This window comes from Physella acuta, unplaced genomic scaffold (assembly GCF_028476545.2).
Source record: "Physella acuta isolate Inbredline_101_S28 unplaced genomic scaffold, ASM2847654v3 ptg000974l, whole genome shotgun sequence".
NCBI lineage: Eukaryota > Metazoa > Mollusca > Gastropoda > Physidae > Physella > Physella acuta.
In genome coordinates, this window is record NW_026732491.1 from 2845 (window position 1) to 147023 (window position 144179).

Consider the following 144179-nt stretch of genomic DNA (forward strand, 5'->3'; position numbering starts at 1 on the left):
TTTTAAGCCATCCCTTCATAGCTGTTCTCATGTTATCAATAGAATGTATTTCATGTTTAAAGCATATAGATACAACTTACGACAGAAAGGGAGGGGGGGGGGGGCAGCATTAGATAATTGCAATGGGGTACACGAATGAGGAGGATGGGAGGTAAAAGGGTGGGTGTAAGAGGTTAGATGATTTACTACAACACGTGGAAGTGTAGATGTGTGTGTGTAAGGGGGGGGGGGTCGACCACCTTGACAGTGCTGTTGTAACTCTTGGTGTGAACTGACCAGATCACACTTGGGGGTTGTCAAGATCCTGCACCCGGTGGAAAACGGGTTGAATAATGGGTTGTCTGCTCCAGGTGATCGGGGGCTGGAGAAAATGAACATGTTATACATGTTATACTTGTGGTCATGGTTGTTGAATGTCTGTAGATCTCTACCACCAGGTTATACATATGGGGTTGGCTTGTGTAATTCATGGTTGTCATTATCCTGCAGCCATCATTTGTGGGTTGGCTCTTGTCAAGTGGTTGGCTCACAACTTGATTTCTCGGACTATTTTGAGTTTATGAACAACATAATTAATAGATACGCACGATTTTGCTCAGAACAACGCTTAATGTCTGATGTTATGTTAACACACATATTCCGTCAGACCTATACGTATGCACTCACATACTGACAGACTTACAGACACGCATACACAAACATAAGGACAGAAAAACTGACATACACATATACACACACGCTAAAAATGATTACGTATTTACACACATGCATAAAATACACACACACATACATACACAAGCACACACTCTTACAAAAGCCCGCCTATGGAGCAGTTACCACCCCTCCCCCGTCCCACCCCCACCACCCCCATGCACAGACCACACATCCACGCCTTTGTTCCACTCACGTTACCCCTTTGATCCCGTGGGCTTTTGATTTGTGTAGCGAGGTGGGGGGTCACGACCCCTGCATGTTAATCACAAAGGTGAGGTCGTTAGCAAGGCCTTAATTCACTGCACATGCACGCGCTCTGGTCACGGCCCTAAGTTACGACCGACCCGTGGGCTCTGGTCTGGCGGCGCTGACCATCCATCACCGCCCCCCCCCCTCCCCCCTCCCATCCCCATCTCCATGAAGCGTATCACAAAACGTTTTTACAGCTTTCAAAGCAAATGATCAAATCAAAGGACAGAGGACAGAGGGCAGAAGCTAAAGATGAGGTAGAAACGTTGAGACAAATATTCATGTAGTGTGCGAGGGAGGGGGGGGGGGGGTGGGGTTGGTTCATATCAGTTCGCTCATGCTTCAAATGGTTACTAACATAATTAGAACAGATACCTGCTTAAAGGTCAATATATTATTGTAATGGCTAGAGCTAAGGTTATGTTTACGGTTAGATTAAGGGTCGACAAAGCAATATCATGATGCTAGTAATACAAATCAGAGGGTATAGCCAAGGAGGTGCCGATTTGAGTAGAAAATACATTTTCAATATAAAGCTCTCAACTTGTTCATGACTTGCATAGCAGTGCTGATATCATAACTCGCTGGTTAGCGTCAAGTTTTGTTCAATGATCGATCAGCTCTAGCGAGAGGTTCCAGCCACATGTAAACGAACATGTAAGTACTGCACAATGCTGGATTCAGACTGAAGATCTGAGCACCGATGTTTCTAACACCCAGTGTTTCTTCCAGCCTTTTTTCTTCGGGGGGGGGGGGGCACTTGAAATTTTCGCGGGGGGGGGGGGGGGGGGGCGGGGGGGGGCGGACACTGTTAAAAGTATATATTTTCTATATAAATTATATAAATTTCATTTCGTTCGGGGGGCGGTAGAATTTTTTCGCCCCCCCCCCCCCGAAGAGATGCCTGGAAGAAACTCTGCTACCACCAGGGTTACAATGAGAATTTAGAGACCGCGTTATTTTTAGCTGAAGCCTGGCTAATTAACATACATTATATTCATCAATTAGAGAATCACTTTTTATAAGCCACGTTATAAGCTTCGCTAATCAACATCCATAGTACTAATAGTACATATTCATTATAGAATCAGGTATTTCTGAGATTCGCTACTCAACACAACCGTACCTATACATGAGAGAAGTTGGTTTTTGAGCTGATGATTAGCAACTCAACCAATATACAAGGTACACGGGGTAAGTCAGAGTTGTAGCTCAGTTGTCAGACAAGATAACACACAATTCATCACAAAAGGTGATACAACACAATTCATCACACAAGGTGATACAACACAATTCATCACAAAATGTGATACAACACAATTCATCACAAAATGTGAAAAAAAACACAATTCATCACAAAAGGTGATAACACACAATTCATCACAAAAGGTGATAACACACAATTCATCACAAAAGGTGATACAACACAATTCATCACACAAGGTGATACAACACAATTCATCACAAAATGTGATACAACACAATTCATCACAAAATGTGAAAAAAAACACAACTCATTACAAAAGGTGATAACACACAAGTCATAACAAAAGGTGTTTATTTTTAGTCCAGGTGGGCCCAGGTTATTGCACACATTCCCAGCATGCCATTAAATTTGCCAAAATCTTGAGCAGCGCCATCTGTTGGGGGAACACGTGTACGTGAAATTAATGCATTTCTGATTGGGGGGCGCGGGAGACGTCGCGTGCGTCTTCAAAATGGCGGCATAAATTACACGGCCACGTGGCATGCGTTACCCCCGGGCTGACCATTGCCCCGGCACTGAGTACCATCTCATGGTACTCAGTGCCATCACACAGATAAGACTAGACATTATAATCTCAAACCTGGATACCGATCTATTTTAAGCCCAAGGATTGGACGTGTACGGAAATAAATCGAACGTCACTCTGGTAACGTCGGTTATTTGATGGTCAGCACTTTTAGATTTCAACTTCCTCAACTCACCAACAGCTACAGCTATGGTCACTGCTTCAGTTTGTATATATATACCAGTAGGGGGAATATGAGAATAACCTCGCTTTCCCTAGTTGGTTGGTTAATTTTTGACTCACTGGTACAAGTTTAGAGTGTATACTAAAGTTATTTTGAGGTCATTTATTAAAAATAGCTAGGAACGGTCAGGATTACAGTTAGTTAATCCTAAAATGGAAAATATCATTATATATACTATATATATATATATATATATATATATATATATATATATATATATATATATATATATACATATACATGTGTGTGTGTATGTGTGTGTGTGAGAGAGAGATAGATAGAGAGAGAGAGAGTATATTTGGGCATATGTAAATAAATTAGAAACGTAATAGTTAACAGTAATGAGCAAAAGACTAATGACTAAAAAAGTTCTAACAGTTAGTCAGATAATAAAAAGTGGCTTAGACGCCCATGAAGAACTAATAATTAACATGCTTAAACCGGGGGCCTTTGTATTTGACGTCACCCATGACGTGATTAGTACGTCATCACAGTCGGCCAGCGTCACCGCCTAATGATGAGATTTAAATTGGAAGCGAGGGGGAAACAATGATTATATTAGGAGGGATCGGATTTTCCCGATAACACCTAAACAAACTGGATTATGGGTCAAATAATTACGCCCCCCATTTTTGTCCTCTCTCTCTCTAGCCGAAATTAAAATAATGGCGTACTGCGTTCAGCTCCCATCCGGTCTCTTGTTTCTAGTTGAAATTCACATAACCATGACGACAGAAGGTGGCTATTTGCTCATCATGGCCGCCGGCTTAGCGCTTTAGCATGACGGCGACCCCTAGTGTCGTCTGCTAGCTCGTTTTCTGGTTTCCGTTCGTTAAAAATGTTTCAGATCAGTAATGAGCCTGGGAAGATTGAGATGAATAATACAATTATGACGTTATTACATTTTAAATTGAACAAAAAAAAATGAAACAGGAGGAACAACTCTGAGTTTTTCTAAACGGAAGTATAACCTCACACAAACAATAGAGACGGTATTTGATAGTCAAACGAGATCTCGCTAAATCGCGCGACACGGGAGGAATAATAAACCCTCGCGTATAATACCTGTAAGAGAGTTATCTCCAATTATGTGAGCTTGAAGAATAGCATCATCACTTTTTCTACTTTCATAATCGGCTCAGAGAGTGCTCGCCCCCCTTTTTTTGTGTCGGGTCATTTTGTTTCGCTCACACCTTCCCCGTTGTGTCACATGACCCGCGATTGTGGCCGATGAAATAGTGTGAGTTAATTGACATCGTTGACCTCTGGTGTACTCACCGAGGTGGTGTAATTAAAAGAGATGGACCAAAATGGCAGGTGCCCATTAGTTTGATCATCTGTTAGCGAGTAATGTGACTCAATTCCCCCCTCCACCACCCCCTCCCACCCCACCACCTCCACACTCAAGCTTAAAATATTTTTCAATAACATAAAATTTGAAGACAGTAATGAGTGTGAAATTTCATGTGAATTTATCACATTTCACTAAATTAGACACGTATACTTAATTGTGTGAAGGGGATATATTATACGACTAAAATTAAGAACGAAGAAGAAGAAGACTAAATTAGAATTATGGCATAACAGAACTCTATTGACAATGAAACCTATCTGCTGTTTATATTATCCCACCATATGCCATATAGTCTACACTGATATTATTTTCAGTTACCACATGTTTATTCTAACAGTATCACTAAAATATAAATTGTTCTTTCAAACTATCGGTCAGTTATATATTACTTTCGTTAAACATTATCACTATTTTATAAATTGTTTAACATTTTAGTTTAACATTGTTATATTGTTTAACATATAGAGTATACCCTTTTTACTATTGGTACGGGAGCGGGAAGTTTTCGAACCCGCGACCTCCAAACGTGAAACTGTGGAACTCATGATATGTCCAGCATATCATCAACTAGATCTATAGATATTATTGATCTAGTTGATGATATGCAGGACATCCCTCCAATTTTACCGACATTTCACAGACATTTACTGAAACAAACTCTTATTTTCAAATCAACTTCCGGCTACCCAGTCCTATGACTGAGTCATTGATGTGTTTTTTGGGGCGTCACTGGGCGCCAATAGTCTGGGCCGTGGAACAACAGCAGACATAGAGAGCTATACTTTCCTACACGCGGTCGTCGGCAGAGAGAAAAATTAGAGGAAATCAGGATTGTTTCTGGAATTCAATCGGAATTTTTCCGGGAGATTACAGGATATGTCATCGGCCATGATGGCAGGCATGCATTAGCGCCAGGGTAATAAAAGAGGGTTATGAGTAGGGACTGATCATAGCAGGAGTTATGGTCTCCTGATATTTTTATAGTTAGACACCGGCTTGGGTAAAAATAGGATCACTGTCTCATTCGATCGTTTGATGGTTGATTGGGCCTCACTGTCATTTGATGGTTCATTGGGTCTCACTGTCATTTGATGGTTCATTGGGTCTCACTGTCATTTGATGGTTCATTGGGTCTCACTGTCATTCGATGGTTGATTGGGTCTCACTGTCAGTTGATGGTTCATTGAGTCTCACTGTCATTTGATAGTTCATTGGGTCTCACTGTCATTTGGAGTACTAGCCTGTCGTACTTTACAGTAATTATTGGTGTTTCATTGTCTTTGGAGAGGTATGACTTCACTAAAACAGCAAAATACATTTTCTAGAAGACACAGGCAACTCTTCGGCTTTGCCTCACCCCCCCCCCCCCTCCCCCCCGGAGAAAAGTCTGGAAGAAACACTCTCTACAATATCCGTTACATACAATACATTTTCCAGAAGAAAAGAAAATCAGATAACACCATTTAAGTCCAAAATAAAGCGATATCCCATTACATGATACAGTATGTATTTGAAAACCATGTACATTCAGACACCATTTTACATAACTACCACGCATAAACTGTCGCAGACAATGTAAAACATCATTGGACCTCAAATGTTCCCGGCTGAAATCAAGTTACTTCGCATGCCTATTTATTAAAACCCTAAGTTACACATTTTCGTGTAAAAAAAATCTCTAATCGGGTATTCCCAAAGTGCGTACTGGTGCGCATCTGATCAAGTCTGTAGATCACTCCATTCAGGTGCATTTGTTACAGCGTGAAGACGATTCATCAGTGCTTGTGTTGGCCTTTGGTCTTCCGTACAAAATATTTTTGTTGCTATTCGGTCTTCCATAGAAACGTGTGTGGGCATTCGGGCTTCCATAAAAAAGCTATGATGCTCGGTTTTCCATACCAAAACTGGCGTTTTAAATTCTGCATTAGAATGATTAACTTTGGCACTAATAGCATGTTGTAATAAGACCACGAATTAAAAAAAATATATTAAAAAAAAAAACATCATGCGCAAGTTGTAAACAATAATCATTTTTTGTTACAACTGTATTTAAATATTTTAAATCCCAACCGATTTTTTTGTTCTTTTATTATTTAATGTTTAACAGCAGATTTGATTAAAACATGTCCAGGAATTTAAAAAACAAACTAATCCGCATGAATCAGATTTATGTCCTGAATTTGTCAAGTTTTGGGTGAATATGATCCGGCGTCCAAATGGGACTTGGGGGATTAGAGCAGTTAATCACAGCACGGGGATTAGCATGTCACAACAATAATCTGGACATTCTGTTGGTGTCATATCTACAGTGTTAGGTGACAAGATATTCTGTTGGTGTCATATCTACCGTGTTAGGTGACAACCCTGGATATTCTGTTGGTGTCATATCTACCGTGTCACGTGAGAAGATATTATGGTGGTGTCATATCTACTGTGTCAAAACGACAACCCAAGATATTTTAGTGGTGTCATATCTAACATGAGAAATTTCAAATGAGAATTTTAGTTTCACATGCGAACTTCCTAGTATAATTGGTAAATGTCTCCAACTTTATAAACACGAGGTATCAAACAACTTTAGTTCTACTAATCATGTAGCTCTAATGTAGCACTACTCACTCGGTAGCGCATGCTAGCTCTGTTACATGGGGCATCTCGCATCCATATTTCGACGTTCCCCGTCTGAGTGGTATTTGAACCCACTTCAAATTTGACGCAGTCAGCACCCCCTACCCACCCATCCACCCACGACACACCCTCGTACCGATAGCACTCAGCACAGCTACGGGTGTGATGCCGCCATCGACCTCGCAGTGTACTAGTAGCACTTCCGGGTGGTCACGTGACCTCTTGTCGCATGCGCCGTGCATGTCTGTAATACGGAAGTAGTGGAGATGTCAACGATCTGGCCTCTCTCGTCGTTTGAACATTGATTTGGTTCAGTTGTTAGTCCTTCACTCCGTGTCTCTTGCGTCTTGTACAATGTTAGATACATGTTATTCTTAGATTTTAATAACAAGAAAATGTGTTACATCTCGTATATATATATATATATATATATATATATATATATATATATATATATATATATATATATATATGTGTGTGTGTGTGTGTGTGTGTGTGTATGTATGTATTTTGAGCCTCTGTTTAGACCTTCTATTCCCCCCCCCCCTATCACCCGTCATAAATATCCCTCGTAATTCTATAAATTGTTAGATAGACTCTTAATAACTTTTGAATATTAAATAGGTCAACCTTTCGTTTTATGTAATAAACTATCGACCCTGTCAAAAAGGTCCCTATTTAGACGCCCCCTCCCATTATAGTCAACTGCCCGCCCCCCGGGGCGAAAACGTCTCATTGAGTCATGCGGCAAACAGCTCCCCGCGCCCCGGACAAACAAGGCCGAGCACCCTGAGCGCTAATAGAATTATGAAGACAACGCGCTAACAACGAGGAGAACACGGAAATAACGACGCGTCCCCCAATTGAATCATGACCCCCGCGACAAAGGGGTCGGATCGCGTAACAAAAGCCCCGTGAACGTGAGCGGTTTTCCCACTCGGCTGGCGTGGCTGTGAGAAGTGTTGACGCCCGTCTCGCCCCACCTGTCCCACACGCCCGAGGGTGGGGGACACACATGCGGAGTGGACCGTCAGACAAATGCCTGACTGACAGACGTCTCATCTGACATGCGTTTTGCTCCATGGCCTACATAAATTTGGGTTGGGAAAATGTCAACTGGTCTCACGATTTTAATCTCAGGTACAAATATGAGCTTAATTGTGTTAGGTTTGATTCATCTTTAACTTCATGGGATGAGGTTGAGGAACACTTTCATGGTTTATATGACCAAAGTCAAATCGTGATCGCAATTAATCTCATTATAGATAATTACAATTATGAGTTCACCGGTAGCCTGTACAGATATTTGTACATCAAGACATACAAACCTTTAACAATACAGATATTCAAAGAGCTTTATGTACAAACACCTAAACATACAAACATCAAATAAGCAATCACTCATGTCTAAACATTCCCTTAATTTTATAGTACTTTAACATTCTTCAACACTATTCCACTTTTCTTCCTAATACCAAACACGTTCTTTGTTATTTAACATCAGAGTTTCTGCCAGGCATCTCTTCTTCCAGCTCCCCCCCCCCCTCGAACGAAATGGAATTTATATAGAAAATATATACTTTTAACAGTGTTCGACCCCCCCCCCCCCCCCCCGAAAATGTAAAGTCGTCGTCCCCCCCCCCCCCCCCCCCAGGCAAGGAAAAAGTCTGGAAGAACACTGTCTAACATGTTCCTAGTTCTACAACATACTAAAAAGCGCTCTTTGTTCTCCAATAAGTTCCTTAATGTGGAACATGTTCCAAAAAGTCCAGTATGTTCCATCCTATCCAACAAGTTTCTAAATGTCGAACATATTTCAAAATGTCCAATAAATCTCAAGCTCTCCAATATGTTTTTGATTCTCGCACACAATCTTAATTCCCATAAATGTTCCAAATCATGGCACACGTTCCTAAATGTCCTACATCTTTCTAATTCCCCCACAAATTACAAATTATGTCAATCTTTCCACGTCGCTCCACACCCCGATAACATAGCAACATTTGTTTACCAATAATTCTCTAAAGTTGAATTCAAAAGCTGAATTCTTCTGGCCAATGTCAACATGAGCACGTAGCGCCATCCATGATTTATGAGAGGATCAATACATTTCTTCCTGCATATGAGGGGATGTTTGCTTTTACTTCGACCCGCTGAAATTTGCTTTGCTAATATCTTTATCAAGATTCTAAAAGCATTAATTACTTTAATTAATAGCTAAAGATTTCATTCTTTTGGAGTTTTACTGGAAATTTCAAAAGTGTTTTGTCATCCAAATGTTGAGTTGGGAGTGTCGGGCGTGCTGAAAGGGTAAACACAACTGTACCAGCTGTAAACACAACTGTACCAGCTGTAAACACAACTCTACCAGCTGTAAACACAACTGTACCAGCTGTAAACACAACTGTACCAGCTGTAAACACAACTGTACCAGCTGTAAACACAACTCTACCAGCTTTAAACACAACTGTACCAGCTGTAAACACAACTGTACCAGTTGTAAACACAACTGTACCAGTTGTAAACACACATCTACCAGATGTAAACACAACTGTACCAGCTTTAAACACAACTGTACCAGCTGTAAACACAACTGTACCAGCTGTAAACACAACTGTACCAGTTGTAAACACACATCTACCAGATGTAAACACAACTGTACCAGCTTTAAACACAACTGTACCAGCTGTAAACACAACTGTACCAGCTGTAAACACAACTCTACCAGTTGTAAACACACATCTACCAGATGTAAACACAACTGTACCAGCTTTAAACACAACTGTACCAGCTTTAAACACAACTGTACCAGATGTAAACACAACTGTACCAGCTGTAAACACAACTGTACCAGCTGTAAACACAACTGTACCAGCTGTAAACACAACTGTACCAGCTGTAAACACAACTGTACCAGTTGTAAACACACATCTACCAGATGTAAACACAACTGTACCAGCTGTAAACACAACTGTACCAGCTGTAAACACCACTCTACCAGCTGTAAACACAACTGTACCAGCTGTAAACACAACTGTACTAGCTGTACTCACGTGCTGTAGGGTGCTAGGCCGAGAGCTTAATGCTCACACTATAGAGCTTATACCACGCATATGTCTGACTTGGGTAGGGGCGAATACAGCTTTCTAGGGGCCCTGGGCTTAAAATGATACAGAAACCCATGTGACCAATATATATTTTGGACTATAATTGTATAGACAAAAAAAAATCTCAAATATTGTAGGCATCATAAACCCCTGACGTAGCTCCGTTCACCCTCCCTCCCATGTTCTCGTGCCGCCAGGATTTGAACCTTAGACCAAGAGCTACGACCACCAGCCACCGTGACGACCCCCTGCCCAGACAAACAGCCGGGGTTGTTTTGTTTCGTGTGGGGGACCCAATTAACGACCTGTGCATCCATTAGGTGAGCCCGCTGATAAAATTACCTGCTTGATTTACACCAATTACCCCGTGTAGTAGGAGCCGGAGGGTCGGGGGGAGGGGTGTGATGGTGGGAGACCATGGTAAACAAAAATACTTAAAAACAGATTTCTTCTCCTGATTTCACTAAACATCATGTAAATCACTTTATACCTACGGCTGTTACATGATTACTAGTAGTGTAAATGTTTATCGTTGTTGACTTAATTTCTTTTACAAAACGACAAAACGACACAAATATTAAGAATAATGAATCGAGTACTAAACAGTGGTAAAAACTCTCAAACTCACATTAAAAATACAACAACAGAAATTGAGAAAATAAAGTTTGAATGAAAAACGTTTATAATAACAACCTTTTATTTTAATGAAAGCGTGAGTCGATATATTGTGCAGTGGATACCCTTACTAAATTTGTATAAAAATTTCCCCGTAAAAAAATGGAATCGCTCCCCTCTAGCAGATGAAGGGATAAAAGATTATATTGTGACCGGGTGATTGTTTAGAATGATCCTCAATCATAACATCATCAGTTTTTATTATGTAAATCCCTGCAATCGTCTCAGATTACACGCTTCATATTCCGAGAGAAAGTGTGATGTTATGTGATCGTTGATTTAGTGAGGGATAACAGAGGTTTGGGAAGGGGGTGTATTGCGCGGGGGGGGGGGGTGATGAGTGGAGAAGTGATCTCACAAACATATACATATTATCGCATAAATACACTCACACAAAACACATGTACCCACACTCATATTCACACACTCACACTCCGACACGCAAGCACATCCCCACCTCATACTTACACCACATCAAAGCGCACTCAACTTTACCCACAGACTCACCTTTACTCCCACTCCTCAATCGTACAGACACGCAATGCCATCCACACTTGCATCGCACACAGTCAAACCCACACACTCATATCCGCACACTCCTTTTTACACCACACCTACACCACACCTATACTCACGACAACACATTCAATCTGACCCTGTCACGCACCCACACACCCACACATCCACACACCAAGAATCACGCCCTCACACGTACACATATATATCCACACTCCTCTCCACCACACACACATACATCCACACACCAACACCCACTCTCACTTCCACCACATACACCCAGATCCACCAATCCACACCCACCCACCCACACCCACCTACTCACACCCACACACACTCCCCCACACCCCCCCCCCCCCACACCCACCCACCAAAACCCCCCTCCCCTACTCCCAGCCCTAACCTACCAGTAAGCCTCGCTGCACGGGCAAGCCAGATCTAAACCACATCTCTTTATGAGTAAATCGCGTGACTGCCGGGCGACGATGAGTAGATGACCACGGTGACTACCGGCCCATAATATTGGATAACGGACAGGCGCGCGCGAGGGCCGACATATTAAATAAAATGTATGGGGCCATACATCAACTCGGAGGATTACATTTTTGCCCTCTGACAGAGAGTAGCCAAGGAGGAACTAAAAGTCAGGGTTATGAAAGTCAGGAACAAATAGAGCTAGTAGTCTATAAAAAGTCAGGGTTATGAAAGTCAGCATCAAATAGAGCTAGTAGTCTATAGAAAGTCAGAGGTATGAAAGAGGGGCAAATTGAGCTAGTCGTCTATAAAAAGTCAGGGTTATGAAAGTCAGCAGCAAATTAAGCTAGTAGTCTATAAAAAGTCAGGGTTATGAAAGTCAGGAGCAAATTGAGCTAGTCTATAAAAAGTCACTAGGCTACTTGTTTACAATAAAGATTAAAGATACCAGATTTTATATAAAATATGGAGTAAATATATAATATTACTTTTATAACTATTTACAAAACGAATTTGTGTTTACAGAAGTCATCAAATATAATTAATGACTTTTCACCCATCAGTCTTAATCAGACGTATTCGTTAAAAGCACATTTTATCATAATCCTCAATAATTATGTGAAGATTATGTGAAGATTGGCTTTTGGACATTTTTGGTTTAAAAAAGTGTAAATTCTTCTAGGTCCTAGGGACACATGTGTACAATCTTCTAGGTCCTAGGGACACATGTGTACAATCTTCTAGGTCCTAGGGACACATGTGTACAATCTTCTAGGTCCTAGGTACACATGTGTACAATCTTCTAGGTCCTAGGTACACATGTGTACAATCTTCTAGGTACTATTGACACATGTGTACAATCTCTTCTAGGTCCTAGTGACACATGTGTACAATCTTCTAGGTCCTAGTGACACATGTGAACAATCTTCTAGGTCCTAGTGACACATGTGAACAATCTTCTAGGTCCTAGTGACACATGTGAACAATCTTCTAGGTCCTAGTGACACATGTGAACAATCTTCTAGGTCCTAGTGACACATGTGTACAATCTTCTAGGTCCTAGTGACACATGTGTACAATCTTCTAGGTCCTAGTGACACATGTGAACAATCTTCTAGGTCCTAGTGACACATGTGTACAATCTTCTAGGTCCTAGGGACACATGTGTACAATCTTCTAGGTCCTAGTGACACATGTGAACAATCTTCTAGGTCCTAGTGACACATGTGTACACTCTTCTAGGTCCTAGTGACACATGTGTACAATCTTCTAGGTCCTAGTGACACATGTGTACAATCTTCTAGGTCCTAGGGACACATGTGTACAATCTTCTAGGTCCTAGGGACACATGTGTACAATCTCCCTAGACATAGGGACACAGGTGAATCAACAAATTTAATTAGACACTTTAATTTCACATTCATTTAGTCCAAATTCACAATTGCATACGTTACTTAAATGATATAACCATTTCTTTTATTTAATCGTGGAGAATTTAAAATCATTTAATCGCTTAAAGTTTTAAAAAATTATTTGGTTGTAAATGTGGAAAGGTTGTTTTTTTTTGTTTTTGAAAAAGTTATTTTTAAAAATAAAATTTTAAATACAAATTAACGCTTATTTTATTTATTTTTTTTTATAATGGCTTCGATCAATTATAACTCCGTCAAAATTAAGAAAAATATTTAAAACCTTTAGCGTCAGATTAGCGAAACAATTTAAATAAATACATTATAATTTCCATTTCTTTAGATAACAGAATGTATGAAGTTACAATTCGAGACGCTGGGAACATTTTATTTTTTAATCTCTTCCATTCGACCAGGAATGCTAACAAAATTTCAGAACCGATTCGTGCGTCCAATCTATTTCATTATCATCAAAATTAAATTCTTTTCCTGATTCCACTTCTATAACCAACATTTCATTTTAATCGCATTAAAATTTTTACCTCAAACTTTTTAATTTTTTTCCCCCCATTAATCTTGAAAATCTAATTTACAGAAACAGTTGAATGGCGCTCTATGGGTCTCCGCTGATGAAAAGTAAATTAATAATTTCAAAACGTGTGTGGAATAGAAAGCCGTTTCATCCCCCCACAACCTCCCCACACTTCTCCTTTAAATCTAAAAGGAAATAAATTTTTAAATTATTATAGATTTTGCTATAGAAATATCCGACTATAGAAATATCCGGGTCGGAAAAATTCGACCTGTCGACCTTTGTGAGCCATCGGGAACAGCGATAAACGGAATCGCATTAGGCGAGCGCGCGCCTCTAATGGAAGGCAACAATATAGATTAATTAATCATAAATAACGCTTGCTTTCAATATACAAGTGATGCTGGGGGTAGGAGGTTGTCGAGACGCGCTCAGATAAAAAAAAAGAAACGAGGCTGCGATTTATTTTGGTGTTTTGTCGTGTTTACAGCAAATAACGCGGAGGGCGGGTCTTAAGTAATGTTTATTTGTCGCCGGCACGATATTTCCCCCGGGCGGTTTATTAAAATAAGTCCTCAACACAGACCGTGAACTAACGCATTCACCCACGTCCGACCCGTTAATATCGGGGTTTTTAACTAAATCAGCGCGCGCTTTGATCAGTGCTCATCAATGCTGGGTAGTGGGGGTGAGGGGGGGATAATAATGTAAAACAGAAATTTAAAAATCGATTTCATCGTCAAAAGTGGGGCGAAAAAAGGAATAATATGTTCTATAAACAATCTTTGTCACGTGGTTTGTGACAATTATCATCCCCAGCGAGGGTTAAAACGTCGCTTCCGGTCTGGGAGGAGGGTGGACGGGGAAAAACAAAGGGGGAGTTAACTCCGGGATTGTTTTGTTATGTACGGGTATTAGTTACCGTCCTTTGTTTTTTTTTTCTATTTGCACTCGGGGCAGTGGGGGGGGGGTTATTAATCATATTTACCCAGGGGCCATAATCGACGCGGTCAGCATGGGCTGATCGAAGAAGCACCACAACGAGGCAATTATTTTCACATTCATCAAAGTTTTAAGATTAGAAGAGATCGGAGAACTCAAGCGCACAGAGGCACAAACATACACACATACATATACACACACGCACACAACCACGCACGATCTCTCACACGCAGACAAAAAAAATCAATAACTGGCTCTTAAAAGTGAAATAAAATAATATAAAGATTATCGTAGGAGCACGCACGCGACGAGATTATGCGAGATAATGCGAGAGTTTATTGACTTTTTACAAGCACGATCCCCCATCGGTCCCTCACAACGGAGATATAATAAAGATATATCCGGTGTAAATGTAGCTCTTAGCCTGCGACAGAATTTCAGGAACCATTGAAGTCAACACGCGGTCGCAGATATTGGAACTTTGGATCGTGCGCCCGTAGACTTATTGCATTGGCGGCCATCTTGGTGAACTCTGGTTAGGAGAGAGAATGGTAAGTGGGGGGAGGGGTGGGGTCATATCGCCTACAAGATCATAAATACTATTTAATGTTACCGACCTGGGGATGCGTGACTCGCGTGGTGACGTACGATAACATTAGGGGACGGCCGGAAACCGGAAGCCGTGTTGTCCGAGCCGTCTATAAACCTAATTACTGCCGGCTTTAGATTTGTTATTTTATTTCATTATTTTATTCCGTTACGTTCGCGATATTGCGGGAGAGAGAAAATGTACATACACAATGACAAACGACTTTGTTAAAACAAAAAAAAAAAAAAAGGAAAAAAGAAAATCACGAAATGAAACAATAAAGGAAACGAGACAAACATTTAGCGGGTAGAAATGTTATAAATAAATTTAAGGGGCTCTGTCAGGAGATAAATTAGCTTCCCCATCCTCGACCACCACGACATACACACACACACACACACACGCTCTCTTTCACTCACTCGCACTCGCACACACTCACACACACACTCACACACACACATACGCACACGCACATATGTATAATATACACACAACTTTTAGATTGTTGCCAACTTACAGACCACGGGTTTAGCAATGTTGCGAGGGGGTGTGCTGGGCTGGTGGGGGGTGGGGGCGGAGTTGGTTTAATCAAGCACTGATGGTTTGCTGTTGCCTAATATAATCATTCAGCTTTAAATAGTACCGTATTCAAGTTGGGAACAACAAACGCTGCTAGGTATAAGAACAATTTAAAATTAGATAAACTCTAATCACACAATTTGGCTTGGTAATGAAATCTGGTTTATTTTCATTAGCTTTTGATCCAGTCGTTTTAACTTCAAATCCCCCCCCCCCCCCACACACACACACTCACCTTATATGAGACCTCCGACCTTTTTGATATAGTCAGCTTATATGACACGTTCCACCTTTTAGATTTAGTCACCTTATATGAGACCTCCGACCTTTTTGATTTAGACACCTTATATGACACGTTCCACCTTTTATATTTTCAGGATGTTTTTCAAAGGTCATGTAAAAAATAAGATCGTTTTCTCTTGACTTGTGTACAAGTGAGTCAAAGTTATGAGTTTTTCATGAAGTATTAGATTACATACAGTTTTGATTAAAAGCTCTTACTTTACGTAAGATAATCGGTGGTACTAGGGTCGGGGGATGACGTCTTGAGTTGTACTCACAACTTTTTTACACATCACATTATACACACAACCACACACACGCAACCACACTACACACACTACACACACAACCACACACACAAAAAACAAACCACACTACACACGCACAACCACACACACAACAAACAAACCACACACATCACACACAGCCATACTACACACACATACAACCACACACACACACAACCGCACAACACACACAACCACACACACAACAAACAAACCACACTACACACACAGCCATACTACACACACACAACCATACATACAACAAACAAACCACACACATCACACACACCACAGCACATACAATACTAAACACAGCCAAAACGTGATACAATATATTCACGCCGCCCTAAATGTATTCACCACACCTTATAATTATTTACACACAGTTCGTGTACAATCCTAATGTGTTATGTGTAACAACAGACATAAACCACATGTACACACACAAGTCACGTGACATTAAGCTACGTTCACATATCAAACAAACACGAGCTAACATTAGTTCTACTCAGGCACATATCTTCTCCACTGGTTTCTGAACATGGCATATCCTTTGTGGCAATTCAAATTTCCATTCGTTTTAAAAAGGAAGTCATAATAATATCTGACAGATATTTTATCTTAGAAATAATATCTGTGTCAGTTTCATCGAGTTTATTGTTCATATCTGATGTAGCGTCACGGGGTCAGTGTAGGGTGGGGGTGGGGATCTGTTTCTTCCTTCATCTTTTCTTTGTTTACCTCGATACAAACCCCTTGCGCTAAGGAAATGTCATGGGGGTCGCTACCCCAAGAATGGCAAGTTTTTGTCATGCTTTACGACTTGAATCGACCCTTGGGACACCGATATGCCAGATTTCGCGAATTTTTCGCGGTTTGTTGCTGCGCTGACAAAAGTGCCGTCTGTCGGCGAATTTTATTGCGCAAACATGTAATAGCACTGTAATTATATGCAATATTCATGCCAATCTGCGGCTCAGCGAAAAATGAAAACCGGCGCGCATAAAAAGGGGAGGGGGGGGGAGGCTATGAGGGGGGTAGCTTTTGAAAACGGAACTACGTCATTACGCAGGCTGACTGCGTTGCTACTCGATTGAAGTATGGTGTGTGGGACGAGTGTTGGAGTGTTGGAAGAAAAGGAATATGACTTTATGAATGAGTATCCACACGCGCCGGTTCGCCCATTCGTCCATTCAGCGCTTGTAGTTTATTAAAGATACCACCGCCGCGGTGCCGCGTCCGTCGGTGCACGGCTTTGTGCGCGCCACGCGTTATTAGCACCGATCAGGAGAATATCATAAACTTTGCACCCGTGGACAAAAACACCCTGGGCGTGGAGTGGTGCTGTTGTGTGCCGCCGCATTCAAAAGCCAACAATGCGCGGTGTCTTGACAAATTCAATTACAACTTGGTTTCAATCGTCTTTCAATATAACATCTGTAACATATATTTGAACAAGAATCAAGGGAAAAAACTCTGTCGTGTAAAATTTTTTGTAACAAAGGAGAAGAATGAAACGACAAAAAAAATTTCCAAAGGAGTTATGATAATTTTTGTTTTTTTAAAATCAGCCGGCTGATACGCCGGTCAGCCGGCAGATACGCCGGCTTTATTAGCTCGGCGAATGCGCTTCGTCGGAGATGAAATAAAAACGTTTGACTAATGACGTTTAGAACGTCGTTGTGTGTGATCTAATGTTGTGTGTGTGTGGCATGTGTGTGGTACTTGACTGTGTGGGGGCGTGGGGTGGGGTACAAGGGGGGGGTGGTCAGGAAGACAATATTGTATTTTTTAAAATTATTTAAAGCACCGCAAAATTCAAAAGAATTTTTAATTTTCACAAAATCTTTGCGTTATTTTTATAAAATCAGACATCCGTCATTTGACGTCATATAAGCAGAAATGGGACGGCATGTCCTAGCGGTAGAGCGCTAGACTGCTAAACAGAAAGTTTCGAGTTTGAATCCGGGTTTAATTCAGAAGAGTGTCACTGAGTCCACCCAGTTCTGATGGGTACCCAACTCACGTTAAAGCGGCTGAGCATGGTGCTGACCATACTATCCCTTCAAATGCGGAGCTCTCTGAATTACATGAGCTCTACTTCATCTGCCCCATGTGTCTTGGACAAACGGGAAAAAGAGGGTGAAAGCAGAAATGTCGGGTCCCCCCCCCCCCCCCTACGTCTCATGATGTACACCTGGGTTTAGCTGCCTGGCCAAATTGTAAACAAAGTACCAACAGCATCTTCCTGTGTAATGTATTCTAATCGAAGTTTGTTAAAATGAATACCAGAAAAACAAGCCAGTTGCTTTCAACATTGTATAAACTCATCCGTCCAACTAAAGCCTCTTCGCTATCGTTCACTATTATAAATTATGTCTAGCGTCCAAAAGATTCTAGAAGCTCCCACCCGCAGACTAATGAAGAAAAAAAAAACGGAATACAATATTTGCGACAATTCAATTAGACCGACGAGTCTATGTTAGTCACAAATTTCAGCCCGACAAAAAAAAAATGGTGTGAACGTCACATCCGGTGTCCTCCCCACCAACATGGAGGCCAGAGTGAGGGGCAAGGACCAAATAAAGAAGTGGGAGACCAACCCCCAGGAGTAGGGGGGTGGGAGGTCGGGGTGGGTTTGGGGGTGGGGGGGGGGGGGTCAGACGTTTTTCACCAGGAGAAATATCGACTTTAATTTGTGTTATCTGTCTAGGAATATATCAATTTCGGACAGGGACTGTGGCTTCTTCCCGCGGCCACTGGTCAGCTTGGTATTGACCGCTGTGACGTCAGCGCATTCAGACGGCCCGAAGCTGTAATCCTGCGCCAGTCTTTCAGCACCGGCCAATAATTAATGTTTCAATCGTCCTATGCTGGGGATATAGTTATCTTTTAATACAAGATTCCATTTTTTTTTCGTCTAGGTTTATTTTTAGGTTACTGGTATAGAATCGTGTGGTGGGTTGGACGTTTGGAGATGGGGGGAGGGGAGGGTGTAACGGGATTGGCTAAGATTACATTAGGGGAGAGAAAAATATTGGTCAGTCGATTGGTTAACTATAGAACAACACGGGTGCCGGAATAAACCGTGTTTTTCTGTTCAATACTTCCGGTTTCCCGGTCTAACCACAAACGTACAAGTGGGGACAGACTGGTGGGGGGGGGGGGGGGAAGAGGGGGTAGGAGTGTGGTCGGGGTGAGGGATGGGATGGGGTAGAAACAGATAAGGGATTACGAGAAAATAGATTGAGATCTAAATTCTGCGGAAAAATATTCAGAGTGAGAATGGTAGTAGGGTAGCAGCAGAACACAATATCTTGGTTAAATGTTTAACATAGAACTGTGTTTTGATATACCTAACATAATGTTTATGTACTGGACATTCTAGCACGTTGGATTCTATACATAAGAACTGATAAGATATAAACTATGGTCATAAATATACAGCGTAGTTCGTACAAAAAACTGAGAGAAAAATCTAATAGTGCTTAGCTGTTGAGATGCTGCTGTAACTCTATGACACGCCGCCACAGCAAATGTAACTAGACTGTTCTGTGACCGTCCAAACACAGACAACTAGACTGTTATGTGGCCGTCCAACACATACAACTAGACTGTTATGTGGCCGTCCAACACATACAACTAGACTGTTATGTGGCCGTCCAAACACAGACAACTAGACTGTTCTGTGGCCGTCCAACACATACAACTAGACTATTATGTGGCCGTCCAAAGACAGATTACTAGACTGTTCTGTGGCCGTCCAAATACAGACAACTAGACTGTTCTGTGGCCGTCCAAATACAGTCAACTAGACTGTTCTGTGGCCGTCCAAATACAGTCAACTAGACTGTTCTGTGGCCGCCCAAACACCGATAACTAGACTATTATGAGACCAGTCGTTGTTTTAACACCACGACCCGTGTATCTGCTTGACGGGTACCACGTGACCTGGATGTAGTTCAGCAGAAGCCTCTTTAAAAAGAGATTTATAATGTGAGTGGGTATTGTAGCCGGTACTGTGGGAGGGTTGAGCCGTTCATGACGTGTTTCCGGGTTGTGTGGACCGCGAGTGGTCAGCGCTGGTCCGGTCACGTGGCCGGGGTGTCACGGGTCACGATAAGCCGACCACGTGTAAATATTTTATGGACGTGACCCTTGTGTCGGGGGGTCGGGATGAAGATGTTGGACCTGCCTGTAAGGGGTGGACGCGCATCAGTCTGCACGTGTTGTGGGTGAGTACTCATTGTGTGCCGGCACGTGAGGCGTGTTTCTGGGGGAGGGGACCCGTGCTCTGATGTGTAGGAGGGAGGGGTGACGGGACATGCGCGGCGTGGGACCGAGTGGTCAGTCTCAGCCATGTGGAACTGGGCGAGTGGACAAAGAGGTCAGTCAAACATGCAGTTTTGTGGTCAGCGGTGCATCCGTTTGTGTCGGCTGCTGTTGTATGGCGGTTAGCCGTACCCACATGTGTGTAGAGCTAGCACATGTATGAGATAATTTAACACTTTTTGTAAAGCCAGCCTTTGTATGAGATAATTTAACACATTCGTAAAGCTAGCACATGTATGAGATATTTTAACACTTTTGTAAAGCTAGCACATGTATGAGATAATTTAACACATTTGTAGAGCTAGCACATGTATGAGATAATTTAACACTTTTGTAAAGCTAGCACATGTATGAGCTAATTTAACACTTTTGTAAAGCTAGCCTTTGTATGAGATAATTCAACACATTCGTAAAGCTAGCACATGTATGAGATAATTTAACACATTTGTAGAGCTAGCACATGTATGAGATAATTTAACACTTTTGTAAAGCTAGCACATGTATGAGATAATTTAACACATTTGTAGAGCTAGCACATGTATGAGATATTTTAACACTTTTGTAAAGCTAGCACATGTATGAGATAATTTAACACATTTGTAGAGCTAGCACATGTATGAGATAATTTAACACTTTTGTAAAGCTAGCACATGTATGAGCTAATTTAACACTTTTGTAAAGCTAGCCTTTGTATGAGATAATTTAACACATTCGTAAAGCTAGCACATGTGTGAGATAATTTAACACATTTGTAGAGCTAGCACATGTATGAGATAATTTAACACATTTGTAGAGCTAGCACATGTATGAGATAATTTAACACATTTGTAAAGCTAGCACATGTATGAGATAATTTAACATATTTGTAAAGCTAGCACTTGTATGAGATAATTTAACACATTTGTAAAGCTAGCACATGTATGAGGTAATTCAACGCGTTTGTAAAGCTTGCAGATTAGTAATGATACCATAACATTCTGTAAAACTAGCACATCGCTTTATACATCTTTTCAACACGTTTAAGTAGCTAGCACATCAATAACGATACTTCATCAATCTTGTTGTGTTGTCTGATTACAAAATTACTCTCGGTTTTGACCCTAGAATTAACACTAGACCTAGACCTTCAACACCAACTCACGCCAGAACGATTGTTTTAACTGTGTGTCATGTGGTACAGTTAAGAGACACCAACCATAACCATCGCACCAGATAAATTAAGGTAACATTCTCAACCCACACCCCAAACGAAAAAAAATGGGTTTTATATAGTCATACTCGTTGGTCTTCAACTAACATGTCTTTTTGCTAAGTGGTCTTTTTGCTAGGTGGTCTTTTTGCTAGGTGGTCTTTTTGCTAGTTGGTCTTTTTGCTAGGTGGTCTTTTTTAAGGTGGTCTTTTTCTAGTTGGCCTTTTTCTAGTTGGCCTTTTTCTAGTTGGCCTTTTTCTAGTTGGCCTTTTTCTAGTTGGCCTTTTTCTAGTTGGCCTTTTTCTAGTTGGCCTTTTTCTAGTTGGTCTTTTTCTAGTTGGTCTTTTTCTAGTTGGTCTTTTTCTAGTTGGCCTTTTTCTAGTTGGCCTTTTTCTAGTTGGCCTTTTTCTAGTTGGCCTTTCGCCCTGGAGATTCGAACCTCCGATCGTTAGCGTCACGATAAAAACTTCAGCTCAGACACCCAAATGTCGCATTGCAGAGGCGTAGCGACCCTTCCCGGCGCCCGGGGACAAACTTTTCGATTTGGCACCCCCCCCCCCTTGAGATTTTGATTTGCACCCCCCCCCCCCCCAAACTTTCGATTTGCACCCCCTCAACCTTTCTATTTACTTTTCCAACCCATTTTGGCGCCCCCTAAGGTCGGCGCCCGGGGACATATGTCCCCCCCGCCCCCCCCCCTCGCTACGCTACTGTCGCATTGTGTATTCACCACCCTCAGATTTATATGGCACTTTACAGCTAGATGACACTTTCCCCTGTACATCTAGATGCCACATTCCCTGTACAGCTAGATGTCACTTTCCCCTGTACATCTAGATGTCACTTTCCCCTGTACATCTAGATGTCACTTTCCCTGTACATCTAGATGTCTCTTTACCTGTACATCTAGATTCCACATTCCCTGTACAGCCAGATGCCACATTCCCTGTACAGCTAGATGTCACTTTTCTTTACGACAACAAATGTCGCCTAATACATCCACATATCTTCCTGCAGTAATTATAGATGAGTCGAGTTAAAAATAAAAAGACACACACACTTAACATTCCAATAATTAAACATCCGACATTCAAGATCAACATTAGCTCAGGTGTGTTGAGCTACCTGTGTACTTCGTGTGTCAACACACTTCTGCCTAACTCATATTCCTCGCCAGGCCTTCAAAACAAACACAGATTAATATTCCTCTACACCTGAAACACATCGGGCGTAATAAATGCAACATTTCCCTACCTGGATGAGGGTTCTTACCCTGTTCACACAATATTATTGATTTAACATTTAAACTAAGGTAAATATAAAGGTATTAGTCATTTGGGTATAATGTATTAAAAAACTAAAATTAACAGGCATTTAACCGTAAATGGTGTACCGAACAGAAGAAATTATGCGCATGGTAAAATATGCGCACCACACTATACGCAGCGAACTGTGCGCACTAACTCAGCTTATTGTTATTCGTCACGTAAATGAAAAAGTTTGAATAGCCCGAATTGGCGTTGATCAAATGAAGTCACCTTGATGGTGCGCGCTTTATGCGGGTCAACATCTCACTGTTAGCTTAGGGCCTGGGCCCGATTCACTGGCCGGCTGTCACTCTTAGCATCCATACTTACATACATACAGATCTGCCGTCTGTCGCCTTTCTTGTTTGTTGTGTTTTAAAATTGGTGTTTATTCTCATTAACTTTTTGGAGTTTTGGTTTGTGAATAATTGCCTGGGTGGGGCTGGGATGGGGTCCCAGTGGTGGCAGATATTAGACATCTGCTACAGCAACACGGATATGGGTGTCATCGATGTGTGGTTTTGTGGCGTCCGAGTGTGAACAATGGACAACCACGTGTGGTTTTACCACTACCCGGGGATAGAAGGAGCCTAGCGTTAACAACCTTCATCTATCGAAGACTGAAAACCAGATAAACTCTACTTTACCTCTCCCATAGGATTTGTGAGTTGAAAGCGTACAGAGATATAGAAATAATCTTAAAATGACCCCCCACCCCCTATTTTTCCAACCCTCGCATAATCCCAACTTCGCTATTTCATTCACTGTTAATCTCAGTGCGATGCATTCTTTGTTATGATTTGTGCTTAAGTTCTTGTAATGTTGTTACGTGAAAATTGAGGGAGAGGGGGGGGGTGTGAGGTGGAAAAATGTCACACGTTATACTTTTGCAAAAAAAAAACAACCTCTGATTAAAAAGCGTTTTATTACATCAATAATGTGACTATTGAGTTAAGAATGTGGCATTAGGCGTCGTTAATGTACATATGGGGGAGGGGAGGTCTATTGTTTAGTGACGTTTAAAACGTGTAAAACGGAATAATATGACACCTCTTCCCCCCCTTTTCTTACGACTGAAATTTTTTTAAAAATCGTACCACCCACAAAAAAGTCTTACATTTTCGAACATCAGCCGCTAGTACGTACTTAACCTCCCTCTCCAACCCCCCCCCCCCTCCCCTCCCCCCCCCCCCCCCCCCCCCACCCCAGCAGCCCGGTAGGTAGGTTGACCTAACGAACACCTCTAACCTTTCTCCAGCAGCAAACGACGCGAGACACCAGTCTATGTCAATGCGAATCTCGCTACAATACAGATGAAACATAACAACGCTAATCCCCGGCTTCTTCGCGCATGCGCACGCCATTTGGAGAAAACCAACACAAATTTTGCCAGGCCTTATTGACCCAGCAAAAAAAAAAAAACTACACTGGGAGGTTATGTATATAATCAAGGTGATGTCTTTCTTGTCCCATTTAAATTTCCTATCTCCCAATTTATTTTTAAAATGTTCGTTTATTTTAGATGTGGAAAAAAAATTCTGAAGAGCGTCTACGATTTTTCTTAATTATTTTCTCTGAGGTGAAATAAGGACTTGTAAATCCTTGTGGCGAAATGAAAAATTGTCGAGATGGCGGGTCATTTAAAGATTGTAAATACCCAGAGTCGACTTGCTCTTGATTTCGTGTGGAGGATCGTTTTCTGGGGGTAGGTGTCGTTGGTCATGTGAATTTCGTTACTTGGGGGTGGGGCTGGGGGGGGGGGGAAGGTTGCGTCTATTTCAGGCCGTTGACTAAATAATTATCAAACCATTTGTTTACAAATGCAAAGGCACTAAAGCCCCACACCTCCCCCTCTCTCCCTCTCTCTCGATATATATATATATATATATATATATATATATATATATATATATATATATATATATATATATATATATATATACACCCAACGTTTCATAAAATTCGAGTCTCTATACGTGTGTGTTTGATTGTGTATAAGAGTTTTTTGAATCATTGAAGATTTATAATTTGTTACATGTGTTGGTTTGATTTTAGAATAGGCCAATTATTGTAATGTTAATGTTTTGTGCTTCTAACAAATTTTACCTGAAAATGTTTCAGCCCTCTGATCTAACTTCAATCCCCCCCCCTCCCCACCTCTATCTAACTGCAACAATCGCTGCACCACTAGTCTAACTTCAGTGTCTCCAACCCAGAGGCGTATCCAGGTTTTCATTGTAGGGGGAGCAAAAAAAGAAAAATAAGGCGCCGAATTTTTAACACGTTCTATATACTTGTATTATATATATATATGTAACTAGGTGTAGTTACCAGAGACGATAACAACGCAATAGTGCAGGTGTTAGGCTGATAACGATCATAAAGCCACGGCGTATTTTGGGAAGGATACGACAAGCGCTGTCAACTTTGACACGACTTGGCTGACGTAACAGTGCAGATGGCTTATTAATCGGACTGTATGACAGAAGCGGCGTAATTAACATTCTGATGCAACGATTAGAATCGATTACGAATACGATTACGATTACGAATCCGATTACGAATACGAAGGGATATATATATAGGAAGGCGACGGCTGAGAACGAGAGAGTGGGGGATCAGTCAGTCAGTAAGAGGAGTATCAGAGACAGTGACAGGATCAGTATCAAGTTGGTTATTGAACGGGTTAGCCGTATTGTGTTAATAAGGACGATAGACATGTGCATTCAGTTATGTGAAGACTAGTGAGGACTGTTGGGGGTCAGTTGATTCAGACTATTATTGTGAAGCATTTCTTTTGATTCATTATATTATTATGAAGCATTTCTTTGATTCATGTAATAAAAGGATCAATAGCGAACCTGCATCTTCGAGTATCTATACTGTGGTCGATATTGTGTAGAATGAGTGGTTAGACTCGTTAACATTTGGCACTACAGGCAAATAGACTCGTTACATATATATATATATATATATATATATATATATATATATATATATATATATATATATATATATATATATATATATATATATATATATATATATATATATATATATATATATATATATATATATATATATAATTACTAGCTGTAAGTCTTTACTTCGCTATGATGTAAAATAAATTGAAAGTAGCACTCTAAAGAAATAAGAAAAAACACACAATGTCGGCCAACAAAGCAAAAATTGTATGAATCTAAACAAAATATATATATACACACACACTACAACCAAAAACAATGAACGTAACACAATCTGTTTTGTAATTCTTGTAAAAAAATTCTTACATAATAATTCATGGGAAATTATTTAAAACAAGTGAAATAGGGGAAATAGTCAGTCTCTTAATATAAATATGTATATATCTACACATTTAATTACAAATGTCAAAACAAATAAATAATTACATTAGAATATAATGAAATTGTTTAACACTATTCGTATTTACAAAATGTTTTTGTCTATAATCAGACTTAAATATATCGTCATCATAAATGCTAAAGTATAACAGCATAATGAAAGTTTTTAAAATCAGGGTTGGTATAAAACCACGATTTTCGGTATAGTAGAAAAACATTTGGATTAATTGCGTACATTTAACTAAATATCGGACTATTAGTTCAGATCATATTTTTTATTAACTATTTTAATTAACTACTGCTTCTTTGTGATCTTTAAAGATCAATTTTTAAAATAGTGATAGGTATGGGTTAGATCACTGTATTGATCACACACCCGTTTACTGCTAATTGCAAAAACAATATTCACAGAGTTTTACATTTAAAAAGCTAATTTTCTGGCGGCATGGTACTTTGGTACATCATTACGCGTTTTTCTACATGTACTTAACAGATCAGTTCGGGGTGGGTTGGGGGGGGAGGGGTTTAACTTCATTTACCACTGTCCGTTCACTTTAGGTCAATTATCCAACCCAGTGTATACCTAGGTGTGACATTAATGTCGCTCTACACAATTGTGGTGGTTAGGTGTGTTGGGGGGGGGGGGGGGTGATAACCAACCACTACGCAGTTTGCTCATAAGTAAATTTAAATAGAGGTGCCACATCAGTTGTAGTTGTTTCTGTATTGTAATTTTAAAAAAATTAATCACGCGATTCAAACTGTATATATGAAGTCATTATGTGTGAAGTTTTATGTATAACATTTTCTAATTCAATTATTCGTAAGCAAATACATTATACAGTAGCCTTAAACGTAACACCCCTCTTGCCAAGTGGTACTACCTTAGAGGTTTTTTAAACATTGCAATGCATCGTAATGGTTATTTTTAGAACTGATGCAGCTGTTATAAACTTAGACACTACTAGACTAGTACAATAATGGCTTAATTGCTGCATGAAAAGAAATCTTGTGATTTACATAGATGTGCCGACCAAAAATATTTTTTTTTAACAAATATCATTGTTTCCAAAAAGGCGCCACTTTGCTGAAAATGGCCAGAGAGGGAGCAGCCGCTCCCCCTGCTCCCCCCCTGCGTACGCTACTGCTCCAACCATCAGTCTGGCCTTGTTTCACTAGACCTAAACAGCTCTATTCTGTCCATCAGAGTGACAAGACCTCACACATAACAATTTAACTGTATATTTTTAACAACAACAAAATTAAAATTCAACACTTGCTAAGCCGTAGAAAATGGTTAAATTAAAAAAGAAAAAAAAAACACAGAAGCAAGTTTTCCACTGACCATCTTAAGGCACGTGAAACAACCACCTCAATAAACCTCCAGCTCTCGCCCGTCCTGTGTCACAGCGGGGGGGGGGGGGGGATAAATATTGAGTTCTTCATAATTTAGTTCTAGGTAAACCCAACCCGAATATATAATCTCATAGCTGGCAACAAATTTTAAGTCGAGCCAAACACTCCAGCGGTGCGGGTTCTATTAGCGGCGGCACCAACTTCACCCACTGCTTCAGCGACAGCCGCTTTAAGATGCGGTCTGGGGGTCTATAAGCATACATTACTCTCGTCAAGAAGGGGGAGGGGGTGTCAGAGTGGTGTCAGCACACAAACCTGTTGCCCCCCATCGTCCCCCCTTGAGGTGTGGGTGGCCGGATAAGTACCCTCGGGGCAGGCGATTATCATAACCCCCTCAGGTGATGTCACGTGGGGACGAAAATAACTCGCCGACCCGTTTGTTTGGCGTTGACAATTAAAATCGGGGATTCCCAATTTTTATTTTTAATAACGCTGATCGTTTAAATATTGACACAAGGAAAAGATGGTAGCCGCTTGACGGGAGAGGGAAAGGAGGGGGTGGGGAGGGGGTGGGAGAGAAGGGGATCTTGTGCAGGGAAAATATAAGGGGAAGCAACAAGGGGTAAGGAGATGGGTGGTCAAGTGCTAGATTTCATGTAGAGGTCGTTTGATAGTGTGGACGTGCGCGTGTGGCACCTTCTGAGCACTGTCCAGTTCATCCTGGCTCTATTGACTTGTGGCCCTGGCTCTATTGACTTGTGGCCCTGGCTCTATTGACTTGTGGCCCTGGCTCTATTGACTTGTAGCCCTGGCTTTATTGACTTGTGGCCCTGGCTCTATTGACTTGTGGCCCTGGCTCTATTGTGGCCCTGGCTCTATTGACTTGTGGCCCTGGCTCGGCCCTGGCTCTATTGACTTGTGGCCCTGGCTCTATTGACTTGTAGCCCTGGCTCTATTGACTTGTGGCCCTGGCTCTATTGACTTGTGGCCCTGGCTCTATTGTGGCCCTGGCTCTATTGACTTGTGGCCCTGGCTCTATTGACTTGTGGCCCTGGCTCGGCCCTGGCTCTATTGACCTGTGGCCCTGGCTCTATTGACTTGTAGCCCTGGCTCTATTGACTTGTAGCCCTGGTTATATTGACCCGTGGCCCTGGCTCTATTGACTTGTGGCCCTGGCTCTATTGACTTGTGGCCCTGGCTCTATAGTGACCCTGGCTCTATTGATGGTGGGGGGGGGGGGGGGGGCTGCAATGAATCTCGGGGTCTAGCACCGGATGAATTCACCTATGTGACGTCATGTGGAGGAGAGATCACCTTTACCCGTGTGTTGTGTTTGACGCATTACTATTGCAAAACAGATTTACAATACATAGGCCTACATGAGAAAAACTTCAACTGGGCCTTGAAAATTGTCCAAGTCCAAAGCTGAGGGGTGGGGGTGAGAGGGTGGTTATGTCCCAAGTGAAAAGGTAGATCAATGAAATCCTCAATGGTTTTTTTTAAACTTTGGTTTATTGAGACATGGAAGTGTCTAGCTTTAGCGACACGTTTTTAGGGTGTAAGAAGGAACATGCTGTAAGTGAAATTTATAAGAGGAACTTTGTGTAAGTTGGGGACATTTTATAAAAGGTAACTTTGTTTGAGTTCGTGCATCATGTAAGTTAAATCAGAGAGCACTATCTTACAAATGAAACAATCTGTAGCTATGAACTTGTTCCTCTTCTGAAAAAAAACTTTAAAGACAATGACTTCATGGGAAGGTTGAACGGCAGTAACACAATGGCATGAATATTGGTACATAGTCTTCGTAACACTGTATTGGCCAAATAACAGTTAACCGAATTCATAACAAAGCTATTCCCAACACTACAATGACCCAGGCTAACCGAATTCATAACAAAGCTATGACCAACACTACAATGACCAAGGTACGGCTAATCGAATTCATAACAAAGCTATATACAACACTGCAATAACCCAGGCTAACCGATTTCATAGCAAAGCTATGACCAACACTGCAATGACCAAAACGGTACGGCTAACCTATTTCATAACAAAGTTATTCCCAACACTAAAATAACCGATTTCATAACAAAGCCATTCTCAACACTGCAATCACCACGACGGTACGGCTAACCAAATTGATAACAAAGCTATGACCAACACTGCAACAACCAAGGTACGGCTAACCAAAGGTATCGAAAACAATCACAAATAATGTTTTAAACTCGCATCAACGATTGTATACCGTTAACAATGTGGTCGTGTTTAACTCGTTTAGCAGAGAGCCATTAAACAGCTTTTATTGAAAAGTATCTTTTACTTTTTTTCCCTTAACAAGTTGGGGGGGGGGGGGTGAGCTAATTACCCCCACAACGTGCACGTGAGGGATGTAGTCTCGTGAAGACGGTGAGCAGCTCTACTGCAACTGTTTACCGGCTAATGTAGAGCGGGGAAAAAAAACCTAGACCGGACGGATGGTGAGAGAGGGAGGGAGCGGGACAGTTATGCTGTCAAATTCGTCATAGTGGGGCGGGCGGCGAGGCGGGCGCTCAGACACCTGATTGGCGCAGGCTCAGGTAGGGCAACGTGTTCGGCCGCCCCCCTGAGGGAGGGCGGAGTGTAGAGCGTCGAATAGCTGGGGCTTAGACCGGCGGGCCGACACACGAGTATAGTGAGTCGTGTTTTAGCAGTCAGCCGTGTGCGTGTGTGCGTGAGTACCACCCGGGACTCAAGCAGCTACAACTCCTGTGGTCTTCTCACTGTTTCTAAATGCCGTGTTCCCCACTGCTGAATTAGACCTACAAAAAAAAAATTCAATGCATTCAAAACGCCAGTTAAATTGTTAAATCCTGTTTTCAAGTATACTTAAGAAAGAAAATATCCTTACAAAACTTCCGTATCTAGTTAAAACAAATTTAACCCTAACATTTCATAGTTTTGAACCCTAGTCCCCTATCACTATATCACACTGAGACCACTTGACCCACCTGTAAACGCTCCTCCACTAGACCCCCGCACCCCGTTGTCTACTCCCTATATAAACTCCCTGACAGCCTGGACTGTCAAAACTTAGGCAAGCGCCCCCACCCCCTCCCCCCCACCCCTCCTCCACGTCCTAACGAGGCGGCTGCGTGATTAGCCGTACACCGTTGTTGGCCGCGGGCGACAGGAGGCCCCCGCTTTGTTGGACTTAGTTTTCCCAACTTCAGACCGTCTTTTTTTCTCTCTCTCTCGCTCAGTCGGTCTGTCTGTTCACGGTGTGTCGGACACTAGCACCACAGTCTAGCACCACAGTCTAGCACCACAGACTAGCACCACAGACTAGCACCACAGTCTAGCACCACAGTCTAGCACCACAGTCTAGCACCACAGCCTAGCACCACCTCAGGATATGATTTCAACCTATGGGATTTAATTGTTCCGTTGTGTAAGTAATTCTAGTCTTTTCAAAACACGGAGTACGTGACGTACTTTTGACTACTGGACTTTACGGGGCGTGTAAAGAACTTTTAATTGTCTTAAATTAGTCTTAATGTATCGTTGGCTACCTAATTAACTCATTAAAACCGCCATATGATATATATATATATATATATATATATATATATATATATATATATATATATATATATATATATATATATACATATGTGTGTGTGTGTATAGGCCTATAATAGTCTAGAGGAATAAAGAAATAATATAAGTGTATATGTAATGTATGTATGTATAGGTGTGTGAGTGTGTGAGTGTGTGTAAACATGAACTAAAATGCTGATGGTATTAAGACATAAGACCCATAAGATTTTGGGTGTCGGAGGGGCCAAAATGGGGCGGTGTAACCCCCTCAAGTGATGGTCACGCTGGCCAAGATGGCGCTAGAGTCACCCCCCCCCCCCCCCTCCCCTCCCAGCACAGGCAATAAATATAACATGCCAAACGGCTTCCGATTACGCTTTACGGCTGCGGGCATATTTACAGTTCTGCCCTCAGCTCCGGTGCAGGCATGGAGCCGTTACAATCCGCACGGCTGAGGTGTCCGAGTAGTGTATCATATTTGGTGGGTTTTACTCGCTACACACATTGGTTGGTTTTACTCGGTACCCATTTTGGTGGGTTTTACTCGCTACACACACGGGTGGGTTTTGCTTGCTATACATACTGGTGGGATTTGCTCTGTTCACACACCGGTGGTGTTTTCTTGCTACATAGATTGGTTCTCTTATAACTTTGGTGGTTTTTTCTTTTCTTTATTTATTTCTTTATTTATTTTTCTGCAGCAGAAAAAAAAAGTTTACATGTGAATATTAAAACTGTCAGGTCTAGGAGTGGAGTGAAAAGGGATGGGGGGGGGGGGGGGGGGGGGGGGCATAAGAAATCCGAAAATTCGTGCAATGGGAGATGGTGTTGAGAAATGGAAACGTATGTGTGATCCTGGGTTGTGGTTTTAGCTATCTGTACTAGCTATAGTTGTACCATCACTAGCTGTTCCAGCTATAGTTGTACCATCACTAGCTGTAAAAGCTGTAGTTGTACCAGCACTAGCTGTACTAGCTATAGTTGTACCATTAGTAGTGTACTAGCCATAGTTGTACAATAACTATCTCTACTAGCTATAGTTGTACAATAACTATCTCTGCTAGCTGGAGTTGTGCAATAGCTATCTGTACTAGCTGTAGTTGTACCATCACTAGCTGTTCCAGCTGAACCATTACTAGCTGTTATAGCTGTAGTTGTACAATAACTCTCTGTACTAGCTATATTTGTACAATAACTATCTGTACTAGCTATAGTTGTACAATAACTATCTGTACTAGCTATAGTTATACCATAACTATCTGTGCTGGCTATAGTTGTACAATAACTATCTTTACTTGCTATAGCTGCACCATCACCAGTTGTACCAGCCGTGGTAGCACCATAGATGGTCGTACAAAAGTGAATAGATCTAGTAGATCCCATCTCTTAAACCTACATGTCAACTTTAACATTGAAACTTCTGCCTAGACAATGTCTTGTTCTTGCATGTATGTCTTTATACCAAGATGTCAAGTAATGGAGTAATGACATATTCGGCTTAAAGTATTGATTACCTCAGTTTTCTGACATACGAACTTACCAAACTTTAAATGGCATGACATATATTATCACAGCATGTGTATGTTATATGACATGTATCAGATACCTGTGTATGTAAAATGGCAGACGTTGTGACGTATAACATGTGTTGTGATACCGTGTGAAACACATTATTGACACACCGAGTCATGTTTACTCACTAGTTAAAAGCTTCTGTAAATATTTCAGTGTCTTTCTCACACATCTGGTGCTGTTTTGGTTTTGTTTATGTTTTACAGACAATATTTTTTACTATGCTTTAAATATTTCACGTATATATTAACAATATATATATATATTAACAAAGTTTCGGAAATTTGATAAAGGAAATGTCAATAAACATGACTATACCATGAAAAAAAAACATGAAAATAATCTTGATAAATACACAACGACCTGTGAATAAAGTAGCAATATTGTTACTCTGATGTATATACAAACTTGATTAAATCAAATACCAACATTCAACAAGTAGAAAGTTAACAAAACAGTAAAAAATAATAGCAAGAAATTAAACCACACTTTAGAAAATCCCAATATTATTAGTGTAAGAAGTCGGCCATTTTGTCCAAATGCAGATGAAAACACTGTGCTATAAATAGCAACCAGCCTGTAAACAAACATACACACGAGGTCTAGTATACACGGGTTATCAAAAGGGTGCAAACACTAGCAACAGACATACATGTAGACAGAAAACAACAACAACAACAACCATACGTGTACACAGACACACACTAAACAAAAAACACCACAACACTCAAAACAACACACGCACCAAACGTGGCCTCACATTAAACAACAATTATTATCCAGTGGCCAGGGAATATCGGTTGATGACGTCATATCCAGACAACTGTTCCTCCCCCTGCCCTGTGTCTTCTTGCCCCCCCCCCCCCCCCCCACCCTGTCTATTGGGCTCTGTTGATTGTGTAGGGGTGGGTATACATTGGAGGAATTCATGTTGATTCCCTACAAGCTAGTGGATCTACTGCTAAACGGTCTGTAGGACATTTCCACAGTGTGGTCTCTAGGACCTCTTTGCTGGTGTGTAGGACCTATCCACTAACACTTTTGTAAAGATGACCTCTCTACTATGACTAAGTGGACACCCATCTTGTGGCTTCTATAAAAAAAAACTCTATGATTTGTCTGACTGTCAGTCCTTGTTGTGGATCCCAATCTAGTCCATTTGTAACTCCAATCCCAAATATCCGGTCCCTAACACACACCGACCCCCATCTATCCGGTCCCAGACACCACCCCTTCGTTTAATTCTCCCCCCCCCCATCCTCATCCCGTTGGTCCCTGTTGATCCAATCCAATAGGTCATGATGGTAGCCCATTGTCCAATTAATTACTCTAAGATTTTTAAGTTTCTCCCACCAAACTCGCCCCCACCCCCGGGTAGTTGAGAGTAACCCCTAAACTGAATTGCTTAAGATTCTTGACAGACAGCCATCGCGTTAATGAACAATTTAATTACTGGCATTTTAAGTTTTCTTAATTAGTGGGCGGGGGCAGAGAGCCAGGTACTGACCGCCTTACCACAAGTGATCCAAGTTCACATCAATAGTGAACAGAAGTGAACATTACACCAAGACGGCCATGTTAGAAAAGTGATGCCTTGTTGTGGGAGCTGGATGTGGGGTCGGGAGTTCGAATACCACTTGGGTAAACTTGCCTAAAACGATGAATAAAAAAGAAAAGAAGCCAGCCTTGAACAATTTTTATCCTTATAGAGATTTGAATACCTGACTACTGTTCCACAAGAGGATTTCTTTTAACTGTCATAGCTTGAAATGTCCTTGTCACTAAGCGGTCAATGTAAATACCGACAGATTTGAATAAAGCAACTACCGTAGCATAGAATGTTGAAAACGTTCAAAAAGCAAATGTTCAACACATTTTTTATCACCTCTCTCTACTTATGAAGGCTCTCCATTTTCGTTGTTTAAGAAACTTTTGTCCTTGTTTTCATCAGAGGATACCCCAGTTCGTATTGTCAATTGGCAGCGTCTATAAATAGGATCAATATCACGTGACCACACATACTCATGCGCCGATGAGAACGTGTGCAGAATGGTTTGAAGTTCAACAAGGCGACAAACTTTCGGCACAATTTTTTTCAATTTCAAGCGACAGAATTTCGGCAGATTTTTTTAAAATTTCAAACGACAGACTTTAGGCAGAATTTTTTCAATCTCAGGCGACAGACTCTAGGCAGAATTTTTTCAATTTCAAGCGACAGACAAACAACATTTTTTTAATTGGGAGTTTTTTTTTCCTTTGTCAAGGGTTAGACTGACAGAGTAATATTTTCTTTTGCAAAGGTCGCATCTTCTTCCACAAACCTGTCATACTGCAGCACTTTTAGATTGAAATATCTGTTTCTTTTCTTCGACCGAAAGATCAAACTTGAATTGCTTACATTGATTACGCTGCATCTTTGTTCTAAAAATGACTTATCTTTGAAATATTTCTTTTAGAACAAAGACAATTCTTTTTAGAAGACATCAAATCTTGTCGTTGACAAAAACAAACTTGGGAAATCACTTGCTGGAGATTACTTGTCACTCTTTTGTGAGAAGTCAGTTGAAAGTGACCATTATATGACCTGGGTTGTTAGCATATCAGTGTATGACACATTCTTTAATATTTGATTGGATTGCTAGTCAAATTTTGAGGTTATAGGAAATCGCGCTGTGTAGCTTCCTGTTAAAACCAGGTTTAAAACTATCTCTAACCATCTTTGTCATTTAGCCGAGTATGTTTTTTTTTTACATGTATCACATAATGCAACAATAATGACATCTTCTCTACAAATAATTTATAGTAATCTATTAGTATTTCTTGTCAATGTAAATAGTAGCACTCTACCTAACCCTCAGCCAAACTAAAATCCCCCCCTAGTCCTAGCCTTAGCCTGCACACTCAATACTACAAACAACCTCACACACCTAGTTTTGGAATAGCTCACACAGGGCCACTGATAGGAAAATACATTTCACTCACCAGTTTTCACGTTTACAGCTGAATTAAATTCAAATAATACAGCGGCAATAATGCTCATGATCCCGCAGTTTTCTAAAGATGCAACAATTATAACAAGTATAAAGCGAAAAGATGCCAAAAAGCAAATCTTTTTAATTCTTCCCCTATCATGCTTCACCTTACATCCTATCACTTCCGGTTTTTTTCTGTGCACATTAATTGTCGTCTGCTGCTAGTAACAAGAATGGTTGAAAAATCGATCTGATGTATCGATGACCTTTTGTTTGCCTATTCTGTACACCATCTGACCTAGAATCCAGTTAAGTGAAGATCATTTCATGTTTGTCTACATTATGTTGTGCCACCACACCTATCCCTCGACCACCAACTATTTCAACGTGTTTTCAATCTCCGACGCCATCTATTTGTTTCCCACACGACTCAGCCACGTTTGAAATCAAAACTCGGACTAGAAATTTCACAAATCAATTTAAGCTTGATATAAAAATAAGCTCCCCCCCCTCCCACCACCAAGACTGTTTATTCAATAGTTCTATCCAGTACGTAAAACCGATCAACTATTTTCAGATAAGAAAAGGATAAAGGTTGAAGAATCTATTCGACTGAACGTGTTCTGCTTAGTGCTTGATTTGAAAACTTTCTTTGCTTTATTCTTTGACTGTGTGACGTCATCAATAGGTGGCCGTGCGACATGTCGGGATTGTGTTTAATTTCTGTCGTTTCGGTTTTGTCTTTGTATACGTTGTGTGTGTGTGTGTGGTGTGTGTGTGTGGGGGGGGGGGGGTGGGGGTATGGGTTGGTTGAATGGTATTTGTGGATAATATGCAAAAGGTAAAGGTCACCGGCTAGAAAGGTTGCTGTAATAATGGACTCGTCCAGGCGTTCGTGATTAAATGAAGTTTACATATGTAGGTTTTTGTGGCAGGTGATGGGGACTCTAGTATAGCTGGCGTTAAGGGCTAATCATTACCCAATCAAGGCTAGAGAATGATTTAAGAGACGAACGTGTCATATGTTGACTAGTCTTGAGAGGGGCTTTAACAAGTTTGTTTTTAAAGTTTGGTCCCATAAAGCATACAAAGGAAACACACCACATTCTCTAGTTGAGTACTGCCCTTGACACAAGAGGGAATAGTCTATGTTTTATTTAATTAAAATGTCAAAAGTTCAACCATTTTTCTATTTAAATTTATCTAGAACGTTCTAATCCCACTTGTGCTAAAACTCCACTTAATTGATTAAGTCAAACAAAAAAAAAACCTTCAGAGTTTCTTTCCTACCACCCTCTTGAGCTCACCCCCCCCCTGCACCCCCCCCCCCCCCCACCCTTGACCACTTAATACTACCCCGCCCCCGGCCGACATTATCTGGTCAGCAGGTGTCATCGTCTGGTCAGTTTTCTTTTGTCCGGAGTTTGTCTCACGGGTTGTATGTGACGTCACGCCGGCCAGCCGGACACTGGTCATCTGCCCCGAGGCTACGATTATCGTTCTTTAAACTGACCATTGTCGGACCCATCCCCATTTAGAGGACCATCTCGCTACACAAATATTTGGATCTCTCGGCAACACTCAATAGTCAACACGCTTGAACGTATAACAACAACAATTTTTCTATTGTAAGGGTGAGGGTGTGTGTGTGTGGGGGGGGGGGGGGGGCGCACTTAAAAACTTGACGGACTCGATTTGCTCTAACCCTTTCCCGCCTAAAGCGACTGTCTGAAATTTAAAAAAAAAAAAATCAATTCTTTTTCCCCCCTTTTCACTACCCCCCCCCCCCACCCCTCAACTTCTTGGCTGAGGGTCTCAGTACCACGTGTGTTGGACAATATCCCGGCACTTGTAAACTTCAAATAAATCATTTTTTTCCCTCCCTGCTGACCTTTCTCTGTAACCTGCCTGTCGCTATCGACCCCCCCCCACCCCCCACAACTGCTGGTGTTGGGGCCGATACCCACACAAAAGGTGTGAACCAATAAATTATACGCCGTGTTTTCTTCATTCACATATGGCGCTCTGACAATCAAATATTGTCAAACATTTTAAGCTGGTTATTAAAAAACTTTAAAAATCTACTTAGGTGTTGGGGGAAAAAGTCAATACAGTCTTGTCAGGGCGAAAGAATATTGATAAGGAGCGAATAATGAATAGACGCGAAAAAAGGGGGTTAATAAGGTGTTTAGCATAAATCTTGAGTTAGAGTTTGCGGTTAATAATGGTAGGGATTATGTTTGGTTATGTCAGATTTGGAAATAGGTTTTTACAGATGTCAATAAAATGCTGTAGAATAGTGCTGTCTACAATAGTTTATGTTCGCTTTATATGGCGTATGTCTTTGTCTGGTGTTAGGCTAAACCACGTTAGACATTATGATTATGTTGTTTGCAAATTGATTATTCTTAGCACGCGTTAAGTACGCGGTAAAGTTGTATGTTAAATCAACATTCGGTAAATAAAAAGAGAGTAATTTCCCCTAAATTTTATATTCGTATAGATTGTATAGAACACGAAGGGCTGGGTTGGTATTTCAAGTGCGATAGGGTTATAGTAATTGTAGTAAAGTTGGTTACAAAAGCGCTATTTTGTTACAAAACACATAGATGCGAAAACGATCTTAGAATATCCGGCTTTAGATATGTTTTTAGAAACTCAAAAGTATAGATCTCAAGTTATTCCTGAGAAACATGACATAGATTACTACTTCCGGTTACCGGAAATCACACAAAAGCTGAGAGAAACCTTCATAAAGGATTGAATTTATATATATGCAATTTTTTCCCACCTAATTGAAATGGTGTTTCATTTATTGAATTCAAACACACAGGGACAGACAGATACATGGACACACAGATAGACACACACAAAGACAGACAGACACACGGATACACACAGACAGACAGACAATCAGACCAGATTAGAAAACTGTTTTTATATCCTCTGAGGCAGGTGTTACACGCCGATTTTGTTGCCCGATTACAACACTTACCCCTATACTAACCTATATGGCCAACTGAACATGTCCTCAGCGCCCCCTACCCCATCCCCCCCCCCCCCCCACACACACAGGGCCCGCATGCTATACCCCCATGTTCACGCACCGGCAATCACGTGACACAGTCTGGAGCTCATGCTAGTTGGACACAACACACATCATGCTCACCCATGCGTGGAGACATAAGCGTGACTGCCTGGCCCAAACTCACGCATATTCAATGGTCTTATGTAAGATCACGACACGCATGCGTGGGGGAGTGTTATGTTGTTGTTTGTTGAGGATATTATTATGTTGTTTTATGTTTCGGATATATTGTTTATATTTCGTCCTTGTGATATTATGTTGTTGTATGTTTAGGGTATTGTTGTTATTTTGTGCATAGGATATAGCTATGTTGTTGGGATATCGTTAGAACCGCCTCAAGGGATTATGTATTGTTATCCTATAAACACATAAGAGAATCCTGCATCAAATGTGCTGTTGTACCTCAAGCTCCTGGTTATCGACGGATTCCAGACACAAGTCTACTACCCCGTCCCTTCTTAATCCCCACTTGGTACATCTTATTTATATTGTAGGCCTACTATATAAATAGATTTTACTACTTCAGTTGCAGTTTTTAATATAGTGTTGCCTATATTTGATTTACTAAATTGAGTTTGAAATGTCATCACCCGCCTTCCCTCCCCCCCCCCCCCCCCCCCCCGTTTCCTACTAGTCTTTGGAAGTAGGTCGTCATTAAAATGTCCCCAATTTGTCCACCACCTCCGCCCATTCAAAAACCTCTTCAAGTTGATCCTTCACCAGCAGCCTAGAACAAGACGACAAAAAAAGTTTGAACAATTAACTTTAAAATAAAAAAAAAAAAACTTAAAAAAAAACCTCGCTCGCCGATGGCTCACACCCAGAGCAACCCGCCCCACCCCTCCCCTCACACACTCGATATCCCTCCCCCTCCCTCCCAGTTTACCTTGCAGTGGTAAAACGGTCGCGATGGTGCGGGGCTAGGCGTTGTGTGGCCAATTTCTACACAGTGGGACGTCATCTATCATTCGGATTATGATCAGATTGTGTACCCTCATGATTGTGTGATGGACCTCTTGTCATGATTGTGTGATTGACTTCTTGTCATGATTGTGTGACAAAACGGACAACATGATTGTGTAATTTAACTTAAGGATACAACTGCGCTTAATTAACAAATACTATATTGGAAATATTGTGCATTGGATTTTCACTTAAAATAGTAAGTTGCTTTTATTTTATTCACGATTCGTAACATTAACAATACCAATTTCCTACACTACTAGCCCATTACCCGATGTTGTATTCTACGCGTCTTCCTTTTGTCGATACTGATAGATTTTATATCGACAATTGTTTTGAAATTTGCAGTGTGGCGATACACGCCTATTACCTACTTGCCTAAATCCTTCCGTATGTCAATGCATGCCTACTTGCCTAATACCTGCCATGTGCCGATACTAGGCCACCCCTTCCGCCTATCGGAAATAGTTTTTTGTGTTAACTCGTGTAGCAGACGAGTGTGCTGGTGGCGTAATGGCACCAGCAGACGTGAACACAATTGTCAAGTATTCCTTCCCGCCCTCCAGACTGACAGAGCGATTCACCACGCCAGTCTTACGCCAGCCTAACGCCAGTCTAACGCCAGTGTAACGCTTACCTAGCCACACACGCAGCTAGTTTGAAAAAAAAAAAGCTAACTATAAGTCAATTAGGCTCTCGTAGAACTGTGTGCTATCTAAGGCGCTATTTGTGAACTCTTTTATGGCCTGTTTGACTCGGCTGTATGAAAGCTGAACAGTATTCTCTAGTTATAGGCCCCATAATATATGTCACATCAGTAAGTAGTCGTATTTAGTAGTTACAATCAAGAGTTTTAGCTGTTTTAAGGTTCTATACCAATACATTTTATACATGAATATGACTAATAAATTACGTCCACATCAAAATTTTCATTTGGGACAACATCACATACATGAGTTGAACAACAGCACAAATTACAATAATGGTAGGAATATGTTTTAATAGGTCTATATGTGGGTAGGTCTATTTTTTTAAATAGGTCCATACTTCGGTAGGTCTATGTTTGGGTAGGTCTATGTTTTTGATAGGTCCATATTTCTGTAGGTTTATGTTAGGCTAGGTGTATGTTTAGATAGGTCTATGTTTGCCTGTGTCATATTTTGAACGTTACAAGCTAGGCATTCGAGGCTTTAGGCACTTAACCTTACGCCATAAAGCTGTGTGTGTGTCGGCCATCTTGGATTATACCCACAATTATCATAACACAGCACCTTATATCATTTGACCACATGATAATACTAATAAGCACCCATCATTGTTTGCATTGCAAAACTAAAACTTTGACAAAACTTATCGTAATAAGTAGAATGTGTATGTAGTTCTATCGATAATAGTTCACAAAAAAAAGTAAATAAATTAAATTAAAAAAAAAAAAAACAACTGATTAGGTTTAATAGGTTTAAGTTTAGGTCAGACAGTACCCCCCCCCCCCCCCCACCCTTCAGGTAGAGGGAACATGTGTTGAAATACTGTCCAACTATTTCAACATCCCCCCTCCTCCCTCCCATGGTATTTCCAAATGAACTTTGGCCGTCCAAGTCTAAGAGAGGCAGAGAGATGGAAGTTCGCGAAAATATTTTTCGCGATATATTTTCGCGATATTCGCCGTTATCTAAATTCCCGTGTATCGGTATCGGGCGAGTGGGAGGCGAGTGGCGACATCAGCTAGGTACACCACTAGAGTGGCGACATCAGCTAGGTACACCACTAGAGTGGCGACATCAGCTAGGTACACCACTAGAGTGGCGACATCAGCTAGGTACACCACTAGAGTGGCGACATCAGCTAGGTACACCACTAGAGTGGCGACATCAGCTAGGTACACCACTAGAGTGGCGACATCAGCTAGGTACACCACTAGAGTGGCGACATCAGCTAGGTACACCACTAGAGTGGCGACATCAGCTAGGTACACCACTAGAGTGGCGACATCAGCTAGGTACACCACTAGAGTGGCGACATCAGCTAGGTACACCACTAGAGTGGCGACATCAGCTAGGTACACCACTAGAGTGGCGACATCAGCTAGGTACACCACTAGAGTGGCGACATCAGCTAGGTACACCACTAGAGTGGCGACATCAGCTAGGTACACCACTAGAGTGGCGACATCAGCTAGGTACACCACTAGAGTGGCGACATCAGCTAGGTACACCACTAGAGTGGCGACATCAGCTAGGTACACCACTAGAGTGGCGACATCAGCTAGGTACACCACTAGAGTGGCGACATCAGCTAGGTACACCACGAGAAAGTTGCCAGGGGATTGGGCCATTTAAAGACCATTTCTAACACAACGAAAAAAAAAACAATTACACAAAAAAAAAAAAATTTCAAGTGCGGTAGGGGGCAAAATGGCTGAACACAATCCATCGACTTTCGCCTTGTTACTGGGGGGAGGGGGGGGGGAGAGGTGGGGAGGGAGGGGGCGAACCCGTCGCTGTTGTCTGTACTAAGACACGGACGAAGGGGGGCATAACTGGGTAGGGGGAAATAACTGAGAATGATAAAAGAGTGAGAGTGGTTCTCTCCCCCTAGCCGTCATTTTTCCAAAGGGCCGCACAGAAAGCCAATAGGAAAGCTCGCGTGAAATGGCGTTATGATAATGATTTCTTCCATTTCTGTATTTCAGATTATTATCTTCGCCATTGGCAAGCGCGTATGGTGGTAGCGACGGAGGCGAACTCGGCCGCTTCCCCCCTCTGCTTGCCGTTTGTTTGGGAAGCTCTCTCGTCGACGGAGGTGATTGGTGTAGTTCCACTTGCTTGTGTCTTGCTCCCCTCGTCTAGGCCGCGCTCGGCTGCGGGATTTGGACAGTTTTTTTCGCTATACGGGGAAAGGAGGAAAGCTAAAAAAACAACAGCACGTTTCTTAGGATATGAAACAAACAAAAACAAAATACCCACATAAGGAGAAATATGTTTTTTCAAGCTTCGTGTGATTTGAATGGATTTTATTTAAATTAAACGCGGATTTTTCACGTGAGAAGAAAAGTGGTTCAAAATGGTGCTTCGGTTAGTCAATAGCTGATGATGGATAATTTTTATTTATAATTTATTTTATAAATTAATTAATGCTAGTTTTACCAAGCTAATGAATGTGATTTGTGGTGCGCTAAATGTGGTTCATCTTCCCGCTTCGATTTGAACTCCTACCAACGGGTACGATGACTACAGTTCAAGCGGAACTTGGAAAGTTCTGTTTTTAGTATCTATTTTCTGATTTCAAAATGTTTTAATTGAAACTCCCGAGCATTCGGAGAACGGTTAGTTGTAAGTTCAAAGTTTATAGTCAGTTTTTCTGGACATTTGAAATGTCGCGTCGGAAACAGTCGCGCCCACGACATGTGGGTAGTGATGGACTCTCCCTGGGGGAGGAGACGGACCACCCCGAGGACTTAACCGTGGGGGACCGGGAGGTGGACGCGAGACCTAGGACTGGTAATGATTCTGATAATGAGGATGACGACGATAAAATCAACGGGACATCCAGCACGGGTAAGTTGGTTATGTTTTTTTTTAATTTAATTAGGCGCGCGTGAACGGACTAACATTAATTTACCGGTTATAAACTTTATAAAATACAAGTTTTGTCAGGATACATTATTTCCTAAAATTATATCTAAACAAGCGTAAAAGGTTAGACATAACAATATCAGCAATAATAAGTTTTGCAACATTACATTTGATTAGGGTAGTTATAAAATGTAAATTTTAAGAAAACTGCCTCGGCAGTTAAATGTAATTGCCGTCCCGTTTTATCCGTGTTTTATAGCAAAACCGATGTTTGGTAGGTTCATAGTTTTTATGGCCGATCCATCGATTTGTTTCTATTTTAGCTTAAATTTAATCGCGAAAAGTTTCGATAACATAAAGGAACTGATAAGAAACACTTTATAATCACTCAAAATATTTAATGTTTTATATCTGTAAATTATGGCCTAATTACTTCAGTAGAGATTTGAAATTTTCAGATCTACCCCAGTTTTATATCAAAACAAATATAAAATATATAAAAATAGCATATATCAAATAGCATCTAGATCTATATATTTTTAAAATTTTTTTAAAGCTGAAATTTAAATAAAGGTAGGCTAAAAAAATCTAAAATTAGAATAAAATTAAAATTATTTTTTTAAAATGGGGGACGGTACCGGGTTATGAAATACAGAGTTACAAAAATATTAATTTAATTACAAGTTGAAAATCTAAAACAATAATTGTGTAATATTGTTAATTAAATAGACATTCAAAATATCAATTTATATATTCTTGTAAAATTAACAATATCTAGCCATTTATAGATGGAGATTTTAAAAATACTTGTCGAAATTAAAGCTAATTTTGTATGACTAACATAAAATCAATTTATAAATTTTTTTTTTATTCAAATCCCGAAACATGTGTACCACCATACACCAGCCATTTAGTGTCTGATATAGATCTACATGCGTGCAGCTACAATAAGATTACCACATGACAATCTGACGACAGCTGCAGATACGGCTGGAGATAGAATTTTTAATAATTCAATTTGGCGTGAGCACATCATGATGTGCTGATGTTGTCGGCGATGTTGAAGGTGTGGGCGGTACCACCACAGCATTAAAAACTGTTCACTTCGTAGGCTTCACTCTCATTTGATTCAAACAATTTTTATGTTTAAAGTCAAGGAACTGAACATTTTGAACAAATTCCATTATATTGGTACCATCATGTACTCACTGTAATAATGCGATTACTTATTATATACCCATTTTAATTGTGATCCAAAACTAAAATTCAATTAATTAGATTTTTGGAAAAAGTAAAATCTGATGGTTTTGTAATCAAAACAGATTGCTCTTATATTTGTTTGACATAGCATTTCATTGCGCTACATCTACATGACACCTACACACAACACAGCAACAGCAACATCACACTTACACATCACACCGACATCAACCACTTACACAACACACACATCTACATTACACTTACACAACACAACACGCCGGTAGCCCCATGTGTCACGACTACACACCCGCATTGACACGCGTGCCAGCTTTTAAATATATTCCTGCTGTCATCCTGTGTAGAGTGTATAAATTTTAGTCTGGGTCTGTCGGCCGCTTGTAAATCATTTACCGAAACTTTTAGTTTTTTTTGTCTTTATGTAAATCAGTTTACACCGATGCTTAGATTATTAATCTCATGTAACTTTTTGAACCCCGGGTAATTCTTGTGTAATACAATTTTACCGAACCTCTTAATTTAATGTCATTAAGTAAATAATTGACTAATACTTAAAGATTTCATAATTAATTAAAATTAATTTTTGTAAGGTATACTAATCAAACTGTAGACCTGTATATCTATGTATTTTTGATTGAGCTTTGTTGAATTGAACATATAATTGTACACAATTAAAAAATTAATCAAAAGAAAAAATTTAAATGGTACCGCAAAATAATTAATGGAATCTAACAAAAATAGCATTTAATTCCATTATTTCTCACATATTTGACACAATCTTAAATAGATAAGTTGCGTAGATAAAATTAATTAGTCAACCGTAAAAATATTTGTTTGGCCGTGTGTTTGTTTGTGTGTGGGTAGAGCCTATTGCTCACCTCATGTGTGTGTGTGTGTGTGTGTGTGTGTGTGCCCGGTCAATGTTTGTGTGCCACTAAAATAAACATTTTGAATACCTTAATCTCTCGACCACCCGCCCCACACACACACCTCCCCCGCAACTGCCGGCGGTCGAGTTCACGGTTGAGTGAACTGCCGTTGGAACCACACGGTGTGACCACCCATGTGTGGGTGTTTGTATTGTTTGTACACGTGTGAGTGTGCGTGTGGAGGGGGTGGGTAGGGAAACTAGGTGTGTAGGAGGGGGGTCCGACGCTTGTGTTTATTTGTCTAATATCGGTGAACTCCCTCTTCATATTTTGAAACTCCATTCAGAGTTAGTATGTAAACAATCGTCGTTAATCTGTATGTTTCTACACACATAGCCATATCTATACTACCGCAAATAGTGCTAGAGGTAACACATCTACACCACCATATATAGTGCTGCCTCTATAACTAAAGGTAGCACCTCTATAGCACCACATAAAGTGCTGTCTCTATAACTTGCACCACTTTAATAATACCACTTCTCACTGTACCATTTGCAATAAATCAAAGTCCCACAGTTAGAACAGCCACCCTATATACCTGTATATAAACATACGTCCATTCCTTTGCCGTAACAAGACTAATCGGTTCATTAATTCATCAAACAAGTTTGTTTTACACCAACTAGCTCTCCTAACCCTAATCCCAATCAATAGTTTGCATTTCCGCTGTTTCACAATGCACATCTTGCCACCATTGGACTGATAGTTTTCAGGTTCGAATCCCCACAACTCTGTAATTGATTAGGGCACACTACACACATCTAATCCTACTTTAGCTGTAATAAATACACTAGTGTGGCGAGTTGTAGCTGTATTTAGGTATGTGTTGATAACACTACACTAATATTACTTTAGCTATACTAGATACATTAGTATGGAAATATCTAGCTGTATTTAGGGCTGTGTTGATACAGTTTACATAGAAAATGGATGGACTCTACTTCATCTATTCAATGTAACTTCCGAATTAATGTCATTAATTTAATGAATTAAATTTTATAAACTTCCTACCTATTAATGTAAACTGCCCGAATTAGAAGTATTAGTGTGGGTATGGGGTGTGGGGTGTGGGATTTGAGGCGCGGGGTGTGGGGTGTGAGGCGCGGGGTGTGGGATGTGAGGCGCGGGGTGTGGGGTGTGAGGCGCGTGGTGTGGGACACTTGTCACCGACACAACTATCTGTGTCCGCGTCGAATGTCACACTCCAAGATAATTGACACCCACGTGATCCTGGCCAACAAAGTGTCACGTGATGGTCAAGTTGTTGAACCGCTAGAGTTATGCTTCCTGTCTTCAGCAAACTATACAGATATGTACTAGTACTAGTACGGTAGCACTTAGCTTGCTAATGTAGTATAGTGAATATAATAGCAGCTACTATTTTAAAAATCTAACCAACAGCTAGTTTTACTATTTGGGTGTCCTATTTTACAAAACACGTATTTTTACTAAACTATCTTTGAGCGAAAAGCTGTAGATCCAAAATCTTGCGCAACTCAATGTCAGTATCTGTAGCCATCCCCACCCTCCCCCACCCTACACATTCACCCCACACCATACACACCCCACCCCCACCAACCCGCACACAGACGGAGAAACCTGCTAATTAAATTACAACTACTAATGTCCCTGTCTTGATCAAGTTGGCAAGCAAGTCAAATTGCTTTCTAATGTAATAAGTCACGCCGTAATTCAATAAGTCATGTTGTTATTTAATAAGTCATTTTATGTATAGTTTTCGTGTAGTCGGGAGAGTGCGAGTGTGAGTTGTAAATTTTAGTTGCGTGTTATGGTGAGCCCTATACGGACACATGGTTTAGATTATTGTAGATTATATCTATAAACTCAGCATTTTGTATCAATGTATCAATTTTTTTTTTAATTAATGTTATCTAAAGTTTTAAGATTATGTCATTTTGAATCGCATGAAGTGTACTGCTAAGTTGAATTTTTGTGCCGTGAGATAAAATTTATTCTTCATATGAATAAATGTATTGATTAAAATACTTATGTCTTTGAATAAACCGGAACCGTATAGCTAAGCTTGGATGCATTGTCTTTTATAAATTATTTTAATATTTTATACAATATGTATATTTACAAATATGAACACCGTTTCTGAATTTAAAAGTATAGAGATGTTACTATTTTTTTCTCGTGAATACATTAGATAACTAGTATAGCATTTATTTGTGTCGGCTTTAATCTAGGTGTACACATTCTCCACATTTAACTTGTTACTAGGTCTTATGGGCCTTATAAATAGATCCCCACCACAGATAAAGTTGAAAGTTCGATTGAAGACCTGTGCTGTGTAAGTGTTGTGTGTAGTGCGCCTAATGTGCGGTGTGTGTCACAGAGAGACTGTATAGTACGCTAAAGATGTGCGTCTGTGCAGCAGAAGAGAAAGTGCATCTCTGCAACTGTGCAGCAGAAGAGAAAGTGCATCTCTGCAACTGTGCAGCCTCCCCAGCACACCCGCCCACTGACGGAACAAGGGGCGCTAATGACGCATGGATGTTGCACTTCCGGTGTCGGCTGACATGCAAGTCTCGAATCTTCACCCCTGGGCATTGATTTTTTTTTGTTTTCAGCATTGTAAAGCGTTTTAGTGTGTATCTGTTGCTAGCGGCCCACAACACTTAATCAATATCGCGGGATTCTTAATCTGGACACTTTTCAAGAAAACACATATGTATAGGCACACACACACATTTACATGTATATATATATGTATATATATTTATTTAGATTACTAAGAATTATAATATTAATATTTAATCAGTATTTGTTACCATTATGTTTATATTTAAAAAAAAATATTTTATTTTAAAATTCGAAAAAAATAAAAATGGGTTAAAACATGGATCAATAATTTATTGAGATAAAATTGAAATAACGAGGTGGAAAGAGATGAGTTTAAATTAACACCCACACCCACATGTATGTAACGAAATAAAACTGCCGTAGCTTCTTCTAGAAACTAAAATAAAAATACAAATGTGTTTGGCTATTTTAGATCTCCTTACATAAGACACGGTAAACATCACGTAATTTGTTTCCGTTTATTTTAGGAAAAAAATGTTTACCAAACATAGTTCGATTTCAGATTCTCGACAATTTGAAAAGAAAAAAAAAGCAAGATTTCAAAAATAGCAGGAAACCTTAGAAAAGTTTGATTTCAAACAGCTTGCGGGAGAGGGGGGTGGGGTTTTTCGCAATATTCAGGGCGGCTGCGTAACCAAAAGTCTTCCAACTTTTTTTAATTTGTGCGCTAATTGAGTTTTTTAAATTAATGGTATCGAACTTGTACTCACAAATAAACACGGATGAAAACCACAAGTATACACAACTAATGATGTTTTGTACTGTAACTAGATCTATTGTGTTATCGCGAAAGATACCGACTATATAATACGTTAAAATAAACTAATCGATTTCGTTTACCGATAGAAAAATCGATTTGGTACGAATTAGAAAATGAAGTCAATTGAATTGACTAAAGGCATGGACGTTCTAAAGTTGTGTAGTAGTTGAACACTGCGTTACATTATGGCAAACCTTTTCATTGAACATGCCGAGTCATCATGTATAACCTGCTAACCAGCTCCTGCCCCACCCCCTCTCCCCACTCCCCACTCCCAACCCCCACTCCCCCACCATTGTTGCCTAAAAACCACTCACATTTTAAGAACATTCTAAACGGATCGATGCTAGATTTAAAAGATCGAACCTGCCCGTTCAGCTGATTTTCTTCCTACTTTCATCGACCCGAGTCTGACTCTGGGATTTATTCTGTTCACGTAGAAAAGTCATGTTTTGTTGGATGTATGACAGTTAATTTTGTTGGATGTATGACTGTCAGTTTTTGTTGGATGCATGACAGTCAGGTTTTGTTGGATGTATGACGGTCATGTTTTGTTGGATGTATGACGGTCAAGTTTTGTTGTATGTATGACGGTCAAGTTTTGTTGGATGTATGACGGTCAAGTTTTGTTGGATGTATGACAGTCAAGTTTTGTTGTATGTATGACGGTCAAGTTTTGTTGGATGTATGACATTCAAGTTTTGTTGGATGTATGACTGTCAATTTTGTTGTATGTATGACTGTCAATTTTGTTGTATGTATGACGGTTAATTTTTGTTGGATGTATGACAGTCAAGTTTAGTTGGATGTATGACAGTTAATTTTGTTGGATGTATGACAGTCAGGTTTTGTTGGATGTATGACAGTTAACATGCTGGAAGCAGTGCCATATGGCAGTTATAGTGAATCTAACACAACGCCAACCAACTGTAACCTGGTGTTACATTTTTAAAATTCGCCCACAGTTAATTGTTTTAAGAGTGGTGTCATCTGCCACCAACAAATTGTAATTAAAAATGATAATCTTTTGCGGTTTATCTTTTTTTAATAGATTTGTGTGTATATAGTGGTCGGGGGGGGGGGGGGGTATTTCCAATTTTTTGGGTTTAATTAAAATGTACATTTTAAACCACATTTAAATTTCGCGAGACTCTAATCTGAATAATTATCATCCCCTCCATATCAAACCCCAAAAATAATGTCAGCGCTCGTTAACATCTGTTTACGTTTAGGGTTAATTAAATATTTTGTTGATTGTCCTGTCATTAAATTTCAGTCTGTCCCAACTTTGGTCTTTCTATTCTCCCCCCCCCCCCACCCCACCCCTCCACCATCCAGCTGAATTTATTTCATCTTTTGTTATAATCTGTCACAGCTGAAATTCGCGAATTAATTTTTTTTTCACTAGAATTAAAAAAGTACGGAACACCGTGTGATCTTTTGTTGTTAATCTGTTTAGTAAAGTTTTGTTCGCACATACAATCAGTACTATTATTCTTTTTTTTCGTTGAATAGAGTTGAGAGAAAATATATGGCCTTCCATAATTAAAAACCAGCATACTGTTAATTACTTTTTAACTGCGGTAAGGTGTCGGATCTAGTTAGTTTCTATCAAAACAGAATCCAATTGTAATGAGGCGTGGTTTGGTTGAGAACTGGGAGACCCTGCTAGTGATACTATGCAAACCATGCGAGTTATCACAATACCTCAGCTAACCACTCACCCGTATAAAATCGAATGCTTGGTTAGCGGGATAGGTTGGGGATGTTAACCATATTCTAGCAGGCACAAACACGTTTTCCGATGGTCGGATTTTAGATTTCCTCACACTTTTTGACAGGCTTATGTGTTTCAAAACTTTGATATAAAAATATTTTTTTGTGTGTTAATTTATTCTCTGTAAGCTGCTTAGTTGTATTTGTACCACAGTGTGAAGCAACACTATTTTGCAGACGACAATTTCACGTAACGATATGTTAACCTTCGAAATAATTTTGTGGATTCTCTACATTGTTGATATATATATATATATATATATATATATATATATATATATATATATATATATATATGACCAATTTAAATAAAACGAAAAAGTAAATAACGTTTTTACAAATTGTAAATGTCTGTATTAAGTGAAGAATATAAATATTAAAATACATCATCAGTTAAACTAAATAAAAATTATAATCTGGAATACTTAATTTTTAAGTGTGCTATTGTGTTTAATTAATATGCACTAGGGGCAAACTTGAGCTTATTTTGAAATGAACTGCCCCGTGAATAAAGAAGTAAACATTGTTTGGAGAAGTTTAGATGGCTCTTGGCGCCATTTTATTTACAGACGCCTTTGATTGGTTGAGATGTGTGCGCTATAGATAGCCGTGTGGAATTTCCCGTTTATTAAACTGAGCCCAACACCGCTTTCATTGTGTTGTTGTTTCATAATATATTCGCGACAATAACTGCGGGGTAGGGACATTCATAAAAAATGGCCGTAAATTAAAGATTTAAAGATCCACACAATTATGGGGGTGGGGGTGTGCGGGGAGTTAGAGAGACCAAGTTTAAAAGCTTTTAGAAATTTTTTTTTGGGGGGGGGGGAGACATTTTTATCTGGCAAACCTGTTTTTTTTATATATTGAAGGTCATATTGTTATCTCCCCTACATCCCCATTTTTTTTCCTTTCTCATTTCTTTAATGAAATGCATGCGTTTTTTTTATACTGATCTGACAACCTGGTGCAAAGGGGGACAATTCAAAGATTATAAATCAAGGGTTGCCTCTCCCTTTATTCTATCAAGTAGAGATATCATATTACCCTTCTCTATACACAGGCTGGGGTTATTATTTTTTTTACCGATTCTTCTAAATCGCATTTATTCTGAGAGGTAGATACATAAAAAAAAGCGCATTTATTTTTATTTTGAAAATCTATCTTTAAAAAGTGAAAGTAAATATTAATCTCAAATAATTATTTTTTAAATTGTTGTTTTATTTTTAAACTTAATTATTCAATGCTTAATTTGTTTTTCCTACAAAAATGTTATTTTATCAATGTTAGTTTAAATAATCTTTTTTTAAAAATGGGGCTGTTAAACCCAGAATGGTCACAATAGAAACTCGTATCGAAGTGTTACATTTTCTAGTTTAAATATATTTAGCAGTATCGATCCTATAAAAAGATAAAATAAACAACAGTGCGCGGAATACGATGGAATTATTTTTACCCTAAAAAACGTGGAGCCTTGAAATTAATCTGGAGAAGTCTTTTAAATGCAGCGGAGGTCGTGGAGGAACAGACGGCCACTGTCCACTCCATCATACCGTTAATTACTTCAGCGCCCGGCGGCCGTCCAACCATCGTCTTCACCTTGTCAAACTCCTCCTAACTAGGGGAGACAATTCAGATTATACTTTGTCAAAGAATGACAACTGCGGATGAGAAGAAGAAAAAAAAGGGGGGGGGGGAATAAAGGATCTTTAGAGTTATTATTTTTTTTTCGAAGTGTAAAAGGGAGGTAAAAAAAATGTAAAAAAAAAACTTGCATTGAGGGGTGTGGGGGTGTGAAGGGGCGCGTAGTGTAATCAATAACTCGCCTAAATGATGAAGCCGTCTGCAGAATGATACCAGAATGTTATAATTATCAAAGTTGGCTTCCGTTTCCTGATCAATCACAGACGTTAACTTCTGGCATCAAGATCAACATTTATAATGCCCGTTTTTTTTATTTTTTATAATATTCATGTAATGGATACACATTCATACAAACAAATACACACACACACACACATATATACATATATATATATATATATATATATATATATATATATATATATATATATATATATATATATATATATATATATATATATATATATATATATATATATATATATATATAATGAGTACTTGGAGTTTAAAAATATCAGGCAAGCTTGAATAGGGTGGGAGTGAGGGGTAGAGGTAGGGGTACGGGGTAAAGGAAGGGTGAGGGATGGAGGACGGTCGCAGAAAAAACAAGGGCCACTGGAGTGGATAATCAGAGGGCGACCCCGGGATCGATCCCTGACAAAATGGGGTCATGACTTCCATCGTCTGCACGACAAGTCAGGAGCGGGAGGCACGTCGGAGATTCCTCGCCCGGCACGGGTCTGCACGGGTCATCCTCCCCTGCACGGGTCATCCGTCATTAATAAAAGACCCCGGCTGACAGCGACGCTCTGTTTTCAGGAAAGTGACAACAATGGGCGGGGGAGGGGGGGGGGGTTCTTGTGTTGATCACACGTCCGCGCCCTCTCCCCAAACTGAGCCTTGTGTTCTACGTCATCAGTTTCTGTACTCACTGACAAGGATCGCGTTCTGAGTTATAAACTGGTTATTTATTGAAAACCAGATCAAATATATTCACAATGTACTTTAAAAAAAAAATATTTTGAAGAATTTTTTTTAGTGTAAATGGAGTTATTGATAATATGGCCGCTCGTCCTCTTGAAAAAAAAAGAAATTAAAGCTAGTTAAGAAACGAATAAGAATCTAACTTGCTTATCGGCACCTGACTTTAGTTGACTGAGGCTAGAAGCGATGACTTAAGTCAATCAGTCAGATACTTGTTAACCCTGACTTTAAACCCCCTTGTATGAAAAAGAACAGAAAAGCGAAATCTTTATCCTGGCATCTATGACGTCACTTCCTCTACCCCTTTCTGAAACAGCGCGCTTGTTTCTCAGTGCGCCCACGGGGTGGAAGGTCAGCCCGGATAATTTAATTAGATTAATTAGATTAATTTGTGTCACTGTGCCCGTCCATTGCCCATTGTGCAACCCACTCTATCAAAACTCACGTGTCGATAGAGAAATCTGCATGTCCAGTGTCAGGAGCTCCCAGGGGTGGGGGGGGGGGGGGGCAGGAGGGGGGGGGGCAGGAGGGAACCTATCCCACCGTGGTTACTTATCCTCATTGTTCGCTAACAATAGACTTAGTGCGGGTAGATATGATGGGCCACAAGAATAATCCACACCGTGGTGTCGCTGTTTTCTATTGACAAAGTACGTGGCTATTTGTACTTACTTGTGATAAGTAGTTTGCGTATTGATGATAAGCAGCTTTATGTATCAATGATAAGCGTTTTACGTATCAATGATAATCGTTTTATGTATAGATGATAAGCAGGTTATATTGCTCAAAAGATACACTGCACTTTGATCTTTCGTCTTAATTATCCCCCTTTTGTATCAGTTTACGGGAGATTGTCTCCCTTAAACGTATAATTTAATTTAAAAGTATAATGTAAACCTGAAATAATGAACCATTTTCAACCAAACAAAAACACCGCATAATTAGCTATCTGAAACAAATTATCATACCATATGGATCATTTACAATTTGGCTTTATGTAATTGACTTAGACTATAACTTCACATGGGTATAAATCTACTAATCCCATTTTAACCACATTATTTTTTTCTAGTCACGTTCTGGCGTTACGTTTTATTCTTTGTATAGAATAATGTAACAATTAATTCTTCTGCTAAAAGACTTCTCCTGATGTCCTTACATCAGCGACCGTCCCCCCCCCCGCCCCCACATTTGACTGGGACACCTGACACACACCACCACCTCTGTCGCTGTCTGCTCACCACACCAGCTCACCTGACCACAACGTAAGCCGACATTGCGCGTGCGGGCAATCCACACCTTGCTCACGCCTCGCACCTGTCACGTTACGTGACGTCACGCCGCCCCGCCCCGGTAATTGATCTGTTGTGACATGCGCACACTGGCCATTACGTGTTAAGTCTGTCTCTCTCACGCGCCGGGTCGGTCCCCGCGTGCGGGTCTCGCCCGGCCGTCGTCAGACCGGCCGTTACGTTGTGTACTCACCATGGTCAGTGCTAACAGCACGTGCAGTCAATGTTATAACTGAATATTTACAAACTCGCTGCGTTTCACGTGCAGGCAGTTACATCTGTACTCGTCATCTTCACGTGCCCATTTCGTACACAATTTTAAAATAATCCAACGTGTGTGTAGTGTCCTGTGGTGGGGTGTGTGAGGTGAGGGTTTGTGAGTTTGGGGATTATGTAAAGAAAAGTTAAGATAGTAGCCTATTTAAAAAAAAAAATTAATTTGTTTCGGCTAATCAAGTAATTTGTTGGCCGTTGAACAATGTCGAAATAAGGTTTCATTAAAAATTAACTAAAATTGGAACATTTAACAATGTTAAACTGAAAATAATCAATGTTAACCAAGGGTTAAATAATGCTAAACTGAGGACAGTCAGTGTTGAACTTGGTATCATCAATGTTAAATTGAGCATATTCGATGTTAAATAGTGGTTAAACAAGGCTAAACTGAGGACTAGGGTTAAACAGTGATAAACAGAGGATCGTCAATGTTAAACAAGGGTTAAACAATGTTAAACAGAATATAGTCGTTTTATTAACGCGCATGTAACTCATCCTTTAATAAAGTTTTAAAAAATAATAATAATAAATCATATCGACTAAAGTCGACTGAAAACGAAAGGGGCTGTTATTAAAATAAATCCAGCGGTCACCTTTCCATCTCTTTGATTACAGCATATCCGGTTAACGCGGTGTCCCTCGCTCACGAGACCTCGCTGCGAGATTTGAAAATCTCGTAATGTCCGTCACGAGTAGCAGCATACGGCGACACCTGATCCTGTGGACGGCGCTAGTATTTCATTGCCATTTTGTCTCGTCCGTTTTTTCCTCTAATGAGGGTTCTTTTCCGGGTATGACAGGCGCGCTCTTTGACATTAGATGTAAAATATCAGCTGGATCCTTGACACGCCACGTCACGAGGGGGGCGGGGTCTGGCGTCTCCACTGACCTAACGACTTGCCATTTCTTAGAAATAAATCACGGAATGGTCTTGGAAAATTTTCATGATGATCTGAATGACAGTAGGGGGGTGGGGGAGGAACTAGTGTGGCCACCTACCCATGTTTTTCTGTAATTTTCTGTAATTTTTGCTCGCGTGCTGACTGCTACCAGACTTTAAAGTCTGTTTTATGTCTAGCATCGCGCAGTCTTGTAGGTGCCAGTATAGCTGAAGAGCTCGTAGTGACTAGTCGGATTTTGTACCTTGGTGAGTACTTTTCTGTGTGGGGAGTGTCTATATGGTGAGTGTCTTTAGGTGTCTGTGTGGGAAGCAATATTCCCCCTAAGGGGAAAAGGCTAGTGTGCTAATTGTATTTTGTGTGCGCCTATAAGTCTTATACAAGGATATATGAATTTTACAACAGGACTGCGCGGCCGCGCAACCGCGCAGTTTAGAGGGAGCACTTGTGTCTATGTAGGTGTGTGTGTGTAGGGAATGTATGTAGGTGTTGTTGTGGGGAGTGTCTAAATTTGACCAAGTTTGACGTCGTAGTCATCAAATCCTATGTTTTGTTTCACGTCATGGTCAATATATTAAAATTTGCCTGACGACATGACTCCTGATTAAAGATCTCTCCGTAGAACAGAGGCGTGTACATTGTACAATGCCTGTTGCGTACACTACCTGTTGTGTCCACTACCTGTTGTGTACACTTCACTATCATAGCGTCTTGATTAAGACAAAAATAGCCGCCCGACTATTCTAGCACGAGAAGTGCGTGAAGTAACAAGATAATCCTCCAAATATGCCAGACTCGCTCCCACTAAAAATTTCAAACATTCCAAGAACTCTAAACATGTTTTTCCTATCAAATTATTCCAATCTACGAGCAGAGAATCTCGGAAATATAAAATACCTACCTGTAACATTCCACCCCTCCTCCCCACCTCCTGCCTCTCCCCCCCCCCCTCCCCGTGAGTAAGGCACTTGTTGGGTGGTTATGAAAATGATGGATATTTTTATTGGCACCTCGCGCCATAAAAATCTGGCACTCGGCGGGCCGATGGAGATAAAGGGTAGTTACTGTAGGTGGCCAGATAGGGCAGATGGAAACCACTTTACCATTTGGCCCTCGCGCTGCCAGTGGTATAGGGGGTCCGCGCTTTCTGTAACGTGGCAGTGCTTCAGTGATGGTTATCTCCCCTACGTTTAGCCACATACACCAGGGGTGGGGTTGTTTTACAGTGAGGCTTGGAGGGGGGTGGTATGTAGCAGGCAGTACGTAACATGACATATGACGTAATATTATGGTTTTCATTATGGGAAAAAGCTGTAACAGTTTTGTCCAAAAGTAAATATTGTTTGGCGAAATAAATCAAGGATTTTAAGTTATTAGGTTTGAAGGATAAAGTTGTATTGTATTTTTGTTAATTCTACACATTAAGTTTCCCAAATAGTTGGCCACTGGTCGTTTTTATAACGAAACCCAAACCCCCATCCTCCCCCACCTTCTCCACAACATGTTAAACATATCAGTGAAGATTGTGTATCTGTTTAGTAATGTGGATTGTATGGGCAAAGAAAAAATTAAAAACAAAAGATAAAAATAAAATTCCGAAAACGGTACATCTTGAACTGATCTACTTTTCGTAAGCAATAAACAAATTCAAAATTCGGGAAAACAAATAAAATATTTCAGAAAAATATTTTTATGATATAAAAAAAAAGTGATATTCTGTAGACATATAATACATCCAGGTCAAGGCATAAAAGTGTTTAAAATTTTCATAAAACATACTTAATAAAAAAATACTTGAATAAAGAACGTACAATAAATTGATGGGGAAAGTACAGAGTTGTAAGAATGATTAAAAAATAGATTAGATAGCAAGTTGAAGATTGGATGAGGGTATTTGACACGATGTGTCACACGTGTCACTCATTAACTCAGACCTGTGTCACTGATTAAGTCAAACCCATGTCACTGTGTACATCATAACGGTTTCAACCATTATGTCTTACATGGGTCACTCATTAAGTCAAACTTGCGTCACGTATAAAGTCAACCATGCGTCACTGATGAAGTCAGACCTGCGTCACTCATTAAGTCTAGCCTGGGTTCGTCTATCCACTCTGTGACGTAATGTTACGCCGGGGTAGCGCAGGGAAGGCGGGGGGGGGGGGGGGGGTCCCGTGTGTGTGGGGGAGGGAGGGGGGCAGCTCTGACACTAATCAATGTGATCATAAATATTTCATATCCATGACTCCAGCTATCGCTCTGACGCTTCAGTTTATCTGACGCTGAGTTTCCTGTATCGAATAAAACGAGGGTCATTGTTTCGACTTTTCCCTCCTATTGAATGTGTGTGATTGTGGGGTGGGGGGGGGGGGGGGGCTGGCGAATGTTATCAATTGTTACGCTAGTTTAGATGGTTCCGCTTTATTCTTTGTATCCTCATGTCAAATCTCCCCCTCCCCCCTCCTATATTGTGTACGACTGAAATTGTCATGGTTACCATATCCGGGTTATTTTTATACCCACACACCGTTGACGCCCACGACGACGTAACAACGGTCAAGCAACTATCGTAACAAGTCTGGGCATTGTATATTCCACTGGAGGGGTGGATTCCTTGAATTTATTTTAATGCCCCCCCCCCATAAACGCCCCCTCACTAACGAGGGTCCAGTACATACCTCGCTGCTGACCCGACGCCCGACGTGTCACAATAACAACCGGCTATAATACCGGCATTGATCCGGCAACCGGCTATAATACCGGCATTGATCCGGTCCACTGCCTCCTATAATAAAGTAAACAATTGACGGCGTTCCACCCCCCCGGGTCACTTCTTACCCCCCCTGCTGACCACAACAATAGCCGTGTCCACTAATACCCAATTATCCCCCCTCCACTGTTATGCCTACCCCGGGTTTTGATATTGTTCAATCTGGAAGATAAAAACCAACATTCCGACCTAGTTGTGAACTGCCAAGGGCCGGAACTCGATACACACCAAGGGGGACATAACTCTCACCTGGAAGTGACGTACTTTTACTAAACCTACCCACAAACCTTGGTAATTAAAACCCGATTCTTATAAGGACCGGTGCACGAGGGAATAGAACTCGGACCCTGAGGGCGAAGTTTGAATTGACTTGTCACGAATTTATCTCCCCCCCCCTCCTCCCCTCTCGTAACTGCCACCATTTTAATAACGATTTTAATTCCGCGATTAATTAAACATTTTTGAACGATGGCGTTTAATTGTGCAATTTCCTAGTTAATTATCCGCAGCAATTTAAAGATCACCAGTCCGTTTGATTGATGACGTTGTATTAGTAGATGACACCAATAATTTCTTAATTGTTTGTTTTAATTGCGTTATTATGCTGTACGAATCGTGCTATGTTTATTTATAGCATACCTTTAAAAAATAGCAGACTTGGTTTTTTTAATTTTGTTTATGTAATGTTAATGTGCAAATGTACACACCAGCATATATATATATATATATATATATATATATATATATATATATATATATATATATATATACATATATAGTGTGTGTGTGTGTGTGTGTGTATGTATGTATACATTGCATAAAGTAGGATCTGAACCTATGAGCGGAATTTCTTTTATCTGCCTGTTTGTTTATAGCCGCCGAACTACTGACCCGGCCACTTAATTCTGAGCATGAGTAACGACGAATTAATACTCACACCATAAATACAGGCCAGACACACAAGAAGCTATTTTTAAATACATAATCTGCAGTGTACAGAAACTTGTTGCGCACCGCACCGAGTGCAAAAGAGTGTGCAAGTTCCAGGGCGGGAAGTCTATTCGTGGGCGGGCGGGCGGAATCGTGATATCATTTTCCTGGAATGTGGATGCTCTCCCTTTTGTCGTGTTTTCAGAATTGCCTCCCTTATTTACTAAAAATACACCGCGAGTGTGAAATAATATGAGCAAATTAGCAAATAGGAACAACTCACAACTGGCAAGTTGTTCTTTCTACCTTCCCGACCCCCCGTCTTGTCTAACGGTTCTGTGAAACGTGAGTACTCTGCTGGCATCGACAGCATCCAAATGATAATAAATGGCGGGGGCTGTTTCAAATAGTCGAACATGGGTGGCGGGCCCAGTGTTGACTCGGGGTAATGACGAGAACACCAAGAGCCGAACCTTGAGGGTTTGCACTCGCTGACTTGGTGCTATTGTTTGGTTTGGGTTTCATGGCATCGGTACCATCACCACGTTAACATCGTGGGATTTCTACATACAGCGGTACCATCACCGCGCTAAAATCGTGGGATTTCTACATACATCGGTACTCGGTACCATCACCACGGTAAAATCGTGGGATTTCTACATAAAGCGGTACTATCACTACGGTAAAATCGTGGGATTTCTACATACAGCGGTATCATCATGTAACGGTGTGGTTGAATAGTAGAGCTTAAGTTTACCAACCCGGATCCCTGGTTCAAGTCTTTGGGACGTCCCTGAGTGCACCCAGCTCTGATGGGTACCTGACTCACGTTAATTTTTATTGCGCCAGTTGAACATCTATAAACCGTGATGACGCTAGGAATACAATTCTTACACTACCAATGAAGATTATCTAAATTCTGACAGGTACAGCATTAACAGGTACCCTAGATCGAAGCAGCTACTAATCTATTTCCATTTGTTTACTCAGAATAAATAGTTTTTTTTAACGATAATTTGTATCAGAATAATTTATTCAACTTAAATTTTTTTTTTTAGTTTTTACGATTCGACCCGACACCCCCCTCCCTTACAATAGACCCGCCCTGTTATCAAGCCTACGTGCGCATGCTCCCAGCAACACAATTTTGATTTATTGCGCCATTTTGTTGGTCCTTAGCTACAGCCAGAGACTATTAAATATTATAACGTTGAGGGCTTATGGCCTCTATTAAGGGCTTTTGGGCAATAACAGTACACTTAAGCCTTCCCGTGCAGTATGGGGGAAAGCCATAAAATAAAAAAAAAGAACATAAAATTATAAATATAAAAAATGGCAAAATGGAGAACCGTATTTAATATTAATAGAAATAAAGAAAAATGGCAATATATCTGTCATAAAAATATTGTTGGACCCTTACTTTGTAGTGGCGGGGCTCGATAAAATTATTTGACTTTCCTCACTCGACAGTGAAATACTTTTATAGGGGGAGGGGGGTTCGGTTGGGGCCGTTTTTAATCATGGCGGTATAATTTCTTTAATTCGTTTAGCCCCCTTAGTTTTTTCTTTTATAATGACTATAAATATTGATTGGGTCTACAGCGGTCGCTTGATGATATTAGCTATTAAGATAAAAAAAATGTCTCAGTTTTTCATACGGTTGGGTTCAGGTGGAAGGGGTTCGCGTGGAAGGGGTTTGAGGGTCGGTGAGGGTTGGATTCATGGAGGTGGAATGCAAATAAAATTATTATTAACGCTATCTGATATGGAACCTTTCTTTGCGAGTTTATTAAAACACATAAAGACTTTTTACTCCGCCGAGGCGAGGAATCAGGTCTTTGATGTCGGCGGTTTACAACTGTGGTCGGTCTGTGAGGTCCTGTGGGGGGGGGGGGGGGGGGGGGATGGGGAAGGGAATTTCATAGAGTAACTAATTTTTTTTTGTTTATATCATACACGTTCTGTAACGTACACAAAAACTTGGAGAGGTAGCGGCGTGGTCGATTAGCTAGCGCTCGACAACAACGTAAAGGATTTGAGTTTAGCTCTAGATGGTACCTCAGTTTTAATCTGTATTCAGCATATTGACTAGATTGTACATTGTGTTAGTAGTACTTGGCGTACATAGAGTAAATTGCTGAGAGAATGTACTGGACTGGTTCTTGTCTTTTTTAAGGCTGCCTCACATAGTTCATTATATTCTCCATTCCTAATCTCATTTGGTCATCATTTCCACCAAACAATATTATGAAATATTCAGTTGATCAACGCTTAAAGATTTTTTTTTTTTTTTTTTCCATTTCACAAAGCTTAAACGTTGTTGGTAGAATACTAGCCAAATCAATCATGGTGTCAACAATACAACATATATACACATATGATCATGGCTGTTGGTAGTAGTCGACAAGCAGTTTGATGCTTGCACATATTATTTTAGAACATCACACACAGCTGCTGATGATAACGCCACACACACATAGCTGATGGTAACATCTCTCACAATAGTGGATGGTACCACCACACACATGGTGGATGGTAACACTACACCATACACACGTACATACCGTAGTGCCCACAATAAAGTGACACCAGCCCACAATTTACAGCGCCAATCAAACAAAGCATACACGCAGTTCTAGGGCTCTCTAATCATAAATAATAGTCAATTTTTTAATTGCACCAATTAGTTAATAGCCCCAATGTTGGCTCCATAAGCTGGATGGTGATTGGTACTACCATAAAAACTATACAAACACGGATATATATATATATATATATATATATATATATATATATATATATATATATATAGATAGATAGATAGATAGATAGATAGATAGTAGAATGTGACGCAATTGATTATCTAACTGACCCAATTTCTGAGAGTAGTTAGGTGAAACGGATTTTTTTGTAATCCCAAAGTTCTGAAATGGGGGCGGGCGCTCACAGGATTTGACAGCCCTCATCTGTGGGGAGGCCTGTCATATGGCCATAAAATATGATATTTCGAGATAACTTGTGGCTGAAATCTGGCACGTCGTTAGCTCGTAAACAATGGGACGAAAATTGCTTACCACAGTCCCAGGAGCAGCTGCTCTAAATCTGCCAGTCGTGGTCTCAGCATTGAAAACCACACAATTACGTTTCACACGTTGTTAGAATTGTATTTTCAGATAGTGTTACGTTAAAATTCTCAGTATACTTTCATATTCTAGTTAGTATACATCATATATCTAGTAGCTGTAATCATGAATAAACCCAATATAAACTAATCTGCTTAATTAACATTATTATATATTATGACGCCTTGTCTATGTTTTCTAATATTTCAAATCTTTATCCTACTCCAATCGTATAATATATCTTTGGCCTGTATACTCAGAATGGCATTTAAAAAAATAAAGCTCAACAAAAAATATTAAAAATAAAAAAATAAAAATCAATGTCCGTGTGAGAATCACTTGATTCTATTTTTAACCACATTTTTTCCAGCTAGAAAAGCGGTAGAACTATTAACGTTTATAGAACTATAATACTTGAAATGACAGGGAAATCTGCTATTAATAGCCTTATATAATTATTTATATAGTTATGAAACCATAAACCGGTGGCAGGTTTCATAAATTATGACAATAAAACCAGGCGGCAAAAGTGTCAGCGGTGATTGGAATGTCGGGACTCTGACCTTCGATGATTGCTCGACCTTGGAGCTGGGTACTGGTGGCCACAGCTGTGCCACTTCCTGTTCCGGCTTCAGCCTTGCATCCCCCTCCCTGCTCCACCTTCCTCCAGCTTTTAATCCGGCTCTTTTAGTTTTTGCCTATCAAAACCTCACCCTTTTAGGTACCGCTACCTAGTTCTAACTCGTTTGCTCTATTTAAACCTAACACTTTTTAAAAACCCAACCCTCTATCTAAACCTAACCCTCTATCTAAACCCAACCCTCTATTTAAACCAAACCCTCTATTTAAACCAAACCCTCTATTTAAACCCAACCCTCTATTTAAACCCAACCCTCTGTTTAAACCCAGCCCTCTATTTAAACCCAACCCTCTTACTAAACCTAACCCTCTTACTAAACCTAACCCTCTTACTAAACCTAACCCTCTTACTAAACCTAACCCTCTTACTAAACCTAACCCTCTTACTAAACCTAACCCTCTTACTTAACCTAACCCTCTTACTAAACCTAACCCTCTTACTAAACCTAACCCTCTTACTAAACCTAACCCTCTTACTAAACCTAACCTTCTTACTAAACCTAACCCTCTTACTAAACCTAACCCTCTTACTAAACTTAACCCTCTTACTAAACCTAACCCTCTTACTTAACCTAACCCTCTTACTTAACCTAACCCTCTTACTAAACCTAACCCTCTTACTAAACCTAACCCTCTTACTAAACCTAACCCTCTTACTAAACCTAACCCTCTTACTAAACCTAACCCTCTTACTAAACCTAACCCTCTTACTAAACCTAACCCTCTTACTAAACCTAACCCTCTTACTAAACCTAACCCTCTTACTAAACCTAACCCTCTTACTAAACCTAACCCTCTTACTAAACCTAACCCTCTATTTAAACCTAACCCTCTATCTAAACCTAATCCTCTATTTAAACCTAACTCTCTATCTAGCTCTTTACACTCAGCTCTCGAGCTCCAGCTTACTTTAACTCATTGACCGGCTCTTCTTGACCTCAGTGACTATACCCATCTGTTTATAGATAAAACTACAAAGTTCTTCTAAAAAATAATTTTAAAATGTGTTTCTTGCTAAACTGAGCGACAGCCTGCAATTAAAAAACAAATTGGGCAAGATTTGTCCAGTGACCTTCATGGTTGGTTTAACACGGAGCTGTGTGGTCAAACCCTGGTTAAACCAGACCGTGTTTCCCCTACCTGACCTCAACTCTCCCGAGCCGTGTTCCGGCTTTGATCCAACATCAGACATCCGACATCAGACATCCGACATCAATCGTTACTCGCCCCACCCCTCATCTTTACACAGGGCGCTTTCGAAAAACACTTCAGCAAGATTTATAAAACCTAAGCGTTGAAAAAACCAGTGTGGGTCACCCCCCCCCCCCCCCAACTCCGACAACTTTCGGCGTTTGTTGTTTAAAGATGAAAGTATACACTAGCATTAAATATTAATCTCCCCTTATTCAAAGAAACGTGAATTATCGCCCCCTGTAACCTCCTCTCTTTTTTTTTGTACATCTAAATTTGCATACCATTGAATTATAAAGAAAAGTTTCTCTCAATTCAGGGGAAAGAAAAATTATAAAAGAACAAAAAAGGAAAGCATGGAAAACACCCACCTAATCGGGTATAAAATGTAAATATATATAGTAAAATGCTGCTGATATATGGTAAGGCTCAAATCCTGACATTTTTAGCTGGCTAACGACTGATGAAAAAATATACATAACCAAATATCATGACAATAGGGACTAATGAAAAAAACCCTGACATATACCCATATCTTATTTAGAAGACACTGAACCAGCGTTTGAACAACGGCTTTTCAATAGTCAAAACTTTTCAACCCAGCATTATCCACGTTTCACTTTCCACCCCCCCGCCCACCCAATCGTAATCTGATATCATGGATACAAGTGATTACATAATAAGCCCAGTGATAAGCGGATAATCGGTCACGTTACCGACCTTGGCGCGATACCACTCAGCTCCGATACGATACGTGACAACTGGAATAACAATTGTAATCGCCGCTAGGTAATCGCTGCTCGGCGATTATGATAAGAACGTTGGCAAATCTTTATGTGCAGGGGGGGGGGAGGGGGAAGAGCGTGACTAAACATATGACTGATTGATGACTGAGGCGAATGTATGACTGCAGAGTGAGGCGACCAGCCGTTTGACTGTAGCCATTGAAGAATGACTTTAGACAAAAAAATTGTTGCGGTAATTTTGATGATTTCGTTGCGGACGTGGTCAGAGAAATGTGACAGCGCTTAGGTTCATGGTCTGTAAGTTTTGCTTCTACCGATTCGCCAGATCTAACTCCAATACAATTGGAGTTTAGGCTAGAGTAGCGTCCCCTGTCTTATCAAACATCAACATGGGAGAGAACTTAAAAAATTGTCAATGTGTGAGTTTGTGAAGGAAAGAAATGTTACAAGCTATGAAGCTACCACAAACATGTAGATCACTGGGGGTGGGGGAAGTCGGGTGGGAATAGGGGTGAATATTAAAGCCTGACGTCATTAATGGGCGAGACGTGTTGGTTTCCATGTCTGATGAAGGCGTGATTAGAACACGTGGACGCTAATTAGTTTAGTTTTGTTTGGCATTCGACAATATCGGGTTACCGTTTTCTGTTACTTGAGGTTCGAAACCCAGTCAGACAATGAGCCGTGAGTACTTAAAGTTAAGCTAATATCTGACACATTACGTCACGAATGTGTGCTCGTTTTTTATATTAAATTATGTGGAAGGCGTCGACGTGAGCGGGTGGGGTTTCAAACCCGTCTCTTGATTTCTACCCACTCTGCCCACCAGAAACTGAATCACGCGTGTTAATTTAATTAAAAAAACATGCTGTAACATAATAGAATTAGCCTCGTGAGTACTTAGGAAAAACAACGGTTACATTATGGATGGGGGAGGGGGGTGTAATCTAATTGATAAAATAATGATAACTTTAATTTACTCGTTTCCGTTCATGAAAATAATTATGGAACTAATTAGTCAACATGCAACGTTTCCTGCAACTATTACCTACCGCCATCAGCTTCTGGCACAAATTGTCGCGCCAAATTGCGCGCGCACAAAAAAGCTGTCAAATTGCAGCCGGGGGCCGGAAGTTGCGTGGCCGCGGTCTAGGAACTCCGGTCAGAGACGAATCATAAGCTGTGACCTTGACCCGCTGCGTTCGACCTTGGCCTCGTGCGGTAAGAATAGCCCGTGCGTATATTTAGCCGGAGATACGCCCCTGCCGGCTGACTCACGGTCTAATCGTATTAATCGCGCCGGCATGTAACAACAAAGGATTAACATGGATTCGTCATAAACGACCACAGCCTTGACATTATTTTTACTACACACTTCCAAGTTTATGGTCAAATGTTCCGAGAATATAAACTTGGATATATTTGTTTATAAACGAGAATATAAATGTGGATAGATTTGTATATTATATACATTGCTAGCTGTAACTTAAATTAATCAATAGATTCGTGAGGTTTTAATACAAGCTAATCGTGATACATGCAAATGAAAAGTTGTTAAATCCGATAGATTTACATGCAAATATATCAATCCAAAAAGAGATTTTAAATTTAAATGCAATGGTAACGAACTCTTTTTTTTTTTTTTTTTTTTTGATAAAATAAATTGATATAATTTATTCGTGTTTATTATGATGAAATTATGAATAAAAAAATAATCTAAGATTAATTAATGACAACTGATATTTATTTATTTTTTTAAAAAAGGTTAAGAAAGTTTTGGTATCTATTCTTAAGTATCTCTAGAGCAACACAATGGTTAAACATACCCTAAAGCCGGATAAAACATTTTTAAAAATAATTTGTTTTAAGATTGTAAATCTTACAAAATTGTATGCCCTTCCAAAAACAGTTCTCTACTAGACAAAGCAATGAGGATATAAAGAAAAATTGTATAAGGCATCACAGTAGAGAATGTTTTCCATTAGACAAGAATCTCTGATATGTTATTCATTGCATGCTGGGAGATGGTATCCAAGGCAACAACTAAGTCAAGCACAGTTTCACTTTGTAGCCCATTTAAAAATTTAAAGACAACATGAATAACCCTAACCCAAGAATCAATTGTCAAAATATATTAAATGAATATATATAATATAGATATGTTACCACATGCTACTGGTTGCAATAATTGTAATCATCAAAAACAAATACAATTCTACAAAGATAAAATTTGTTGTTTATAATATATAATTTTTATAAAATTTTCTAGCACGACTTTTCATAAAAGCATTTTATTTTAAATAAATGTCAATTTGATAACACTAGAGCTATTTCATTTGATTTCAATTGGTTTAACTTCCCTTTTTCTCTACACTAGTTATCTCCCTTTAAAAAATGTTGATCAGAAAGCTATCATACAAACTAGGAAGTTTCACGAGAGACACAGGGTGTTTTACTGTGTCTCTGATGTGAACTCTAGTTCTGGGCTTTCTACTTGGTTTATCCAACGGTTAGTCGACACAGTTTAATTATCCCTGTAAAGGTTAACTTGTTTGGTTTAGCTATAAGTGTGCGGTTGATTTTGTTAGGGTTAGATATTCCATAAAGATTTGATGTTTTTTTTTTCATTTCTGTTTTATTTTAAGACACCGTCTTTACTTTTTGATCCAAAGCCTCGAACTGCAACATTTTAATCTGATTCCTCTAATCCAAACACTCTTATCCTAAATATCCAATCGGAACCCTATAATCCCAACGATATCTAAACCTTATACCATAGATCACCTTTAATCCAAATCTATACCAAACTGCTTACCCACTCATTACAGAAGATGTCGGTATATTAAATCCCTCCCTCAGAAGTTTACTTTCTTCTGTCCTAACCTTATTGACCCCCCTCCCTCCTCTACACACACGCACACACACACACTACCACTCTCTCGCCTACAATTATTCAATATAATTTAATTTGAAACACCTAGTATAAGTGTTATCCAATATATAAATAGCCAAATATTGATGTCAAAACACTCCCATCTTCATTGGTCTGGTTTATTTTCTAACAACATTCGCCAAAAAAAAAAAAAAAAGTAACGCACGTTCTGGGGGAGGAAGATATAGAATATTGAAGCAATTATTCCCCCAAAACTAGAAATTATTAACCGTTTTAAAGTTTAAAGTGCTGTATAAAAAACGCGGGTGGGGGCAGGTGGGGAGGGGGGGGAGGGTGAGAGAAAGAGAGAGTTACATGCTTATTTCTTTTCCGTTGTCAGTTTTTTTTTTTACCCCTCGCTCGACTTCCATCATGTGTGGTCCAATTTTAGTCTTTCGTTTTTTTTTTTTCAACTTTGAGAATTCCAGACTTTTTTTCTGCCCAGACTTTTCAGCGTACACGCGGGAGCTGTGAAATTTGATAAATTGTGTACAGAAAATATAAATATTCCAGTATTTTCTCCCATCAGAGCTTTAACTTTTCTACCTGGCCTGCTCGCTCCATCAAGTCCCGCCCCCCACCCCTCTCCTGCTTCTAACAGCCAGACCTCCCGTCCCTCACCCCCCCCCCCACCCCCGCTCCTATCATCGGCCTTGTCGTTGAATATGGCACGATAGTTTGGTGTGAAAATGGCAATTTTGTATTTTCAAAAAGCAATTTAAAAAATAACCTTTTCTACTTATCAATACAGATGTAAAATTCGCCGTTCATTTTTGTAGAGCAGGGCCCCTCTTTTATTCTAGGGCCCCTCTTTTATTCTAGGGCCTCTGATACCATTTAAGGCCTGTCGCTTGTAAGCTAGGGCCGCTGTTACTGTTGTATCTCAAAGTCCTTAATAGTTTTGAAGACAAGCCTTTTGTATTAATGAAAAAAAAATTTGCTTTTTTCCCCCAGAATTATTTGTTTATAAGTATAATATAAGTCCAAATATTTCAAAATGATTTTTAAAATTTCAACTAAAAACAAAAAAATTCATGGAAAATTAAAAACAAAGCATTCGAAATTCTATTTGAATTCCACATTTTTTTAACGATAAATTTGTTCTTTATTACCTGTCAGTTATTTTTATTAAATAGTCTAAAGATTTAAGAAAAATACAATCATTATATAAAAACATTCTAGAGTTTTCTTTGACGTGGAGCACGAGGGGGTATACGGCTTCAGACGAACGGTGCTAGCCATAGTGATGAGCCGTCAAATGTTTTTTGTCCAAATGATTGTACATCTGCATATATATATATATATATATATATATATATATATATATATATATATATATATATATATATATATATATATATATATATATATATATATATATATATATATATATATATATATATATATATGATACACATCCCCATATATCCAGACGATGACGCCGTTGCCGGGTGAGGGCAGAGGCGTAGCGACCCTTCCCGGCGCCCGGGGCGAACTTTCAATTTGGCGCCCCCCCCCCCGCTTATATATATATTATTTATATATATATATATATATATATATATATATATATATATATATATATATATATACATGTGTGTGTGTGTATAATTATGTGTGTGTGATAGTGTGTTTATATATAAGCTTGTGTGTGGGTAAGAGTGTATTTGTGTGTGTAAGCGTGTGAGTAAGCGTGTACGCTACAGTCCGGACAAGGTTTAATAATTACATTGTATGATTTTCATTCCTTAAAACTTTACGACAATTTAATTCCCATTAAGATGCGTTTAACTTTTTTTTACGAAAGATTAGTAATGTCAGTAAAAAAATAAGCCTGATCTGTGTTAGAGGGTAGTTTGTAGCTAACGCTAATATATTTAGACCAGCCTTTAATGTTCTAGTTTTGGAACGATCTCTGTTGTGATATGGTACATAGTTGGATTCGAAGTTTGTTAGAGTAAGGACACACAAGTGACATACAAGAAGAAGTTATCAGAAATATTTATAGTTCACATTGGAATACGACATGGGTATTTCGTTGATTGGTTGATGGTATGACAAAACAAGCTAGAGAAAACAAACTGGAATCCAACGGATGTTAACAGCTCGTAGTCTTGGATTTCGCAGATTAGCCCTGCCTTCTCGCACACAGAGTTTCTTCCAGGCATCTCTTCGGGGGGGGGGGGGGGGGGCGAAGCCCCCCGAAAAATTTTACCGCCCCCCCGAACGAAATGAAATTTATATATAGAAAATATATACGTTTAACAGTGTCCGCCCCCCCCCCCGAAGAAAGTCTACCGCCCCCCCCCCCCCCCGAAAATTTCAAGTGCCCCCCCCCCCCCCGAAGAAAAAAGTCTGGAAGAAACACTGCTCGCACAACGTCAACAACAAATGCAGAACTAATTGTATTGATTGAAGAAGCAGTAACAATCAATTTAATGATAGCCCATGACGTTCTGATTATAATCAGCAGCAATAAAACGCGTTTTAATACTCTAAGAAAATGTAGAATTCAAATGCATTGTCAAAAAAATTCAATCAGGATCTATAACTAAATGTGGTCTCTTTTACTGTATGGCTTGGAGCTAGATTACAGACAGTGGAGAATGAAATAAGAGCATGGAAAAACAGAGTTTCTTCTAGGCATCTCTTCGGGGGGGCGAAGCCCCCCCGAAAATTTTTTACCGCCCCCCCCCCCCCGAACGAAATGAAATTTATATAATTTATATAGAAAATATATACTTTTAACACTGTCCGCCCCCCCGAAGAAAGTTTACCGCCCCCCCGAAGATTTCAAGTGCCCCCCCGGAGAAAAAAGTCTGGAAGAAACACTGTGGAAAAAAGTGGTGGTTAGTGGCTTAGGGATTCAAGAATCCGTGATATTTAGTTCTCTTTAATATAGTTCAGTGATCCAGGTAAGATGTAATGCAATCAATCAAAAGTATCTGATCTCTCACGTTGAAGTTGAGAGAATCGTAAGAATCTTACAAAGAACTAGTCGCGTCTTTTTTTTAAAACAAAACTGGCTATTGAAATTGTACATTACGCGTTAATACACTTGGTTTCTTTACTAAGTGTTAAGAGAGTTATCTGCTCACCAATCCAGTACAAATACTTGCGATTTTTTTAGCGAAAAAAGCGCCCCCACCCCCACCCACACACTCATCACAACCATCTTGGACAAAGTTTGTAGAGCGGTTTTTAACGTAACAAACTTTTTTTTAAAAATGTTACACAATTATACAATGCACAGTACAATTCGTTTCTTTCTGAGAGCTAAAGGTTGTTTTCTCAGAATCCTGTGTAATTTTGCTATTTTATTTAGCCTAAAAGCGCCCCCCCCCCCTGCACCATCTTGATAAAAGTCACTAACGTATTTTACAGTTCAACAATCGTACAATACGTTTCAATACAATTGGTTTCTTTTAATAGTGGTAACGTTTATCGACTCAACAATCTAGTGTAAATTCTTCCGTTTTAAGTCTCGAAAAAGCGCCCCCCCCCCCCATCTAGGTAAAGCTTCAAAGCGGTTTTGCCGGTCACTGTTTCTTAAGAGTATATGTTTTACATTAAGAAATCAAGGTAGAAAACAGTTAAATCAGTTTGTAAAGGCGTGTAGCCATTACATTTCTTAACTTAGACAGTTTATATTTCAAAACTGCAGCATAAAATCAGCTTTAAAAATTTTTTCCCACCCCTTTTGGCGCCCCCAAAGGGTCGGCGCCCGGGGCGGCCGCCCCCCCCGCCCCCCCCCCCTAGCTACGCCTCTGGGTGAGGGTGGCGAAAGTTTGTACCAAATCTGCTGCTAATCCAACCTTGTGTTTGGCAACACGAACGATAACCGCTACACACTCGGGGTGTCAAGCTATCAGTGGCTGAAATGTTGTCAAGCTTTCCACTTAAGAGTTGCTGCGCTTTGTTCGGCGATATGCTCGAATTATCCGAGCCTTGTTTCCCTTTGTAAATGTCAGGTTCTGCTTTATTGTAAATTAAGCTGGAGAATTTGTTTGATTTTGTATGCGAAACGCTGAAATAGATACTAAAATTGTTTAGAATTGTGTTATAGAATCTAACCTAACGCTAACCAGTTTCCCCACCCCCCTCCCACATGTTTGTAATGTCTGGTTTTGTTTATAATAACAGCCATCTGGGGTATTCTAGTTTAAACAAATGACATGGGAACATTAATAAATGACAGGTATAAATGTCATGCTGGATGCCAGTGGTATCTGGGGGTAGGCAGGTGGGGGGGGGGGGAACTCGGTCAGAATTAACGCGAGATAAACCGGGGGTGGAGCGGGAGGTGATAAACTCGCTTCAACAATCCCCACAACCACAGACTGGTCGTGTCACAGGTTTTAACGCTCAACACACACACACACACACCCACACACCGACACATACACACATATGAGCACATACTCTCATGTAGACACGCACTTACACACACACATGCATTCATACATAAATCGCCGCAATTACACACAGCGCATACACACACACAATTAATCTCACACGAATATATACAAACATACGCATACACATACATACAGATACCTACAATAAATACTCGCACATACTCTATACTTACCCCAATACACACCCAGCCGCATAACATGCACGCCAACATAATCATACAAATATACTCAATCGCCCAACTACACATTCACCCCCACTCTGTCCACACAAACATCACAACCCACACACCCATCTACCTACCTAGCCACACATACTCCCACACAACTGAACACCCACCCACGCAGACCATTAAACCCCCCCCCCCCCCCCACCGCCACCCTCCATACAACAACGTACCCAGCGATTCCAGAATGTCATTTAAGAAATGGAACTATGAATCACGTTGTAATTACCAGCTGGTGTACTTAACAGGGTGGGGGGTGGGGTGAGGGGGAGGTAACTTTTGTTTAAATAGTTGTATGACGTATTGTGATTATCCTCCGTGATGGAATATGATGCATGGGTACAGTTTTCGTGGTGTGAGTTTTGTGAGAAACGGAAGAGGGGGGGGGGGGGGCGACCCAACCGACAGGAGTTAAGTGTAAAAGTTTCCTGTAATTTTCTTTTGTTGGTTTCCTTCAATTGTTCTGTGACGGTATGTTATTAAGTGCGCTGTGATTGATTATGATGAATGGTTCTGGTGTGGGTAGGGGGGGGGGTCGGATTTGTATGTATATGAGGGTGGGGGGTTACTCTAAACCACCGGCATTATTGGTATATTACACGACCTCCGCACACACACATACAAACAAACACCCAGTAAACTACTTGCTGCCCATACAGTGCCGGATGAAAAAAAAATCGATATTCTCTACATCTGTCATGAAACCCGTCCCCGCCCCCATCTCCATTCGCCACTGCTAAAGACTATTTTTTAAAAATTTACTGTAAAAGTACCAAAAGTTACAAGCTTGTCTTCCGCCGTGTGGTAGAAAACTCGTGCCAGGGACGAACGATACAACAGACGTGGAACAGGGGTCAGGGGTCAGATAAAAAGGTCAAAGACAGTGTCGGAATTTCTCTGCGAGGGGTCGCAGGACCGGTGGGTGGCTCTTGAGGACGGAATACCATCCGTGCGTGAGTGACATTCTGCGGAGGTCACGTGTCGTAAACAACACGGGGGTCAAGGTGGGGAGCGGGGTCATGGTGGGGAGTCTGGATCAATGAGCATTAATCAAATTAACAACCCAAAAATCATTCGGTAAACTAATACTAAACAAATGTATACAAAAATAAACAATTTGGTATTCATTTTAGTTAAATTTCCTTCTTACACATATATTATCGTACACCTAACACATACCCTTACACACATACTATCATACTAGGTCTAACTTATCCACTTGCCCCCCCCCCCCCCAACATATGCTTTCATACACCTAAGAAAACTGGATGTAAGTTATCCACTTACCCCCCCCCCCCCCCCACATATCATAGCCCTAAGAAAAACAGGACTTGACTTATCCACTTGCCCTCACATACTTTCCACCAATGTCAACCCGACGCCTTGTTTGCAAATCACGCCTGCTTAAAAAATCTTTTGTATGAAAGGTATGGATCGGTCTAAAATATACGAGAAAAGAATAATACGTATAAAAAAAAAGTATTCCATTATAGAAATACAACCCTGCTCAAGCCTGACGCCATGTTTTTTTTTACAACCCCACCCACCCCTATCCACTCCCCAACGGCAGATGGGATTCACATAACCATAAACTTAAACATAACAATTCCGCATCAGAATTGTTTATAGAAAAAAAAAAACCTGAAGTTGTCAAAAGTTTTGGCTTCTGTTGCTGCCCGTATTGTCCGACCAAGAGCTACACCAGCAGGCACTTTTTTTTCTGATGCTACATCGGCAGTCAAGACCCCACGCTGAACCCCCCAAATCATTCCTCGTATTGTTTTTTTTCTTACGCGAGGGCATATTGGGAAAATAAATACATCCGCGGGTATAGTTTTGCCGGTCGGGAAAATAAATACTGGATGCGGGGAGGTCCCGCCCGTGTATGATGTGTTTTACATGATTTGCTACATCTTGTAGATGAGAATACCTTAGGGACGGGCACGGGGCGGTGTGGGGGTATGGTGTGTGTGTGTGGGGGGGGGGCGTTTTTTAAATTTACTTCTAATTTTCGTAAAAAAATTGAACCTGGAATTTTTGAGGTGGAGAGGTATAATATTTTCCTGAAGAATTGTTCATTTTTGTTGTTCGTTAGACAAATTACAAGTAAATATAGATTCTAATGGGTCTTTTTCGTGTAATTTAATTCTACAGCTGTATGATTTACCAAAATAAGTTTTATTTATCGTTAAAAAAATTTTTAAGCTTATTATGATTAAACTAATTATGCTTGAATTACCATCGGAATAACATTGGGAATAACAATTTCGCTGATTCAAAAATAGACAGAGTGACCAACAGACAGACGAACAGACTAGTTTTCTTTAAACGAATGACCAGTCTAAAACAACAAAGCTTTATACCCCACCCCCTCTCGCATGTACCCCCACCCACAGAGCAACAGCTGTTGACTGAATCTTCCCCTTGTCATAATACCTGTCTTCGCCTCGTGTGGGAGGTTTTATGCCCTTAGTCCAAGACTTCAGCCATGTAGTTCCAGAACCCAGGGCGGGGCAGCGGTAGGTGGGGGTATGGAATATTGTAAAAAAAAATCTGATTATTTTACCAGAAGAATATTTCTCTATCGTGAGCAAGGTCTTTGTGCCTTCCAAATCCACGTCTATTTTTTTTTAAATATTTGAATTGTATGTTCAAGTTTTTACATGTTCAATGCTAGGTTAAATCTTAAATCAGATAAATATTAAATAGCAAGATTACAAACTATTGTTCCGTAGAATATGTTACATTTTAAATCCGCTCTTTTTTTAATTTTTTGGGTATTAACATTGCACGATGCACTGTCAAATTTTCGCTTCGGTTTACTGTGAACTACTGTTCAACTTCATCACGTGTCAAGCTTCATACTTTACACTTGACCTCCAGTTTTTTTTTATTATCTTTACATTTTTTCCACGTCCCTGTTCATTTGCTCCACGTTGGCACACCAAAGCCAAACTGGCGTATTGTTTGATTAAAAACAAAGACAACCTGGCCCACTTTGGCCCCGTATGACGGATGACATCTTGTAAGGTTTGACAATTATCGTCACTGGGTCAGTGGATTCCATCACCCGTCTGACCCCATTCCCGACCCGTGTTTGACCCTAATTAGTTTAATTCAATTTCATTGATTAATTGGAAAATATATATTTTTATCTGCATCTTTTTTAACTCTCTCTAGCGACACGCGTTTTTTTTTCAACCAACCGGGTCAGTTAGTGGGGGGGGGGGGGGGCTTTTATGGCAGAACGATATACGTCCGTGGATAGACAGAGGAAACGGAAGTTGAAAGGAAGCCATTTAATGTATGAAGGCAAGCACGTGCTGAATGAAAACGTTTCCGAGAACACGTGACTTTGTGAACACACCAGGATGTAAAGAACGCCGAGAGTTTTAGATAGACTTTAGACAGACTTGAGACAAACTTTAGACAGACGTACCATTTACTTTTAACAAGCCATCGACACATTATCTGACTGTGTCGTAGGTTTCAACTTTTACCCTCTCCTTGATTCCATTGAAGACTTCTAGGTCGATCAGTGCTTTTTTTTTTGTTTGTCTTTTAAAAAAAATCTTTGCCTACTCTACTCACGAAGTTTTACTCAGTTTTAAATTCCTTTGTTTAAAGTTAACATTCAGGAGATGGCACATGCACTGTTGAAAGTTAGCATTATGGGAGATGGTCTTTTAAAAAAAGTTAACAATCAAGAGCTGGTATGATAGGTTAACCGTTTATATTCCAGAGCCGGTACGGTATTGTTGAAAGTTAACATTCAGGTTAACATTCAGGAGCGGTACAGCAACTGTTAAATGTTAACATTCATGAGCGGTACAGCAACTGTTAAATGTTAACATTCAGGAGCCGGTAGAGCAACTGTTAAATGTTAACATTCAGGAGCCGGTACATTTATAGCTTGTAGCCTAGCCAGACTCCAACAGGCCAAACATGAATTTCATCCTGGACCAAATTAACATTGTCATGGCCCAGGTGTGCTTACATATTCTTTTTTCATTAATTAATTTAACCTGCCAACTTCTTAATTAATAGCAATAAATTGGGCCCGCTCAGACTTTTAAACCAATTAAAACATTGTGCACGGTGTGTGTGTGTGGGGGGGGGGGGGGGGGTGAAGGAAGGAGGGGAGGGGAGTACAGGAGTTTATCGAATTCGTATCGTTATTCTTTGTAGATATAAGTAAAATCGAACACAGCTTAGTCGATACATCTTTACACGTAGGCCATCTACTAACATATTTACACGTAAGCTAGTCATGTACTTATTTACACGTAGGCTAGTCTAGTACACATGTACACGTAGGCTAGTCTAGTACACATGTACACGTAGGCTACTAATTGTAAGTTTTGATCTGGAGTCTGAGATGCTCTGACGCGTTAATGTCGCATGTCTGCTGTTTGTATTGGGGGAGGGGAGGTAGGCAGGTGGGCCGGGTTGGGGGGGGGGGGTGGGGAGGTAGGCCCATGTAAACATGGAGAGGCAGGTTGTTAGACATGGACAGGGCTGTGTGTGGGACTATCACGTGATCACAACAACCCGCACAAGGAATATTCTAGTCGGACCCAATTCATCATTTGTAGCATGTATAGCATTCTAATATAAAAAATTCTTTTCCATTCTTTAACTAGATTCTAGATAGCTTAGTGTCTGATTGAAATAATCATAGTTAAAATTGTTTTTTTTTTTGTTTAATAAATTACTGCAGGTATTCCCAAGTAAATAAGCTAGCTAATAAATTGTTTTAGAACATTTTATTTTTATCGACTACTACATGTTTAACTATGTTCCGTTACTTTTCAACCCACCCCCTCCCCCTTCACCCCCTTGGGATCAGGACAGGCAAGTAAAACGCTGATTTTTAATAAAACTGTTTTCTCAGCCTTTGATCGCCCTTGGATATATTATTATCATCGCCCTCTTGTATCCATCCTCTAAAGAAGAATATTTGATTTATGACCTGTGAGGGGTGGGGGGGGGGGGGGGGGAATAAAAGAAACATGTTCTAAGCCTTAATAATATGTGTCAGTGAAAATTTATTGCTCAGCAAACTTCTATTGGTAAAAATACGATTTTGTTTTGTTTTGTACTTTTCTACCACGGTATGAGCGAAGTTTTTTATTGGTTTGTAAATATTGGTTCAGATAAAAATACCTTCTGAACTGAAAGCAAAGTTGTAATTCAATGCGTAGATTGGATGATTTAATAACAAGGTATTCAGAATATTACGTTGATCTACTTTTGAAAATGTAAGAAATTGAAACACAGAAAAAGGACACGAAACAGAAACTGATAATTCAGTTTAAATGCTTAACGTAAAAAAATAAAACATAAAAGTGCATTTTTTAAGTTGATTAAATGTTGGCTTATCCTTTAATCTGCGAACTTTAAGATAATCGCTTTATTTATCTTAAAGCCTTTTTGTTCTCTCTGAATTGTTTTTTTCGTATAAAAATTTCAGTTCAATGACAAGCTAATCGATTGGGTTTATTTTTAGCCTCAGCTGGTGAGGCGGTGATGCCAGATTTTTAAATTTGTCACCAAGTTCTGTGCTGCCGGCTTGCCGTGTGTCTTGTTTTTAAATTTGTCGAGTTCTACAGAGGGTGATTAAGATTAAAGGATTCGTTTTTTTTTATGAAGGAAGTAGGGGGAAAAAAATCTGGTGAACTCGACCTTGGCCTTTAGATAAACAGACCTTGATCAAGGTCAGTTCAAATAGTGTTTTTTTTTTAAAATATGCGTACGTGCACATCATAAACATAATAGTGCACATTTTAATAGCTTTTTAATAAAAACTTCTAGTACAAAATTAAAAAAAAATGTTTTACCGAACCCACATTAGCAGCCACAAGTCTCATTTCTTCCCCTCCACTCTGCTAGTCTATAGTGGTCGATTTCTCCGTCGAGACTGACAGTGATGACGTCATGGGACAAGATAACCAGCTCCACAATCTGATTGGCTCCCGACCCCGCATCATAAATCTATATCATTTTCATAAAGTTGCGCATCTTTGTCAATTCACTCCCCCTGGCTGGCGATCGCCTCCCCTGGCAGGCGTCTGGTTGGCCAATCGTTGGCTTCATATCAAATCATATTTCCCACGTGATGCCAACTATCTTTCTCCCGAGCTCCGCGGCCTATTTCACGTTTTTTGGACGTCGGAATTTCTTTTTCTGTCGGGCTATCGATCGGCCAGTCTGAGAGGCCGGACCAGCCGCGGTGCCAGATTTAAGTAGGTCGCGTGATAGACAACCACACACCAGTGCGGGGTTTTTTTGTGACGGGGGGTGGGGGGGGGGGGGGGGTTGTGTAGTGTCGATGTGAGCGTCGTGTCGGAGATCTGAATGTATTTTCGGGGCTGTTATTGAAAGGTGGCTGTCGTTCTGTTGGTACCAGTTGTAGTCGTAGTTGTGTCAGGAGTGCTAGTGACAGGATGGCTAGTGACATAAGGGCTAGTGACAGGATGGCTAGTGACAGGATGGCTAGTGACAGGATGGCTAGTGACATAAGGGCTAGTGACAGGATGGCTAGTGACAGGATGGCTAGTGACATAAGGGCTAGTGACAGGATGGCTAGTGACAGGATGGCTAGTGACAGGAGGGCTAGTGACAGCTGTTTTTATGACAGGAGGGCTAGTGATAGCAGTACACATGTGTGACCTCACCATAGGCCAAGACAGGTTCCGTTTTATTTAGCTACAGCAGCTGATGGAAGATGGCCAGTACAGAACACGATATTACAAAGTCTGTTCCTTGTCAATACAAATCAAAACGGCTGTATTTGTAAGCGGAAGTGGCGACATTCCGCGCACCTTGAATGGGTGCCAAAAGACGGTTGACTTTTGACCTTGAGGGCCCGGACACACGCGTGCCGCCATGTTTGTCCCAAAATGGCTTCCATTTGCTTGGCGACGCGTGGGCGTTTCACCCCCCCCCCCCCAAATATTTGTTCCATTTTCATTCCACGCTAAGTACACACTTGCCGAGGACATTTTAACACGACAATTTAAATAGGACAAAATGGCGGCCCTATCTTGAATAGGTCACGTGTGAAGATTGTAAACAATGTTCAGCTCGACAATCACGTGACCATATTCTTATTTCTTCAAGTCGACTTCGTCACCTGACAGACATTACGTCAGGCTGATGTAAAATAGAATGTTGCTGATGTAAAATAGATACTTGCTGTCTTAAATTTTATTTTGTATTACGTTTTGTCTTTACATTAACAAACGACGTGTAGACTAGTATGTCTATTTACTGTTTTGATTTATTAATATTTTTGTAATGGTTTTATTTATTTTTTCTTAAATTAATAACTTTGTACACTTTTAATTTAATTTTTATACAACATATTAATTTCATAATAATTTTATCTATATAAAATTGAACACGTTCAGATTTAAATATTTTGAGAATACGGACAAGACAATGCATATCTATAGACAATATTTTTAAAAAAATTATTAAACACTATTAGTGTTGTGGTTGCTGCTCTTTAAGTTTGAGGCTTACCTCAAATTTTATACTGCGATCATAGAAGAAAACTTTAAAATTGTACAATGGCAGCATCAAACTTAAGGAACTCAAACCATTCGCTGTGTCTGTCTACTGTCTTTTACAATGTGATGTATGTGTTTGACAGCAACACTTTCTAGAGCGGACTTGAATTATACTGTCACAATACTGTCACAAAATTGTCACAATACTGTCACAAAACTGTCACAATAATAAGTGTGTCGTACACCTTTATAGTCAACTATCAAGTTAAATACTAAAAAAAACAACTACCTATTAAAAAACCTTAAATCATCATGTAACTATGTGATGTACTACCATGATTAATACTAAATATAACAACAAACTACCGTGTAAAAAAAAGATAAACTATCAAGTAAACACCTAGTCACACAAACCTATCCCACCCCCCACCCCCCCCCCCCCCAACAATCCATCCAACAGTACTCAGATTTACCCCCGCTCAAACAATGAATTATTCCGTTGCTTTTAGCTTTAATTCACCCGCGTTTTTTAATTGCAGTCAGTAATTTGAAAACAGAAAAAAAAATCTAATTCCCTAATACACTCAGGGACATGATTTTATCAAAATTGTTTGCAATATTCAAGTACATCAGTCACAGCCATCTCCGCTCACCACTCGCTCTATTTGAGCGGCCATTATTATTTTCTTGCTACGTTGGAAAAGCAAACAGCCACAGGGCTCGGGGAAGCGGCCCCGGGATCCCATTAAAAGAATCATATTTTTAAAACAACACCGTTGATTGGATAATAACCCGGCTGTTACGGCGACAGTTCGATTTAAAAAAAAATCTGCGAGGCTGAATGGCGCCATATTTGTTTACAATTGTTAACATAATTGTTGACACTTGTTAAGTGTGAGCTTGTATTACTGGGTTGTCTGCCGCTTGTTTTGTTTGGTGTGAATTTCCCCTCACTCAAAGTATTGTTGTCGATATTTTTTTTTTGCTTTCCAAATCTAAAAATTGCTTTTAGCTTGTTAGTTGCTAAAGCAAACCAAATGTTTATACATTTTCTGGAGTTAAAAAAAAAACATCTTGGTACCTTAAGACAATAGAATTATCCTAAACACAAACCTACCCTATGCATGTGATCACCCACACATTTATTAAACCCCACACATTCAACCCTTATTTAAAAAAATCACCACCATGTCGACCCCCTACCTCTATTATCGACCCCACCCTTATTTCCGACGCCCCAACACTTAAAAAATACGCCTACGTTTTTAATCCGGTCTTTCAAACGCCGCCCCCCCCCACCCACCCCCGCCCTTCTAAAGCCCCCACCCCGCATCACCTTCCATATTCAGAATATGATTATTTGACTGTCGGTCTATTATTACTAAAGCACCGTCACTCTACTTCACCTCCCCCGGGAGCAGACGGCACGCGAGGTTCCAGAATTATGAAGTTCAATACCTCCGCTTCCCTTGTCAACCACAATGCCCTCAACTTTCCTTGTCATGCGCAGTGAATAAAAAAATCGATCCCCGCTTTATGATTCCACCTCAATGAAGTATTTACTTTTATCTTAAACACATCAAATAGCAGAAATCAATTCCGCTTGTTAATTATCGGAATGCGCATTAATCATAGCTCCGTGCCGTAACGTAGGACTCCGTGGTCTCTCTAATAACCGCGCCTAGGGATACAATATCATAATTCTTTAATCACCTGAATACCGCCGGGCGCGGGGCTGGCTTGATTAAGAATCATTCCCGCCCAGTTGTCGCATCAAACTTTCATGAGAGCCCGTTGTTAGGTGAGGGGGGGGGGGGGGTATGAAGCACCCTCTCCTTTCCACCCTCTCCCGATTTTTTCCTCCCACCCCCACCCCCTCCATTTGATGACAGTGCCCTCTCTGTGGCTGTCAAATTAATTTTGATTTATGGCAGATGATATGAGAAGAGTTGTCGCGCCTGTGTGAGCCGCTGTTTGCTCTTACACGAGGGGATGACATCATTTGTCATGTTTAATATGCAACGTTTGTCATGTTCTAATATGCAACGTTTGTCATGTTCTAATATGCAAAGCTAAAATCCTTCTGTAGCTTTTAATAATTTGAGCCGCTTTTAATCTTTTTCTTCTTTTTTTTTATTCCTTGACTGTCACTGATGGTGACAGTTTTGTAATGACATTATGACAAATGGTGCGTCAAGTCATATACACAGAGCACATACATTGAACTATCTTCATTGATGGATCATACACTCACATGATTTAAGTACTGTATTTTTCTTCGCCCCAGCCTCCTTATAGTTCGCCCTCTACTTCCCCCTCTCCTACTCCCCACTCCCTCCCCACCTCCTCCCTCCCCACCTCCTCCTCTCACCACCTCCCCACTCTCTCCCCACCTCCTTATAACCTCCCCCCCTACCCCCTTCCCCACCTCGCCTTTGTCTCTCATCTGTAACTCCTGTATTCAAAGCTTAAGATCAATTATCTCCCCTTTCCCCCTTCTCTCTTAACTTTGCACTCTTGCCCTCAATTCTAATTAAATCATTAATCAATCATTGTCCCGATCACCAGCTCGACTCTGCGATAATTAACTTCTAAGTGTGGTCCAGTCATTGCTGGCATGCGACTTGTGTTTGAAACGAGTCAGCTTTTGCATGGGGCATCACGCGAAACTAAAATTCACCATCGAAATTAATTTTTAATAATTTATGAGATTAATTTTTTTTCCTCGAACTTTATGAGTGTTATATGAGGGAGATGAAATTTTCGATGTTGTCCTGTAGTCCACTTGTTTGTCCTATTTTCTGGTGTCCTACGGCTTACTTAGGTCCTTTGTTTGTTTACCGTGGTTATGTTTAAGTCTGGGGTCCTGTAGTCTGTAGTTGCCCATCTTCAAAACTATGTTTACCTTTTTAGTTTGTTTGCCTGTAGTCCAGTAGACTAGCCCAGTAGACTCTAACCCAGTAGACTGTAGTCCAGTAGACTTTAAGTACAGCAGACTTAAGTACATAATAATAATTCGATTTTTTATTCTTAAAGTTTAATTTGAGCAGCTTTCATATATTTCTTGTGTTTATATTTTCTCCTTCTAAAGAATTGACAATTACTTTTTTATCGTCATAACTGGTATATTGGCCAAAACAAATAGAAAAAAAGAAAAAAAGACGACTTGGCATTATCACATAAAGACAATTTGAAACAAGCAAATGATTCTGTTTGTGGCGTAGATCCTGTTTTTGTTACTTAGGATATTAGGATACAGCGCAGTGTATAATTATCCTAACAGACGAGTTAGGCGGTAAATAAAACACCGAGTGTCCACGTGATTGATGACGTTTACGTTTGAAATTTGAACATTGAAATAATTTTTTTTGAACTTTAATGTCTGGACATGTTTGAAAGTTTATTTTCACATTTTTTATTTTATTTCCAGAAGAGTTCTGTCCATCTGGTGAGGTCCCTTCCCCGGACGGGTGTGACACGATCAGCGCGTGCGAGAAGTGTGGGGTGTGTTTCTCGGACATTGGCCAGTACCTGACCCACAAAAAACTCTGCGGCACACGGAGCCGGATTCTCATGCCGTACGACCCGCCGGCAAACGGCTACCTGCAGAACGGCTACGACTTCAGCCGGTCCAGCCTGGACGGCAGTTTGGAGAAGGACTACAGCGACTGCGACGACCGCGACGACAAGGACGACTTCGACAGCGCCGATGAAGACGTCAGGGCGCGGAACGACAGCACGGACTTTGACGCAGCAGACGACGTGCCCATGCGCGGCCGGAAGCGGTCACGTGACAGCGAAGATCTGAAACACGAAGACGATCTCAGGTACCGGCCGCAGTTCCGGTCCGATGAACAATTCCTGCTGGGACTTAGGAACAAGATGATCAACTCCTTCAGCAACTTCCGGGACAAGCCCGTGGAGGAGAAGGAGAAATTCCTCAGCATCAAATCAAAAGACGACCAGGAGCTCAGGGATGACTCGCCGTTCAGACCCAAGCGCCGGAAAAGTTTGGACGCTGCCCCAGAGAGGAGCTCGTCTGGAAACTCCAGCAAAAATGAGGACCCAGCCATTGCGTGGGCGCTTAAAGCGGCGGAGAGGGGGATGTTCGGGGGCAACAGTAACGTGACCTTGGAGCCCCTGGCGGCCACCAGCGCCGCGGTGGCACAGTGCAGTGACACCCTGACACCACGTGACGTGCCGGATGAGGTGAATATGTTCAGGACGATGCTGTTCCAGCTCCAGCAACAGCAGATGATGCAGGTATGGTAGTCTGTAGCTAAACACTGCAGGTATGGTAGTCTGTAGCTAAACACTGCAGGTATGGTAGTCTGTAGCTAAACACTGCAGGTATGGTAGTCTGTAGCTAAACACTGCAGGTATGGTAGTCTGTAGCTAAACACTGCAGGTATGGTAGTCTGTAGCTAAACACTGCAGGTATGGTAGTCTGTAGCTAAACACTACAGGTATGGTAGTCTGTAGCTAAACACTACAGGTATGGTAGTCTGTAGCTAAACACTGCAGGTATGGTAGTCTGTAGCTAAACACTGCAGATATGGTAGTCTGTAGCTAAACACTGCAGGTATGGTAGTCTGTAGCTAAACACTACAGGTATGGTAGTATGTAGCTAACAATATGGTAGTCTGTAGCTAAACACTACAGGTATGGTAGTATGTAGCTAAACACTGTTCCTTTCTCTAAAAGTGGAAAGAAATATGAGACTTTTAGATTTCTTAACTGCATATTTTAGTAACCTTTAGCTGATCATATCAAGGAAAAACGGTTTTTATATGATACTACTGTATACTTAAGCTTCAATTTTAAAACTTTTTTTTCCGTTGTTGTAAAAGATAAAAATGTGATGGTTATTTAATGTGTTATTCCCACATGTCGGTAGCTTGCTGTGAATTATTGTGTGGTTGTTTACGTCTTTAATCCAAAACTGGCTCTAAAAATAGTTTGATTTTACCTTTGACAGATCCAGATGATCCAGCAGATGAGGCGACAACTGATTGCCAGCGGGGTCAACCCCAGCATGCTGCCAGCAGACATGGACCTCAGCATGATGTCCAGCGAGGGTCTGGCATCGGTCGGTGCCGCCATGTCCGGCCTGCAGAACGCCGCCGCCGCTGTGGCCAGGGACGCTGCCACCTCCTCCAGCAGGTACCACGGGGCGTCCCCCACCCACGGGGGTAGGTCCAGGGAGTCATCTCCCTCCACGGAGCCCAGTCAACGCCCCGGGGAAGCTCCGGGCTCGCCTAGCTCAGGAAAAACCAACGAGAAAGACTTTGAGAAGCCCAGAGAGGGCGAGAAGAACAAGGACGAGAAACAAAATGTGTTCGACATGGCGGGGAAGTATCTCTCCCCCAACGCCCCCAGCCTGGACGCCCTCTACGCCAAAGACCACGGGCTCTCATCGCCCCTGACGCGGAACCCCCTGGAGATCCTCCAAGAGAAAACGGCAGCATCCCTCTCCTCACTACCTCTTCCTCCCAGCCTCCGCTCCTCCGAGATGAAAACATCCTCCAGCTCAAACCTCCTCAACTCCAACGCCCTCTTCGCGAGCTCCCCCTCGCTCAGCGCCCTGCAGAAGGAGACCGATGCCCTGAAGCCGTCGCCCATCCTGCCCCCTCTCTCCATTCCCATGACGGCCGAGGACTACAAAGGCTACATCCAGCGAGGCACCAGTAAGTAATTAATTTCTCACGTCTGCTAATCAAGCACGTGCACCAGGCACAATGACTCACCCATTATCAACTCCAACCCCCTACTTTAACCCCCCCCCCTCCATCCCAACCCAAACCTTCATTGTGCAACACGTACTATCAACCAAAACCAACCTGTCAATTTAACAGACTTTCCTCGTTTTACCAATCAACCAATAATTAAAATTAATTAACGTGCAGTTTGAAACTGACAGCTCAGCCCAATTGACGGCACACAAAGGGTTAACTCAGCAACAACACGTGTCCTGATTGGTCTAGCTCTAAGTGTGACATTTCTTTAAGAGTTGTCCGCTCCTAATAAACGTTACAAATAACCTTTTTAAACTGTAAAAAAACAAATGCTGTTAACAAATCGTTAACAAGTGTTGGCGATACACGTGATGAGAACGGCACGATTTAGAGCTGAGTGAACAGCTCACCGGTGCTGTTGACCTGGGCAAGGCATTGACGCGAGCATGGAAGCATTGACTCCAGGCTTTAGTTCTGACTCCGTGCTTTAGTCCTGACTCCGTGCTTTTGTCTAGACTCAGTGCTTTGACTCCGTGCTTTAGAACTGAATCGATGCTTTAGAACTGTTTCAACACATCGCACCCTTGATTATTCTCATCTATTTCACGGTATCACGCGTGGTCCATTATTTTAGCGGACACAAACTTGTTAGAAAGCAAATGCTATAAAACACAGGTAACTGAAGCATGAGGGTGACATTTTTTTTTTACTTGAACCCAACAAGGTGTCATTGTGTTGGTGTGGCGGGGCGGGGGGGGGGGGGGGGTAGCGCAGGGTGGGGGTTGTTATTGTGTTTAAGATCAATATTAATTGCCTCCAACACGAGAGGACGAATCAATTAGCATAAGTTAATAACATGTCTCACGGCTGGGGTTAAATAGACAGGTAGATTATGCTGTGGGGGGGGGGGGGGGGGGGGGGCAGGGGCCAGGGCAGGGTGGGGGCATATGTCTGATGGGGGAAATTTATCCAACAACCAAGAATTATAATCGAAGAACTGATTCTTCAATGCTGAGAGTAAGAAATAAAAATTTAATTAACATGTTGATTATAATTAAAATAAACAACAGCAAGCATGAAGGTGTTTCGAAGTTCATTAAAATTATCCCCGGTGTTTTGATTATGGCATTAATTAGTTTGTAAACAAAAAGTCAAGATGGCGCCTGCATCAAGTGTTGTCCCTAGCCGTGATCTCGCATTAAACGTGCGGTTAAGCTGAGGGATTAAAAATTGTAATCTGTCACATAAATAACGACTTATTGAATGGGGGAGGGGCAGGGCGGTGCGGTTTTAATTAACTTTTAAAATAATTATGTCTTGGCTGCTAATTTTAAAATAATCTACGCGGACGACCTTTGTTCGCATGCCATCTCTATCTCCTCCTACCCCCCCCCTCCCCCCCTCCACCAGCCCACCCCACCCCACTACACACCACCATTTACTTTAGGGGAAAAACAAATGTCCTTTTTTTTAAAGACAGAAAGTTGCGCCTCACGTTATTTTTCTGACGATTTTTACACAGAAACATGGAGTTTGTCGTGTGTCGGACACTATTGTGTGTATGTGGTAGTGTTGGAGACCATTGCGTCTATGTGGTAGTGTTGGCGACCATTGTGTCTATGTGGTAGTGTTGGAGACCATTGTGTGTATGTGGTAGTGTTGGCGACCATTGTGTCTATGTGGTAGTGTTGGCGACCATTGTGTCTATGTGGTAGTGTTGGAGACCATTGCGTCTATGTGGTAGTGTTGGAGACCATTGTGTGTATGTGGTAGTGTTGGAGACCATTGTGTGTATGTGGTAGTGTTGGAGACCATTGTGTGTATGTGGTAGTGTTGGAGACCATTGTGTCTATGTCAGTGTCGGACACCATTCTATGATTTATGTGAGCGGCGTCTTACCTCACCTTTGTGTACACACACACACACCCGTTATGGGAGATATGTACATTTGAGAGCTGTGTACACTGGAGTATGTGTACATGTACCCGAAGGCTCGAATCAAATGTTCACAAACTTGCTTGACTTGAGTTAGAAGTTACTTCAGGTTTTCGTAGGTGGGGGGGAGGGGGGGGGGGGAGAGGGACTTGTAGGCGAAATGTGAAGCAGTGTTGAGTCAAGTGAGAAGTCATTAGAGATGACAGGTGCTGGGAGAAACAGTGAATAGATGACATGTGCAGTGAGAACAGTGAATAGATGACGGGAAAAGATGACATGTGCAGTGGGTGATGTCACCTCTCTCCCAATCAGCCGTACACATTCAGTCGCCGATGTGTGTGATATAAATGGTTATATGTTTAAGTTACCGAATCGGTTTTACTTTAGCTAAATCAAAAAGCTTACCTTAACCAGAAAGCTTTAGCTTACGTCATCAGAGGAGATGTGATAGTGACTTGTTTTGTTACGTCATCGTATTTAGTTAATGGAGACAGCAACCAGCAATCAGTTCCTTGTCCCCCCTCATTTCCCTCTCCCCCCTCTCATAATAATAACCGTCTTACAACCAATGCACCAGACCACCACCCCTCCCCTCCACCCCTCTGCCCCACAAGTGCACCCTCCAGCATCTCATACCTCCGTCATACTAATTTTAGGCGCATTCCTTAAAACACTGAATTCAGATCACATCAACGATGACGTCATCAAATGGTGATGTTGACTGAAGGCGGGCAACAGACCATCATATGTAGGCCCCTATGGCCTCTATGTATGTGCTAAAGATGTTCCCAAATCAGGAGTGTTAAGGGGGGGGGGATGGCGACTTAATGTCATATATGACTAACTTTAAGTTTAAAAAAAATTTATCTAAATGTTCGGGTTGTAGCGTAATTACTATGCCAGCCCCCCCCCCTTTCCCTCTCACCACACGCCCCCACCTACACACATACAAAAAGTAATAGATATTCCCCTGGGGTCCGTATTGACCCATCTTACTGCTACATTGTTGCACGAAATTCATTTAAATCCTTTAGGGGTCATCAACATTCCTTAAGACGTGGTCTGAGCGTTGTCGCAGAAAAAAAAATGTTACGGTTTCTTAAATATATTTAAGGTTGAAACATACTGACGTCATGTAATCTATGACTAATCATCTAGTGTCATCACGTGAAAAGGACATTTTTTTTGGGACTAAAAATGACAATTGAACCAACGACATTATTAAATATACCGTGAGAGTCATTGTGCGTCGCGCGCAAGTTTTCACACGACTGCGCATGCGTCATTACAAGATATCGCCTTACAAGGTACGACTTTTGCATTGTCTTGCGAATTTGTTTGCACTAAAAAAAAACCTATCCAAACTATCACTCCAGGAACGTACTCCTTGCAAAGGCATCGCATTTAAAAATGAAAAAAAATTCCATTATTTTATCTGTCATAGAAATAACGAAAAACTAATCTTTTATTTTACACACAAAACATGCCAAGTCATCCTTACGTAAAACTTATACCTGTCAATTTTAAAAGATTAAATGTAAATTCTCTAACTTAAGGTGTGTGTTTTTTTTTTTTAAATTATTTTTAGCGTCCTAGTGTTTGTTCTCAAATGACGCATCCACCGTCCATTTTTATTTCTGACATTGTGTTCCCTCCCCTTCTCTACAAATATTGGTCTGTCTAAACAGCAAGTCTAAGTTACTGCCCTTTCCGAGTTGGCCCGGCCCGCTAATGCATTTAAAACAACCGACGGATACCTACGGTTTATTATTCACCCAGGTAGGTGATGGCTGATGACAGGTATGAAAAAATTGGTTGCCCCAGGTAACTTATTTTTACCTGCGCGGTGAGGAGGGTCGGTCTGGAAACTTTGTGTACCTGTCGGGGTGTGTACCTTGTACCATTGTATCATTCATGATCTGGTTTGTACACTTTTCTATAGGATTGTGTACAAGATAATACTTTGAAGTAATCTACCTATTTACGTCCCTTGGTTGCTATGTTGAGTCAATAATTTTAAAAACTTTCCATTGAAACTTTTCCCTACCAAACATTATCATAGTGTTAGTTTCATGACAAATGCCAAGGTGCCAGATAAAAATTCAGTTTTTTGGTCAACATACTTAACCACCAGGCAATGCTAATTTTTTGGTCGACATCATGAATTGATATTGTTTATCGATTACACGTACTGTGTGATAATGTCAACGGGATTTCAATGAAAGTGTGAACAATGAAAGCAACATCCATATATGAACCAAGCCCAGCTGATTAATTCAAAATAATATTAACTTACTGACCTATGACCTTGACCATTCAGTCACAGGTCACATGTCAAGTGAGTCGTTCGGAGTTATCTGTCCTTCAGGCCGCCATGTTTTTCGTCTCCAAACACCAATGTGTATTCTTGGTTCGTGTACACAATTTGTGTTCACTAGGTAGAAACTTGGACACATAAGTGTCCTGTAAGTGTAGCTGTTGTGTTAAAATAAAACAGCAAAACTTAGTATTTCTGACGGCTAGACATGCATGAACCACATTTCTTTATTTGCCTATAGAATTATTCAGACAAGATATATCAGAAAAAAATATCCTTTGGGTAAAGAAATTTTGGCGGGGGTGTGTCCTACGGATTAAATCGCCACCCACAAAAAAATAAAATGTTCCCACCTAGGAATGCGTTATCAAATTACCTGGTCAGTGGTAAGGTGATAGTCTTCAATGTCAAGGCCGATAAATCACGCGGGACTGTTGCATTCTGGGTGACCTTTCGACAATACGCTATCCGGTGGCCAAGATCATAAACATGAACGGACCTCCCCCCCCCCCCCCCCCCCGGAAATTTTTTTTCCCATGTTTTCCATTAACTCCTGGCCTATTTCATCTCACGATGTAAGTTATTTCTGACATTTGACATCACATCCTGACATTTCAATCGTCTTGACATTTTCTGAAACTCGACACATATTTCCCCCAACACGGGTCAATAAATAACCCTGATGGGTTGACCCCAGAGCCGTTTCTATGAAAACCCAACCCGTAAATTTTCCGTTTTTTTATATTCCGCTGATAGATTGTGAAATTAAAACGGTCTTTAAGCGGCACCTTCTGATAGGAGCAAAAATACAACTTCCGCCCTCCATTTAAAGATGGCTGCCGGGGATGAAAGTTATCCCGGCATTCATTTCCTCATGTCAGGGTGGAGGGGTTTTATGCCCAGCGTCCGGCCGGCCTGGTTTATGACGTACCGCCGGACCTGACTTGTGCCTAGATCGCTTCACTCACAGCTCACAGTTCTGTCTCCGGATGGGGGAGGGGCGAGATGGAGTGGGGGTGGGGGGGGGGGCACAGAAATCATTTTAGGGCGAGACGCTATGTAACAAATAAAACATTGAACCAAGCCTTCAGAAATAAAAAAAAAGAGAAAAAAAAATATTGCATTTGTAATGTTATTAAAATACTAGTTTTTATAAGTTTTAGTTTAAGTTGTTGAACAGTCGAAGTTTTAGACCGCTGATGGCTAAAGATGGCCGCCTACACCGTGCTGCAGGGGCAACCCCTGACAGACAAAAGCAATTAATATTAATTAAAGCAAAGTTTACAAGAAGATGGCGAATGTTTACAGAGCATTAACCGGAAGTTTACCTTATGTTTCTGTTTGAATCTGTATGATGTTGGTATGTGCTGCGCCCAAGTTTGATGAAACTGTCCCCCCTCGTAGATTTTTTATCCCCCCCCCCCGCCCCACTCCCTGCCACCAGCACCCAACCCACAACGGAAATGGCTAGCCGGCGCAGACGAGGATGCGCGGCCGTGGGCTAGGTTTGGTACCATACTCACTCTACAGCGATGCGACTGTAAATTTCAGCGACGCCCCTCCCCCCACCCCTCCGATATAAAAGTTGAGGGTGGTCCAGGCCGGTGAGCACTCACAGGTGATAGTTCTCTCCCCGTGCTGACACCCAGACATTGGCATATATGACTGACACACGACATATGTTGACATCCGACGTTCCTCTCCTGGCTAGTGAAAACACTTCAGGCTCACCTTTTTCAACTTTTCCACCCCCACCCCCTCCATCTACCTCACCCCACCCCCTATCCGCCTCGTGGCAGTCTACAGTTTTCTCTGATTTGTTACACACTATTTTCATATCAACAAATACAATTATAAAAAACACAGACTCCCATACACAAAAACACATACACAAAATACACCAACGCACATGCACGAATACACAAGCACACATACACAAACATAACCACACTACATATATACCGACAAATACATTGCATTAATCACGTGTAGTGGGTTAGGTATTATCATGTTGATGATATGGTACGTATTTTGTTTAGATGGGATTATTTGCTTTGTATGATGTTTAGCTGGGATTATGTGGTTCTCATGTTATCTAGCTGATATCATGTGGTCAGTTATGTTAACTAGCTGGGATTATGTGGTCAGTATATGTTGTCTAGCTGAGATAATGTGGTCAGTATGGTATCTAGCTGAGATAATGTGGTCAGTATGTTGTCTAGCTGAGATCCTGTGGTCAGTATGTTATCTAGCTGAGATGATGTGGTCAGTATATGTTGTCTAGCTGAGATCCTGTGGTCAGTATTTGCTGGCCTGCTGGTACCTCTCATGCCGACGACCAATGCCAGAAAGAATCACATGATCACTGTCAGACCTGATATCTGTCTGACATTGTGTTCCGCCTATCTGACATTGTGTTCTGTCTATCTGATAATGATCCAAATGATAATTGCACGCGGCTATAAAATTAAACCCCGCCCTTAAGCGAATAACTTCACCGCAATAAAGATATCAGAACACCTGCAATAAAGATATCAGAACACCTGCAAATCCCTCCCCCCCCCCACTACCAAATCTTCCAGAACACGAGATGAACAGATAGGTTCACTAAAGTCACATCACGATGTTGGCACTCGAGTAACATCATGATGTTTTGTCAGGTTGATAACATCATGAGGTGCTTCCAGTTAAATAAGAATTGAGTACTCTATCAAATGGGAGCTTAGATGAAATATAAGCTCTGAGCTGAATATTTTGTAGATGCGATGAGGAGGGGGGGGGGGGGGGGTTGGTGTACACCTTTTGATATTTCAAACTTGTATGGGAGCTGACAACTAGTGGAAGCAACCAGAAAGTGGGGGTGGGGGTTAAGAATTCTTCGGGTGGGGGGGGGGGGGGGTATTTTAAAAACTGTGATAGTAACGGACAGGTGAAGCAACAATGACCTGATATTTCATGCCTAGTGTTTGATTCATTTTTGTACCGCTTGCCAGATTGTGTGATTCGGGTTTTGTCGAGTATGCCAGATTTTTTTAACCCCTTGTCTCGGAAAGGGTGTGGACGAGATTTGAAGTGGGGGGGGGGGGTGAACGGGATTCCTCGACTCTGTTATGGTACGGTTACTCCTGCCCTTGACACCACTCATACATCAGCTCGCTAAACATCGGTTATCTCTCCCTGCGAATTTCGGCACTCGTCGAGTTACTCCCCCTGCCCGGAGTGTTGTGTCTCATGACGGCGCTTATTTGTTTCATAATTGGTTTGATCATGTTCTCCCAGCCTCCCCCACCAACCGTCAGCTCCGATGTATGATGGGATATCTTCGGTAAGGCTTGTTCCAGCTTGAGACGGATAACTCAATTCTCTCTGACTTCTTGGTAGTCCGCATAATATTTGACGTCACTCTCAATTGTGCCACAGAGCATAGACTCAATTCTGTTTCTAAAAGCTTCAGCGCTGCTGGTGTTACGGAGGGGGGAGGGGGCGGTTTTATTAAAGGTTTTTGAACTTGAGTTGTGCACGGAGCTAACTCTTTAGCTCCTTGCCATTTCTGAGGAAAATCATTGTCCAAATGTAGGATGAAAGGACCTAAACATAACGTATACACCCTATTTCCCATAAACATAATGTCTACATTCTATTTCACATAACATAATGTCTACATACTATTTCACATAACATAATGTCTACATACTATTTCACATAACATAATGTCTACATACTATTTCAATTAAAGTTGAAAAATTAAATAAAGAAAACAACACTAAAATAATGCGTTCCTAAGGTGTAATTAAGATTCTGGTTCCTAAACGAAGACGCCGGCGTCATTGACTCTACGTCCCTAAGTCATTGACTCTCGGCATACCAGAGGGTGTTGCGGAGTGACGCGAGACTCGCGGATACCGCTGTCGACGAGCCGACCAACGTGTTGCCGTGTCGTTTGCCCTAACACCCGGCCCGCGGCTCATCAAAATACCTCGCAGTACCCGGCCCCACAACCAGCGATCTGTTAATGGTTTTAAGTACATCCAACAAATCGAGCTAACGTCAAAAGCTGAATTATTTGCTACTCAAATTCAATTTTAATCCAACATTTAACCCACCTTCCGCTTTGATATATACATGATATAAATTGTATAAATATTTACACAAAGCATATCCTTAATTTAAATAACGAGGCGTTCTTTTTTTTTTCCCCTCAGCCCACCCGCAGGGGTTAGCAACTCACGATCCTCTATTTCCGCCAATTTTCCAAGGGAGGCAAGCGGTGCGCCAGTAAATATTAGAATAATATCAAAAGTATGCGGCAAGCCCGTGCGAGTGGCTTCCCCTTATGCCGCGAATATTGCCGGGAGTATCTATCATATTTAGACAGATGGCTGGAACATTCTGGAAGAAAAATAACCCCAGTCCCTCCACCCTTCGACACACCTGGTAGCCATGACGTCGTTAGTTTTAAATCAAAGACATTTGGAACCTGCCTCATTTCCCGTCATGTGCACCTATAAACCAATTAGCTAATCAATCACTAATGTACTCAAACTTAGCCGCCTTCAAGTGTTACTTCGAATATCATTCCTCCCGTATATTAATCCTCCGTGCATTATTTATTTTGTATAGTAAGCCATACATACAAAAAAAAAACAAATATGTAGAAAAAAAAACTACATGTACAAAACCCTCCATATATAAAACCCTTCATATATTAAACCCTCCATTTATAAAAACCCTTTTTTTCATCCCAGGTTTTTAGCAACCGATCCTGTCTTTTGAACCATTCTCTCATTTACATAACGTACCCCCACCCCTCCCACATCCATAAAACCGAATCCCCACACCACCCTCACCTCACCCCTCCCTCTGTGTAACATCTACATCAAGAGATCCCACTCCCAAACACTCCCGGGGTCAACAGCCCCAAGGACGAGCCGTATATCACACAACTACACGGAAATCAGCGGAGAAAGATGAAACATGTATGAAAATAAAAAAGTAGCGTATGATGAGTTAGCGGAACACAGAGCATGTTTACACGGGGGGGGGGGGGGGGTTAAGACCCCACCTGGTCATCTACCAAAACCCTTTCTTTGACTCCACCCCTCCCCTCCACCCCAATCCACCCCTCCCCTACACCCCACGTCTCCATCCCCTCCCTTCGGGCTAAGAGTTAAACGTTACGCACGGTAAGCATATCAAGATTTAGGGCTAAAGTTTAAAGCAATACGAGTTGGTGCGCACTAAACATGCTCAATATGCATTCAATGTGTTATTTTCAGCAATTACACCTATAAATACTGTAATACTACCGTGTTACTACAGTGTAATATTTCCGCTATAAAAATTACAGAAAAAAAATGCGTTGAAAAGACGAAGTTTACGGGTTTCAACACTGATAAGTTATTTTTTCTAACCTTTTTGTAAATTATCCTCAAACAATTAACCCAAACATCCACATGAGCCTTAACTAAACCAAGGGGATACAAGTCCGTCATGACACCCAGCTGTCAGTCATTAAGCCAGCTGTCAGTCATTAAGCCAGCTGTCAGTCATTAAGCCAGCTGTCAGTCATTAAGCCAGCTGTCAGTCATTAAGCCAGCTGTCAGTCATTAATCAAACACCAATTACCAGCGCGTGCTATTTAAAACACAATTTTTAACCTGGATATAATCTAACTGGATACAACTGGATACTTAAAATTTCGAATACTCCAGCTGGATAAATCCGGACCTTAATTAATGCGGATTAACCAGAGGTATGACTTAAGGCGAGGGGACTTAATAGATTCATTTGAGGGGGGAAAGAAATGGACATCAAAGGGACGACACTGCCTTGTAGTTGGATGAAGGAGAACCGAAGCGGCCAGATTAATGAAAATTATTTCGACTTCTGATTAGCTAAAACGTTTAATCTATATTAATATATGTAGGCGCAACTGACGGTAAAGAAATAATTTATTGTGTACAAAGCGCTCGTTAATTTGATGACGTGGCACTTTTGGAGGTTGGTCCGTGTCAGGTTTAAACGTTTCATCCAGCCCATCTGTATTAAGCCCACTTTTATCAAGCCCATCTGTATTAAGCCCACTTTTATCAAGCCCACCTTTATTAAGCTCACCTTTACCAAGCCCACCAAAGATATGATGTAATGTTAATACTAAGCCCATGTGCTGTTTGATGTAAGTAAAGAATCCCCTAGAGTTTCCTATGACTTAAACAACATGCCGCGATAAAATGCAGGAGTCTGTAGTAGTCCACATAGCAAACCCCCATTTTAGCCAGTCCACATTACAAATAATCAAGGCAGCCCAAACATAAAAAAAAACCATCACAAGTCCGCGCGTTTACAAATGTCATAAAAGCCCACCATACAACAAAACACATACAAACATACAAAAACCACTCTCAGCACTCCACGGCAACTAACAACACCCTCCCCTCTAAAAAAATCCCACTTATGAAATAAAACACAAAAACCTCCGTTATTATTCTCGTTATAAATATGCCAATCATAAAAATAACACAAAACGTAGCACGTGTTATTCTGAGAGAAAAAAAAAAGCGACTTGAAGATTAGAAAACCTGCTCCCCTTTGTGGGCGGTCCAAGCCCACCCCGGCTCCCCCAGCCCACCCTATATCACGCCATCCGTCAGCCGTCATAATTTCTCATGACTTAGCCATCCGCGCATCACCTACAAGTAACAATAACTCCTGCCGTTTTTTCCCACCTTAATGGGTTCACGGGCTTGAAAAGGGGAGAGTACTCAACATTGATCTCGCCTAGAAAAAATAGCTAATTAACAGAACAAAGACCAATTAAGAGTTAAAAAAAGGAATTGTATTTGTTTGATAAGATTCATAGCTTATGTAAATTTAATTTGAACCACTCTTTAAAAAATAGTTGTTATTGTATATTTTAGTTATATTAAAGTTTTTAAAATGATTTTGCAAATGATTTAGCTATTTTATAAAACAAAAAGCCAACATGTTATGTATACACGTTTAAAAATATTCTATTCTTGCTACAGCGTTATGAGGATATACCACATTTCACATCATTTCTTAGATATGTTTTTATCGCCCAGAGTCGTACCTGTATTACTTCCCTTCACTGTGGTTTATCTCCCTTATTTCTAATCTCTTGGTTTACCTCACCAATGTTTCAACCAAATGGCGGTGATTCGCCTTGTTTCTGATGATATCTCCCTCCCCACCCCTCCTGCCCTCCAGCCATTTTACCCCGTGTCTGGTCTGCATTTGTCATAATATTCCAACAACAGACAAATTTGTCTGCCTTAATACAACCCGAACAGAAGGTGCGATAGAGTCTGTCGTGATCACTCAGCAGCATTTGTCTGGGTCTGTCATGGCAGGGCGTGGGGGCCGGGCATCAAGCTGTGGTGGGGGGGGGGGGCATCAAGCAGTGGTGGGGGCCGGGCATCAAGCCGTGGTGGGGGGGGGGGGGGACGGGCATCAAGCCGTGGCTACTGTCAGATAATACACAACTGCTGCTTTTTTGTTACATCTCTGGGGAGGTCAGGGGGGGGGGGGGGGTGGAGAGCAAAGGTTATAAACTGTTATGTTGCCACATGTAAAATGATAAACTGTTAAGCTACTACATCAGAATGACTTACATTTTAAGTACTGATCTGTATAACATAGAATGGTTTAGTGTACTAATTTACGGGACATTACTAGAGCAAGTATGGGTAATCTGTGTGATGGGGAGGGGGTAGGGGGAGGAAGGATTAGAAGGTTCTGTTTATTGAGTCAGCTGTTCATGGAATGACTACAAGGTATCCATGTTAGTTCTTATTCTAAAGTTGTATTGTACCTCAAATGTTTTTTTAACAAAGATTAACTAACCCACTTCTTATTAGTGGCGTGATCTAGGTATTAAGCTCTGTGCGGACCATGGAAATAATAAAACCAAATTATTTCGTATAATAGTTGAATGTTGTGAAGTTAAGTGAGTTTATGCATAGTTTGAACAGATGTTTCAGATTGCTGTATTACGATATTATATTGGACCCGGTGTTTCAAGTGACTCGTAGTTGTATTTGACAAGTTGTTGTATTTGACAAGTTGTTGTATTTGACAAGTTGTTGTATTTGACAAGTTGTTGTATTTGACAAGTTCTTGTATTTGACAAGTTGTTGTATTTGACAAGTTGTTGTATTTGACAAGTTGTTGTATTTGACAAGTTGTTGTATTTGTCAAGTTGTTGTATTTGTCAAGTTGTTGTATTTGTCAAGTTGTTGTATTTGACAAGTTGTTGTATTCGACAAGTTGTTGTATTTGACAAGTTGTTGTATTTGTCAAGTTGTTGTATTTGTCAAGTTGTTGTATTTGACAAGTTGTTGTATTTGTCAAGTTGTTGTATTTGACATGAGCTGGTGACAATGTACAACGGTGAGTGAACGGTATACCACCATCCAGCTTTGAGTGAGTTCATTTTGTGTGCATTGTACTGCTCACCTAAACACCGCCCCCTTCAAATGATCTGACAAAAACGTTACCTTCTATTTTTTACCCATTATTCCCAGAGCCAATTTCCCATTTCTTACTCCGCCCATTCATCCATCTAGACTTCTCTCCCTTTCTCTATCTCCCAGATTTCCCACGCCATAATCTCCCTTGTAATTTTGAGACCAAACCATAGCAGTTTAAACCCCTCTGTTCGTTCTTGATGCTCAAATATGCTCACACCATACCTGACCTTGACAGTAACATGTGACCTTGACATGTCAGTTTCAACTTAAACGTCCTAAACATTCCTCTCCATAAAGTGTCAAAATTCGCCTGTCTCGTGGACCACCCTGCTCACGCTGGAATTCACGTGCACGAATTAGCAGACGTGAGTTGTTTCCTATGTCAATATTTTCACGCCTGTCTTTTGAAAAAAATAAAGTTACAATTTTTAAAGTTACAACTTTTAAAGTCACAATTTTTGAAAGTTAAACATTTTTAAATTTAGAACTTTAAAATTACAACTTTTAAAGTTACAACTTTTAAAGTTACAACTTTTAAATTTACACCTTTTAAAGTTACAATTTTTACAACTTTTAAAGTTACGATTTTTGAAAGTTAAACATTTTTAAATTTAGAACTTTAAAATTTACAACTTTTAAATTTACAACTTTTAAATTTACAACTTTTAAATTTACAACTTTTAAATTTACAACTTTTAAATTTACAACTTTTAAAGTTACAACTTTAAAATTTACAACTTTTTAAGTTACAACTTTTAAAGTTACAACTTTAAAATTTACAACTTTTTAAGTTACAAATTAAGTTAAAAATTAAAGCTACACATTTTAAAGTTACAATTTTAAAGTTACACATTTTAAAGTTACACATTTTAAAGTTACACATTTTAAAGTTACACATTTTAAATTTACAAATTACTTGCTTGATGACATCACAATCTATTAGATTTGTCCATTAGATATATAAAACTCAAATCTATAACTAAAGCTGAGTTTATTCCTACACAATTACAACTTCATGTTGACCAACTCATTCTCTACACAAACAGGGCTCGATGTTTTGGCCATCACATACTCAAAAAATTCGACTCCTAAATAGTGAGCGACAAAAATTTTTTTCTTAACATTCCATCAGTCTCATAGACGTCATGAATGAATATTTCATCAACCCTAGCATTCCGAGGGGGTCCGGCGCAGATCAAGTGGGGGGGGGGGGTCCTGGCCCAGATTGGGGTCCCCCCCCCCTCTCATCATTTCTGGAGACACCGCCCTTGCTGGGGTTGAATATCAAGCGAGATTGCCGGGGCGGTAATGAACAATTTGGGACGGGGCTTCACACCGCATAACTCATTTATTATGAAAAATCCATGGGGACCGGATCTCAATTAAGCTCAGTCCCGATTGGCTCCGTCTATTTGATTGGAGGGCCGCGATTGGTCACTTCTCGACTTAAGTAATCAGGGAAGGTCACTGGGCGATAGGTAATCAGGAGACTTGGGCCGGGCGAGCAGCGCTGATTGATTCTCATAATATTATCATAGAGACCCCCCTGATTAGCGCCCCAACAAGCGTTTGTTATCGTCAGATTCCCCCTCGCCCGCCCCGCGCCCTGGTGTCATAACCATTAGGCGCCCTGCAGGGGGGTGGCGTAAGCCGGGCGACTGGTTCAAGAACTCAGCTAAAAATAGCATTTTATTCCGATTTTCTTGGAACCAAAAATTACAAGATAAAATGATTGTACTGTGCTACTTTACAGAGTAATCGAGATACTACACTGAGTACTTATGGTACTGCACTGAGTACTCTATACCCCTAAGTATTTGGGAACCGCGCTGAGTACTTTTTGTTACTGAGTTGTGTAGTAGTGATATTGTACGGCGCACATGTGATATTGTGATGAGTAATTGTGATATTGCACTGAGTACTTGTGGTCCTGCACTGAGTACCCTAGACACTGACATGTGTCACTGACATGTGTCACTTGTCTGTCAGCACTGTCACGACCAGACGGACCTACTTGGTGAGCACTGAGGACCGTGCACCAACGTCTCTAATGATTTCAAGCTGAGCAAATGCACGCGAGCAGGTCGCACGTGTACCCCACATGAGAGGGGGGGGGCGACTGGCACGTGTTGTGAGTTAGAAGAAACTGGGCCTATTAAAACAAGAATAGAAAAATTATTTGCACTATTTAACCAAGAATACATTTCTGTTGTTTGTCTAATAAGAAAAGTTGCGCACCAAATGCCCAGCGCCATATAGCGCAAGAGGTGATATTGTGTATGGTGCCACTTTGGTCTAGAACTCATTAACGCTTAAGACATCTAGATGCTGCATTGTAACATTAAACAACTAACTTTTTTCTTATAAACCGAAGTAATTTTTTCATGAAAAAAAAAAAGTATTTCAAGTAGATTTTTTTGGCGAATGTACGACTTCACTACACTCCCCACACTTGTGGCACACTGCACCCCTCACAGCTACTGGGGAGGGAGAGGATAACCCTCCCCATCCACTGTGTCTATCCTCCATCCCCCACCCCTCAGCCCGATCCCTCACAACTACTAGGCGATGTGTAAGAACTCACCATTCCCCACCCCCTCTCCCATCTTTCCCGCCTTCTGGGGTATCTACTCCCCCTCCCCTCCACCACCTCAGCAGACGAGAGGGGGGGGGGTGTAGGGCCAGCTGCTCGCCAACCTGGCAACCGATCAGTTTCTACTGACACCAGTTTCTGACGGAATAAAATCTGTACAGCGAAATTTATCACCGCGGGTTTTTATGACCCCCGGGCCTACTTTACAGCCCCCCCCCCCCCCTCTGTATCCCTCACCCTGACCTCTGTTTTCGCCTGCAACCCAACAACCCCAGCCACCTGCACAGTGCTCACTTTCTAAAAGACACAATTGTATCATCCGTTACCCAATTTTTTAACGGAGACATTTTTGTCCTTTTCCCATCCATTCTGTAATATTTTTTTTGTCGTCATTTCTCCCTCCCCCGCGCGACCGGTAGATCAAAGGTCAAACCAAAGGTCAATGTGCCGCTGGCTCGTCAAGGACCGGGGCACAGGGGACAAAACCCGCGTCCAAATTTGATATGATTTGTCAATTCCTGCTCATCGCGCGATAACTGACGTCCAAAAACAAGGCCATGTCCCTGCTTTATGTGTGTGAAGTATACAGCCGGTGTGTGTGAAGTATACAGCCGGTGTGTGTGAAGTATACAGCCAGTGTGTGTGAAGTATACTGCCGGTGTGTGTGAAGTATACAGCCAGTGTATTAAATATAATACAGCAATTTGTTGGGTTTTTTTTAGCATTTAAGGGGCAACAGAAAATTGATGCTAGTTTTTTTTTTTAAATTTTGTGTTGTTTTTTTTTTTACAAATAAACAGCTGACGTGTTTGATTTGGTAGAAGTGGGGGTGGGAGGTGCAACGGGGTCTAATTCTATTACCGGAAGTGACCTAAATTTGTGTTTTTGTTTAAACGTCTCAAAACTTTACCAGCTTTACGCGACATGATCAGCTGTACCCAGCCCTACTACGTTTACAACAGCTTTACATTTGTACCTACCGCCCACCGTATATCACAACTCAGCTCTGATATTCTATAATCAACCTCGTTCTCGCGAGATCTAAAAATAGAATCGCCGGAGCGACGAGATTTACACCAGTGTCGGCAGAAAATTGTTTTCTGAAGACTTTCATTCAGGACTGCCCCGATTCCTGATCGGGTATGATTTGTAGACGGGGCATTTCAATCGTTTTATCTGACGGCTCACGTTAAGTAATATCGAAGATCCTACGGTACACCGCGGGGGTCATAAATTTATTTTTACCAATATCATCTCCATTCTATTTACCTGGAGAGAAGAAAACGTTTGATGCTGAAAACAAAACGGCTGTTGAGTTTTTAATTCACGTTGGTGGGATAAAAAATGTTCTTTTGAAACTTACAACAGTAACATTGATATCGTAGATAGTACATAATCTAGCTATATGCTCATAATATTGGCACAGTAGCTAGTACAGTATGTTGCTCTGTGCTTATGGTATTAGCCCAGTAGAGGATAGTACGAAATGTAGCGAAAGTATTGTCGCGTGCGTTCGCACGTTTATCGTACGTGCTGGTTAACATAATTATCATTACATTAGAAGCATATCTTTTTACTAAGTCAACCCAGTTATATTGACAAGTAGTTTAGATGTAAGAAACAAGTAATCTTGAAGATATGAGTGGTGGTAGGAGATAGAACACACACATTGTGGTTGCAAACCTCGAATTTCGTGTAGCTGTTTATTTAAGTATCTAATTTCGTTTTGCTGATTATTGAAACAAATATTTTAGACTTCTGTAACTGCTCATTCGGATAATTTTTTGTGCGCAAAGTGCAGGTTTGAATGGATCAGCTGTGCGCTTGTTTAATGACCTTGACCGAGTGATAAGCCCTGGTTATCACAGTCCCCACGGCCTTGAGTTTACGTGTGGGTATCGGGCAGATATTTGACCGTATCAAAGGACCTCGGCAGACAGAGATTTACAACTGGACTTAGTTTTTTTCCTGTCAGCTTGTCGTAGCGAACTCTCCATGACAGCCAAATCTGGTGCATGACCTCTTTACTTTGTAGGTGTTTTTTTTTTCTTGTTGGTTCAATACACATGATAGATTAGTGGCTTTGTTTTTATCTACTGACAATGACATTTTCTTTGTTTTTACCTTCTGTTCCCATGGAAACTTCGATTGATTTCAACTCTGTTCTTGTTCCCGGACTAACTCTCTTTATGTTCATTTTTCTTACTTCTTGTATTGATTCTAACGTTTAGAATTTAAAATCAGAAATCTATCTCCCATACACGATAGTGTGAAAGTTAACCGAAAAATGCACTAGCCTGTACTATCTCCGTGTGAAATCTGACCCCCCCCACTCCCCCCCCACACACAGTCAGAACAGACACACACATGGCGTACCCTAACTTAATTCCAAGACGCCCCCCTTTGTCTTCATCTCCCGAGCTCGGCATTAAAGTGGCGATTACTCAAACATGACCGAGGAAATATTACTGGCCTCGGTGGACCCATAAAGTACCAGGGGCTGGCCGGGGATGGGGAGGGTGAGGAAGACCAATGGGGGGGGGGGGGTTACACCTCTAATCTGTCAATATGCCTCGCCATGGAAGTCTTCAAGAACATTAAGCGCGTCTGACGCCACACCCTACCAGGATGCTATGACACCATGACGGCATGCCAAAACACCATGACACCATGTCCTGACACCCTGATGCTCTACTATGAATTTTAAGTAAAAATAACATTTATACTCAGTGTTTGTATACATTAAAAAGTAAAAAAAAATCCCGCTATCGTAAGGAGGATGTCGGTAGTTTCCTGCATTTGAAAGTAAAAATTGCCAAATTTCTATTTCTGTGGGAGACCAATTGTTTGTATTGAATAAGTAAAAAGTAAACATAGGATTATGCTCATCAATAACACAGTGCATTTCACACAACGATACACACAAACACACTACAAAAACAATTATTTCTTGTATACGTTATCAGATATAGGCCTGCTTAATGTTAGTGATTGGTTGTTGTTTCCCAAACATTACTGCCATTATCTATGCGTAGAATATTTGTACGTTAATATTTCCATTCTGGGTTATTATATTCTGGTTGTCTATAATTAGAAAGGGTGAGTGTTAGCTATTTTAATGGCACCAATAGGTCAATCTGTATTGGTTCGACGGGAGCGAATGCCATGACAAGGATGGAAGGTTTTCCGGCCTTATGAAACTAATTGGGCCGTTCATCTCCTACTCCGGGCAGGAGGGCCCCGCTAAATCCACTAGTTGACAGACGCGAAATTTGCTTCATCTACTTGTATACACCCCCCCCCCCCCCGTCCAGCATTCATTTTGTCAGTTGTCGGATGACGAGCCGGATAAACGAGCACGGCTGCTGGTCCGACAGTCAGTCATGGTGGAGGTTGTCTGACTGACAGCCCGCCAACCCGGGGTTTCTGACCGCCGGTCAGTCAGATGACATGATCGATTCCATGATATCTTCTGTCCGCGCCGCAATTATCACCCGGCTGGCACCGGCATTTTTCAACTCGCTCCCAGAACCCGCCAAGGTTTTACAACCTGATTTCCTCCCTTGGAATGACCGCTGGAAATTAATTGGACCTTTCAAAACCTCCTGGGAGGTTCCTTAAACCTGGCAACCTTCCCGAGCAGCGGTCAGCACCGTCAGTGACGTCAGACGCACGCTGCCCCATTCATTTTGTATGCTGAGGTTTTTTTCTTCAAACGACTACAGAACCTTTGACCCCCCGGTACAAGTTGCTTAGCCTTTAAATTTTAAACCTGATTGAACTAAGTTGTGTTTGACTTCGGGTAACAGTTCTTGTTTTAGCAATAAATCTGTAGAGAGATAGATCGAGATAGAGATTTTATGACTGGCAGACATGCTAGTGTGACGTCACATCCATCTGCAATTGAACGCTGGGATAGTATTTTTTTAAACCAAAACGTAGCTTGAAATATTTGTGCCAAGCTTGACGTAGCTTCTTATAACAACGATTACAATTTATACGTTTTAGATCCTGAGTGTAATTATGTTAATTATAGATCTTATGCTAATGAGGACTGACTTAAAACCCCGGAACCTGGCCATGAACATTAACCTTGACTTTGAGCACGTGACCTTGATGTTGTGCACGTGACCCTGCAGTAAAAAAATGCATTAGTCATCACCTTTGATGTGATGCAGTTTATTTTGAATAGCCCCCGATGGACAATGGTCACTCGGCGGGCGTGAGCTGAAGACAGACCAACAAGCCGAGTTCTTCCAAATTTCTTTATCTCCTGACCGTGGGGGGTCTAGTGGTCCCACGGGGCCGGGGGTCCCTGAGGTGCCTGATTTATCGTCTGCGAGATGATAGGAGTGAGGCTGTACGGGCGGGGTGGAGGGGTGGGGGAGGAAATAAAACAATGGAAGGGGGAACATAAATTTTACTCAGCCTTAATCGGGTAAGGGAAAATATGGAGGATGGACCTCGGTGAGAAGAAACAACTTCCGGTTCAGATTGTCTTGTATTATGCACGGAGATTCGGTTTCTGAATTTCGTGACCTGAGATGTAGTATTAGTTATTAAGCAGGACTTTTAATTCACATTTATAAGCGCGCTATAAATATTTAAATGTATATGCTTAAAAAATACACCCTTTTGTTTCTGCTCGCTGTTTCATGTATGAGAACACATGCTTGTCTGCCATGATAGTCAGTAGTACGCATTTTTTTGGGAGAATATGTTCTCCCCACCCCCCCCCCCCCACCCCCCGCACACCCCCCCCCCCCCCCTGTTCGGCCGTGCGGTAAAGTATTGCACGTTGTGACAAACGGGCCGGTGTTTGATTTAAATCTGGCCTGTTGTTGTTTCAATCCGTCCGTGTGACTGACGGGACCAGAGACTAGCAGCCTTAGCATGACCGGTGGGGTCTCAGGGTGAGTACTGGGTGCCGTGTGCTTTTTGCTTGGGCTGCCCCGGCACCCCCTCCCCCAACGACCCGTCTTAGCCGTAAAGATAAACAATTTCCAAAAAGGTCTGCCATACTATTACATTTTACGTGTTTTATAAAAAAAAATGACTGAAATCTTGGTTTGCAGTTAAGGCGAAGATGCCCACGGTATTTTTGTACATTATATTTGAACAATATCAAACCAGAATTGTTCATTATTTTTTTCCTCCCGACCCCCCACCCACCAACCCCCGTTTGCACCCAACTTGTTTTTCTTATTCCACCCAGACCTTCCTTATTTTCCTCCCCAAGAAAAACTCGGATCAGATACCAGAGTGCTCAGTCCGCGTGCGTCCCCCGCCCGTGGCGTCTAAAGGCGAGCAACTCCCTGATTAGTATTGGTGGTCAGTGCTCCACAATACGAGTTCTCTGCCCCTGATTAGCCAATTGACTGCCCATGCGACTAGGGACAAACTCGTCTTCTGTCTTTATTCCCAGAGTGCCACGGGGCTTAGATCTGATTTTCTTCCCCCATCATCCCCCCTCAACATCATCAATGCACTCTTCATCCTTCTGTTCCTCTAGCATTTCTTCCAATATCTTCATGCATTCAATACCATCACAACATCTGTACAACATCAACCCAACACCAACATCTATACAACACCAACTGAACAGATTGAGTTTTGAAATCTATGCCTGTACTACTAATGTCTAAGGTGTCCACTCCCCACTCCCTCTGTGTCTTCCCCCACCCCTATCTTTTCTGTCCAACCCCCCCCCCCCCTTCTGTGGTCCCCCTACAGATTAAGTGCCGTGAGCTCGCCGGGTCCGGTTGCCGGATCACGCGCCGAAAATCCGTGTCCTGGAATACAATGTCCTATAATCGTCCACCCAATTAACAATTAGGTTTTCTATCGAACTGTGGGTGGGGGACGTTGGGGTGGGGCGAGGTGGTTGGAACATTAGTGCATGAGTCTCAAGAAAGAGTTTATTAATAGAAATAAACGTGCTCTGCTTTAACTGGGATTCTCCTAAGACGAATGAAACAGAATGACCATATTAGAGATTTATTGAGAGATATCAAAACTCAGTGCAAAAAATACGTTGAGTACCCAAAGAGTTCTAGATATATAAACAGACTTGCTTGACCGCTTGCTCTCTCTCTCTCTCTCTCACGCACACCACCCACACCCCGCCACACACACACACACAGCTGTTATTCGTCAAAACCTGTTTTTAAAAATCTCATGCGTTCATAACCTCCCAACCTCCCTGCCCTCACACTCCCCCACCCCCTCTCCCCTCGGCTACACGATATTTTTTTCAGTCCTCGCGCCGTCTCCCCCAACAATGAGCTGTTTGCACTCAAATCTCGCGAGGGTTTTTCTCACTTTAGCGCGAGACAAGCTGACAAAAAACTGGCCATCTTTGTCCATTTCCGGCGAGTGAGAGTTATGATAATGATGGCGTTAGCTATGATTAGCCGGGAAATTAATGAGCTGCGTAACGGATAACAAGGAGGACGGAGGAGGGTCGGTGAGTAGGGCGGAGGGGTCAAAGTGCACTCGCGAAATTGATTACTGCTTTAGTTTTGGGATGAGGAAAATTAATTTGAATAATGAATTAGATACTCGTAGTATTGAATGGGGTGTGACATTTTTAATTTATACATGGTCAAGATTTGAAGTAAAAAAAGTCGTTTTTGAAAAATTCTGATTGATTTCGATTGAGCTTATGAGTTTTTGTATCGTATCAGATCCGTACTGTACGCGTGGGGTGGCAGGGGGAGGGGCAGCCGGAGCAGAAGGCTAACAGCAGGCGTTAAACAAATACAAAAACGAAAATTCCACGTCTGCTAATGGCCGCCAGGAATGATCGTAGCGACAATTTTCCCCTGCAATTAAAACTTGGAAACCCCTGACTTATCTGCCCGTGTATATTTGCATCGTCTTCTGTTTCTATTCCTGAGGCTGGCACCAGGTGGCGCATTTCATCATAATGGATCCTGGGCCCTGTACGTTTCTCATGTTTCAACCCCCACCCCCCCCCCCCAACTTCCCGATATTTTTGTGTGTCTACCTCGTCTTATTGTGGGTGAGTTTAAATATCACCCTCCCCATCCATCGTGTTGAGTAAAGAGGGAGGGGGGGGGGATACAGGCAGACATCTATGACGGGTCAGTTATTAAATTAATTTACAGGCGGGGGAAACAAAATTAGTTTTGGTTAAAATAATATTTAGTTTTCCTAATTAACGGTCGAGTGGATTGTTTTAAAAACTATTCAACCGTAAGCTCTCATGATTTCTTGAAGATATTTATACTGTGAAATCTTTCTTGGTATTGTTATATTTTTTTTAAAGCTACTGGTAGTTGTGTTTTACTTCTGTCTGTTAAAACTGTTATTTATTGCTTTTTATTTGTCCACTTTCAGCGCTATTGTATGTGTAGTCTTCATCAATAAAATATATATTAATAAATATTAGCAAGTCCCTATTAAAACTTCTAATTAAAACGCGAGTTTGTTACTGAAATTATCAGCTCACTTTAAAAAAAAAAATTAAGCCAATTTAATCAATTACTTTTTAACTTATGTCTGTTTAAATGAATTATCAAAATAACTTTTTATTCAAGCCTGTTTAAAACTTATCAACTTTAGCTAAACTTAAACTTTTAATTACTTTCTGTATTTACCTGTTATCGTCTTCTTTTTACTTCGACTTTACCACTCAGCTCACAGTTCTAGCGTTTAATATTTGGATCCCAACTTATGAAAACTTCAAATTCTAATTTGGCTTTTCAGAAGCCAACCCGGCAACCCTGGGAAAGTAGCCAGGTGTCCGTCTTATTTTTAGTCGCTTCCTTCACCACTGGTCATCTTAAGTTCCAAAGGCTAATTTCTGGCCCTAATCCGGCCGGCCATCTCGGCAGCTGTCATCGATGTTTTCATAATACCCCCCCCCCCCCCCCCTTCTCTCCCCCTCCCCCTGCCTGGGGTCTGGCAGACAACATTTGTGATCCTATTTCAGAAATTTTAGACGGATTTATGGCGGAGGAATTTTATAACTAGGGGCTGGAGAGACTCAGGGTGTTTAGGAAAATACCCGTCTAAGGGAAGTAACCGCATATAAATCTATCAACTAATTCTTAAATATTTACGTGCTTGCTATAATTCTGCTACAGTGAAAGCATACAAAAGACATCGATACAGAAATATTATTTCTACACGCGAACACAAACTAACCCTCTAATTAACCCTTTAAACGCCACGGTCCAGATGCTCCCTGCGTTAATCTCAGCGGGCACCTGGTCCGCTTATCTCCCCTGCAGTAAAAATGTAACCGTTCCCCGGATAATCCTATCGTCTGTTGATTGGTGCCGGGTTTGTGGGAAGGGATGTTTAGCTCCCTTTTCTTGAGCAAATTAATTTTTTTCCTTTTGTTTTAATGCCACCTCCTTATCAGGGGGGGATAACTTTTTATGCTGTTGCACTTGGATCCTACGGCCTTCTCATTCTCACATCTAACAGCTACACACGTCCATTTTTTAACTTATGTAAAAAAAATTGAGTAAAATATAGGCCTATATTAATGATTGAGATAAGTTTTTTTTTTAATTCCTCCTGTTTTTGGCTCTCTTAGGTTAGGCTTAGTTCGGCGGATACACCACTTCCGCTTTCTAAAATTAGATTAGATTATTTCTATTACCATAAGTGTATATATATATATATATATATATATATATATATATATATATATATATATATATATATATATATATATAATATGATTAAGATTTATTAATTAATTTATATATATTTATATTCAATTTCCGAAAGTCCAACAATGTGTTACTTTCTACTCCCACCTGTGTTTGTACTCTAATGTTTGTAACTTTTGTCTTGCAGTCTTGGAGCGGTCCCAGTACGCCAGCGATGACCCGTTCTTCAAACACAAATGTCGCTTCTGTCACAAGGTCTTCGGTAGTGACAGCGCCCTGCAGATTCACGTGCGGTCTCACACAGGTCAGTCGCCTCGCGCCAAATCTATTTTTAAACTTTTTGTCAAAAATCAGTGGTCTTAACTAGGTTAAAACTAACACACAAAGCGGAATCGTTCAGATTCAACATTTGTTTTTTTTAGATTTTGTCGTAGCTTATTTGCAGATTCTAGAAAAAAAATGTAATTTGAATGTAAAATTCAAATGCAAACTAATTAAAATAATAGTAATTATTCTGTTCATTTTGGTTTTAATTCTATGTCACAATTGTTTTAAGATGTAAATCAAATGGCAAGCTTCTATTTTCTTTTCATAATTATTACCTATCCGTAACCATCATCCCCCCGCCCCCCCCCCCCCCCACCTCTCCAATCCTTATGCTGACCCCGATCAGTCTCCATTAAATGGGAAATCTCGACCAATCGTAAATTTTAAAAATCTGATCGTTAACGGCAACGGAATCGTAATCAGGGTAGCTGAAGCAGAGTCGACGTTTATTGTCTAGTTTTTTTCCCGTTGTAAAGTTGTAAAAAAAAAGTATCGATTTTTTTTTATTCCGATTTGAGCGAAGTGAAAACCTGTCTAACAATTTAGACAAAGCCGACATACAAGGGCGGAGAACTCATGCGAATGTCAACAATGGGGGTCTAGATCGGCGCCAACACGGGACGCATGCGAGGGAACTGTTTATGCTGCCTTGAAATGGAACCCGCGTCTTTATCCACGACGTCTTGTTTAGTCGTGTTTTATTTAGTATTCGGTTAGCGCCCGGGGGTGGGGTCCAAAGGGTGGGGTCCAAGGGGTGGGGAAAGTTTCGTTTTTTTTTTATTTGGAAGAAAATAACTATTTTAATTTTAAAAGAAACTCTAGTACCTTAAAGTTAGTACCTCTAGTTAGTGTTGTGTATTTCTGCTACTGTTAACAAGAATACTTTTATCAACCAGCGGTAGATGATTCTTAGTAGATATAATGTGTGGCCTAGAGGTGTGGGTGTGTGGGGGAGGGTAATTAAGTATTGCTGATTATTTTAATTTAAGAATAAACTAACTTGGGAAAAATAAAATTCATGTTGGTGATTATGTTGAAGATATTGTATCAAAAGGTCTTTTTTGTAAGGACTTTAATTCAGTTTTAGAAATTTGAAATTTTGCTTGACTTTAATTCGCAGATCCTATAGTTTTATTTTTTATTCTTCAGGCTTGCATACAAATAAAAAAAAAAAAAACAATTAGACGTTTAAAGCATATAAGCAAAGCAGTTTAAAACACTAATGTTAAATTATTCCAATGTATTAAGAAAATGAAGAAATATTGCAAAGTTGGGTGGTGGGGGTTTTTAAGGGGCGGGGCGGTGCGTACCACTTCGTCGGTGGTCCAGTCGTTGATGTAATCTTCGAGAAAAAGTCCGCGAATAAATGTAAATAAAAGGGGGCGCTGCAGAAAAGGGGGCGCTGCAGCCGCCAACTAGGCGGTCACGTGTCTCTCGCGAGAAAACGCGAGATGTTGAACGAGTAATTAGTTAGGCCTACCTCTCGTAAATTTTTCTGTTTAATAAAAAAAATGCATCCGTTCATTTCATATCTCATATGGCGGTGTATCATGAGTATACCTCTTCTTCAGACTTGATATTTGGTAGTAGTTGGTTATTTTGTTGTGTATTTGCAACAAAGGGCATTTGTAGATGTGTACTAACCTGCACACCACAGTGATTCAGGTTTATTTAGAAGTCTTTCTACATTGAGATAAATCTTGGTCAAGTTCTTGCAAAAGTTACATCCGTTTTTTTATTCACGTGTCTAGTTCAGTATGTCTAGATGTCCTACTAGATGTATGTATTGTCGTGATGTATGTATTGTCGTGATGTATTTAAAGTCGACATGTTTGTTTATACGTCGAGTTGTCTGTATACAGAGATGTATGTCTAGATGTCTGTATAGGCTGACTTTCAAAATGACTAGCCGTAAGAATCTTAATTAAAATTCTTGGCGAAATGTTTTTCCCCTTTTATTTAAAGGGAGATTACAAATAAATGTGTTTAGTTTTTTTAGATGGACTTATTTGTAGTGACTTAGATACCAGATACAGGTCAAATATATTACAGAATAATTGAGTTTCTATATAATAGTGACATTTTTGGCGTTAAATTAAAATGATCCTCATTTATTTGTCCCTCTTTGAGTTTATTCTATCACAACAAACTATAGAAATTTTTTTTATGCAACCTGTTTTTATAAAAAATCAAGTCACCTGTTACTGTTGAAATAGTAGGCCCGTATAAATAAATAAATGTATATAAGGCCCGTATAAATAAATAAATGTATATATGTATATATATGTATATATATATATATATATATATATATATATATATATATATATATATATATATATGTATATTTCTAGAACATGCTGTTTACAGTTCTTCTGCTTCTGTCTGTGTTTTTGTCAGAATGTCTGTTCGTTAGTCCGTGTGTCTGTCTGTGCGTCTCTTTGTGCCTAAGACCACCACGAGTCCAATAAACCCTTAAGTCGCCCCGCCTAACAAGGCGTCCGTCTATAAATCATTATCCTGCTCGTACGGGTCGTCATAATGAATATTCATCAAGTCCCGGCCGCCTTGAGTTGTCTTTCTTTGACTCACCCTGCAACCTCAGGCGTTGGTGCTATGGGGCTTTTTGTTTTTCGTCGTCGGTTACTCATCTCCAATGCACGTGCACACTACTGCGATTAATATTGAAAAAAGAGCCTTGCGGTTTGAAATTTTGGTAAAAGTGCAAATATTGATTTTTAGATCTAGTAGTGAGATGTTGATATTGAGGGCTTAACTGTGGGAGGTAAACTAAATTTTGACAAGAACTGATTGTGTGTAGTATAATGTGGTTAATTATTTATAAAAACCTCTCATGAATTTATTTAATAATGTCAACAAAACGCTTAATATTTGATCCAGATTTTAAAATTTCCCAAATATGAAATCACACTTGACATATTTGCATTTCTAAATTTAAAAGTGGGAGTTGTCTGCCCCCCCCCCCCCCTCCCCCTTTCTTCACAAATTCATTTCCATGTCAAAGGCCAGTGGCCAGCTGACATGCGCAGACACATTGCGCAAGAGAAATTGGACTGGCGGGTTATTGTTCATATCACTGCCTGTCAACCCCGGCCCGCCGCCCCACCCCGGGCCCGCCGCCCGACCCTGGTAATCGCTGCTTTATTGATGACCGAACCGGGCGGACAAAGAGTCGCTGCCACTGGATCGCGCTATGATGACAGCGACAAGCGGTGATGTCCCTTGCTCTAGGGGAGAGAACCCGAGAAAATATGAGGGATAACTTCCTTGTGATTAAAGCAATAACAAAAGTGTTAGTGCCGAGCGGGGGAAGCGAGGGAACGGGGGAGCCTGGAAATATGGCATTTGGGGGGGGGGGGGGGATTTTTGATGGGAGTCATCAGAAGGGTGGAGAGTCGTATTTTGATGGGGGGGGGGGGGTGGATTTGAGGGCAGTTGACGGACAGGAAACATGTGGGGAAGTTTAAGTCAGAGATGAACTTTGGTCTGGGAGACTTGACTCACGCGATTCCTGTTATTCGACAGGAAGTAGGGGGGGGGGGAATAATCAATGGGGTAGGGGGAAATAAAGGGGTAGGGTGTTAAACTTTAGATGGAAATTATCGAAAATAAAGTAGTTTTTTTTGGGGGGGACACGAATTAGTATTTTAAAAATACTACATTTTTGTAAGCTCTTCACTATTTGAAATATAGTAAAAGAAATAAAAAAGGGCTTCTGTGAGAGTTAGCTTGGTTTAATGAAATATGTCAATAGCTGTGTTTTAAATATGTTCGTACCAAGGTGATATATTGATATAGCCTTACTAAATCGAGAGGTGAGGTCTCTCTCAAAGACAATCCCCTTATTTATCTGCTTCAATTTAAGTGTAGATTACATACGATTACATATCACTATTAGTTACAATTTTTTTTCTAATTTGATTATAACGCTGTGGAGATTCTATCAATGTCATATCAAAACACGAGTACATTGAACGACGACTTTGGAGATGAGGAAACCATTCAGACTCTCTACACACAAACTTTGAGCCAGATACAAAGAGGAGCCTGCAAGTGAACAAAGTCGTGGTCATTTCACTGGACAGAGGTCACCGCCCCACGAGCCCGTGGTCATCTTATGATTCAGACCCCGGGGACCACACCCCGGCCCCCATGGCGTGACCGGCACAACAGATTGATAATCACGGCCGGGAAACCGTACACTCGGCGTTATTTGCCGTCCCTCGACTCACCTCGGGTTGTTTGAGGGGGGGGGGGAATCACCGTGGAGGGGTTCCCGTGAGTAGGGGTCACGTTCTTTCACTGACGATGACATTTCTAAACAGTTTGGTCATTTTGAGCTGTGAATATATTGACTTTAGCAAGGGTCAACGACATTTTGTCATCGACATTTTGTCATTGACATTTGTAATCGACATTCGTCATCTGTCCGGTTAAATGCAAGTGTCCAGAATGATTATTTCTGACATTATCAAGCGCTTGACGTCTATTCTATCGACCACCAAAAGCTAATTTTGAAAATTAATTAGTGAAGCTATTTTACTCTGTTTTATAATAAAACTCTTTAAATTGCTGATGTAAACTGCTGATGTAAACTGTTGATGTAGCTCCATTAAAAGAACATGTTAAGTCAGTTTATTTGTAATACGAAGATCTGCCATTTAAAATATGTGTAAAAATGACGAGTGATAAATATTTTCAACTGTTTTTTTTTCTCTTCTACAGGTGAACGCCCCTTCAAATGCAACATCTGCGGAAACAGGTTCTCCACCAAGGGCAACCTCAAGGTCCACTTCGAGCGTCACAAGGCCAAGTACCCCCACATCAAGATGGACGCCACACCTGTTCCCGAACACCTGGACCGACAGCCCAACCTGATGCCCAACTTCTCCCCCACGCCCATACCATCCTCAGTCCCACTTCCTCCTCCCATGCCAAGGCTACCCATCCCCTCAGCACCCCACCCACCGCCCCCGTCCCCATCGTCATCCAACCACACCATGTCTCCCCACCCTCCACCATTTTCATTCGGGGGATCTTTCCTCCCCTCCCCGGGTATGTCACCCTTCGGTCTGATGCCACCTCCACGGGACGGTGCAATGCACTTCCCCCACCCCCTCAGCTTATCTCTACCATCACCGATGGGCATGCCCTTCCCACATGGACGCGAACCCATGCACAAAAGAGATTCTCCGATGAAACCCAGCTCAGATTCTGGCGTCTTGCGATCACCCCACAGAGAACCCCACCCCAGCGGTCGAGACATCTCGCCATCAGACCCGAGAAAGCCCCACCCCAGCCTGACGAACTATCCGTTCCCCTTCCACCAGCACCAGCGGCGTGACTCCATGTCCCGTAGCCAGAACGGATCTGACAACCACACCAGCGATGACGACCACCAGGAGGAGCCGGAAGACCGGCGAGCCGGAACTCCGAGTGAGAAGCTCTCGAGGAGCCGTCACGAGTCGGAGAAAAGCCGGAGCCAGTCGCCCGCGTCAAGAAAGTCAACGTCATCAAAGGTGACGACATCAACCCCCATCCCCAGCACGCCCCCACCTTTACCCCGACCCTCGTCTAACCAGAGCCCTCGCCAGTCTCCAGCCTCAGTCATCAGCTGGGCGTCCTTTGTGTCCTCCCAGTCCCCCATGCTACCCAGCCACCACCCCACTCTATTCTCCCCACACCACCCCCTCCCTCCTGGATTCCCGGGCCTCGGCCTGCCTATGGGAGGACCTATGGGAGGACCCCCACCCTCATTTCACCTTCCCCCTCTAAACCCCATCCTCCCAATGTCCGGTCCAAGAATGAGCGGACACTCCCCATTCCTCCACCCCCCTCCACCCCCGCCCCCACAAATCTCTAGTCCAAATGGAGACGGGTCGATGTTCAGGAACTCAATTCTCCCCACCAAAACCATCGATCCTTCAGAAAATCTAGAACAGTACATGGAGGTCCAGAAGTCTGAGACGTCCAAGTTGGAGGCGCTGGTCAAAAATATCGAGCAGAAGATTACAGACCCGAACCAGTGCGTCGTCTGCCACCGCGTACTCAGCTGCAAGTCCGCCCTACAGATGCACTACAGAATCCACACGGGCGAACGGCCTTTCAAGTGTAAAATCTGCGGCCGATCTTTCACAACCAAAGGAAACCTCAAGACCCACATGGGCGTCCACCGAGCTAAGCCGGCCCTGCGGATGATGCACCAGTGTCCGGTCTGCCACAAGCAATTCACCAACGTGCTGGTGCTCCAGCAGCACATCCGGGCTCACACGGGCTCCATGCCGCACATGCCTCACCTACCCATGCTGCCCTCGCACATGGATTGGCCGCACAGAAATCCGTTCAACCTCCCCCGACACCATCCCTACCTACCCCCCATGCACCACGACTCCCTCGACCTCCACCGCGGGCCGCCATTTCACCCCGGGCACTTCCCCAGAGAACGCCCCCACATGATGGAGGGGGACAGAAAACCTGAGGTCCCCCCACGACGAGAGATGGAAGACCGCGATCAGGACGGAGAGAAGAAGGAGCGAGAGAAGAAGAGTGACGAAGAACCTGCAAAAGACGATACCTCCAGACCACATTCCCGGAACAGCGAAGGTTGTGATGATAAAAACAGACCCAATTCCAGACACTCTCCTGCTAGGATGGAGCGCAGTCAAAGCTCACCTTTCACAAAACCCAACTTCGAGTCGGCATTCTTGCCGCCAGCGTTCGGCAACACGCCTTACGACGCCCCGCTTGCCGCTCTAGAGGAACGCGTCAAGGCCATCGACAGCCAAATGTCGCAGACGTCCTTTGAGAAGTTCCGCAACAGCATGGGCTTAGACACGACCTTTTTCCCCAACTCCAACACCAGCCCATCCAACGGGGAGAAAAACTCAGAGTACGGCTCCGAACCGACCAGCAAACCGGAAAGTCCGGCATCCGGAAGTGACATGCCGCCTTACGGTTTCCCAATGCTCGGAGGCTACGACGGTCGAAACTCAACCACTTGCAATATTTGCTTGAAGACATTCGCCTGCAAAAGTGCGCTAGACATTCACTATCGCAGCCACACCAAGTTAAAACCTTTTGAATGCGATGTCTGTGAACGGAGCTTCAGCACAAGAGGAAACCTGAAGCAGCATCTCCTGACCCACAAAATACGAGATCTCCCCGACTCTGCTTTTGACGGCCAAGATCGCGGTGACGACAGCCAGCAGAACAAAGACGACGGTGACGACGACAGCGAGCTGCCTAACGAGGACTACCCGTATGAGGAAGACGTGGACGAGCTAGCGATGGACCAGGATGAAGATGACTACGATAACATGAACGATGAAGATTTTGACGAGCCTCCGCCGTCAGACGACCCACCAGCATCTCCGAAATCAAACGATGACTTTCACGAAAGCAACAACAACCTGTCAGACTTCCAAAACCACAATGGTGAAGATCTAGACGAATCGAACGTGGACGACACAGCCGACATGGAGAATGACGAGAAAGAGCAGCAGGAAGTAGGTAAACATACTTTAAACTTGCCAACCTCACCATCCCAGCTGCCGCCGATTAATACCAACAACGGAAGTACGAATGAAAACAGCCCGCCATCTTCTTCCGGCCACCGCCCACCCCACAGCGGCGGCTCCTCCAACTCGAGCCAGTCAAGCAACTCCGCCAAGAGATCGAGCGGGCCCAAGCACCAGTGTATGACGTGCATGAAGCCGTTCTCGTCTGCCAGCGCCCTGCAGATCCACACGCGCACCCACACAGGGGACAAACCTTTCAAGTGCACTGTCTGCAGCAAGGCCTTCACCACACGTGGTAATCTTAAAGTCCACATGGGCACCCACATGTGGAACAACAGTCCTTCACGCCGTGGCAGGAGGATGTCCATCGAGCCCCCATTCCTCCTCTCTCACATCAAAGACAACCCGTTTATGCCAACAGGCTTCCCTCCCCGCCCCCCTCCTGATTTCTTCTACCAGTACCCCCTCCCCATGATGAACGGCCCTGGCCCTAAGATGAACGAGATTTCTGTTATACAGAGTCTGGGGGGCGGTCTGCCCAGTTTGCCGCCCATGCCGCCCCACCTCATGCACGGGTTTCTCCCCAAAGAGGAACACAAGCTGCACCGCGAGCCTCGCCCCACCCCCAGCCCTCGTGACGAGTCACGTGACGACAAGAAGCCCTCTGTTGGCGAGCTGGACCTCAGCATGAAGCTCCCCGGCAAGGACGTCTCCCCCTCAAGGTCATCGTCCACCACGCCCTCTCTCTCAGTCCACGCCCCTGTGGCGTCCCTGGCAACATCCACTTCCTCCAGCACGCCGTCGCCTAGCAACAATAAAGAAAACAGCAACATGGCCGCTTTGGACCTGCGCAACATGCGGGGCGCCCCGTGGCTGTGGGGCGCCTTCCCCTGCCACCACTGTGGTCAGATGTTCCCGTCCCAGGACTCTCTGGAGCACCACGTGAGGACGCTCCACCTGGGCAAGTCCGACCCCACGGGCCACGCCATGTCTAAGACAGAGCCCCACCCGCCTCTCCCGCCCAAAGCACTGCTAGCATGACATAAATACTCACACAGACCTCCGTACTTTTTCTGATGTACTCATCAGTTTTACCTGAAACTATGTACACATGTACATATTTTATTTTGATTCGACGTGTACACACACATACAATAATTACGATGGATTCGTATTTGAACAACTAAACATTTTATTCCATTCTGCTACGAACTTATCTAGACATTGTGTTTTCTGTGTATTCACATTACCGCTTTGAACAGAAATGTAGTAAGACAATTAGCCGCAGCCAGGCTTTATACTGTACAGTGTTAAAAACAATTGAGGTCAGTGGACTATCACGTGACCAGACATTTGTTCGTGATTTCAAATTAGCTTTAACATATTTTTGTCGTCATCAATCACTTTCTTCAAACTACAGCCAAGCCACTTGGTGGAGGGAATGTCCGCATAATAGATGTACTAGTAACTTTTTCCCGTTTGTATATTTAATGTACGGGTTTGCTTTATGAGCGAATTCTACGTATTAAATGTGTGTGTCTGTAAACGATTGCGCCGGTGTGTCTGTTATATGCACCAAAGAAGTGTCTGTTTAAAACACAGACATACAATCATACTGTGATCACAACAAAAAGGTGAATTTCTATCTTGTACATTTTTCCCCTGTCTGAGAATGAACGCCATTTTAAAACCAGTAGATGAAAAATTTCAAGTGATAAATGGCGCTATGTGAATCCGGTTGAGTAAGGTTCCTTGATGTTTGTAAAAAAAAAAGACCTGTTTTTTCTTATATTTAAACTTTTAACATGTGACCTAGTTATTTTTATCCCTCGTGCTCTGATTGGATCGACCAGAAACCAGTCTGGCAATACAAAATGTGTTCTTTGTACAAAAAAAAAATCTGGCTATTATGGAATGTATTTTTCTTTTATAATGAGTTTGCTTGCATGTATGGCTGATTATGTATGATGAGATTTAACAAAACAATATCATGTTGGGAATCCACAAGTGCAAGATTATATTTTATAAAAGCTGTAGGAGACAATCTGGGCACAGCAAGGAGTTTTACTTTTTTGTCAGCTATAAAAATTGCACTTTATTAAAATAGCAAAGGCGTTTGAATTAGTTGTAAATTTTAAATGTCTTATTTTCCCACTTTTTTTAAAAATGGCTGTCATGTCGTTAGTGCATGCACTTGTATGCCTGTGTGTAGTTTGACGTGCATTACTTCAGTTGTTTTATGTTGATGTAAATAGTGTGTAAACCAGAATCTAGTCTTAATGTACCATTTGCTATTCATACCTCACACTTTTTGAAATAATTCTACATGTAGATACTAACCCTTTGCTTAGTTACTGCTAAACGCCTCATTAAAAAAAAACGATTTCTGATAGTCCTGTGGAGATTCATGTTTGGTTGAGACAAATTCAACACAAATTTCAGTAAACATTTGGTTTCTTGCCGTCTTCCTACCACATTCAAAGTACTCGCATTTTCGCTGATTTTTTTTTCGATCGCGCACACAATTTTAATCCACGCACTGTCAAGGGAAATATAATTACATTTATTTTAATGTTATTTTTGTCAATGTGTTTCTACTGAAACGAAACTTTAATTACCTTGTCTATGTTTTGCTTGGATTAACTCTTCAGGTCAATGTGCATATGTTTACATTCATTTCTACTCAGGTTTATTGGGACTACTTTAAACAATGATCGTGTGTGTGTCAGTGTGTGTGTGTGTGTTTGAGAGTGTTTATGTGTGATGCTTGTGTTGTGGCTATATAATACACAATAATTCTGATTGGCTGTCTTAAAATAGCTCCTCCGGGGCTGGTTAAAATGGACTAAATATAAACATACGGAGATATAAATAGAATATATTTTTGTCTTTTCTTTTGCAATCTATTTATAATTTCAATGTTTTTCTAGTAAAATGTAAATAAATTTCATTATTTTAAAAATAAAGTATGCTTTTGTTCACGTGACTACAGAAGCCATGGTATAGCTAAAGCAATTTTTGGTGAAAATTTAGAATGGCTTTATGCTACTTTAGGTTACTATAGTTCTTCTTCATTCTGTGTTTGAAGTGTAGTTTTATAAGGTTTTTTGAAGTCATAAGTTTAGCATTTTTAAGCAGTGAAACCAAAGATAAGAAGTATTGTGTTATTCTTGGCAAAAAGCTACACGCACTGTTGAGTAATTTCTAGTTTTCTAATCATATGGGAGTTTAAATAGGTTATAAGGATCTGGTGTCAATATATAAAGTATAATCAAAGCAGTAAGAAGATTTTGTTGACTGCATTAAAGGTTTAGTTATTCCTGATAGCTTAGTGGCTTCTGATTGGCTGTTAGTGTAGACCAAAAACACGAATTTCTTAGATCTCAGCTCCGGTTCAATATACCAGGAGCTTTGTAAGGCTCACAATTCTACTTCCTGTGGCTACCCAACTTGGCAACAAATTAGTTTTGTTTTAAAAAATTATTATTGCTGTGTCCAAGTGTAAAACCACTAGTCTGAAACCAGATATTTCGTCTGGCATTGAATGTTATTTTGTTTCGTTTATCTGACTGTAATAAATTTGTCTTTTTAAAAAAGGAAATTTGCATCCAGCGATGAATTGAATTCTCTGTGAATTTATTTTTGGTCGATGTTTTTTTTTTATGAACGGAGATTTGTGATTGATTGTCTACTGGTTAGTCAATGTAAATATGATCTCATGCCAGATTTTTCTCGTGTTTTTAGTCAAATAGTGGATGTGCTGTGTGGATGACATTTTGGATGACATTTGACCAGTTTGACATTGATACTTATTAAACAAAGATAGCTGTTACAATCACTGGTTTGGTGTTTTCTATATCTTCCTCCCCATGTTTTGTTGAATGCGTGTGTGATTCACGTTCGTGATTGTGTCATGTGTGTGTGATTCACGTTCGTGATTGTGTCATATGTGTGTTCTCCACGCAAATGTGGACTGGCTGTGTCCAAGAGGCCCGGGAAAGTTTTAAAGGGGTCCAAACTGGAGTCTTTTTCAAATTACAATATTGGCACACGATTATAATGAGAAAGATACATCAAAAGTATTACTTTAAATTGGGCATAAACCCGTCAATGCATTTGAAATTATAAATGAAAACATATAAGAAAAGATAATATGTACTAAACAGATGTGATAGTGTTTGACTAAAGAAATTGTATTAACTTAGTACAGAAAAGCAACACATAGGAAAAGTGTTGCAAGATTTGCATGTTTTAAGTTCTTCAAACTTATTTATCACTAAGGTGAATCTTCATTGAAGCTGTCTACTGATTCATCGACATTTTTTGCTCATTATCGAGGTCGTAAATTAATATGTGATCAGTTTTTTTTTGCGCAAGACAAGGTTTTACCAGGTGAATAAAATGTGTCGATCTAGGGTTAAATAAAATATAATATTTTTTATTGAAAATATTGATTATGGCAATTATCAAAGTTGATAAGGGATGTAGAAAGTGTGTTAACTAAATATCGTACGTGTCTAGATTTAGAGATCTGGCGTTAGCCTTATATCAAGGGTATAGTTTATTTAGTTTTACTTTTCCTATACTGTACTGAGTATTGATATTACCTATGTCCGACAAAAGACTTCCGAAACAAGGTGTGTTAAATTGTTATTAGTATTGAAATCTCAGTTTTTATGCTAAAAAATTAGGGTTAGGGCAATGGTAGGATTGGGTTTAGGGATAGGATTAGCATTGACGTTAGCTAGACATAGGTGTAATTAGTTAAATACAAAAAAATAACCATCCATTTTTTAGGGTTTATTATTGTGGCATTGTTGAACACGGGTATAACACCCCTTAAAAACGAAAGGCTATTCCTCTTTTAGATTCTGCCCGGTCTATCTGTTGAAGGTCAAAAACTTTTTTTTGTTTGTAAACATTGTCCCAACGTGATGGAGATTCACTGGACTGGGATTGAGAACAAATGTAACGCCTTGACAGGAAGTAAAGGGGGAATGGTAAAATGTACAGATACTAACAAAATATGGTTTTAAAAAACAAAGCATTGAACATGTGACTAATAGGCCTATTACAGCACAGTTCCAGAGGGTCCACCGGGAATTCTCCCGGTAGAAGGGGGGGGGGGGGGTGGCAGCCCGCCCAGCCGACCCCTAGATCCACGTTCGTGCTCCTGTGTGTAGTGTGTTGTTAGAGTCACGTTCGTTCTCATCTCGGCGAGGCGCCTAAAATAGGGTACATACATTTCGATGATGTCCCTAAATTCCTTGAATCTAAACCTCAGTTCTAAATTGTAGAATGTATGTTGTATGTGTATGGGCGGGCCCACATAACTAACACAAATGGCGGTTAAGTCTGATGCTGGAGATGGTGAGCAAACTGGGCGGAGCCAAGCATGTGGTGGGTGGAGCTAGTATTTCATCAAGGCAATTTAATGGAGAGATATATCGTTAGTTTTTGTACACAAGCTGGCTTTTGTTAACGTTGTCTAGGGGCCACAGGGGTGGTTACAATTAAAACCGGCTAGGGGCGGTGGGGGTGGTTGTGGGGTGTCGGTGCCCCCAATTATGCGAACAGTTGTCATAAGGCGAACCAGCTATCAGCCCGGGTGTACCTTGTTTTGTTTCAAACTTGGGTTATCACCCGTGTCTGTCTGCCAGAGGTCAAAGGTCGCGCGTGCCGAGGGTCACCTGGAACGCTGGGTGCGGAAAAACCGCGAGCGCCCGGGCCGCAGATCGCCGCCAGGGTGGGAGATAACCGCACAACACGCACAGCACCGTGTGAAAGGTTATGACGATTGTCGCTCTTGAATTATGACGAGTTTGAACTTTGATAAAAGGGGAGGGAATTCCTGCTCGATCATTACTAAACGTAAAACCCCAGCAGGTTCTTCTTGTAAGTCCGCGTTCAGCACCAGTGCCAAATGGCGAGGTGCGTTATCAAGCATCACTTGCTACCTGTCTTGGGGGGAAGTTATCGCGCAGACATCCATCCAGGCAGGGAAAGTAAGGTTTGATACAAATGGCATTGTTAATCATCTCAAATGTGGGGCTCGCGTGGAGATAATGGCGTAGGGGGGCGTGGTGTTCATTAGTTTGTGTGGCCTCAGATAGCCAGAACCCAGAATTTATGCTCCATCACGGATACCTGCGGCACGGGTTTAGTCCAAGTCATATCTCTACAGTCAGATCACTGGAGAAATAGAACAGGGGTTTTAACTATCGCTAACCCCCCACCCCCTTTGTTCAAACATATTTGTATATGTCAACTCTCCCCCCCCCCCCACCCCTACGTCTAAATGAAACGACGTGGTCGGGTGGTAGTACTCACGACTGCCAACCCAGAAGTTTCGAGTTCAGATCTCGTGCTTCAGTCCGTAATACACCCGCCACTACTGACACCCGACTTAGGTTAGGGACAGGGGATGCAGATCGGCACAGAACTATCCAGCGTATCATTTACATGTTATTTTTCACAGAAATAGATGAACTCTACTTCTTAATGTTTAGATACTTTATATTGTAGCATAGGATCCTAATTACTTGTATAATCTTAGTATGTAGATTGAAAACGGTTCTGAATAGGCCTACTTAATGAGTTTAGCTGGTTTCTCTCTTTAATTTATTTAATCCAACATTTTAGTTTCCCTGTACACAGTTTCTGATAGGCAAATAAAACGGGAAGTTTGCAAATATCACCATATTATGTACATACATGTTTACATCATTATTTTCTTTATATTTGTTATTTAAATCTTAAAGCAAATTTATGGAGTGTTGTCAAGTAGGCCTATACGTAAAAAACCCATTTTACCGTATCTTTTTTGTGAAATACGATTCGGATTTTTTTATAATTTGGGCGTGGCAGATTCTCTTCTACTCCCTACCTTCAGCACGTTCTAAAAATAGTAACGATTAAAATAAACACAACATTGAGGCCATACGCGCTACTAAATATAAGACGGAAAAAAAATCAAATTAATAGAATATTTGTCTTATCTCCCCTTAGCTACACACAATTACTGCCCTTGGTTAACCTTTATAAAACGATGTTGTTTTTTTTTTTTAACTTGCACCATTATCGTCCTTAAGGCCCGGACTGTGGTACGTCAAACCCACGACATTTTCATACTGATAATTGGCACTATCTGGTATCCATAAATTCCTGCCACAATTCTCTATCTTTATTTTTATGGAAAACCGGAATGCTTTCTGTCAGTCGCCTCCCTGTGTTTATTATGAAATGATAAACTATATTTTAATTTATAATATATCAATGTATAAAAATAAAGAAATAAAAAATAAAATATTGTGAGAAGTTAAAAATTAGCCGGGTTTAATTAATTGCTTTATTTATTGATATGTTTTTAATTGGCGTGCAGAATGTAGAGACTTGTGCTATACATCATCATTAAATCCTACCCGAGGTTCCAAACGTTAAAATTTTGTTACAATTTTTAATTACTGGAAATAAACTACATTAAAACAAAGTTAATTGGATATCACAAGGTATAATTATGTTTGTTTTAATCAAAACTAATCTTGGTGAAAAAAGCATTTAATTTAATTATAAATACCAGTCTGAAAATTGAGGATATGGTAATTAGCAGATGCGTCGTAATGATAAACGATTACGAATTTAACGCCTACATTAAAAATATATCAATACAATAATATTTGTCTACAATACACGATGTTATAAGAACATACGAACAAACAATTCAGTTAAAGGATTTTTTTTTTATTTTCTGCTAATACGACTTATAAATAAACACCTGATGCAAACACATAAAACTCACATAGCTAACATAAAAAACATACACAATAATAATAATGCTGTATTTAGTGTGGGCAAATTGTGATTTATTTCTTGGGATCTTTAAGGAATTTGTTTCTTTCAGTTTACTTATGTATTTCACTATAAGCGAGTGATATTAGGAATCCCATTTGGCTTATCTCTAATATTATTTATAGGATAGAATCAAAATTGGCTTGTCTTAAAATGAAGGTAGGCGAATCTATTGTACGTGTAAAACCAAATTACTCGTTTGATCTTCATATATTTCTAAAATATGGACCAACTCTAATCAATAAACTATAGGCTAACTCCTGTCATTAATCTTTTGCCAAATTCAATCACAAATCTGTGGCCAACTTCAGTCACCAATCTTTGGTCAACTCCAGTTACCAATCTTATGGCCAACTCCATTTTCCAGTCTTTGGGCCATCCCTAGAGGTCATCATGGCCTGGGTTTTTCAAGTTTTTTTCCTGCGCACTTCGACAATGTTAACCCTTTGTCTCCCCCCCCCCCCCCCCACTGTCACCTATATTCCACCTAGCTGTAACGGAAATCCCTCTCCCTCTCCTAAACCTTACCCCCTGTTTTGTTTCCCCCTGCCCCAGCGAATGTTTCCTCTGCCTCAAACAACCATCAGACACGAAGACTTCACACCTCCCGTAATGAAACTCCAAACATCCCCTACCCGACGATTATTTCCCTTGGATATCTCTATAGACAAATTATGATCAGAAAACAGCGGTACGGTACCTTTATCAACAAGTGTCAAACTGGCATCGGATTTCTCAGACACGACACAAACACTTTCAGACGAGTTCCTGGCACTGACACCCTACCCTTCAGTCACTTGCATTGTCAAAAAGGCTGCCGGGACTGAATGAAAAGTGAACGGGGTTTTCCCCGTTGGGGCAAGGAGTGAAATATGGGTTCGGGGACGTGGATGTGGTAAAGTGGGATGTAAGGAGAGACTGGACGCTGGAGATTATTTCAATGGGCGGGGAGCTGAGGTGATGATACGCCAATTTGTAGACTCGCGGAGTCTATGTTTGGTAGAGTGGCGAGTCATGGTGTGGGTGGGGGGGGGGGGGGGTGGGGGGTGGGGGCTCGTCATGGGATGTGGCGAGTCATGGTGTGGGGGAGGGTGGGGGGTGGGGGCTCGACATGGGATAGAGGGGAGGGGGAGTGACACCCCATCCTGGAGCAAAATCTCAATTAGGTTAGGAGATCACCTTCGGAATACAGATTCAATGGGTTGGGGCTTGAAATAACTTATGTTGGTTAACGTGAAACACGTAATGTTGGTTGGTGTGTGTATTTGATATCCCCCCTCCCCATGCCATTGTTAGGTGGAATGGGGTCTAGGACATTAACCCCGGTCATTACTCCACCCCACCCCTCACCCCACCCCTTTTTGTATATAACCCCTACTTCATCACCACTTTGTCATTATCCATCAAATGAGTTACCAGTTTTCAATTACCTCCCATGTTAATTCCCCCCCCCCCCCACCACCCCCAAATTGAGAATACCTATTTTACATATCAATAAATAAAATGGTTTGGCATTCTATAAATTACCTGACATTGGGTGATAAATTAAAAAAAAATAGAAAAAAAATTATTCCACATATATCATCGTGTGGTTGACCTGTGGTTCACGAAGGCACCGTGTGGCTGGGCAATGACTGATGTGGTCATCTTATAGCAGTGGTGGTCACACAGTGGAACCCCCACTGTTTACTTCTTCTGACAGACACTCCACTCCGGGACCCCATACTGGCATACCCCACCTCCTTAATGAAATACCTCACTCTTGCTTGCTCCCCATACGGCATACATTACCTAAACATACCCCATCCTACCACCAGACTTCTCACTCCCTCCCCTTCCTCCTCCAACTAGCACAACTACTCCCAGCTACCACACTACCTAACCATACCCCATACGACCACCACACTTCTCCTTTCTCCCACACTCTCACATCTCCCCAACCCACACTAACAAGCTCGATACGACCACCACAACTAACACCACATCTTCCCCCACCCCTCACCTCTCCCCACCCAAAAAAACCTTACCATTCTCCATACAACCACCACATACTCCCTCCCTCCATATTCTCCTCCAGCTCTTATAATTCCCTCCCCCCCCCCCCCCACACTAACTTAACAAGCCCAATTCCTCACCCCTCCCCCACCACCACACCTCACATCTCCACCCTCGCACAAACTACCCATATGGTCATCACACCCCACTCCTCCCCCACCAGCACCCCTCCCCCACCAGTCCACCAGCCATACAAACGATTTTCGAATGTATCTACAGTGCGAGAAAATATCGCCGCCATTACGGCACAGATAGACAGCCGTTACCATAGCAACGTCAGCACGCCAATTCATTACGTTTTGGCACTTTACAACCGGTACGTAATAAAAGGAGAAATGTATTTATTCGTCTGCTGGTCTGGACATTGGATAAACAAAGTGGGGAGATAATCACAGCTAGCAATTTTTTTTTAGATAATCACAGCTAGCAAATTTTTTTTTTAGATAATCACAGCTAGCCTGAGAATTGCAATTTTTTAGATAATCACAGCTAGCCCGAGTATTGCAAATTTTTTTTTAGATAATCACAGCTAGCAAATTTTTTTTTAGATAATCACAGCTAGCCTGAGAATTGCAAGTTTTTAGATAATCACAGCTAGCCCGAGTATTGCAAATTTTTTTTTAGATAATCACAGCTAGCAAATTTTTTTTTAGATAATCACAGCTAGCCTGAGAATTGCAATTTTTTTTTTTAGATAATCACAGCTAGCCCGAGTATTGCAAATTTTTTTTTAGATAATCACAGCTAGCCTGAGTATTGCAATTTCTTTTTAGATAATCACAGCTAGCAAATTTTTTTTTTTAGATAATCACAGCTAGCCTGAGTATTGCAATTTTTTTTTAGATAATCACAGCTAGCAAATTATTTTTTAGATAATCACAGCTAGCCTGAGAATTGCAATTTCTTTTTAGATAATCACAGTTAGCCTGAGTATTGCGATTTTTTTTAGATAATCACAGCTAGCCTGAGTATTGCGATTTTTTTTTAGATAATCACAGCTAGCCCTGAGTATTGCAATTTTTTTAGATAATCACAGCTAGCCTGAGTATTGCAAATTTTTTTAGATAATCACAGCTAGCCTGAGTATTGCAATTTTTTTAGATAATCACAGCTAGCCTGAGTATTGCAATTTTTTTTAGATGATCACAGCTAGCCCCAATATTTCAAAATTTCACTCTTCCGTTTAGCTATATTTAGGGCGAGTGCCGACCTTATATTTTAATGCACGTGAATGCACGTGTTTTGAGTGAGGGACTTGATTTGTACATCTGAACTGTCATGAGTAGGATGTGTGGCTAGGTCCACAGGATAACAATCAGTCTTTTAGGATTAGATAAGGATAAGGAACAAGGCATGGTCATCTAAGTTAATTAGTCACCTCCTACCCATGTCAGTATGCCTAGCATGTAATTAACCGAAGCTTTAGTGACTCCGCTGTGAGGGGTATGAAATGAACTGCTGATATGGACCTCAGAATAGTAAGGGACTGTTCTTTCAAAGCTCCGAAAACTCACTTTTAGGGTGTAGCAGTTTTAGCTAATTCGGAGCTTAAGTTCGCTCCTTCACAAGTGTAGTGTACCAATCCAACGTAAAATTGGTATACGCCTATTATGCCGTGAGTCATTCAAATATAATGTATTATTGATTGTAGTTGAAGTTCCCTTTCGAACCTGCGGCAGGTGAAGTAGAGTTCACCTGTTTCTGTGACCTCGGCATATGAATGGATAGTGTGGTCAGCACTATGCCTAGCCGCCTTTACTTTTCATAACTTCAGTAGACCCAGGCACGTTCTTGGAACTTGAACCCGGATTCGAACTCGAGACATTCTGGTTAGCAGTCGTATGCTGTACCATTCGACCACGCCGTTGAAGGACAGTTGTAAGATGTTTCTGCAGTTGTCGAGAGTTTTAAATAGGAGTTAATAAAGGGGACGATGACGGGGTATTTGACAGGGGGGGGGGGGAGGGGGGTTACGTCCCAGACTCATTAGATGACATATATAACATGTTGCTACTTTCATGCCTGGCAGACTAAACCACTGTGTTACAGACTGTGTAGTGACTGTGTAGTGTGTAGTGTGTCATGTTTGTCAGCAGTTTAAAGCTTGGCCCTGACAGTTCCTAGTATGACTAATGATCAGAAGGACATGTTAAATACAGGTCATGTTCCATTTGGAACTTGTTCCATACAAGTCATTTGTCATACTAGTTATGTTCCTTACTGATCATGTTCCAGACTTGGCACGATTCTGATATTTTTATTTCGCGACTTTGGAGATTGTGTAAAAAAAAATACATAAAATTTTAGTTTTTGAAAATCCTAATTTTTTTCCTCTAGTTCCCTACCTGTTAGCTCTACCTGCTTGTTTCCCTTGTTCATAATTCCTCCAGTTATCCCCCCTGCGTGTCCCACCCATCTCCCCATCATCCTACTTAATTCATTTTTATTCGAAACTCCGCCCATTTCTCCACCTCTGCACACCTCATCCTCTCCCAGCAGGGGTGGGGGTAGCGGGAATCTGTGAGGGTGGGGGGTGCATGGGATGAAACATCCACCCTGAATGTAACCCAGTTCCACGTCAGAAAGAGAGAACAAAAAAATAGGGGTGGGCCATAAATCTAGTCAGGTTTTATTGTGCATTAAAACTGAAAGCTAAAATTTCGCTGTACATTATGCAAAACGTGTAATTAGAGATCGTGAGTCGGCGTCAAATGGGATTGCTTCCCTTTGGTTATTCAATTTGAAATTCAGCCCGCTAACAATCGCTGGCTGTACTATTTCTTTATTCTACGGTTAGAAATTTTTGGGGAGGGGGGTGTTGGGAGATGAGGGGTGGGGGATAGAAAAATGTTCTGTATCGTGGGTCGGATTTTTTTCGGGATAAAGAGGTTTTTAGAATTAAAATGGAGGTGAAGTTGTTTAATAAAAATTTTATTTTCTGGAGCAATAAAACTCATTTAACATCTTTCACATCACATGTCTGTTAATTGGAATACAGGCTATATTGATGTTTGGGCTAATGTGGCTACATGTGGTGGGGTTGGGTGAATTACATCAAGTTATAGTTCATACGTGTAATTATACAGGCTACTATAATACTTACTTAGCTTATTATCAATATATATATATGTATATATATATATATATATATATATATATATATATATATATATATATATATATATATATATATATATATATATATATATATATATATATATGTGTGTGTGTGTGTGTGTGTGTGTGTGTGTGTTCTAACCTCCCCTAGATACACCACGCTAATAAACCAGTGCTAAACTTTCAAAAGACTTTCAGGCATCTCTTCAGCCCCAACCCCTCCCGAGAATCGTCTACCCCCTCCCCCCAACAAAATAGAATTTCTATAAAATATATATATATATACTTTTATCATTGTCCGCCCCTTCCCAACGTAGAAAAAAATCCTTAAAGAAAAACTTTGTGTTAGGTAAACTATCTAGAACCCTAGTATTGCCCTAATCCTAATTCTAGCTCTGTGGCTAAACCTGATATTTCAATCTGCCTGACAACCTAGTACTACGGTTTTGTCGGACACTTGAAAGAAAATGCTCTAAAAATCTAACCCAAAAACTACAAAGCAAAACAAGAATTTCAACATTTGAAAACACATCCCTTTTTTGAAGCGGCGAGAACACAGAGCTTCCTAATTAATTCGTGTGTTTAATTAATTCGTGTGTTTAATTAATTCTTGCGTTTAATCCCTGCCTACCTCCTAGTCACCATTTATATGGATCACACGCGCATGCGTAAACACTCGCGCGGAATAAAAAACGAGACCATCACTACCGCTGTGTCGCATAGCGCATGCGCGGAATAAAGACGTGTCTAAAACTGCACAAAGCAAACAAGCACGGATTAAATTGGTGAACTGCTGAAATATCTTGATCACCGTGTGACGTAAGCTCGAGTTTTTATGCAAAGAAAAACATTACACACATTCTTTAGTCCTTACATAAAAAAAAAGAATAAACTAACTCTACGAAAATATATTACAGATGTGTTAATTAAAAATCAAAATGAGACTACCAACCAGGTGTACAAAACAAAATGAAAAATAAAGCTGATGACCAAGTATTGATTTAAGCTGGAGCTTTGTGTTACAAAAAAGCATTGGGTTGATCTTAATATTACATTAATATCGCTGAAGTAGTTGGTGATTTAACCTAGATTCGAACCTTAAGCTTTATACACATCGACGGCACTACCGTGATGACCACGGGCAGATACCCCTCGTGTGGTCTATATAGCTTCTGTCATGAGCTAAGGGAAACAACCCCCCCCCCTCCCCAACTCTACATTCCACCCAGAGCCCTATCAACGCCTACTTGAAGGAATTACTCGTCATCGCTGGGGGTAGCCGGCACTAATTGTTGCCGGTTTAACAGCTCCTTATCAGGCCGGCACTCCGGCTTTTTCATAGTCTGGTACCAAAGGTCTACCGTCAGGCTTGTTATCTCCCTCCACCGTCCCCACCCACAGTCACTCACCACACACCCCCCCCCCCACACACACACACACAACCACTCCACACATACGTACATTCATGTGTACAACACTTTCACATTCTTTTCAAGAACTTTAAAACGTTTACATTTTTTTCAAGTTTAAATTTTGTTTAGGCTCTTAAACTCTCCCCCCCCCCCCCTCCAAAAAACATTCCCACTTTCATAACAATTAATTGCTAATACCGCCCCCTCCTTGTACCCACCTCCACCCCCCCCCCCCCCATCCTTCATTACACAAAGAGGTAGCAGAGCCAGAAAAAGAAACGTCGCCTTATTTCTATGTCAGTTATCTAAACAATAAAGGGATCTAATCCAACCAGCAAGAAGTTGATAAATAGTCAGCATAATTCAAGGGAGGGAACCCAGCGCTTCCCATCTTGGAGACGCCCACCCGCGAGCTGGCACTAACGCTGGAATATACTCGTGTGACGTCAGACAGTGGCTGGATGGTCGCTCGCTGGCTTGCTGGAGTCTGAGAGCACCTGGAACTCGTGGGGTGGGGGTCGAAAGAGGTGGGGGTGGGGGTCGATAGCGGTGGGGGTGGGGGTCGATAGAGGTGGGGGTGGGGGGTCGATAGAGGTGGGGGTGGGGGTCGATAGAGGTGGGGGTGGGGGTCGATAGAGGTGGGGGTGGGGGGTCGATAGAGGTGGGGGTGGGGGTCGATAGAGGTGGGGGTGGGGGGTCGATAGAGGTGGGGGTGGATGGGAGGGTGGATTTGGTGGGGTGGAAGGGTCGGTTACTTGAGGTGTGTGGATAGGGGTAAGGGCCCTTTGACAAACAATGTTGATGACTGTTGATGAATATATTCCGGAAGTTGTTGGGAGTGTCTTTGGGTGTTACTCCTTGTCAAGTCTACAACGGGTGTCACGTGATCTGCGATAGAGGATCAATGAAAATAATTTCTGATTCGTGTAGTCCAATAAATGTGTCGTCGAATAGCTACAATACGACAACGAGCTGAAATGTGTCATCTTGTGATGTCATATGTCATTTTAAGTCATATGTCATCCTTTTGTGTACTAATGTAAAGAGAGAAAAAAAAAAGAATCATCTTTAGACCTAACGATCCATTGTGCAGATGAAGTAGAGTTCATATATTTCTTGACCTCAGTACTTTGCCCAGGCTCTTTACTTTCTCTAACATGATTTAGAACAGGTACCCATCAGAGCTGGGTTGACTCATCGACGTTCTACTGACTTGGACCCGGATTCGAACTCGAGACTTTCGGGTTAGCAGCCTAGCGCTAAACCGCTTAAGTTTTTAATGCCAACAGACTATACGCCATATAGGCCGTTGACCATTTCAGCGTGATTTTTTCTGGATTTGCAAACTACAAGGAAGCAGTTGTTTGATTTTGGAGTTGTCTCTCCTGTTTCTCTATCTTCTATCGAGTCTTACCTGGTCGGGGGTCTGAGCAAGGGACTTTTCGGTTTAGCAGCCATGAGCTTTTCCTGACCACCTCTCCCCCCCTCTCCCCCCCCCTAATGAGCACCAGTAACGGGGAAAATCATCATAGTACAAGAACTTGAATAACAACGGCTCCAGAATTATTTAGACCTAAATACTTAAACATCTGATGGCTATAGCTTGATAAGCAACATTAAAATGTGAAAATAAACCAAGTATACGAACCAGAAAAAAAGCGGCTCCTGTTCGCTTTGAGAACGATACATACAACTAATCGTAAAAGTAAACATGCCTTAAGGAAATCACAAATGGGACGGCGTGGCCTAAGCGTTAGAGTGCTAGGCTGCAAACCCGAAAGTCTCGAGTACGAAACCGGGTCCTAATCAGTAGAACGTCCATGAGAAAGTGAAAGCGGTTGGGCAAAGTGCTGATCACACCTTCCCTTTATATACCGAGGTGAAAACACATTTACTTTTAAAAAAAAACGATAACTCGCGTTCTCTATTTAATATTGCAAATTTTTATTTTTTTATTTTTTACCCGTTTACAAATAAGAAAATTACACTTTTTGTTCTGATTGATTAGCTTGGTGTGTACTCTATATTTTGGTACTTAGATCTGCGATTTAGAAGAAAAAAGCTCATATCACAGTTGCCTTAACCAAGGCTAGCACTTACGTACAAATTATTTTAGTTTGGTTTATTAGAAATAATCGTTGTACTACTATAACATCTAAAATAAATTATTACGTTTCAGAATATTATTTTTTTGTAAAAAAAAAGTCTGTTTGACAATTTAGGAATTCCACCAACATGTCCATCTAGAGAGTTAATATCCTTCTAGAGAGCGTATGTCCATCTAGGGTTAATATCCTTCTAGAGAGCGTATGTCCATCTAGAGAGTTAATATCCTTCTAGAGAGCGTATGTCCATCTAGAGAGTTAATATCCTTCTAGAGAGCGTATGTCCATCTAGGGTTAATATCCTTCTAAAGAGCGTATGTCCATCTAGGGTTAATATCCTTCTAGAGAGCGTATGTCCATCTAGAGAGTTAATATCCTTCTAGAGAGCGTATGTCCATCTAGAGAGTTAATATCCTTCTAGAGAGCGTATGTCCATCTAGAGAGTTAATATCCTTCTAGAGAGCGTATGTCCATCTAGGGTTAATGTCCTTCTAGAGAGCGTATGTCCATCTAGGGTTAATGTCCTTCTAGAGAGCGTATGTCCATCTAGGGTTAATGTCCTTCTAGAGAGCGCATGTCCATCTAGATAGTTAATATCCTTCTAGAGAGCGTATGTCCATCTAGGGTTAATGTCCATCTAGAGAGCGCATGTCCATCTAGGGTTAGTTCATCTAGAGAGCGTATGTCCATCTAGAGAGTTAATATCCTTCTAGAGAGCGTATGTCCATCTAGAGAGCGTATGTCCATCTAGAGAGCGTATGTCCATCTAGAGAGCGTATGTCCATCTAGAGAGCGCATGACCATCTAGGGTTAATGTTCATCTAGAGAGCGTATGTCCATCTAGAGAGTTAATATCCTTCTAGAGAGCGTATGTCCATCTAGAGAGCGTATGTCCATCTAGAGAGCGTATGTCCATCTAGAGAGCGTATGTCCATCTAGAGAGCGTATGTCCATCTAGAGAGCGTATGTCCATCTAGAGAGCGTATGTCCATCTAGAGAGTTAATATCCTTCTAGAGAGCGTATGTCCATTTAGAGTTACTGTCTATCTAGAGAGTTGACGTCTAACGTGCAAGAAATAACAATGTCTATTTCCGTGTCTACGATCAGGCCAACAGCTAGCTCGTGGGGGAAAAAAAAAGTCCAGCTTAAGATTAATAAAAGATTTACAAAATTTACAAAACTAGATCTACATTGAGCTCTAAAAGTCTATTCAACTATACTCGCGCTTTCTTATAATCCATAATGTATGACTAAATCGCCTATTTGTATTTCTTTACCTAGTTCCTTTCTTGAGAAACTGTATATTATGTTACAATAAAAGACGATATTTTAATACATTAAACTATTGTTACAACACTAAAAGTCTAAACTCAGTACCTAAGCAACAAACCTCTAGCTTAAAATCTTACAGTCCTGATATTTTTTTTTGTGTCTTTTTTTTCCTCCATTTTTTCACCTACCTCCTACTTTTACTAGTATTTAAGCTGAGTCGAGAAAAGGGGGAGGGAAGGGAATTCCCGGTGTCTAATTATAGTACCGCGATGTTCTCGCATTGTTTTGCCATTAGACGAACAAAAGACGCGAACACACCTCGGCATATCCAAGTGGGAGTCACGTCCCAGCCCGTGTAAAAAATACAAATGTTTCGGCCCAAGACCAAGTGGCGGCACCACGGGTAAACACTGGTTATGCTCGCGAGCTAATTGTTTCCTGCTGGATGGGACCCAGCGTAAACAACACCGTTTATCATTTTTGGATCAGTATCATCGGCAATTTTTTTATGGGGGAACTTTTTTTTACCAGACACCGGTCCCTGCGATTCAAAAAGGTAATTGTAAACATCGGCCAGCCATCTTGCATTTTGTGTGTCTTTATTACAGCGGTGGGCTGGGGGGACTAATGTAAACCGTTCATATCTCTGGGCTTTTCAATTAAAATATGAAAAAAGGGGCTGGTGAGGCCAGAGGTTGGCGGATCAACCCCCCCCCCTCCCCTCGTCTCACCCGGTGTTCTTGTACACAGAGCCCCGAGCTAAAATATCCTAGTCGAGTAAACATTTGCTGCGACTGGGGACTTTTGTTTTTTAACTGCCGGTGATTATGATGTACACAGTGAGCCAGAGTTTAATTATTCTCAAGGGCGTTGGAAACGTTGGTTGTCATTGACTTTCTTTTTTCTTAAACTTGGCATTCAACTAAGCTGATCCAGAGAATTAAGTTACTTAAATGGCCCTGAACGATTATTTTTAAAAAGTATAAAAGTTTTGCTTGAATTCGTAGAATATTATAGACACATTGAAACTAGAAAAGTTTTGAAGCCTCAGATACTGTAGTTTTTTTTTCCAAAGGAAATGTAAGGAGAACTTCCAAGACATAAAGCAGGGGTTCAAAAGTTGGCTTCTCAGTAAACCAGCCAGATGAAAGCATATGAAATGAAGTTACGTTGCATATTTTTCAAACACAAAAAATTGTTTACAAGGATGTAGTTTAATGTATGTATAATTGTGGGGTTGATCTTTTTTTTTGAGGTTTTTTTTTTCGGGTTTCATATATTTGTGAATTGTGTATTAGATATTTTTGTCTTTTATCAAATTATTTTTAAATTTTGTGAAATTGTTTTTGATTAGTGAGTTTGAAAACAGTTACGTTTTTGATAAGGAAAAGATTAGAAGTAATTTTTTTTTGTAGTAAAATTATTTTTTCTCTTATTTTGTTTTTAGCAAAAATCCGTGTTAGTATCAAATAAGTCTAAAAAAAAAAAAAAAAAAAAAAAAAAAAAAAAAAAAAAAAAAAAAAAAAAAAAAAAAAAAATTAGCAGTAATGAATCAGAATTTCGGTTTATTTTTCAACTTTAAATAAACCGGGAGTGATCTCCCCTAAACTTTCTCGAATATTCTTATATAAAATAACAGGGGATGGGAACTCGGGCTATAGACATGATTTTTAATCCATTTTAAATACTTAAAGTTTTAAAAATAGAATAAAATCTCGTAGACAAATTAATTGCACACCAAGTGAACGCAAATAAAAAAAAGCGCATAATAGTGCGCAATATTATTAGTACTTTTAAAATTTACATTAGTTTTTTGAGAAATCGGAAGTAGCGTAAATTACTACTTCCAGTCAACGGAAATTACTCAAAATTTAACAGAAGGTAGAGAATTAGATCTTTTACTTACATGTGAAATTTCATTTATCTATCTGAAATAGTACTCAAGTTATAGGCTTTTAAAAAATTCAAAGTAGGAAAAGTACCACTTCCGGTTATCGGAAATCGCTCAAAAGTTGATACGGATCTACGATTTTGATAAAATACTTATATATGAAATTTCATCAACCTAGCTGTAACGGTACTCAAGTTATCGTGTTTACACACAGACACACACACGGACAGACACACACACACACAGAGATACGGACAAGATTGCAAAATTATGTTTTTCCGTATCAGTGAGGTGTAAAACGTCGAGATTTGTAAAAATCTCGATTTTTTTTTTTGCACGATTACAATACTTTCTCTATACTACGTATATACGAGAAAGTAAAAACATTGAATTCTTAATCTTTAGTTTCTTGGATTTTTAATTCGGTAATTTCAAAACAATTTTTTTTAAATGTATATAATGTACTATTAAATCACCAAAAATAGATCATTTTTTTCTACTTTCTTTGTATTATTTACATTTTTTAAAGTCCTTATATTTTAATTCATCAACATTTATTTTTTAAACACATTATTATAAAAATTGTAGTTCTACTTTACTATGATACACAAGCATCCATCATAAAGTTATCTTCCTTGAAATGGCATACATCTGCGTGTTTATAAATATTTATAACAAAATAATAGCATCGTCCATATCAAACATTTAGATAAATTTCAGCAGAAAAAAATGCACTGATTTAATGTTTCTGAAGTCTTGTTTACGTTGCGTTTAATGTCCGGACATCAAGCACAGTTCAAGCACGTTTTAATTTTCTCCCCCTTTGAAGAGTGATCGCCCTTTGATACCTGAAGCTATTCCGTTGTTGCACTTTTTAATCCGCCGTGTATACAATTCTACTCCTAGTTTTTAAACATTACATCTAAGAAGGGCATCAGAAATAGGGAAATGGCTACAAGCATCACAAAACTAGCCACACATGGGCTGCATATATATATATATATATATATATATATATATATATATATATATATATATATATATATATATATATATATATATATATATATATAACACCCAGTTCTAATTATGTGTATTGCAAACGAACAATATAATTGCGTTTTGTACAAAATGACATATTAAATGTGTTTGAAATAAAAGCCAAAGAGATGAATTGTTTAATATATGCAGACACAGTTAATGGTGTCCGATGTATACAGTGCAGACACCTATGTTTGATATACATACACAATTGTGTGATGTAGCAGCCAGACACAGAGCTTCGAGAAAGTTCTGTTTGTTCCTGGAGACGGAACTGGAAAAGTTCGCGCATGCGCACACGATGGAAGTCTGCAACGATGATTCCCATTCCCCATTCTATTCGCGGTTTTTGTTTGCCTCTGGTCGTTGATGTCGTCAGGTCCTATTTGACTGGTCTATAAATAGATGAGAAAAATTTCCGTTTGATTTTACCATCAGGTTTGAAATACAGGACACCACTTACCAAATATTTAAGTCCCATACCTAAGCGAGTATCCACGTTGGTGTTCAATGTAAACAAATTGGAGGAAAAAAATATTTCTCAATTAGTTGACATTTGTAGTTGAATATTTAACTGTTTTTGATTACAATACGTCACATTGGTTAACATATACATTTAACTGGTTAAAATACTTAACAACATATTCACGTGGTAAACATTGCTATTTTTTCGAAAAGAGAAATAGCTTGTTTTTAATATAACAATCTTGTCGAATAACCGAGCATGTGACTGCTAACCCGAAAGTCTCGTGTTCAAATCCGGGTCCAAGTCATAGAACGTCTCTGAGTCCACCCAGCTCTGATGGGGTACCTGACTCACCTTAGGGAAAGATAAGACGGCTGGGCATAGAGCTGACCCTTTATATTCTGAAGCCACAGAAACAGGTGATTTCTACTTCTCTTGTTCCATTGACCGTCGGGTTCGAAAAGGAACTTAACTGATTATAATAATACCAATGGAGACAAGTGGCTAACCAATGGTTAGCAGGCACCACTAACTTACAGAATAAATATGTGTCATGATACTTAGTTGTTTGTTCACTGTCACAGACTGTATTATTATATATCATTATTATATTGTGTTTTGCATGAATGAAGAGTACCTGGCTAGCGGAAGGACTGTCTGAGCGATCGTCATGTGTTTTTCCGTGTTTTGGGTGAGATCGCTCATTGACGTAAAGGGAGAGAAAGTGGTGAATAAAAGGGAGAGCAAAAAGGTGAACGGGTTGTGTGCTAGAACTTGAACCTGAGGACTGTGGCTGTGAATGTAGGATGTTACTACGACACTTTGTTTCTTGACTGTGATTGTACTTATACCAGTTGTGACTATGGATTTACTATGGATCTATTAATTCTCTGTACAAAGTGTAAATAAAGTTATTGTTTCACAACTACTGTTGCTCGTATGAGTATATTGAAGAACCCACAATAACAACAAAGAATTCATGTTGTTACATATGGTGTCAGAAGTGAGCGTCTACTGTTACATTGTCAGAAGCAATTGAAGAAGTCATGTTGTTACATATGGTGTCAGAAGTGGAGGCAATAAAGTGATGTTGCTACATTGTATTACTGTTACTTATGATGTCACAAGTGGTTGAAGAATTGGTGCTACATATGTCAGAAATGGAGATATTACAGTCTGTGGTCTTCCACTGTTTACCAAGTACGTCAAGTTCTTGAAAGTCATCTATCTACACTCAAGTCAGAAGGGTTGCTGTAGTCAAGTCAGACGTTTTGTTCAAGTCAAGTCATCAACGTGATAATTTTTATCACCTTATTTCGATATTGTCTCACCAATGTCGAGTAAATATCGTCTGTGTGTTTTTTCTGTTTGGATTTAGCCGATCAAGTCTTAGTGTTTCTTTTCTACTGTTTGGATTTAGCTGTTCAAGTTTTTTCTATATGGATTAGCTGTTCAAGTTTTTCTACTGTTTGGATTTAGCAGATCAAGTTTATTTTTGTAACTGTTCCTAAACTGTTCCTAAAGATGTCTTATCTAAAACTGGACAAATTTCTACTCTGTAACAGGCTACTAGAACTATTTTGAATTTTTTCAACTTTTTGGAATCAACAAAGTGAACTATTTTTGGACGTATATATGTACTATGAACTTTTCTTGGATTACCAGATGTCTGTAATCAACTAAAACAAGCCAGAAACCAAGAAAGGGTATTGTAAATTAATTAACATTTATCTATTGTCAACTAATGAATTTATATTTTATGTCATAAATAGAAAACAGATCAAAATGTCAAGTCGTACATATTTTAAAGAGATAATGAAGGAGCTTGACATTCCGATGGTCAAGATGTCAAGACTGGAAGAATATATGGAAATGGCAAGGGATCTAGGCATTAAGAAGATGAAGAAGAAGATAGCCTGGGCAACCAATCGACTTGAACAAGACAGAGAAGAAGAAAAAGAAGCACGGGACAAAGAAACAGAACAACCCCGACTAGCTCATGAAGAAGATATACTAGAACTCAAGAATAAATTTATCAAAGAAATGGAGAAATTAACACATAAATTTATGTGTGAACTAGAATCAATAAAGAAGCACAAGGAAGTTAAGAAAGATGAAACAGTAACTAGAAACTACAATGTCATTGGTGCACAGAATGAAAGTAAAAGAAATTTAGCAAACTATGAATACAGTCAACATGTTAATAAGAATGTCATTAATGTCATTAATGCACAGAATGAAAGAAAAAGAAATTTAGCAAACTATGAATACAGTCACCATGTTTATAAGAAGCCAAAATCTAGATGTTTTTACTGCGGAAAAACAGGTCATTACCAAAATCAATGTTGGCATAGGTTGGCAAATCAGAGAAGAAACAATTATGTACAAAGAAAGTCATGTGGGAAATATAGTAATTTAAGAAAGAATATATCATGTTCTAATGAAAGATACCGAAGCAAGATGTATTATGAAAGGCCAAAGCAATGCCATAATATTTATATTGAGTTGGTTGATGAACCAAACGAACGTACACAAAGCAAGATAACTACTGACGTTATTCAGAAACCAGAGGAGAATATTAAAACAAATGAAGTAACACAAGTTACACGAAATCTAGGAAATGATTATGGTAGCACAGCTAAAAGCTACAATTTGAGGGAGAGATGGCATACAGGTCATCGTCAACTGCACGAGAACGATTACTCATGCTATAGAGGATGCTAAGATAAATTATCAATTGACAGTTTATTAATATTATACAGTCTGTAACTGTAATATATAAATATCAAATAATGTGTTTGAGTAAACATAAATTGTGTACTATATCTAAAGAATGTAAACTGTATTATGTTAAACCTATTCTATACTATTAATTAACAGGGAATAATGTATAAAGTAAAAGTTAGAGACTATTTATTCCGCATAACAATAAGACGGAAGTCTCAATGATGAATTGTGTGTTAGTCATACCTGTGAAAGGCAATGTTGTTGTGTTGTGACCTAGATATGACTGAAATGGGTCGACTAGGGGAGACAACAAAGTATATTACTCATGCGCGGTAATAACATACCTTGATGATAAGGAAGTTTTTTTTTTACCACATAGGATATAGTTATTTAAATTATGAGTTGAATCAAGTCTTTGATAATTTCAACTATGTATTATAGTTTGGTAATTTACTAAACTCATTGATCTTGTTTATACTACAATTACTGGGTAATTGAAATGTTTTTCTTTCTCATATTTGAATATATTACACATAATGCTTGTGCATTAGTCTACAAAGAATGTATTTTCCATGTTTTTTGAGATGTATAAAAATTTTTGTTGTCTGGCACATGGTCCTGCCCTACCAATATTGTATTTATAAATTTTGTTACACAAAATTTTATTCGAAGGGGGGACGTGTCACAGACTGTATTATTATATATCATTATTATATTGTGTTTTGCATGAATGAAGAGTACCTGGCTAGCGGAAGGACTGTCTGAGCGATCGTCATGTGTTTTTCCGTGTTTTGGGTGAGATCGCTCATTGACGTAAAGGGAGAGAAAGTGGTGAATAAAAGGGAGAGCAAAAAGGTGAACGGGTTGTGTGCTAGAACTTGAACCTGAGGACTGTGGCTGTAAATGTAGGATGTTACTACGACACTTTGTTTCTTGACTGTGATTGTACTTATACCAGTTGTGACCATGGATTTACTATGGATCTATTAATTCTCTGTACAAAGTGTAAATAAAGTTATTGTTTCACAACTACTGTTGCTCGTATGAGTATATTGAAGAACCCACAATAACAACAAAGAATTCATGTTGTTACATTCACCATAATTTCATTTCCATACAACTTGGGGTATTTTGAACAAATAATTTAAAAAAAAAAAGACAAAGTTCGTTAAACTCTATTTAAAGTTACACATAAAAAGCCAGTAAATACTGTAATGATAACACTAGGATGTGTTAGATCGAGATTTTTTTTTTAATCTTTTTAATTTTCAATTAGCTCATGTTGAGGCTGCAATATATGTAATAATAATCATTAAAAAAGTTTTAAAAAACCCACGTTTTCTGATTGAACTAAAAAGTAGAAAATAAATACTATACATCACAATAATGCAAGCGATCACTCTACTATAAGCGATGAAAAACGTGGGGCGCCGAAGTAAAAGTTATATTACTATTGATTAGATAATACTATTGACTTTTATTAGGGAGCTTGTAGAGAGTCAACAGTATTAGAAACTGTAAGAAAATCACGGCGCCCCACGTTTTTGATCGCTTATAGTAGAGTGATCGCTTGCATTATTGTGATGTATAGTATTTATTTTCTACTTTTTAGTTCAATCAGAAAACGTGGGTTTTTTAAAACTTTTTTAATGATTATTATTTTCTACTTTTTAGTCTTTGTCTGTTTGTTTGCATTGAAATCTTGCTATCGATTTTATCTTTTCACTTTTTTTTTGGGTAAACGAAGACAACTCGTAAAAAGACAACTCGTAAAAAACGAGAGACCCTTTCTTCTTCGGTCTCAATCGCAAGTGAATGATTGTCAGAGGTTAGTTGAAAGCGGTTAGGACGAGGGCTGGTTACTGACTAGAACACATAGATTTGAACCCGTGTCGAGTGGGATAGCAATCGTGTGCCCAACCACTCGACCATATCGTCTCCCCCAAACTGGCCACCAGTGGTAATAGTTACCTCCTGTAAGTTTAAAGTCGGTTCAAACTAAATTATCTGCCCCTAAGCCTGTCGCGACGTGGGATCGTTCGCTTCACTGCGCGCGGCAAGAGAGAGGCGAGCTACGCGTCGCTCGTTTTTTTTTTCTAATGGCTCGCAGAGGAGAATTATATATATAGATTATATA

General features: G+C 40.7%; 1 protein-coding gene across 1 annotated transcript; it reads left to right on the plus strand.

The window, feature by feature from the left end:
- The first annotated feature begins 43433 nt into the window (after nt 1-43433).
- Nucleotides 43434-120476, plus strand: LOC131954123 (homeotic protein spalt-major). The gene is made up of 5 exons (XM_059317654.1): nt 43434-43630; nt 83956-84788; nt 85504-86212; nt 110430-110546; nt 115316-120476. Exons 1-5 carry the CDS (start codon nt 43447-43449, stop codon nt 119146-119148), a joined length of 5676 nt encoding a protein of 1891 aa, XP_059173637.1. The 5' UTR covers nt 43434-43446; the 3' UTR covers nt 119149-120476.
- Nucleotides 120477-144179: the final 23703 nt, after the last annotated feature.

What these genes read in the sequence shown, in the direction of transcription:
- LOC131954123 (XM_059317654.1), top strand. Translation starts at nt 43,447, where the DNA reads ATGTCGCGTCGGAAACAGTCGCGCCCACGACATGTGGGTAGTGATGGA. An exon ending in CAACGGGACATCCAGCACGG is followed by an intron (nt 43,631 to 83,955) that starts GTAAGTTGGTTA and finishes TTTTATTTCCAG; the next exon opens with AAGAGTTCTGTCCATCTGGT. An exon ending in AGCAACAGCAGATGATGCAG is followed by an intron (nt 84,789 to 85,503) that starts GTATGGTAGTCT and finishes TACCTTTGACAG; the next exon opens with ATCCAGATGATCCAGCAGAT.